General features: G+C 42.6%; 1 protein-coding gene across 2 annotated transcripts; it reads right to left on the bottom strand.

Moving 5' to 3' along the window:
- Window positions 1-6,420: 6,420 nt before the first annotated feature.
- mafa (v-maf avian musculoaponeurotic fibrosarcoma oncogene homolog a (paralog a)) lies at window positions 6,421-85,338 on the bottom strand. 2 transcript variants are annotated; one of them, XR_004790541.2, is made up of 3 exons: window positions 85,255-85,338; window positions 73,207-73,272; window positions 6,421-15,128 (listed from the first exon to the last, which is right to left on the bottom strand). XR_004790541.2 is itself a non-coding variant. In XM_035628511.2 (3 exons), exons 1-2 carry the CDS (start codon window positions 82,252-82,254, stop codon window positions 73,245-73,247), a joined length of 996 nt encoding a protein of 331 aa, XP_035484404.1. In that variant the 5' UTR covers window positions 82,255-82,734; the 3' UTR covers window positions 6,421-15,128; window positions 73,207-73,244. The 2 variants fall into 2 exon arrangements, 1 of the variants encoding a protein (XP_035484404.1); XM_035628511.2 differs by lacking the exon at window positions 85,255-85,338 and adding an exon at window positions 81,287-82,734.
- Window positions 85,339-142,594: the final 57,256 nt, after the last annotated feature.

The raw sequence follows: 142,594 nt of genomic DNA on the forward strand, positions 1-142,594 counted from the left end.
CTGGTACCCCGAGGCACGCAGGCTCCACTGATATCATTTGTTTTCAGTTTGTGGGCTGTGTTCCGCTGTCCGCCGAGTCCGTGAGAACTAAGAAATGTGGAGACGTGGCGTTCCTGGTGAAAATGCAATTGGAGCGTGGGACGTGTGTCACTTGAGGTTTTTTTTGTGTGCGTGTGTAAAATCAATGCTTGTGTGTGCATGCTTGTGAAAGACCTATTTGACCTATGAGGTATCTGTCACTGCGCTATGATCAGGTCTGACTAATCTGGCCACAAGTCAGGCTCACTCTGCTCGCTTTCACCCCGGAAGGGTTTCAGTGGGGAGCATTATTACCAAACTGAGTGAAAATAGTAAAGCTGTGTGTGAGAGCTGCTAGATCGTGAGAACTGACATGCTAATGCTGTTGCACAGAACTTCCTCTTTGCGCTGAAGACGGAAACAAATGTGTTAGATTACCGGTGCTATGGAAATTTCTGAGAACTTAATTTATTTTACAGCAGATGAAATAAAAATTCACCGCTTGTTCTCGTGCATTTACATTTAGTTTGACATGATCAGGAAACGGTAAAGGTCTTAACTTTGCAGTCACAGTTGGGGGGAAAAAAGGCATCACTATAAATGTCAAGGTTTACTTTTTTTTCACCGAGAGTTAAGTTTGAATAGTTGCAAAATCATTAGTCTGATGGATTTCAGCAAATCCTTCTGTCACACTGTTGTAGGATCATGTTAGACTTTGTGAATCTCTACAGTGATCACCCCTGGTTAAACCAAGAATCCCTAATGCTCTGAGGTCCACTTAGCCCGGCTTCGCTCAAATTAATAATGCAGAACATTTTCCTAATGAAGGAACATATTTTTTCTTTTCCATTTTTCTTTCAACATGTTGGATAACTGTGTTAATCAAGGATTTACTTTCAGATTTCCTCTCTAATGGCATATCCAGTGGAGGGAAAAGGTCATGGTGGTAATAGACTGATCTGTAGTCCTCAGGGAGAAGCTCTCTCCCTTCTCTCCCTCTCTTTTTCCCTTCTCTCTAACTCTCTCTCTGTCTCTCTCTTTTTCTGCCCAGTCCCAGACAGACAGTCTCCATCCCAGACATGCTCATCTGCCTCCCACTGCGCTCAGCCCAGCTCGCCAGGATTTCAATCACAGGGCCAAATGAAATTATTAAGAGGTGCTAAACTTATTAATCATTAAATTAGCTAAATGATTCTCCAAGTACAGCCCAGATGAATGACATGTCATTCACTAATGCAATTTGCCTCTCCAGTAGGTGAAGGTCAGAAGAGGGCCCACAGCGTGGCAGTTGATGGCTTCTCCCCCTTTTTTTTTTCTCAGTCTAATTCTCATAATAATTCCTTTCTTTGTGTCCACTGTAAAGCTTTCTCTGAGCTATGACGGAAGACTTCAGACAAAGTGAACAGCACAATATACTTTAGAAATACAAGAATACAACAAATAATGGGGCTGCACAAGCACTGACGGAAACAAAAGGGTGAGAAAGAAATACATTTTATGAATAGCCTACCTGACACTTCCTGTCATCATTTCCCTCTGATAAGAGACTCTTACCAAACCAGCTCTCAAGTTTCAGTTTCCCTCTTATCTTGATTTGATTGGTGGGAAAGTCGGCGAGTGTATAGAAACACTGCTTCTACACAACGCCTTCCCTATGGCCTCTGTGTTTAGCATGCTGTGACATTATCTTGATATCACATATATAAACATCCCATGAGAACCAGAATACAGATGATACTGCATGCTCTCCCGATTAACCTTTCAGGAGCTCAGGTGTCACCGTGCACCGATGTAGGTTATGGGGTTTTAATATAAAATGCACCTAATAGCTTGCCAATATTAGGTGCATTCAGAACTTATTTGGCAGCATTTGCCACAGACACATTAATATCACAATCCCTTTTCTGTTACTGATTGCTCAATCAGTGACATCATTTACAGAAGGCTAACAAAGCGTATACCTCTGGTCCACCAATCACAGCTGCAGTGGAGGTCAGGTTGTGGATGAACAGGCTGGGTGGGTGGTGATGTGAGGAGGGACACACAAGGTCAAATTAACAAAAAAAAACGTCAAAGGCTTTGTTCCCAAAAGGTCTTTTCTATTAAGAATTGTAATTTCAGCATCAATGGCACAAATAGTACAAGTGCTATATTTAAAAAGCTGGCAAGCTGGACTATTTGTATTTGTGCATTGTGATTTTGTGGTCAGAATGGCTGCTCCATAGACGTCCTTGCTTATGCTCACAGGTCACATGAATGTTTCTGCTTACTTGCAGGTAACACACCATCCATTACTATGCAATGTTTGCTGGAATACCTCCTGTGTGTGTGTGTGTGTGTGTGTGTGTGTGTGTGTGTGTGTGTGTGTGTGTGTGTGTGTGTGTGTGTGTGTGTGTGTGTGTGTGTGTGTGTGTGTGTGTGTGTGTGTGTGTGTGTGTGTGTGTGTGTGTGTGTGTGTGTGTGTGTGTGAGAGAGAGAGAGAGAGAGAGAGAGAGAGAGAGAGAGAGAGAGAGAGAGAGAGAGAGAGAGAGAGAGAGAGAGAGAGAGAGAGAGAGAGAGAGAGAGAGAGAGAGAGAGAGAGAGAGAGAGAGAGAGAGAGAGAGAGAGAGAGAGAGAGAGAGAGAGAGAGAGAGAGAGAGAGAGAGAGAGAGTGTGAGACACACATACACCCCAGTAGTGCAGATTACAGTCCTGAGGGATTTAAATATCATTTTAATTAATCTGCTCACCTGCATTTAATGAGACATGACCAAGGGGATGTATGCGTGTGTGAATGTGTACGTCCGTGTGTGAATGTGATTGTTGCGTGTGTGTGACTATATGTTCAAGTGTGCATGCCTGTGACTAATGAAGTTCATTGCTGGACTTCAAATGGCACCCTTCATTTGGTCTTTTCCCAAATTTGCATATTACCTGTGTCTTTGCCGGAGAGACAGAGACAGGGGGAGTGTGCGATCAATAACAAGCAGACTCTCTGTTTACAATAGAATGAAATCTCCTCCACAAGGTAAACTACACTACTTTCATATAACAAAGGAGTGTCTAGACATCACTCACAACTGGTAGTCATACTAGTATGATTACATAATTAGTCTGTGATCAATAAGACATTGATTCCAATGCAAACAGGGGATTAGTGCACCCTGTGCTCTCTGGACAGTTCAGCAGACATGATGTGGACATGTTCGACAGGCTGACTGACTGGCCTGCACAACCTTGACCAAGTTTCGATCAATATGTGATCGAACAGCACACAGAGGTTATGGGAAAATCTAGAGTTAGGAGCTAACCAAAGCAGCCGGAAAACACATTCAGAGTTCGCCACAGTCATGTGATATTTCATGATTCCTGATCGCACAAACTCTGCTAAATTCGTCAAGTGAGAAGTTTGCGAGTTCAACATACACCCAGGATATGTTTTCTCTATTTGGCTTGACTTAACCTAACAGTGGCCGTCCAGATGAGAAGCTTGATATGAACTGTCTCAGTCAACCCTGGGTTTTCCTGCCTGGAAACGAGTATATCAAGCAACATTGTCAGGACCATTAATAAAGTTTGTTTTTTAAAAAATATGATACGAAAAGAAAACCTGAAAGGTGAAGGTCAGTTTGGCTTAAGCGGCATGTAAAATAACGTAGTACAGGTTATCCAGGATGGTCAATGTTAGGTTAAGTCCGATAACGAAAACAAATCCTGGGTCTGTTGAACTCGCTTCACAAATCCTTCTTCGTGGTACAGGCCTCTGCTGCCACTAATAGACAGAGCGCTACCTGATTTTTACTCAGTTCTTTATCATCTGCAATCTCCTCAGAAGGTCGATGATAAGTTCATATAAAATTAGTGGTGATCTTAGAAACGAGGGTAATGGAAAGAGGTAGCTTTTGCCTGTGTGCAATTTTGCCTCATGCTACCCTCCGGGCCCGAAACCTTATTTTGTCTGTGCGTGTGTTTGTGTTGAGTGTGATTGTTGTCAGTGTGAAAAAAACCACAACAAACACGCGAGCACGTTGCCAGACATTACACAATAGGTGAACACAAACCCTCCCTCCCTCGATCACAATTCCTCTCTGTTCTGCTTTTGTTTTGTCCCTCCTCATTTGTGATGGTATTTATGTGAGTAAGGATACAAAAACCTCGCTCTTGTCTGAAAGAAGAGTCATTTACAATCATTTACATTAACAAAAAAACCCCTGTATTTTACCATTACAATAACCTCAAACAATAGCGTATATCCGCCTCGTTCATTTTGTGCAACAAATGAACAGAGGTACACGCGCCTCCATTGTTCTGGGTGGAGAAAAAAAATGCGCCGCAGACGTAATCGTCTCCCTCTGCACTTCGTGTATTAGATAATGAGAAGATGCTGATAAGTTCCTCAATGCAATCTGCTCCCCATTGGCTAATCCGCATCATTCGGTATTGTGAGGATCACAATGAAGGTTTATTATTGCTCATTCAGAGCTCAACAATGATTTAGAAATGTACAATACGGGAACACAAACACACCGTCTCAGATCACTCGTCCATTTAAGAGGATGCCAGTTCTGCTTAGCAGCAGCAGCTGTGTCTTGCTTGGAAGCTGCAGATGATTGTTTGTCTCAAAGCTCTCCAGTGGATCTTTGAAAAGTGGCATGTTAAACCTACATAATTTGAAAAAATACAAATTGGACCTGATATACTGCACAGCAAGCATAATAATACATTTGAACACATACAGATTTACAGTGAACCACAGAACATGAATTGAGAATTGAACTCGGACATGACGTGACCACAGTAAATGTTCCGATTCCCCCAGGATCTTATAAGGAGAGAACATCTCCTGTTCAGACACCTGGGGTATTGAATTTCACTGACACTCAGACCCTTAATGAGAAGCAGAACGACACCTTCATGTTACAGCGTGTGCCCTACCTCTCTCCATTTCTATGACTTGCTTTAATAAATTACTGTCCAATAAGAACTTTTATGATCTTGGCATATGTTGCCTTTTATAGGTGAAAATAATTGCGTTCCCAGATCACCCTGCCCATTCTGAACATGAGAATGAGAGTAGCGGAGCCTACAAAATGAGATAGTTTCACAGTGTCTGCACAAGTCCTTCTCATTTGGGTCGTTACGCCTCCCCCTCCTTTTTTTTTCTCAGTTTCCTGGCATACCTTCACAAGCACCATCCCCCCCTTCACCACTCTCAACTCCACTCATGCCTAGAGAGGCCTACGCTTGCATGCCAACGGGCACTCTTAAACCCACGCCACCATCCCCCAATCAACTTCATACTCACGCAGCACGCACGCACACACACACACACACACACACACACACGCACACGCACACGCACACACACACACACACATACTGAGAGTCTTGTTTTTGAGTTCCCACTGAAGTGTGACAGAAGTCACTTGACAGGTGACACACACACACACACACACACACACACACACACACACACACACACTTGATGTTATCGGGTCAGGGCCAGAGATTCAGCCTCTTGAGTGATGAGAGACTGTCACTCGCATTGTTTATCTATGCCAGAGGAGGGGAGAGAAGGGAATGACAGAGAAAGAGCGAGTGCTTCTTTCCTTCTTCGCTGTATATCACTGGAGGGGAGAGCAAAGAATAAGACAGAAGTTGGCTCCCCACAGAAGCCAGCCTTGCATGTGGACATTCTGGAAACAACCAGTGATTCAAGATTCTCACAATCTACATGATGATAAATTTCTGCTTATAAGCCAGAGCAAACGAGCACTCATGGGGACCAAAAGCAGAAGTGCTCTTCAATCATTTAGAGAAATGTGCTGGAGTCGGCTCACGAATTGATGTGGCTTTGTTATCGGCATTGTCAATTGATTCCGCAGAGGGCGTTAATGAAATAACTAATTGAATGTGTCCTTTTGTAAACAATTTGTTGAAAACGTACAGAACACAAACAGCCATGTCTTGCCTCTGCCTATGAGAGTGCGAGTGGCTTTTAATTAATTTGAGCACGAGTCAGATAACCTTCACAGGACTATTAGCCGTGCCTTCTCTTGCATTCGCAGAGCGTACGTCACAAAAATCCCTGTTTGTATCTGGCAGAATAATCTACCATGAGTCGTCGTATTTGTTGGTTGGTAGTAAGTGTGAGATGTAAGAGGAAACCTCTTTTCTCCGTCTTACACAGTTGGCAGTTGGGGCTCAAAAGGTCACTTTGTCTAAGACTGTTGTTTCTTTCTGTTTCATCATGGTTATAATGAGTGAATAATGCAGTTTACAAGGACACAAATGCCCCTAAAGACATTTCATTACTAAACTCTTTCACCCTCTTCAGTTTTTCTTTGTCTCTCTGTCTCCATTAATGTTATCCTTCAAGTCTGTACCATATCACAATGGGAAATATGCATACAACACACCATGTTTTCTTGTTACAATAATTATTTATTAAATTTAAAATATCTTTAGCACAGGTTAAAAATTAGACACTTCCATCTACCATGAGCGCCTTGGGATTTAAGATGGTTCTAACATGGTTGAAAATAAACACTCTTAGAAACCAAAAAAGATTCTCTCCTTACTTCTTCCATCTCTGTCGTCATAAATTGTCACATTGGCGTTGCTAGGGCAGAGGCAAATTTGGCATATCGATTATTGTTTTCACTGGACATGTATTACAAATGAGGAAAAAAAATTGTTTTCAAAAATCTCTCCCTTGCGTCGTCATTTGGGGAATTTGGAATGAGTCAAAATTGCATGTTCCAGCTCCATAGTTTATTCAATGGTTTTGCATTCACTTATCAGAAACAAATGTGTGCTATTTTAAAATAACAGCACACTTTAAAGCTGGTGATACGTCTTTTTTGGTGAGATAACTTAAATGGCAGCCTAGTTTCTACTGCTTTTAAGCTCAACCGTTTTGCCATGGTATTTTATTGTCTGTGTTAGACACTAAGGATATGTCGTTAATTAAGTGTGTTCATGTGAACGTGCAGTGGCAATGGAAAAAATAAATAAATGGTCAGACGACCATCCTTCCCCTCGTCTTCTTAACCCCCAACCCGAGAATTCCACAAACCAGTGATTTATGGTCCTTTTTGCCTCAGTCCTATCTTCCGAAAAATAAAAAAAGATGACAAGTAACATGAGCATAGCACTGTAGTAAATGGCAGGCCAATGCATTAGTCGTCAGTAAGAAAACATTAACAGCAAAGACATATATTTTCCAGTTTTGTAGTTGTTTACAAACCATATCTGTGTTCACAATTCATCATGTTTTTTTTTTTCCATGTTTGCTTATTTTGTCATCACATGCCATATGAGAAGTCTGGATTACAAAAGTACCTGAACAAATTGCTTGTATATTAGCATGCATAGCTGTTTGGTATTTACATCCTATTTACAGACTTGAACTAGGAACAGAAGGAGCTACCATACAGTTTCTTTCATGTGTTTCATTTACATTTCTAGGATGGAGAACAAAAAGCAGCCTCATACTGATATGCAGAGTACACAGGACATGCACATGAAATAAGGTGTTTGCTTGACTGAAGGAAGTGGGTTTTTAATTCCCTATTGCTGAAGACGGAATAGCATGATTCTGTAACAGGCTACATCACTAACCAGTGCTACTTCATTGCATAACACAGATCTATTTTTTTTTTCTTTCCTTTGTCTATACTGTGCACCACTCTCTGAGCACAGGGGACTTGAAAAGGTTAATTTACGGTGTTAACCGTGCCGTGAAGGGAAAAGCAAATAGGAAAGAGCATGCACAGCACCAGAGAAGGACATTAAGCTGTGGCTACATCTTTGTCTTCCTCGCTCCCTCTATCTGTCCAGCGACAACATAGGGCCCCCTGATGTGTACAAAGACACAGGGCCGTCAGCGTCTATCACTGTGGAGGTACTGAGAGGATCTTTCACCAGTGATCAGACCGTAAGGAGACGCACACTTCTGAGACCTCCGTGGTTTTGTTTAACCTCGTGTTGTCCGTGGCCACAGGAAAATGCCCATATGCATGTGACACGTGCAGGGAAATAAAGACGCGACTGCTGACAATTGAGTTACTACAACCAGTGTAACACAAGGAAGATTCTGTTGCTTACAGTGTACAGCAGTGCTCATAGATTGAACATCTTCAAAATATAATGATATATCATATCGTTGCTCATGGTAGTGCCAGTTTTTCTAAAAAAGAATGGAAGACATGAATATAGTTAGACGGTATTTGTAACCCAGGGGCTGGCGACCTGCTCTGGGGTGTTGCAGTCATTAAAGATATTGCTCATTTAGTGAGAATAACATCAGTATCACATCCTCAGTTCTCCCCACGACTACAGGTCCTTTGTCCACCTCCAGCTCATTTACACTCCACCTCTAATATAGGCAATCAGCGGCTCTACTCCCTCACTGGGGCTCCATAAACACTGGGTTTCATAGCATTGCCTTTGATAAAGGAGGGAGGTGACTGCCAGAGCATGTTAATGTGCTTTCCTATAAAGCTTATCTCTGACTGGGGTCACGGAGGCCAAGTGGCAAGGGGCTGATCGCCATAGCAATAAGACCCTAGAAGCCGTTACTGCAGCTTACGACCCCTCTGACGATAACAGAGCCAACCGTGGCCTTCCTTTGGATAATCAAACCCCTCATCCAGGCCCATGTGGGAAATAATGTGGACATTTACTACAGTACAATTGAAATGAGGGGCGAACACAAATTAACCTCTGGTAACAGAAGGGGCTCATTGTGATAGGAACCATAAATTTTTAATTGTCCAGCAGTAGCGGTATTTTAAAAGCATGTAAATACAAAATCATGAGCTGACCCGCGTGATTGGGACATGGCCACAGTTTAAATAAAGTTTAAACAAAGACATCCATCCGTTAAAAAAACATAAATGTCCGTCCATTGTTCAAAGGCAACACTTTAAAAAAACAAACATATTTTTTAAGAAATGTCTGTGTTTGTACACTGAGCTGCATAATGATAATGATGTTTCTTCTATTTTTGTCAGGTATACAGTATGTGATGATACTGTATAATTTAGTGGACTAAAGACGGGAGCTTTGAAGAACACTTTGATAACATATGGTTATCCCCTGCTGCTTCCCTCTCTCTGCTCGGTCGGGGGCCCAGAAGGGATGTATGCGTAACTTTCTGGACTCTACAAACTTTTCACTTCTCCAGAACTGTAGGATTACACCCTGTTCACAGCAGGGAGGGCAGCATGCATCCTGCCATCTCCCCTTGAGCCACATTAATCTCTGTTTTACACCCTAAAGACAAACCCTCATGTCTCCTCTAAACAGAAGCAGGCTCAGATGGCGCAGCGAGTGTGAACCACGTCAGTGCTGTCACCTTCCTGACGGTGCCTCACCAGTAGTTGCCTGATTACAATAATCGTGGTACAGGTACCAGGTATCATTTTGTTTCAAGGCAGGCAAATTGGAATCAAGTAAAGCTGTTTTTCATGCCGTTAATTTCCTCTCTCTTCCCTGGCTCAGGTGCGGGAGACTAAATCAAGCTGTCAGAAACCAGACTGCACAGCTAAATGGTGCAGGCTCAAATGCCACCTGTCCACAGCTCCTGGCGATTTATTATTTCTCCATTTATTTATTTCTATAATAGCAACTTGGGTATTTGTAAAAGTCCCGGCTGCTTATAACACACTCGGCTTGTGTGGGTTTGGATACCCTCTTGTTTGTGTTTCGGGCCGTCTCACCACAGCTAATGGTTGCTAAAATGATGCATTATCCTCCACTACTTAATCAGATGCTAAAGATTTGGTTTACAGCATTTATCAATGGTATTACACCGGGGTCAGCCCGGGCCATTTATTCCAATTGAGGCTTTTGGGTTAATCCGATCCTCTCCATCCCCCCAAATCTTCTTGGGAGCCCATCTCATCTCAGAGAGGGGCTTGATGGCTAGCTGCTCACCCAGTGGGTTAGCTTGTGTGCAGGCCAGAATGAGGTGGTGGTAAGGGCTTTACAGGCTCTTATTAGTCATCCCTGTCATTAGCTATGTGACATAAGGGTGGCTGTCCTGTCTTTGTTGCTGTCTGGCTATTAGAACAACCCCCGTCCAATCCATCACTGGAACAAAATCCATGCAACTTCATGTGCTGTATTTTAAGCATTTTTAAAAAATGCTTTGAGTGCCCTTGTTAGCAAAAGACTTAGCATTCCTTTGAGTGTATTTCAGTGACGTACACACACTATGTTGAGCTAATACACGTGAGTCATTTTTCCAGAGTCTTGGGTCGGCCTGGAGGTCGGGATTAGAGCAGAGCAGTTGACACTGGCTGCCTCACTGTAATCCTTTCACCTTTGGCCCCACTCCCACTACCCCAACCATGTCTGGCTTGAGGTCACTGTTAATCGAGACACCCCACTAGACACGGGCAGACAGAGGAACAGGGTGTGTGTGTGTGTGTGTGTGAGTGTGAGAGTGTGAGAGAGAGAGAGAGAGAGAGAGGGAAGATAAGTGTGTGTGTAAGTCAGAGGAGTTACTTCTGTTTTCCCACACACTAGTATTACTAATTTCACTACTATAAGTTTTTCTTAAAAAAACCGAGACTCTATATTGTAAGAAGCTGCTCACTCAGACTATGGGTTCGCAGCTGCCTGTACTGGGAGAAACCTCTTCACCAAGCGGAGACAGAATGATGTTTCCCTGGAGATTAGTGTGAAAACAAGTAGTGCTCACTCTGCGTCTACCTCTGGGAACAAAAAACTCCCCAAGAAATAAACTGAACTGTGACTGACCAAACAAAACCCTGAGGGGTCTTTGATTATTTGAATCTTTAACTTTCCAGCAGCAGCTGCTGTATTTTATCACGTATGTATTTTTCGTACAGAGGCCTTAAACTACACCTGAATCAAAATGGGCAGAGGATCTTGACTATCACTGTCACCGTCAGACGGGCCAGCCTCTGTACATATTGTCCATCTCACAGGTTGTTGTTTTTCCCCCGTGTTCTGCTCGTGTGTTTACTCTGTCACTTGGGCCCAAAGTGTATCTGCCTCAGTGCACCACAGACATATGCAGTCCACACACAAGCCAGCCAGTGATGACACTAATGGAGTGTTTAGTCAGGAAGACATGGACTTATTAACCAGTTGAGCGAATGGGCTAGATGGTAATCAAATAAAGCAGAGATAAGTTAATAAGCTGTATGTGCAGTGGAGGACGCTGCACAGGATTTATCCTGACTGACACAGTATGCTGCTCCTCATCCAGACGCACAAGCTTGGTACTTTCAGCATGGTTAAGTATAGTGGGTAGTCATCTAAATCAACATGTAGCTGTTCTATTTATAACTTAGAAATATAAACATACATATGGATGACTCTAATTTGATGCTAAGAAATGCTGTCAGTCTCATCCTTGCTCCTACTCTTTGCTTAATCCAGAAACAAGATTGAGGAGCTGCTTTATCCTGCTACCACACTGACCACAGAACTTTGCTGCAGGCAATTATATCTATCTGCAACCAGAGGGAAATGGGAGAAGCATGTAGGGAATAAAGATAGAAAAAAAGCGGACTGAGGTATTCAAGGTGAGAAAACAAATAGAATAAAAATCTAAGAACCTAATGTAAGAAAGAGGTGGGTGAATGAGGGTAGGACAAAGGCTGATTAAATGGGGCCAATACGAGGGAGGCAGAGGAGAGAAACACAGCGGACGGGGGCCCAACAGGGGGTAAATCTGAATTGGTAGAGCTCTATATCCTTCATATCCCTGCCCCCTCCTCTCTCCCACATATCCATCATGTTAATATACCTACAGCTTGGCCCTCTGGGTAATATATCTTTGACCTGTGATTACGCTAACAGCTTATTGTTTGCACACTGAACAATCCCATTATGTCGACAATCTGTTTACATACAGCCTTGCTGTTTAGATTAGCATGGTGTGTGTGCACGAGTGTGTGCGTGTGTGTGTTCGACAAAAAGAGCAAGGATGTGCCTCTGCGTTTGTATCAACTTTCACACATTTTGTATATGAACATGTACATCTGTGCATGTTTACATACACTGTATGTCCTGATGTTGCTCAGGGTCATTGCCAGATAAAGGTGCACTCGCTGCCTGACTATCAGGGCAGAACGACAGCGCACCAGTTACATTCAATAGAAAAACAAACCAGCCTGTCAGAGACTGCCTGCAGCTGCACCGAAACGGGGCTTTGTTTCACTTCTAAGAAAGTGAAAAGCCTTGAGGCTCAGGGAAGATCAACACTTGCTCAGTGTCTTGTTTCCTACCGCATACGACATGTCATGTTTGGGTGACATCTTCATCCTTCCTGTAGTTTAAATCTCCCTTAACTAAATCACCCCTAAGTCATAAGTCCTAATTTCAAGTTTGTTTACGTGTTGACTGTAAATATGTGATTCAATGTGCTCTGACAGTGTATGATTTAAGAAGATTTTTTTCATGTAAATCGGCTGCACGAGGGGGAACGTGAAGTGTGTAACCACTGGTCTTCTGATGAACTGACTGTTCTCCTTGGTAAAGTGTGGGTGTGTGTGCTGGTTTGATTTCAATGCATTTTCAGTATTTTGAGTCAAAAAGGAGCCATACTTTCCTCCCTTATCTTCATTTTTCAATTGGTGACGTTGCTAGTGTCGCTGTGTCCAGAAAGAGCTCAGTAGTAGTGGGCAGGCGTTACAGAAACACTGCTCTTGAAGAGTAACAGGTATTTAACCACAAGGCTGATCATTCGGTTGAGTTGAGAGCCATCGTCATGAACTCAACGCTCACCTCAGACAGCACGTGAGGTCATGACAGTCTAGAGAGCATGCATGATGGTGCAGGTCAAGCGGTTATTGAACTCTCCGAGAAAGTAAGATCATGTGGACCGAGCAGGAGAATACTCCAACATAAGTTCAGGACAACCTTAATGTTTCTCTACGATCCTTTCCTTCGAGCTTCGCTTTGTTTCTCTGCTCTGCTCTGCTCTCGGACTTCTCTGGCAGCGCGTAGACTCATTGAGATGTGCAAATCCCTTTGACATAGGATGAATGGACAGTTGCTGGCAGGATGCCCCATGCCACTTAGTGTGCTGCCACTTAATTGGAGCGCCCCAGTTTGCCTTCCATCTTCTCTTCTCCTACCCACGCTCACTGTGGCTAGGTTCTGTCTGCCATCAAAGGCAGGTTATGTGTCCCTTCAAAGAGTTTAAAAACCCATCAGCGTCACTGCTTGGCTCATGGGGGCCTTTCACAAGAGGACCGAGAGGGGTTGAACGCTTTCAGTCACGTTAGCTTACACTTTTCCAAAAACAACGTAAAGAGATGTAAAGCATTGGTTTAGAGAGTCAATCCACTGACGAGGCCTACCCACACAAGCTCCTCAATGAATAATGGTCGCGTTCCATCTACAAGTCAACATGCAAAGTACAGCTTCTGGGACTATACATAGTGGACATACTGTACACATATACAGCAACATTTCGGAGTGGCGCTCTGTAGGATTGTGCCTCTGTATGCATGCGCTCGCATGTGTGAGTGTGTCAGAGTCAAAGTAAGCAAACGTTTGTTTTGTCTTCCCCGTCGCCACGTGTGTCCATCAGTACGATTCAATGCAGAGTGACTCACTCTTCTACTGTATGTGACCCCTCCGCTGTACGCTGAAAAGTCATGGATTCCTTGATGCATAACATACACTAAGAGGTAGAGGATGCACAATGATGAAGATGAGGTGTTCAACGAGCTAGCATTTTTCCTTGTCCATGCAAAGGTTTTTTTTTCTTCCTGTCTTTACTAGTGACGGAGTTTGAGGTTGTCTGTTCATTGGCTTGGCATATGATCTGTCAGTCCATTTGGTTATCTTGATAGTCCATGGAAGACGGAGGTCAGAGGCCTCATGTCTACGTTGCAATCAGATGACGTGTTCTTTGTCCCCATGTGCAGGCTCAGGATCAGAGCACCATTTCAAACCATGCAAAGAAAAAAAAGTGTCCTCTCAGGCTGACAGCTACTGTGTCCAACCCAAATGTGTGTAAGGGAGGGGACAGTTATTGCAATGGGAAAGAATAAGTAGTTAGCCACAGGGAGAAAATAATAAATATAATGTAAAATTAAATTGTAAATGGAAAAAAAATAAAAATAAAATAAGTTTATAAATGCCAAGGTTGACACGTGGCTTGAGTGAACAGCCTGCATTCCCTCTTCAGTTTGACAGTTTGTTTCTCAGTGCAACTGACTGATGATACCAAAAATAATTGCTGCCTTATAATCCTTGCAAGATAGATCAAATAATCACATTACCTATAACTACTGCCTTTATGCGTCTATTCAAATACATAGGAAAATGTCCAGATACCTGGGACTATGTCTTTAACTATCAGGAAACAAGTTCAAGTATTTTAAACTTTTAAAAAGGTTGTCTGAAACATCCACATAGTGAGGTTTGAGATCTACTAGGGGAGTGGTAATTATACACTGTGGTCTGTTCCATGCTGTTGTCTTCATTCACAATTTATTTACATGTTCTAGTGTGGATACTGGAGAGGAAGACTAGGCCGTTTGGTAAAGAGAATAAGAAGAATAGGAGGTACAATTTTTTACAGTCCAACTAACTCCAAAGAGTAGAGAAATGATAAGGGAAATGATAATTACACGGTCTCTAAGGAGGTAAGAAGAATACTGACTTTATATAGAAAAAGAGAAGAACCATGAGTACTCTATCCACAGTCATGAAGGTTTAAGAGGTTGGTGAGAGCGACTTGGTATGCTTCCTATATTAGGAATAAGAATAGGGTTTTTATTATGATCTATTTACAGAAGCATGCATCAGTGATCTTCCCACCAAAGAGAAAATAGTTCCTCCAATGTCTGGCATTGTCAGCCATGTCGTTAGTTTGAGTCTGTCTCTCTTTTTCTTTTTCTTTTTTTTTTCTTTTGTGTGTGTTTTGTAGAAAAAAGCTGGATGTAAAATATCAAGGGGGGAAACAGGAGTAGTAAGAGGCTTTCAAGAATTTCACTGTGGGGATTTTGAGGGATTTCAGCGGGTCCTGTCTTTTGTTGTTTCAGTGAAGTCATTTCTGAATGTTGTGCTTTGTAGGTGCCTTCTTGCGATTGGTCAGCCGCTTTGATGTCATCACTGCTCAGCCTTTAGGTTATCTGTGGACAGACAGAGAATGATGGGGGTGGAGGAGAGAAGACGGGGGGTTGGAAGAGAAAAGAGAGGGAAAAAATCATTAAAATTGGACTTCAATTCTCTCACGCACGCACACACGCACTATTAGACAGTGAGTGAAGTTCACATTGTGAGCCATGCAGAGGCACCTTGTCTAAACTCTGTCTGCCCGTACAGGGTTTATGGTGACACACAGTGACTCACAGGATTTGGGGGGTGGAGGAGAGCTCTGCTGTCACTGTTGCCAGTGTAAAAACAAAGGCAGAGTGACCACCCTGTGTGTGTACGCGGCGAGCCCACTTGGCCGAGATTCAGAGTGACAGTGGCGTCAGCATGGGGGGTGACTCTTTAATCATCTTCAATTAAGGCCAAGGGGAGACGAGCAAATTCGCTAACAGTGTGGGTGAGTCTCCTCCATGTCTACATCCCTTTACATTAATCAATCTGTTCACGCTTTTTAAAACACAAGAATACTGTGTTTCATTCTGCTTTTGTGCCGTGAAGTGCTGAAAGTTTGGTGAGGGGCCTCAGCGGCTTGTGCACTGACTGTGAATGAGTCATGGAGCCAGAAGAAGCACTTTGTTGTTGGGACATTAGACACACACAGTGGAATCCAGATATAGTAGAATACTACCACTGTACAAGCTAGATGACCCAACTGTAAAGGCTCCGACCCCGCACCCATTACAAACATCCATAAACAAAACAAGCGTGGACATTGCATTTCATCTAGTTACAGCTCCACCCACACCTGTTACATCTGAACTTATCTTAGTTTATCTAACACCGCTTTTGTTTTTCTTGAATTCAAAACACAGTAAATTCAAATTTACATCCATGCTACTATGACTTTCAGTGGCAGAAATTGGACAGTTTTTACTATTACTAGCCATATATTTAAGCTCAAGTTGCTCGCTAACTAGTTTTCATGAATCTCCAGGTGTTGCAACTGACTGAAGTTCAGTGGGAAACTAGATCATGTCCAGTCATATCCAACAGTGTTTTGGTTACTATGAGAACAAAAAAACTTACAATCAACCTCACGCATGCTTCTACATTTTCATCTTGAATACAAACATGTAGGTATATAAATGTCTTGGTATATGTATGTATGTTTACATTTTTTGACAAATGATGAATTAATTATTTTTTATTACTGTAAAAGTGTCACATGGGGAACACATGCCCTGAGATGAGATTTACAATGTCTGTTTTGCAGGAGATAGATAGAGCTTGATGTAGCGCGTTGATACAAGATCCACTCAAGACTATAACTGCATTACCACTGTTACTAAAGAATTATAAACATTTACTTGAGAGTTAGTAACAGTGGTAATCACACACACGCACACACACACACACGCACACGCACGCACACACACACACACACACACACACGATCCAGCAGCATCAGTGGCCCCTCTCCATGTGACAGTATCTGTGTTTGCCTTCTACTACTTACGGCACAAATCAGCGCAAGCGACACGTCTCTGTTTTGTCCATCTTTTGCGCAGCAGTGAGCCATGTTCTATGAGTTAATATTCAACAACTGAGATCACAGACATTGCCCCAGGGCGCGCTCCACCCACTGTCAGAGAACGGCAACAGTCAAGACTTAAGCCCCCCCAAGGCTCAATGTGGTCCCAGGGTGTGTGATAACAGAGTGTGTGATGGGAAGGAAGGGGCCGTTTGGACCGCCAAAGCCAGGTGTTAGCACTTCAGATCACTGCCTCATCAATAATTGACAGAGGCAAACCAATCAGAACAATTTGCTCCCCACAGCGAAGTGCTAGAGCAGCCTAACACCGGTGAATCATTAATGAGGCAATTAGATGAAATGGTTAGACGGTTAGCCCTCACTGGCAGCGCTCCTGCGATGCAACTGCGACACGGCCCGTCGACAGGAGCTGCACATGATGGAGTGATGTACGGGCCAACACAGGCTTAAAGGGAGAGAGGGGAGTCGCACAGCGACTGTTGGAGACGGAGCTGAGCCTCCTTAAGGTTGGAGTGTAACTTGTGTCAGTGATGCCAGCCTTCCGTCTGTTGACCACAGCTCAAGAGGGCCAATAATGGGAACAAACCCAATTGGCCATTACCATGGGAGATTGACCTTTATTGGTTGTTGTAACCATTGCACAGACCAACAGAAGACGTCTCCCGGGTGATTCAAGTGTGGGAGAGCCTTTATGGACATGGATAAAATCGACCTCAGTGACATCACTCAAACACGGGCAAGGCAGCAACAACAATAAGAGCAGAGATGGAGTTTGCCTTTGAAGAGCACAGATCCTGGATTGTTGTTTGAGAGGAAAATCAAAGCCCCGGGGGAGCTGCTCACAAAGCCTCATCGATTGGCCATATTGGAACCATTTCATAGTTTGTCGATGCTCTTCTGCCGGCTCTCTTGGCTCTGGGTCCAGTACGGGGCTCAATTAAACCAGCAACCTTAATCTCAGGAACAATTCATGCAAACATTACAAACTGCATGAATTATTCCCAAACACACGCTCCTTCGCCCTCTTATCTGAAGTAAATATTTTACACTCTGTCCATTTTGTTTAGACCAGATGGGATTAGAAAACAGTTGTTTACTGTTCCTCATTTACAGCTTTTCCATGCAAATAAAAGAAAAAAGAAATAGAAACGCACTATTTCCCTTTAATTTCTCCCTTCCCAATCATCCTAATGCATTCTCAGTCTCAGTATATCTCCGTGATTGAAGGATTTGAAATGAGAGTGAAAAAGCCAGAGAAAGGGAGGGGTCAAGGCTTAAAGGGAGGAGGGGGAGGAATGCATACTAAACTCATACGCTTCATAACCGTAATTGTGTTCAGAGAAGGTCCAAGAGTCTGCAGCCTTTCACTCTGAAAGTCTATTTCAATTTGTTTCTATTAGGTTTCAGTGAAATATACTGTACATTATTCTTTCACTGATGGTATATAAGAAATCAGTACATGAGAGCACTATATACTTAATAGAAATTAGAGATGATAGTGCTGGAGTGCAGTGCTGTTATATGCATTTAATAGTGTTTACTCATGTGTTTATTTTTTATTTTATTCATTCAGTTGCCTCAGTTCACACTAAAACTAATCACTAGTATGTGATCTTTTTTTTCTTCTTTTTTTCACTTTGTATGAATATACAACATAATAAACACAGTTTGAATAAGTTAAAATTGAGGTTGAAATTAAGACAAACAGTGATGATGAAAACTTAGAACAAAGTGAAGAAATCTCAGGCCTCCATGGTATGATAGACAGTAATAATAACATGTATTTAGACATAATTTCAGTTTAAACTGATCTGGTTAATCTACAGTCATGCTAATCTTCTGTCATGTGTTTTCAATTTATTTCCTATTTATTTGATTATGGAATCTTTAAAATATGTGTAAAATCCTTCATGGATAAAAGTAAAACCAGGAATCAGTTTTCAGTGACTTGGAGTTAAAGAGAGAAAAAAAATCTGCATCTGAAAAGTTTAATAGCTTTTCAAGAACAAAATAAAATGTTAGTATTGAATCATTGCTATTTGGCTGGCTTGCTTCGTCTGTCAATTAACTTAATATTGTCTTTTTTAATTTTAATTCGTTTTTTTTTGCATTACCATTTCATTTGTGTGTTTGACTTTATAATTATTTTCCTTGGAGGGAAAAATAAAGAAAATATTACAAATAATTGATTAGTGGCAGGGTCAAGCTGCAATGCTGATATTGACATTTGCGCAGATATTGTAGACAACTAGTCTCTGTTTAATGATTGTTATTCATTTTTATAGCCCTCTCAGGATGCCATCCTCAATAAATATTTGCAAACAGGAAATTTGCAGAGTGACTTGAGAGAGTCATAACCCTGGCACCTATGTGTTTTGAGATTAACATGTAATTAAAATAGTAAATCAATATTTATTAAACACTAGTACAAAACAAATGAGAATTGTATTCGGGTCATATAATGAGATACTGGATGGAGGAGGGTCCGTGAAAGTCGGAGTCTGAGATCAGATCTCTTCGTAAAGATGCAGACAACTTAGATATCGACAAGATTACCTTCATAAAAATCAATTTGACAACCTGTAAATTACCACACTCACACACACGTGAGATCACGAGTGCAGGTACAGAAACCTCACCTCACACCGAGACCCCCCTTCCTTTCCAAACCACACTGTTTAAATGTGGAGTCTACACTCTTTCATTTACTCACCACATCGTTCCCACAGTTCTCATCTTCAGACTTTCATGAAAACAGCCCCATCTCACATACACTATTGAGCACAAATCACAAAGAGAGAGAGAAACAGGCCCCAAAGCTTCAACTTCCCTGCAGACACTGTTGCATGGGACGGAGACGATGTTAAAGGCTTAATGGACTGCTCCTCTTATTGTTTAAAACTTGCTTGACACATAACTGGCTAAAGAAAACATTGGTTGGCCTCAATTATGCATTTAAAATAAAGTTATGAGCTCGTGGCTGAATTATTGATGCTGGCACCGGGAACAAGAGCATGTTGGCAATGTGTCACTGCTTTTTTTTTTTTTTTTTTGCTGATGCTTCATCTTGTATTGATAATTTTTCATCTAAAAAGCCCATGAAGTCTTGATCTGTGAAAGATGGAAAAACACACCATGAATACTGGAAATCTAATGCAATGTTACTGGAAGAGGAAAATGGATAACATCAAGTAGCACGATGGAAAAATAAGGGGCGGGGGGGGGGTAAGAAAAAGAAATGTGTAGCTTTGAGACGGGACTGTAATCAAACTTGTTTGAGCAACGTAAGCTAAAATGCTTATTTCCATTTACAGAGACAAAACATTTTCAAACCACCCCACTTCCACGCCTAATGCGATGTTACATTAAGCCCAGTGTGTCTCCATAGTATGACCGTACACCGTACGTGTGTGTAAATGAAAAAGGGCTTAAGAGCACAAAGGCTCTCAGCCCTGGGACTGCCCCGTATTGGCTGACACACTTCCTGAGATGCAAATGCTTGTGGTTCATCTGCCGATTGCCGAACTCTCTTCTTTTTATCTCACTGACACGGTGTCACTTAGCTACACAGACAAAGACACACACAGTGCACACAGCACCAGTATGTGAAGTGCAAAACAAATATCTACAGATGATTTGATGTGTTAAAAGTTCCAGATGACCTTCCACGCATCTGTTCACTGAATAAAAGTCTCTCGGTGGTGAAATTAAATGTCTGACTTTTTCTTCTTTTTCTCCCCCCTTTTATGTAGCCAGTCATTTGCTGATGAACTTTTCATATTTTCAAACTATTCTTCTTTCCACATTCTTTTCTCTTTCTGGATCTCCACCATCACTGTAGTTTAGAGTGCACACACATGCAACGCATGCACATTGTGTCGGTTGTGTTACAATGTCCTCGGTGACCGAGAGGTGAACAGTGTCCGTGTCTTGGGAGTCGGATGGTAAAGTTTTGTCGTCCATGAGGTCAAATGAACCGTGACTCGCAGTTCAGGGAGGAGTGTACTGCAGCCTGCCTGACTGCAATTCATAAGGTCACCGTGCCTCTCTTCACCTCAAAGTGAAACACATGACCCAGAAGTATCACAGATTGGTAAAGATAAGTTGTGCTTATCGTGATTAACTTTACAGGTGTTATCATTAGCACTGAGACCAGGAGTAAATATTCTGAGTGTGTGAGTTTACTCTTGAAACAGACCACACGCAATTGAACACAGGAATGATTTATGAAGAGGGAATCGTGCGATCGTCTTCAAATGTGCCGTTGAAGAGACCATAGTAGATACGCCGATTACCCAATAAGATCCTTCTCCGCAGTCGTTTAGTGTTTCACAATCTGCTGCCATTTAGCAGCGTCTGCACAGCCAAACACGTTTTGTCCTTTTTGTTTTTTTCTTTTCTTTTCTTTTTATTATGATAAATAGAGTGTGTGAGCCAATCATACTCTTACCACATGCCTCTCCCTCATTTCACTTAAAAAAAAATGTAAAGAGTGTACGCAGATGAATCTACTGTCAAGTTCTGTCTGAGAGACAAAAATGTGTTTCTTTGCAGATTAGAGAAGATTTCACTTTCTTTGTTCTGTTGCATGTCAGTCCTGACAATTGTGTCACTGTATAATAGTGAAAATTAAAAATGCATTTTTTTTTCCAAAGACAATTTCTGCAGTTAAGTAAAAGTATACATAAATGCCATCATATGATGTTAAATTCAAAAAGTAAACAGAAGTTAGCAGTAAGAGTAAAGAGGCAGGTGCTCTGTGTACATTTTCAGCCGGCGTCAGAAAAAAAGTTCAATGAATCACCTGCCAGCGTTTAAACACAGAGCGGCTGAGAAAATTTGGCAACGACAGGGTGATCAAATGAAACGAAACCGAGCTCTAAGTGCCTGCGATATTTCCCACGGAGTATTATAAACTGGTCTCAGCCGGCGGCCGAGTGTAGGCCATACAATCGAGCAGAATATCTCCTATGATTCACTGAGCTGCGCTCACGGTTACTGTGGTGGTGCTACAGGGAAGAGGATGTTGTCGTGAGTCAAACACCCACAGTTCACGTCTACGTGTCAGTTGTACATGCCCCTACCTCCCCAGCCCACTCATGTGCGACTCGGGATGTGCAGCATAGCTTAGAAAACCAGCATGTGGATATATGTTCTCAGGTGTGTGTCAGTTTTGTTCCGCAGTGACTCAGCTCTTGTCATGGCTCCGGTCTTTCATCTCCGGAACGGTGACTGCTGAGATGCCCTTTACTTCTTATTTCCGATGTACATGTCTGAATTTATCTTTAACCGGCAGTCTGAGGCCACTGCGTTAACCTCTCGACACCTCCGCAGCAGAGTGTTTCTCACCTCATGAGTGTGAGTTGTGAGATGTTTGCCGGTAGAGAGCCGCCCACTCTCTTCCCGTCCAGGATCCCATAACGGCGCCCTGTGGAGGGGCGGCTGAGGAGATCAATCAGACAGCCAGAATAAATAAATTCATCACTCTCTGATGCTTCTTTTCTGAGGCTCTCTTTGTCTGAAATGTGTTTTTAAAAAAGTACAATATACGTCGTTTGATTATGCGCTTCCTCTTTTGCTGTGGGTCGAGCGCGCTCTCCGCGTTTCAAAGTCTCATCTGAAGAAAATGTTCCTTCTGTCCTCCCTCTGCTGCAGATAAAGAACAGGCGTTTGAGTAATTATGGTGCATTATCGCCGAGGAACGTTTCATTGCTACATTTTAAGCTGTGCAGTGAGCAGTGACAAACGAACGACCATTTTAATTTCTGTCAGGAGGAAAAACACATGGCTGGAGCCAATGAAGTCAGCGCTCGCGTTCTGCCACTGACTGAGACCATCTGGACGGAATAAAGTTTTTCCCTTTGAATCAACAGCTGTTGGAAATTACACAGAAACACTACTTCTCAATATATCAGCCTTTTTTTGTCTCTTTCATTTGAAAACAGACTGTGTTCGATTTTTTTTTTTACAGATTTAGTTTAGTGCGAGATTTGATCAGTGCTCGCAGAAAAAAACCAGCATTCTCTAGATGCACCTGTTTCCCCTCATTCTGTGTCTAAACGCATGTCTTTAGTTCGGTATCTTTCTCCCGCTCTCCCTGCCTCCTCTGTGGTGGTGATCGAAGGGCCGACCACGTCAGTCAATCTGTCAGTGGCTGACAGTTTTACAACACATGCACTACACTGATGGCTACCATCACTCACGTAACGATTGCCCTCCACAGTGAAACCGAAAGACCAGAGAGCGCGAGAGGGTTGGGGAGGGTTTGAAGAATCGGAAGCAAAGGCAGTTGAGTAAAACTAATGCTTGTGTGCGTAAGACAGATATACAGTGACAGGAAAAAGAGTCCATTTTATCTCCGTTTCATCTCAGAAACTGTATATTCTTTTTCTCTTTTTTTCTTCAAGATTTTCATTAGGTTTTGAACTCAGTTAGATTTTCCCCTTAGTGCTGCAGAGATGGAATCACTGTGGTTTTCTCTTTCCACTGGCCAGAGAAGAGTTTGTTCCACTCTGCAGGCAGATATTATGTTTTTTACATATCATTTTGTCCTGGATTATCTTTGTAAGGCCAAGTCATTAAACTATTTTTGTCAATATATTTGTTTTTTCAACCCTGACTGTTTTTAAAGTAATGTCACGTATGTTAAAAAAAAATTCAGTTGTATTTAGAACAGTGTAAAAATGAACAGAAATGTAAGCAGGCTCAAACATGAACTGTGTGTGTGTGTGTGTGTGTGTGTGTGTGTGTGTGTGTGTGTGTGTGTGTGTGTGTGTGTGTGTGTGTGTGTGTGTGTGTGTGTGTGTGTGTGTGTGTGTGTGTGTGTGTGTGTGTGTGTGTGTGTGTGTGTGTGTGTGTGTGTGTGTGTGTGTGTGTGTGTGTGTGTGTCCACTTAAGCACATTTTAATTGTTAATTGTTAGGGAATTTATTTCCCTACCTGCTATTTGAAATCAGACAGGGACAGGAAAAATGTCCCTGGTCAAACCTGACAGCACTTTTATTTTTAAGTAAATTTTTTCATAGACTTATAAAAAATCATTCTTGGATGAGCATATGATCACTTGCTAACGCATTTAGCAAAACTGGAAAATGACACGTCTCATTTGTTATTCAGATCTTGCTTACTTTATTATATGACTATAGTTTCATAATAGAAACAGTAGACTCATACAACCACTGGGTGTTTTTGAGATCGTGGATGGGACGGGACAGGTTTATGTATCTATCCCCCGGGGCAGAAAAAAAGGTGCTGCATTGCTTGTTCCATTGAGGAAAATTTGTGATAAGAGACCACCAAAACACGCATATACAGTTCTTTGACTGAAACATTTTTTAATTATTTAGAACATTTCAATCTGTCAAATACTTTAATTAAATCAGTTAAAATTTTTGAATTACAGCTACTAATGGACTAAATGGTTCGAGATCTGCGTTCTAAATGAGTTTGACATTTGACAGTAGTGTGGATTAATTAAAAGAAGCCATGCTAGAAATTGAAATACGGCACAGGCAGCATAGTCTCTCCGGAGACCCGGGGGAGGAGAGTCCTAAGTGCTCCCCAGAAAGCAGGAGACAAACGCTGCCCAGAGGAGAGAGGGAAAACGAGCCAATCTGTTTGTCTGTTTACGGAGAACGGCAGCAGAAGTCTTCTGCCACCCTGCATTGTCATATGGGAGCCAGCCTCCCACAAACACATGCTTAATGACTCCATTCATTCACTCCGTCACTATCTCTTCATCTTTGCCTCTGTTTTTTTGTCCTCTAATGGCCCATATGCATCTCAGTGTTTTCCTCCCCAACGGTATATTCAAGTTGTGGGCATATGGGTTGACATCGTACCTAGTTTCTGGGGCGTGTGGAAGAAATTGTCCCACTACAAACTCAGGGCAGGGCTCTCTGGGAGTCCCCAGTGATGTGGTCACAAAGGGGTCGCTTGTGTTTTGAGCGGCAGTGTGATGTGTGTCAGTGGCATCTGGGCCAATGTTGCCGGGGCATCGATCAGACTGTAGCTCTGGAAAGTCTCTCAAAAGCTTTATTCTTAAATCTATGCTGACAGGCGATGACATGATGGAGATGGGCCTGCGGAATTGATTGTGTCCTCTCTCTCTCTCTCCTTTCACTCTCCCGCTTACACTCCCACTTCCCTCAGCCTCTCTCTTCTCCCTCCTCTCTTTGTCCCATCACTCTTTGCCTTCTACCCCCCCTTCCTTTTTATTCTCCCCCTCCCTCCTTCTCTCCTCATCGCTTGGATGTGTCGAGCACAAGATGTCAGATTATTTCCCAGCAGACACTGCGCTGTGACAGAGGACTGGAGGACTGTATATCACTGGATGACACTTCCTCTGCCTCCCCCATCTCTCTGCAGACAACATCAAATATCGCCCGGCCTTTTTGATCACTTAAAAGGCTTGTATTAGGAGAAGAGCCGGTGCTTAAACAAAAGCAAACAAAGTGTTTCATCTGTCATGTTTGTCAGTGGGCCATATGTGCGGCGTAACAGCTTTTCTATCAGAGAGGATGTAACCCTCACAATATCACGCTTTGTGGCAACTCAGGCATACTGACATGTCAAAACATGGCAACATGGACATTCTTCAATAACTTATATATATTTTTTTTATTTAATCTCTTTTATAAATTGATTATACTTGAATATGGATCTTTCAAAAAACTAATTATAAACTTAACTCGTAATAATAAAACATAAAAGATCAGCACATTACACATCTTCAGCCTTTAGGGTACTTTTTTTATGTTCACTACCACTGGGCTTCAATCCATACCTTGTTATTCTAATTGAATGCACCGAGGGCTTTGGCATGGGTGGGGTCGGCACCGTATCCAGGCCAACCGCTCAGCATATTGTTTCTATGGCACCTGTCCCCCAGATTAATAACTCCAAGGTCTGCGTTGGCAAAGCATGCGTGGATACCCGAAATTACAATACTAATTCAGCACTAGGGATTTATACCACAGCCCCTCGCAGGATTTATGACAGAGTGAGCAAGAGATCCGGGGGGGGGGGAGAGAGAGAGAGAGACAGAGGGAGGAAGACAGACTAATAATGCTCGCAAAAGTGATTAGCTCAATGGGAGAAATTGTGCGTTTGTAGTCCTGCGATTATTATTGTGTTTCTCATCACATAATGAGTTTGAACAATGCAGTTAATGGTATTATTGGCGGGCCACCAGAAACGGGGTGTATATAAGCTTGATAGCACTTTTTCATCAATAAATCACTCCAGTGCACATGGCAATATTTAAATCTATGTTATTAAAAGTGTTGGAACAACACTATCAGATTTATGTTGTGTTATTTTATTATGGATTGATTATCATCATCACAGGCATATCTGATTTGCGTGGCGGCAGCTGGAGCGTGGTTGGTTTAATCCATTTTGATTGCTCTGCAGAGGAATGCCACTGCTTTGCTTGAATGGACATCTACTCGCCGTTTGCCTCTGATGATTGGCCGAGAGAGAAATGGAATATAAGTGTTTGTCTTTCCTTTGTTCCCACATATTTGTATTGTTGACTGCCACAAACAGATGTGATGACAGGTTTTGAGAATCATTGAAATATCTCTTAAAATAAGTAAGAAAAATTACTTGAAATATCATTCATCATAGTTGAGACATGGGATACTTTATAATCATTTTTAGTTTGATGACAGCATTATGAATCATAAAAAATCCAAAAGTCAACTGTATTCAGCAGAAGGGGACAAAAGAAAAGTGCTTATACAAGAGGCAAAGGATTATTTCAGTCACCCAAAATTGAATGTGTTAAACAATCGGGGAAAAAACAAAAAAAGAACAGAAGGTGCCGGAGTAACCACTATACAGTACAGACGCATGCTCTGATCTGTGACATGGTCTGATGTGAATCTATTTATTATCACCGTGTTGATTCTGGTTTGAGATGAATGTATAAAATAAAGTAGTGTAGACAGAGAGGGAAGGGATCAGTCTCAGCACAGAGGAGTGTTCAAGTGCGTCCGCTCACCGACACGGCGGCAGAATTACCGGCTCTCAGAGCTGTGACAGCCCTGAAATTACAATTGAGTTTCACTCTTTCCTGCTTTCACACCTTCCTCCTTCCCCTTCCCTTGTTCTCGCTCCCTCTCTCTCTCTGACGGCTCAATAACAGGTGCCATGGTAAGAGAGCTGTTACAGCCGTCCCTGAGTGGTTGTGTCAGCAGCAATGTTAGGGTTGAGCGTTCCAACCTGCTCACCATGCAGGAAAAGGGAAAGGGAGAAGGAGGGGGAAAATAATCTCCCTGGTCCCCAAATGATGCCCGCTGGGAGCCATCGTGCGCTAAATTTTGCCGGGTGGTTCTCCCCTTTTTTCTGTCTTGTGGCCCCCGGACTCCGATTTACAGACAGAGCCATATTGAGTCTTTCTGCATGGTGGGGCCCAAGCAGCTGTGTTCAGCAGGAAAAAAAAAATGACAACAAAATAAAGAAATAAATAAAGAAATTAACAAACACATAAGAAAGCATTTTCTTTGTAAATGCTTGAATAAGGACTTTTTTCTGTGCCATCTGCAGAAATTGAACCGTACAGTCGGACCTTGCCAACTTTGGCTCGACTGCTAAAAAAAAAAAGCCCTAACTGTCGTAGGAAATCCACTCAAGTTTTGGAAATCCTCCCATCCGCATCAAAACAAATTCATAAAAGTTTTGTGTCGCTTCTGACTCGAAGAGCCAATTTGCTGCGTGCGACTCGGCTGATACTGATACCGCCTGCCTTTAACACAAACAAGGCGATCTGCCGTCATGATTGCTCATCTTCAACTCCTCTTTAAGCGCACTCCTTAAGACTTGAAGGGTTCTTGGCAAAATCTATGCAAATGAAGCGGCTTTATGAAAAGACGCATCACAGTGCATGAAGCCAGAAGCGGGCAATAATCACAGACGGATTGTGTGCAAACAAGGGATGCTAAGCACCTCAAACCTCGGCAAGCGACAGAAACACAGAGAGAGAAACACACCACCAGGTGAGAGAGATAAGTCAGGCAGTCAGGTGCTCAATGGTTTTTTTTTTCCCCCGCTGATGAGCAACAAAACATTTCACATTATGTTTACCTTTAAAACTTTCCGGTTCTGTGCGTTGATAGTCTTGGATAAATGTGCATCTTTTTTAAAGTGCACTTTATAGATACTAAGCCACAAACACAGTGACTGGGAACAATAGATGAAGTCAAATGTCCAAGATCAGGCTTTTGCTATTACCTGCCACAAGCATATGGACTCGGCATATCAGCATAATTCATAAACCTTCTTTCCTCCTTTTTTGAAGGGAGGAGGGGCAGAGACATGTTAGCATATAGGTACTCTAAATTTAGCTTCCATACCATCATGGGGCGTTTCATTTTACGTGTACAAAAAAAATGATAAATTTCAAAGGTGACCTGATGGGTTTCATTACAGCTGATTGATCGGCTGATGTGAGGGTGACATGGAATGAACAGAGCAGACACAGTACACCTTCCCACCTAGGACATATGGGCCGTCCCACCACGGCTCCTACATCGGCCATGCACAATGATTTTTCTGCAGGTCTCTTGATGCGTGCGTTTCTGAAATGCTTCATCTGAAAAAGGTAGGCATTTTCTATAAAGAAAAAAAAATGTAGTTTTACTTTTATCTTCAAGAATACAACTCTCATAATCAAAACATAAACTGAATTCTTTATCACAAGGTTATTTAAAAAACACACTCGAGTAAAAACATTTCTACAAAACCTCGACATGCCAGCTTTAGAAAATACATATTTTCCTTTTCTCATATTAAGCGTTATAATTTATAAAATGTGACACCTAAACATTAAAACTTCTAGTTTCAGTTGCTGAATTTGAGGAGTCGATTTAGCATTTTAATTAACCATGCCAGTTGATGATGAATGAACTCAAAGGAAGAAAAGAAAACATTTGTACTTTTACAATTAGGAAAAGACAAGTGAAAGTTCCGGAGCAGTTGTTTTTATGGATGCCTCTGCATTCCTTGTGAGTGTTGGGGAACAAAGCTGCGATCTGTGCATCTCTCCCACGAACTAGTAAATAACCCCTGCAATTCATCATCAAAACAAGAAGGAAATGTCAAGGGCACAGGAGTCCCTCTTTGTCGAGGTCACACACAAAACACAAACAGCAACACGCATGCAAAAAACATACACACACATTAACGTGCTGCATTGTGACCACACTGCGCTACAGAGATGTTGAGGCATTGACAAATCACTAAGACCTGAAAGTGGGGCCGAGGTGGGACTAATTGAAATGAACTTTAGAAAGGGGGGGGGACGACACCTAATTAAAACTGAACTTTCTATCCTGTGTTTGTGTTGACATCATGGGGCCTAAATTTAAGCTCATCTTTGTTTCGCCAAACCTGGCGATGCAGGCAAAAGGATCCTGTACGCGAACACGGAGAAGGAATAAGGTCATTGCTTCTCCTCGGTGAAAACGTATTTTTCCTTGTCTCGAGTCACTTGCGACACTTCTCCACAGTGTGTGAGTGGGCCCATTCATTATCTACCACTTTTCCTCAGAGAGACCGTGGCGCATATGGTGTCTTGTGTGTGTTGTGTGTATTTGCGTGTTTATCTGCGCTGGTGTGAGAGGGCTGCATTTATTGGCATACATGCAGCGTGTCCTCGTGAATGTGTGTGTGCGTGGGCGAGTGTGCGTCGAGGACCAGTGGCTGTGCGACTGTGTGCATTTGTTTGTTGCCATTTATTGCCTGTTCTATTTTCTGTATTACTTAGTCGAGGACATGGCCCAGTGCAAGAGCTGTGAAGTTTCCCAGTAACAGTCTAATTCCTCAGTGGCTGTTTAGAGTGTCTCCAGCAGTGCTAAGTGTTCTCCTCTCTGTGCCTGATCAGAAAACAGGACCACTTTAGTCAGTTTGTTTAAGGTCCCCTGAGAAGGCTCTCATATCCTCCCTCTACTCACCCCTTCCTTTCCCCCGCTCAGTCTCTCTCTCTCTCAGGCTCACACACACAAACACACACACACTCGCTGTGCTACCTTCACGATCCCAAACTTAGATCCTACAAATTAAACAGACACAACTAGACATGTGAAAGTGCCTCAAGTTTTTCCACATTATAGCCTTATCTTTGTTGTTTCCGGCACTTTATGTTAGATAAAGTTAAAGATGTGTGAAGAATAATTGTTTAGTTTGTAATTCATTGTACACCGATTAAAGCTGGATTTTCCTCAATAGAAAGCATTGATACGAATAATGCTGCACCAACAGAAATGTTCAAACGTGTCAAAAGGTATTTGGTAACTACATTTAATGCAAAGCTATGAGGGTGTTTGTGAAAATGAGAAATCTTAATATGAGGTTTTGAACAGATTGCTGTTAAAATCTATGCTGGGGATAAATGTTTATGTGGTGTATGTTAAACAATACAACAACATATAAAAAAACACATAAACCTTATTGTTTTACTCTGTAGGTTATGTTCAACAGGTGTTTCTCGGCCATGAATTAAACGTCTGAACTGTGAACACCTTTTTCCCCTCCGTTCTTGCATTTACTACAAAACTGGAGCTAGATCACTGTAAAACGTCATAAAGAAATAAAAATGTTATGCTGGAGAATATAAGATTGTTTGTTGACTTCATCCCCAAAATCTGCGTTACCTGCCTCTTAAGGATAATTAAGGATTATTAACGATGAATTGTTCATGGAAGGACATACTGACATTCATTGAGGTTGAAAGGTTCTCTTCAAGAAGTAGCTTTAATGATTTTCATGTTTTTGCTTCACTTCTCAACCGTATTTAGCTAGATACCACCCCTGTGTGTGTGTGTGTGTGTGTGTGTGTGTGTGTGTGTGTGTGTGTGTGTGTGTGTGTGTGTGTGTGTGTGTGTGTGTGTGTGTGTGTGTGTGTGTGTGTGTGTGTGTGTGTGTGTGTGTGTGTGTGTGACTTAACCTTATTTCAGCAGTCTCTACATAGTGCGGTGATATACAGTATAGTGTGCCCATTAAAGCTCCCAAACACAACTTCCTTACACACATTAACATGTTTGCGTACATAGATGCATTGCTGCACAAAAGCTTGACTTATCAACAAAAGCACATTATATTATGTTATCATTCACATTTTTTCATTTTTTTTATTTTTTAATGTGTCCTCTCTTCTGCCTACATGTATTTGGACGTGACAATGAACTGATTTAGTACCACACAGTATAGAATCATATTTAATTTAATTTTCTATGACTTTCTTTGCTTTTTTTGTATATTTATTAAAATAACATTGAAGGATTGACAACTGAGACACTGCGTCTTGTTTAAAAGCCTGTTTGGTTTTTTGAGTGTAAAATCTGCTCTCTTACACTACAACTGAGAACGGGATATATTTGCAAGGGAAATTCTTTGCATAGAGAATTTATCCCTCGACACAAAGACATATCCTCTCTCTGTTTTCTGTGGCCTGGCCTGTTCTGCTCTCCTTGTGTAAAGGTGAAGTTTCCTCACAAGAGCTGACAAGTGTGAAATTACGATAGGAAGTGCTTCATACCCTGCCATTTACCTTCATTCATTACCAAGGCTGTACGTACACACACACACACACACACACACACACACACACACACACACGGCCTACTGTCCACAGCTGACTGGCTGATTTGGCAGTCATTTCCTTAAACAGGAGAATACCAGACGCTCTATGCATGACAGTTTTACCTTCAGATTCTCTCAAACTCTGCTAGCGTTCTCATCACTTTGCCTTTGGAGTGGTATTGAATGTACGAGGGCACAAAGATACAAAGGTATTGAAAAAGAGGTTGGAGGTAGAGATAGCCCTGCATGGATTATAGCTCATCTATACATCTATAACACCGGTCTCCAGCCCGGGAACGAGATCCATATGATGTTCAAAGGAACGCCGGACCACAGAGATTTTCTACCCGGAGGTTAGGAAGGTCACAGGGCATGAAATCGTCCTCAGACGGAACTCTTCTCTCACACTCTTTCTTTCAATTCAATTGAAATTCAAATTACTTGATTGGAAAAAGCTTCACAATCCGGTCCACAAAGACACTAAATGTGGTGTATGATAATTGATCACAGCTAAACTGAAAAATAAATCACACACTGTTTAGAGTCATTACTGTTAATCGAAATGTTATAAATCATACAATACTCACATTTACGGGCATTTACATTTACATCTACAGGCCGTGAACGTGACATTGTTTTGCTTTTCAAGTATCAAAAGCGAGTTTTCTCAGAATCATAGAATAAGGGGAAAACGTGTGATGTTGTGTCTTTCTCCTCCCTAGTTAGTGGTGTGTGTTGTCTGAAGGTTACACCCAGCTGACTCTGTGGCCAGAGGAACGGAGGAGACGCTGGGCGGTCATAAGTCTTTGTCTCCGAAGACCGCACGCTGTGTCCATATCGCTGTTGCAGCGTAATTGATACAGGCTCACGCTGTTGAGCTTAACGGAGCCCCATCATGGCCTTACACTCAGATCTCTCACAGCTGTAGGGCTCAGACTACTGAGCTCTCACAAAATCACACGAGCGTGTGCAGGCGCACACACACACACACACACACAGCACCCAGCTGGCTGCTGGCGAGATCACAGCTAAAGACATCCAGAGCGGAGCTGGTTACACTAACACTAATGGAGATGAGCTGCCTGGTTAGCTCAATGGAAAATTGAGCAGAGTTGATGCTTATTTCATCACAGCAGTAGTCTGTTCCCCGGGGAATACACAGCCAACTTACACTGATTTTAAATCTTTTTGAAACAAAGGGGGGGAGAAGAAAAAAAATATTGTGGTGTTTGTGAGGGAGCTGGTAGGCGCACTGCAGAGAAAGCTTTATGATCTGAAGTGTAATATATTGTACGGTAATGGATGATTTTCTTCCAAGTAGCATGCACAGAGGATACATTTGTGAAGGCACGCTGTGCTCAATCAGTGTTCCCCCACTGACAAGGACCTCTTCTCACTCGGCTCTTTAGTAGCAAGTGCATTAAATCATGTCACCATCCAGTGAAATCTGGGCCACACCTGAGTGCATGTGTCCTGCCTGGCAGCACTGTTGCATGGTAAAAAACTATGGAGGATCACTGGCAAGCAGGGGGAGGTCCTCTGCTTTTATCCCTCTGCCTGACATTCTGTGACATTTAAGAAGTCGTTAAAGGTATGAGCATGTGGAGTGGGAGAGCGGAGCTCCTCAGGCAGAGAGAGACCCTCGGCGCCGTCACCGAATAAAACCTTGTTGGATGAACTGATTATGCCGTCAGAGGGGGAAAAAAAATATCACAGCTTTACATTACCCTCTCCTGCTAAAAGATGCATTTACTGTGTTGACAAATCATTCACGGTGGCGTGCGCTACAAAGACAGCCAGACGCAGCTACCCATGTAGATGCACTGCAATTATCAGGTCGAGTGCAGTCTGGTCCGGTTGTGTTTCATTTCGGTCAGTGTTGGTCGTGACACAAACACACGGGGTCCGCAGAAGATAAGAGTCTCCTCTTTTATGAGCCTCTTCCTCTCCACCAACAAACAGCTATTAAAGTGTGGCCAGATCTGGCTTGTGCCGGCGCTGCTGACAGCTAATGTCCTGCTATTTGTCCGTCTCTGGCATCTGTCTCCATAAAGACCTTGCTGTAAAAACCCGCGCTGACCTACATCGTTAGGGGCCGACCCTGTGTTTAAAGCAGTAAATGTTTGTTTAGGGGCAGTCCCCTGTTCTGAAGTAGCGATTAGCCTCTGGTAGCGAGAGAAGCCCTCAGGTTCAAAGCCCTTCCTCCACGGAGAGGCTGTCAGCTCCAATACAAACAGAAAACACAGACGGAGAAATGCAGAGGCAGAGACAGGACAGTGATCACAAAGCCTCGGCTCTCTGCTCCGGCCGCTGTACTGCTTCTGTGGAGGAAATAAAAGACAGTATCCCTCCTCAACCCGATGGCCTGACGACTGCATGTGTACAGGCACCGGGCTGGAGAAGTGTAAAGATCATCATTGAACCTGGGTTCAGCCAGGCAGGACACCAAAACACACAAACCCCTTTGCAGCCCTCAAATGCCCCCCCCCCCCCCTTTTTCTCCCCAGTACAACAACACAATGTCATAACTAAACAACTAGAATTATGTTGACTGGCAAGATAATCAGGCACATTATAGACACATGGGCCTTGCAACGTAGCTCCGAATTGTGGTCAGTTTGTCAATCTTCACATACATACAACTTTTGATGCTATTTAATGGTTTAAGTTTTCGCCATGCTACACTCCTACTCCACCTCAAAGTGATCTACATTACTACACCTCTGGCGAGTAAGTAGGAAAAATAAGAGTGCTGTTTTTGATGCGTATTCATGTTGAACAACATGTGTACTACCACACACTATCCTAGCTACAACCTTTTTTCACATTATTAGACGCAAGGCTGCTCTAAAGTTTTGAGTCTGGTCTGTAAGACCTGCTGCCCATTAACACTCTTATATCGATTATCTAAGCCTTCCCCTTTTACAGCATGTATCCAGGGACTTCACACACTCCTCTCCCATGATGCACAACGCCCCATGACTGAACCATGTAAATCTGTCCATGTGTTACGAGTGACAGTCAGCCAGGTCACAGTTATACCTTTGCTCATCAATCTGAGACGCACGCTCTCTACACGGGGAGGTCCTGACCTGCTCACAACACACACAGCGGTAATGGAGTCCCATAGAAAAGAGATGGTGACAGTGACAAAAAGTTGCCCCAGTTGGACGCCTCCATCCTCAGGTGCAGACCCAAAGCTGTAGCTCTAGTCCCAATTCCGTTGTGGTACCCGTGGCAGGTTGGTCTTAATGGCTGGAGGTTTGGGAGTTTTAAATGGGGGAATACATCTATAAAATCCCGCGTGGCCTCTCAACTTCTGTCGTTTCCATTTACATCACTCCCTATCGCTGCCAGTGTGACAGCCACAGCCCCACATGCTGCACTGTGAGCAGGCGCAGTTCAATCTTGCTCTTCCTTAAAAGACAGATGCATAAGACAGAAACCCGAGGAGGTTCTTCGTCTGCGCATTAACATCCCCCACTACCTATGACTGAACAAGTGCAAATCTAATATTGTCTTTGTACATCGTAAGCAGCTGCTCACTGCTGCCACAGCATGTAGACATAGTGGCAACACCGACGAGCCCTTATCTACTTGCAGAAGTCTGTGTACATTCTCATTATGCATTTAGCCGGCATCAACAAACCAATGCAGCGATGTCTTTTACAATAAACACATTTAGTCACTACAGTAAAGAACATTAAAACATGGAATACGGCCATATTGAGAGCTCCCCTGGCTTTATAGCCACTCTTGATGAATAATTCAAGTAGCATTTTAAATTATTTACATAAAGGTTAAAGTGTAATGTTATGCAAAAAAAAACGAAGCCCAAAAAAAAAAAAGATCATGCTTATTCGTGTTCCACTATCTTGAAAATTATGGGGTGATTTTTCTAACCCTCCATTATAGCATATGCTGTACATTGCTGTTGTTATGAAATGGTTTTCATTACCGTAACTATTATCAGCAACCAGGAACACTGCGGCTTCTAGCAGAAAGAGATGCACAGTGTCCAGGAACATAAATTATGTCTTTTCTTGGAGCTCGCCAACTCAGTCTGACCTGAACCTGTCTGGGCTAAAGCCAAAACTAAACGCACAGACATCTGGTCTTTGTAATCCTCTTACAACTGCCCCCCGCACATACAGTGGTCCTCGACGGCAGGTCCGTGGTGTCTGTGACATTGTGACATGGCAATTAACTTTAACTTATGTCCATTGATTAGCCCAAGGCAGCTTATCCTAGCAAGGGTCAAGGAATAGACTTGAGACATGAGAAGACAGGTCAAGGGGCAATCACACACATCTGACCATTAGTGTGTGCGGATGTCTGTGTTGTATATACATTATGTGTGTTTTAGAATCACAGTCCAGAAAAATAAAGTTTCAGGCAGTGAAGAGTTCATGTGCTGTCATCGAATGATGATACAACTATAAGATGCTTGCTTGATTGCCAAAATCTACATAATTTGTGTTACTTTGTTTCTATCCAAGACAGTATTTTTTCTTCTTTCTGTGTATCGAAAAAAATATTAAAATTTCTGTGCAATTTTTGCTGCTGGCATCTTTATAAAAAGCACACAAAGAATACAGGCTTCAGCACTTTGACTCATATATGCACATCAGTGATTTATCTCTGACTGAGCCAGTCGACTCCCCACAATGATTGATATTAAAATGATATCTTGCTGGTGGCTTTTGAATGTATATTGGACTTGAACTTGATTTGATGCTGATTGAAGTTTTCTTTATTCTTTTGTAGCTATTTAATTCTTTTAACGCTTGTGTTTGGCAAAGATTCCCCAGGCTGTGGGACACTATGTCCAAAGATTGCACAGCCCAGCATTGTTCTGTAGCAGGCACTGACTGAATCAAGGTGCGTATCGATTATTCATAACAACAGTGTTCTACGTAGTAAAGATAATAACCCTCACCCCAGTAATGCATATATATCCCAGTATCTGTAAAGCACAGGCACAGTGCTTTCCAAGGAAGAGAAGAAGTTTAAGAGCAACAGGAAAGCCAGAGTGGGAGCTTTGAGATTGCAGAGAGGAAACTGCAGTGTCCCTGCCACAGTATATGACCCTGCTGTCATCACTCACAGGAACATCCACCAACATCCAAGTTTGCATCTCGTCGCTCCTAATTTATTTCATGTTCCACATGTTAAGTGTGCAAACCTCCAGGGTGCAATTTTAGCAGTGGCAAACTCTTTGTTTCTCCCCTGGCAGAGCGCTTAGTAGAAGCGATAAAAAGCTTTTTGGAGAGAAACAGACTGGAACAATGGCGGAGACTAGACTCTAAACGGCTTCCTGTTGCGCTGCCGCGCAAGATTGAGCTCTGCTTCAGAGAAGGAGAGAGAGAGAGAGAAAGCCGCTTCATACCATGGGCACAGGGAGCTAAGCAAGGGATTCACATCGTGAACGAAAGTGAGAGAGACACTTAAAACAAACACTTTATCGACTCTGCTGGGGAGAGCTTGTGTGTGAAGTGAGAGCAGTGCAAAGATGCATGCGTGTCTACAGAGGCGTGTCTTTAGTCTTCTTTACAAGCCTCTCCTGGTCCACTTAGCACCCTGCCCGAGGGAACTCAACTGGCTGTTGTTGCAATGTCTCAGGGGTGAAAATAATAAGCCAGACAGTTTGGAACAGATCTCTGCTTCAATGTATTTGTATTCTGAGATCATAAAAGGACAATGTATATATGAAACGTGATATGTGTAAGTAATTTCATGTACAGGTTAAAGCTTGTTGAGACTGCTCTCAAATGTAAAGATGAGAGACAGAAGCAGTAGTAAACATTGGTTAAGAAGATATGCAAACATTGGTTCAAGACGCTAAATGCACCACGCTAGCAAACGGTCTCAACATTACGCTTCAGCATGACAAGCTACTCTACAGCCCCACGTCGCACCCAAACTTCCAACATGCTTCTCCCTGAATAGCTGAGTATTGCATGAAAAGACACTTCATTAGTAATACACAAACATCACATCTGTTTTTTTTAATAACTCAACTTCAAATTTACAATCAAAAAAGGCCAAAGTGCAGAGAGAAGAATTCAGACCTTCCCCGAAACAAGTTCACAAACTACAGAGAAGTAAAGCCAGTGGGATTGCACCAAGTTCAGTTCGGAAAATAAAATGCTCTCAATGTTTCCAGCAGTAATCTCAAGCACACAATTTTAAATGAACATGATGACGAAATATTAAACAACACTTATATAACCTACGAAATGCGGGCAGCGGAATGACAACTTGCATTTGTCCGAATAAAAATCTGTGCTTCGAGCCACACGCAGTTCTTTCAAAATGTGCAACCCCCTTGTTCATAACCTAAACCAACAACATCACGTGATGGGCGGCCACTGTTTGGGGATGAAAGGCAGTGAACGACAAGCAGTCCGCTGGTGAAGTTCTTTAGTTGCTTGTATTGCACTTTGTTGGATTTATCTGCTTGTGTGAGAAACACCGAGTTGAGTCAAGACTTTGCAGTAAGATAATTCACTCCACCAACCTACAAACAAAGAAATGACACCAATGAGAAAGTTGATGATGAGGAATGTGCACCGTGTCTTTGCAGCATTACAGTAAAGTTATTTTATTTTTTGGCAATTATAATATTCAAGCAGAAATTATGTTTTCGCAAAAATGTATTTGGTAAAGTGAATTAGTGGAACGTAAATGCATTTTGTATGAGAGACAGTGTTGAGATTTCACGTGTGGTATGAAGATACAGTAAGCTGTGACCGATTTAGCAGTGTAGACTCATGTAGCTGCACAGTGTCCTGTCTAATTATGGATGGCAACAGCTAATGACTGAAGGAGTGATGCACTCGATCTCTCATCTCAAACACGCAGTGTGTCCGCATGTGGGCACCCATTGCCTTGAACCAGAATCCTCCACTGAGCCTCACCTAGCTTAAATACAGAGTGTTCCTTATTAGCACAGGGCCCAAGATAGGACCGTGGAGGCTGGATAGGTGAGAACCCCCTCAGGGGAAATAGGAAGGACAGATGACACTTTGACATGGACTTATTTGGATTTAGCAGCACTTTGTCACTGTCTTGACTCGCAGAAATAAAAATGGGGCTGCCGTGAAGATTCTGAGTCGCACAGCTGGTTAAGGAGAGAAGAGCATGCGTACACCATCTCAAAAAGAAGAAAAGAAAATATCAATGTAACTTTAATCAGATCCAGACCTATAAATGTAGCTGTGAGCTGTGGTAATGGTAATCAGAAACAGAGCGGCACCGTCAGGAGCCACTCCACTTTCTGTTTTTCATTAAAATGCTGGCCACTACTTCTCACATCTCTGTGTGCATTTAAATAGTTAATGGACTGCCCATCCGCTCGGCTTCTGTACGTTGTGGGGGCTGGAGAAGGCGGACTGGAGCTCTTCAAAAGTTTCTCCTTCAGATCAGAAAGAGTGACTTTACGATCTTCAATCTGCAATATTCATGATGTATTTAGGAACTCCATACAGTCTCTTGGCTTTGAAGTTAAAGCAAAACCAGATTCCATCCGTTTCTCAAAAAACCCTCAAAGTCCTTTGAATTGATCAGTGATTGGGCATCAACATTTTTTTGTTGTTGTTTTTTTTCTTCATGTGCTAACACACGTTTTCTTCTCTATATCTGAGAGACCACAAACTGTGAGAAATCTGCTTATCGCTGCGCTCAACGACACTTTGACCAAGAAGTTTGAATGTGCTGATCGAGCCCTCTCCTCGTGTTTCTCCTCATCTAACCCAGCTAAATATATGCCCGGTCATCTGTTCACCGGCCGTGTTTGGGTGAATTTCTGCTCTTGGAGTCAGATGAAGTGCTTGCCTGTAGAGATACGATTAAGTGTGTGATGCAGGGAGATCACTAAAGGAGAGAGGGGTAACTCTATACAAGTCCAGGATACCAGGTAGGAAGTCTGAAGTCTTGCACTGAACCCACACAGAGACTTTTGTACAGATGGCAGCGTCTCTTTGAAGGAAACCATAAAATATTAAGGGGAAGTGGATACCTCACTTGACTTAATGCGGACATGAGTAGGGCCGCACACAGGCTCATAAGATACAGTAAATCTTCTTTTTCTCTCTTTATCCCTCTCCTCCTCATTCCCTCCCTGATTCTCTCTCTGTCTGGGCAGTCAGTGAAGGGGTATGGAGCTCTGAGCTACACTTCAAGCACGTCTGTCCGCTGTTAGGCGTCGGCCCACAGGTTGGGGGTCAGGTTCCTCATCCACTCCACCCCTAGTTATTCCTCCTAATATTATTCTTCATTTTGGAGTGATTAAATCAGTCCCTGTGCTGTGTTTAATGAAGCACAGTATATGAATTAAACGAGTTCTGAAAGTAATAGTTGTTATTTTTAAGCGAAAATGCCCAATGTTCACAGATCCCAGCTTCTCTTCTGCTTGTCTTTGGTGATAAAACTGATAAACTAATACTTTTAGATTTCCGAGTGTTAGTCAGACAAAACAAGCGACTAAATAAGATAGATAAATGATTAATCAAGAAGAGGATTGGATGATTAATACAATAATCACCCAAATAATCATTACTCCTAGCCCTACTGTATAAACCACCCACTCAGTTTGATTTGCTATTGAAAAATCTCCACATCAAGGAGAGTAAACGATTGTGCGGGTAGTGCGCCAGTTTCAAGTTAGACCGGTTTACTTTCTCAGCACAGCGAAAGACAAAGATAGAATGAGGGAGAAAGACGGAGAGAGGGACACTGGCAGAGCACTACACAGAATACTGTACATCCATCAAATTGGAGCCACTGTGCTCTGGCTGCGTTTAACCCTACAGCAATCTCCCTCCTCTGTCTCCATCCATCCATCTCCCCTCCTCTCTCAAAGTTACCGATACACAGTATGCCAAGCCAGATGGTCAGCCGTGCGGTCGAGGCATGTACCACTTGGTTTCAACACCCCTCTAACAAATCCTCCTCCTAACTCCAGATGGCATGCCATGCCTGGTTCTAGTGCCACAGGGGGACTGCGACGGTATCAGTGTGACTCAAGTGGCCCTGGGTTAGGTGTGCGTGTGTGTGTACACGCTTGTTTCAGTATTCGCCCTGTGTTTTTGTCCCTTAAGTGTTCTTGTTTGGTTGTGTGTTTTAGAGAGTCGCCGACAATCAGATGTCTGCCTCTCACGGGCTGCTGATTTCTCCCCTTTGGCGAAAATTTAGCTGCTGTGGTTCAATATGGAGTTCCTTCACTAATAATCCTCCCCATGGTACCCTCACTGTTTAAGTGATTTCAAATGGGGAATGAAGAGCCTGTGAAAACTCAAGCAAGAACATTCCTTTTGTAAATAGCATTTGGTTATTATATATATATATATATATATATATATATATATATATATATACATACATATATTTTTAGTAGCTGCATGTGGCTTTCAACCTAAAATGATCTCCTTCTGTCAGCACAGGAAACTTTGCATCTCAAACATGTTGTCACATAAAACAAAACCCCAACATTAGTCCATTAGACCAGTCTGTCTTCAACTATGGCAGTTGTACATTGTTTCTACTGTACAAGCATAGACATACAGAGATAATGAAAACTCCCCCCTGGGGGGCCTGAGACCTGAAGGGGCCCCAGGCTCACTATGCATCAGTAGAGAATCTTGATCAGGGCAGAAGTCGTGTTTCAGTGTCTGTTTATGCTTTGCCATCAACAGCTCATTGGCTCACAAAAGTAAGAAGCTAAAACTATTCACAGTTCCTCAATCATTTGAAGCCCTAATTTGTCAAGTTTCCATAGTTCAGCGCAGGCTGCTGATTTATTTTCGGGTCCTGGATAAAATATTATATGACTTGAGTTTCTCTTCTGTGTGCAGAACACATGCGGGGAAACATAATACAACATGTAGGAGGGGTCACATGTAACAGATGTGTAGCATCACATGAAAAGGAAACACATGGTGTGTGTGTTTGTTGTTAAAATAACAATGACTGCTCTCCTCTGCTGTGCTTGTCCTCCTGCGTCACCCTGAATGCCAAGGGGCTTTGGAAAAAAAGTTAAAGGGGAAAACCAGAGGAGGGACTCTGCGTCTGATCTGGGGAATATTTCTGCTGATCACCCTTCTAAATTAAAAAAGCAGTTATGAATAATCCTCGCTGGAGACTCTACTTAAATTAATGCCTCAATTAGATTGGGAACATTAAAGGTAGTAATGATTCCACTCCTCTGTATTGTAATTTAAGGCCTGCTTGCTCTTCCTTGGGAAAGCCGCTCTATGCAGTGAATGTATTAGAGTAGATTAATGAGGGAGGGTATGGAGGTGGCTAGCAGTGAGAGCCAGGCCTCTCTGCATCCACTCGTCTCACACACCCTTAATGGCGTGAACGGAGGAGGTTTATCAATCATGCTGTCCGTGTCAATTAGAGATTGCGGGATACCTTTGACCAAGGTTTTGTTCTCAACTCTTAACTGTAAACTGCCCAAAATGTGAATTGAACCACAAACAAAAAAGGGGAGGGGGGGGATACGAAAATGTTTTTGCTGCCTTCTGGGGGTAAATCCACAATTCAGTCAGGACCATCACCTCTCTGTGCAGCTATGAGTCCCTCCATGGCTCCACCTGAGCGCTGGGGTGCGGCCGTAACGATCGCTGCATGTAAGTGATCCATCCCTAATTGATCCGGACTGTCAGCATAGACTAGACATTCACCTCTGCCTGTTATCTCTATCTGTAAGGAAGCCTGCCTCAGTCACGTCAGCCTAACCCAGCTGGTCAGCTCCAGTCACAACCCGCCGTTGTGGAGACGAGTCACCCGTGACTCCCGGCCAGGTTCGTGTGAGTTTGCGTCTGGGTGTAAAGACGGATTCAACTTTGGAGAAATGGACAGCAGAGGGATGTCAGCTGGCTTATATTGCATTAATAGGTTAAATCTATGGTGACCTTATTTTTGGTGAAGGAGCGTGGTAATTGGAAGTCCTGCACAACATTGGGGATTACCATGTTTATCCTCCTATAATCCCCATAAACATTAAGACACAACGAGCTACATGCTGATTAGCTTTCAGGGAGGAGCAATCAATCAGAGAGCGATAAATAGCCCCCTGACTTTCTATCCACATGAAAGAAGGGTAAGTAAACAGCTGATATCTTGCTGCTCTGGACTTTCTGTGGCTTTAGCATCTCTGCAGGCACCGTGTGAACTGAATGAAGAGCCCCTCACTAGTTTAGGTTTAAAATGAAGCCAAATCACACTTATAACAATACATCTGTACAATACTGCATTTTTTCCGTAATATTTCAGATGAAGTTTGTAACTTTAAATTAAAGTGGTTTTTTTATGCTTGTAATTCAAATAAATAGTCAATTATTACCATAACTCCTAGTTGTCAATCAAAAGTGTAAACATTTATCACTTGCCCCAGGCCTGCTGGCAGGAGGGCTCCTTTGGCAGACAGGAGGCCATTTTGCCATGTTGCATATTTGCCTATTCAGAGGGGGAATGGGCAGAACCCCTCAAGCAGAACATATTCAGGAGGTACGTTTTGAGGACTTCATGTTTGCAAATGACTTGCAGGTACACACATAAAAACCCTCTACCTGCTCTCGATAAAGAGACTCGTTGAAACCCAGACAAGCGCGGCTGCACAGCGACTAACCAGATGCAGGATGGAGGAGAGAGGTTGTGTTGTGAGATGGAGGAGGGGAGGAAGGGGAGGGGGGGTCATGCGCGCTTTCCTTGTCCGTGTGACGCCATGATAAGGAGACACTAGAGCTTGTTTACATGCGGCATTGGGAAAACAAATTGAAAATTCCTACTGGGACGCAGATGCATATCAAAACAGGATTATTTTAGAAATAATCGCCCATGCCACAAACTGTCACTAGCTAATCTCCACTTTGTTAGAATTCAAATTACTTTCCCATGTTTACATTGCCATTACTGCAAGGGCAGAGACCAGGGACTCTATGGGGGGCTATTTGCGCAAGAGTAGCAATAAAAAGAAAACCCCAGATAAAATAAACTTTCCATAAAAATATTCCAGACCAGAGAAAATGCTTAGGTCCTGTCAGTGCAATAGGAATATTGAATAGGAGAATCGTTTGGAATAATGGATACTGAAAGTTCCAGATTTAAAGCAGAGGCAGCAGACAGATTGGAATTGTGATGGTCTGTCTACGTTTGAGACGATGGGAACAGCCAATCAGAAGTGGTCAAAAAACTGCTAGAATTGCCTCCACTGACCTCCTCCTGGCCAGGCCATGTCAGGCAAAGCAGGGTTGAGCCAATCAAATCTGAACTTGGCTAAGAAGAATAGAAGTGCATTAAGTTTGGACTCTGTCAGAGGCAGAGGCGTCTCTTGTCTCTGGTTCATGTTGCCGGTGTTTATCACTTCTAGCTGTGCTGGCACTGAGGGCAGACACACTATCCCTTATCCAGGGCTGTCAGTCAGCCGGCCGATGTGTCCACACATCACAGTGCAGAGCGTCGGCCTGCTTCAGCACTGGAGGGAGCCATGGAAAAACACACAAGGCTTATTGCCCCATATCCAGCCAATCAATTGGGCTTGTCCTTAAGTGAGAACGGAAGTGCAAACCTGTGCGGAACAGTTCTCGTGTATCAGGAGCCTTGCAGAGTCATTATGATGTTAATTCTGCAGATTATTTGTTTGTTTTTTAGTGCAGGTATTATACAAATACTAATTCATACCTTCCTAAATGTAATTGAACTGAAAAAAAACACAAACAGGCTGAGAATGAAACTTAGCTTTTTTCAAATCTCAGATATCTGATTTAAAGTGGCGTAGCTTTAAATCTATGCAGAGACACATAGTCCCTCCTTAAGGAGCATTAGAGACGCAGTGAGTCTAAATGTTTCCCTAAAACTCCTTTCCCGTGGTCAGAGTCCCTCCACTAGTCTATTTGTTGCTTTGCCGGGCTTTCATAGAGGTTGGCCTTATGGTTCCCAGAAGGATAGGGGATGTGTCTTGTGGTGAAAACCACACTCTGTGACAGACACAGAGGAGACATGAGGAAGGCGGTTCTCATCCATGTTCACTGCAGCAGTGGTCACATCAAAGACTATTAACTAGTTTTTCCCTGTTGTTGTCCAGAGGCTCCGACATTGTTATTCTGAAATCCGCAAACAAATTCATTTTCAAATCACGCATTCACAGTGAACTTGAGAAAAGGAAAACGGCGATTGATTTTTGGAGGCCTGAAAATATCAACGGGCACAACAACAAACAAATTGATTGAGTTAACCCCGAGTGTTCGGTTCACAATGTGGGCCTGTTCCTGCGGAGCAAAGCATGCAGTCTGAGAGGAGACACTGTGGTGGTGACTCGAATCCACGGCTTTGCTGTGACTTTGCTCTTATGTTCCCAGCCCTTGCCTGAGGCAGCAAATGGCTTTGCTCACCAAGGGAGGGAGGGGAGGAGCAGGGGGGTAGGAGACGAGAGGGGAGCAGACAGAGGTAGGTTAGATTGGGTTTGACAGGGTAATGCTTTGAAAAGGGGGCCTGTTAGATGATTTATTCTCAAACACCTCTCCATAATGGGCTGCTGCGTGTTTCTATTAGACGGTGCAATGCTCACTTTCCGAGACACTCAGTGGTCCTCGGTGTTTTGCTGTCCCTCCTTCATATCTCCGGTCTCTTCATCTTTTCATTGCTCTAACTTCTCTCCCCGCTGCACTCCCACAGAGATGCACACGTACAAGTTATCGCCCCTCCTCCTCCGCCTCCTCCTTTTCTTTCGTCAACATTATTCATTTATTCATCAAACATTGCCAGCACATATTTTGTCAGTGAGTTCGACTTTGGCTCTGTAACGGCAGAGCAGACAGACAGCATCATAACTCAGGAGACAGGAGCTCACGTCTCCTGTCCTCCGACTCAGCGTGAGACTTAGTGCCTACTAGCTGTGTGTGACTGCTCTCGTAACTAAGCCAAAGGGAGCCTGTCTTTTTAAATTTTTTTACTTGTCGTCTCACCCTTCAGCTGCAGGCCTGCAGCGCTCAGTGTGGGAGTGTAGTGGTTTGGAGTACACCAGACATGGAGAGGCATGGAGGAGACTGTCAAATAGAAAACATCTCTGAAAGCATGAATGAAAGATGATGGTTATACCGCAGATACACTCAAGAGGCAATCGAAACCTTAAGATGTTTGTTTAATCTAAATGGGAAGGGAGCTACACTACAGTACATACAAACCTATACTGTGCAACATAAATTATCTATAGCCTTCAGAGAAACCATTGTCAATTTGTCTTCTTATATCACTTCTCTTTATCGCTCTGTTTCTTTAACTTTAAAATCTTCTTTCCTTTCTCTTAGCTCCTCTCTCTTGACAATTGCATTCTTACTAACAGAGCTACAATTACACACGTGTGCTACATTCAGGCCTCCGACGTTCAAAGTATTTCATTTATCTGTGTGACATGTTTCTTCTCAGTGCATTTTCACTTTTCGCTCTTTTTACCTGCTTTCGTAATCACGAGTTCAGAGCACAACTTCCTGTGACTGGGGCAAAACCCGGCTGATAGCAGAGGTTTCAGTTAAGTCGGGTTATAAGTTGACAAAAGAACATAAGAGCAGCCAGTAAGAGAGGGCTGGTACTGGTTGGACTAACCAAACAGGAAGCAGCGTTTCGCTCTGCGAGGCTGACAGAGATATGGGTTCAGAGAGAACAACGATGGGGTTATGGTAAGATATGGATGCCTGCTCTATAAGCCATGGCAGGAAGGATCAGAAATAGATATCGCTCTTTCCGCAATGCTGGGAAGGTGCATCTCATATCGGACAATCACATTACAGAAGGAAACAAACACAACTGTAAGACAAGAAATTAGCCATTCAAGGGTACATCCTGGACTCGCAGCAAGTAATCGTAACAGTTCTTTAAATAAAAAGTGGATATGAATACACATCTGTTAAAAGGTGATCCCAGCTTCCCTTTTTCCTCTGCACCTGTGACAGATCCGGCAGTAGCAGACTGTACTTTATATTGACCATCTGCTGTAATCTGATGATTGAAGAAACAGAGTAAAGTGAATCGTAGTCACACTTTATTTCAGTAATAAAATGTTTTATTTTGCAGCCGCTTGGCCACAGTCTTTATCTCTATCTATCTACTGTTTTCTCCTCCCTTATTTTCATGTGTGCATGGATGGTTCTCTTATGTGCGTCGTGGATGCGGATTGTGCCGAAACCGCCTGCGATGTTCAGTCCACAAATACCACACTCCATTCTAATTCTCATGTATCTACATTTGTTTATGGGCTTGAAAACAGTACCTCCGGGGCAATTCAATACACCCATTTCACAAATAATACATTTTTAGAAATGTCAAACAACATAACCATAAATAAAACACCTTCCCACAACACACACACATGCACACAACTACAAAGGCACAGCACACCTACATAACTGGAGGCATTAGTGTTTTGTCTCAAACAGCAGAAAGCCTGGGTCACTATGTACCGTCGCAATAAATCCAGTTAATTCACTGTCAAGACAGTTTGCTGAAAACCAACATTCATTATGTAAGCTCGCTCAGCGGAACATGTCAGTGGGCATTTTAGATGTTTGGAGTTTGTTAGTGTTTTTGTCTGCACAGCAGCAGTAGTGGCTGCAGTTTCCCATTCCGGAGACTTTTGAGGTGCTGAGAGATGATGCATTATCTGTGGCAGCAGGAACTTCACTACCTTCATCTCTCTCTCTCTCTCTCTCTCTCTCTCTCTCTCTTTTCTTGCCCCCCACCCCCCAATGGAGCTCCGATACTAGGCGTCACCATGGCGACTGAGGCGAAAACAAGGTCCCCCTACGTCGCCCCGTTACAGTTGGAGATACTACTCCGTGAAAATAAGCACATTCTGAGAAAGCAGAGCATCACAGCTGCAACTGATGAGGACAGTTGGCGTGGGAGGTATTCACTGCCCGAGTCAACGCGTGAGACGGAATAAAACAGCCATACCTTCAGAAGATATCAGTGGCTATTTCAACTTGTTGTACATAAAAAAATCCCGTTTGCAGAAAATTTAAGAGCAATGCAAAGAATTTGCTGTGGTAAAGTAGTCGTCGGGGAATGAAAGCACATGAGGCTACTGAATTAATTGTGCTTCCATATCGATCGGGTTGACAAGGAAAGCCAGTTCAGGTTCAGGAAAAACTCTGGGTTTTTTAAGAAAACCTGCTTTCTGGAATACGACCCCGGTCATCGCCTGCTTAAAGAAAACAGGGAGAAGGGAGGACAAAATGTGTCTTGGTTGGCTGACACATTACTAGAAAACAAGACTGTGTTCCTGAGAGAGGCTTGGTGTGGTGATGATGATGATAAAGATGAAACAGCTGATGAGTCACACTTTACTGTCAGAGGTCGTGAAGGCAAAGCTTTCTCGTGTGATTGCACAATCTCGGCTTGCATTGAATCACATCTCCTCCACTGTGTCGCTCATGAGAACGTGCATCTCGCTGCCTTCGAGCTCCAGATATTGAAGTCTCTGCCCTCGCATCAGTGGGATCTCAGTCGTAACAGATGCCCATGCAGGGCTGTGTGTGTGTGTGTGTGTGTGTGTGTGTGTGTGTGTGTGTGTGTGTGTGTGTGTGTGTGTGTGTGTGTGTGTGTGTGTGTGTGTGTGTGTGTGTGTGTGTGTGTGTGTGTGTGTGTGTGTGTGTGTGTGTGTGTGTGTGTTTCGATTGTGTCGAAACCTGTCTGTGCTCCTTGCCGCCTCTCTGTCTCCTCCAGGAGGTTGGGACGATGAGGAATACTCTACTCTATAAAATACTCTTTAACTTCCTGCCAATTGGGCCACCTCTAATCACAATGAAAGTCCTCTGCCTAATGGTATTTGTTAGCAACGAAAAGGACAGGGTTTACTACCCATTCATACAAAGAGTCTTAATAAGCTGTGCACATGCAAATGTCTTGATAATTATGTATGTAATGTAATGTAATTACAATGTAACTCTCAAAATATTTGTCATTACTAATTGACTATAGTATGTTTAAGCATGGGCTCTTTTATTCTGATTGTTAGAGAATGTTTCGGGGAGTTGTTTTTTTTATCCTATAGTAGACCTTGCCTCACCCTTTGAGCAGTGTCCTGGAGGCCTGTGGATAGTGTGTGTGCCTGTCGGGCCCAGTAGTATCTGTCTAAACACTGATACAGCTCTTCCAGAGCTTCCTCCTGTCATCCAAAGACCTGGCTGCTAAAACAAACACTGACCCATCCATCTGTGAGTGACATGCCACAGGTACGCCAAAAAGCAGGAAATCATCTCTTCCACTGTTTTCCCTTTGTGCCCTCATGACCACTCGTTTGCTTTAGATGCTTGTAGATTGGTGCAGTTTTCATTAAGCTGTGTGTGTGAGTTAAAGAGTAGCATGGTGGAAAGTTCATGCCCACAAGTCATTGCATTTATCATTCCAAGCCCCAACGAGTTATAGAAGAAACCCCACTTCCACTTGTTCTATGTGAATGGGAAGACCCTGCTCAGATAAGATTGACCTCTGACCAAACAGGCATCCTGCCCCTGTCCCCCCTGTGCTTTCTTAACCCGAACCCAGGGAGCAGCTGAGGGCCTGCGTGGAAGCATGTGTCTTTATGATCCCCCTGGGCTCATAAAGCTGCCAGGCCCAGGATGCAGCACTCTCACTCCACCAACCATGTCACTCCCAGCGCCCTCCGCATCAATTGAGTCTGCTTATGTCATGTGTAGAGCTGGATGTTTGATGGTTGTCACTTGCATGCCGCTGGGTGTTAAGATAACAAAAGCAGGTAGTTGCTCACCCCCTCACTCTGCTGCAACCCTCTAGGAAGCCTTTTACTATCAGTCATTTCTGCGACAGAGAGAAGGGTAGGAGTGGAAAGGATGAGAGGGCAGAGTAAACAGGATCATCAAAAAAAAAAAAATAAAATAAAAAGCAGGCAGACAACAAAAGTGTAATGTGTTTCTCAAATGTCTTTCAGTTTCTTATGTATGTCCTCCACCGCACAGCTTCTGCTTGCAATGACTCGCATTTCCTTTAAGCCTGTCTTTGGGACCTGAAGCTTGTCTTTTTGTATTTTAACTTACTGAAGGGGGGAAACGGGAGAAATGTTGATCTTCTCCAGGAACTGTCTCAGTTAGGAGTGCGTTGGCCACGCAAGGCACTCCTCACATGAAGTGCTGAATACTTGAAGGCCACAAGAGTAGAGTCAAGAGCCCAGAACAGACTCCCATGGACCAGGTTAAGTTACAGCAACTGGGGACGGAGCAGTATGCTTCTATCTCTCTCTCTCTCTCTCTCTCTCTCTCTCTCTCTCTCTCTCTCTCTCTCTCTCTCTCTCTCTCTCTCTCTCTCTCTCTCTCTCTCTCTCTCTCTCTCTCTCTCTCTCTCTCTCTCTCTCTCTCTCTCTCTCTCTCTCTCTCTCTCTCTCTCTCTCTCTCTCTCTCTCTCTCTCTCTCTCTCTCTCTCTCTCTCTCTCTCTCTCTCTCTCTCTCACACACACACACACACACACACACACACACACACACACACACACACACACACACACACACACACACACACACACAAACAAACACGTGAAGTGATGAATCACACGCAGGCCCTTATGACCGCAAACCAAATACTTGGGTTTAGTTGTAATGAGTGTACCAGGTTCCAGCCTTAGCTGGAACGCTGTTGACTGACCGCCTGAGTGGACGACCCTATTGATAGAGACCTGGGTTGGATTGCTCATATAATTAGTCACCAGACGAAGAAGATCGTATACAGGTTCAGCGTGTGTCCTAACCCTCTGAAGGTTAGTAAATGGATAATATTCATGTCGACATGTGTCAATATCACTTGTGGAAAAATAATTTGATCGCTTTCAGAATAATTTGACTGTGACTTCGTGAGATAGATAGATAGATACTTTATTTATCCCAAGTTGGGGAATTCTGGTGTATTTCAGGTAAAAAGTATTTACATATTATCCATAGTATCTATCATTATTATTTTTGCACTGAAGACACAGTAAACAACACTGCAGGAGTCAAACTGAGGAAAGAGAGGCAGACGAAAAGAGATGGAGAGAAGGAAAGGCTGAAGGCCTAGAAAGAGTGCAGTTCACATTAAGTGTGTTCTGTGCTTGGCAGACGCTGTGATCATTATAAATTGCACCAAACGGGCCGTTAGAAAATTGTTGAGTTGTGCATGATCCCAAAAAACAATTCTGAAATGTAAAAGGGCAGAAGAACTGTCATGCACAAGCACGGGCATGTACTGTAGCCAAACGCGTCTTTCCGCCTCCCATCCCCACCGCCACTTTCAACAATGGAACACACACATTCAGCTGATTTCTGATTGGCTGAGCAATCACAAATAGAGAGAGAAAGTGAACTCAACAAAATATGATTTCTTAAGCAAATTACTTTTTTTTTTTAAAGGAAAAAGTACTTGGCAGCCACACACCCAAGTGAACATGTATTTTTAAGAAAGCATGCAATGCATGCACACACCACTGCTTAAAGCTGACCCAATGCAATACTTTTCCCTCAATAATGCAAACAAACATCTTTATTGCTTTGTTTGGTGGATGGCATGATTTATGAGAAAAACTTCCAATCAGCAGTATTTCATTTGCCGTATATACCAGGGGACAGTGAAAGGGCGGACTGTGGGGGAGAGGAGAAGGAGACACCGCAGCCTGGTACCTGAGACAGACGTCCTGTACACGCTGTCCCTTGTGGTGATAAGTAGAATATTCAGTTGTAAAAGTAAAAAAAATTCCTTGAACATTATAATATTTTCCTATTTTTTTTTCTAAATGATTAATGTAAGTTTGCATCATTTTGTGTTTTTTGCTCTTCCCCCACCTCTGTTTAAACCTATTCATTTATCCCAGGTAAGTCGAGGGAAGGAGATCCAATGATTATAGGACTTATTGTATTATAACCCAGCCAAAGATTAAAGAAAGAGCTGGAGTGGAAGGATGAGGGTAGGCTAAAGTGCTGAGCTGGCGTTTTATACACACAAAGACTTTTTAATGCATATGCATCTCCCCCCCAATTCTTCTTCACAAATGGGTGCACCTTGAGCGAATATATTCCAAGATATCTTTTCAACTAAGTTTTGAGGTAAAACAAAAAAGGAGGGAGAAGGAAAAAAAAGGTGGATTCCGGCTGACGACAGAGCAGCGCGTGCGTGACTACTGGATGCACTCGCTTCACCAGAGTGCTCCCGGTGACGGTCGGTAACAGTAGCCGTGAACCGGCGGATATCACACAGACTGGCTAATGAGCATTAGCATTATGGCTAAGGAACGCACAGGTGAAAACACAGTGAAAGGAACCTCCTGAGGATATGTCTAACTTCTTAAATCCCCCCTTTTTTCCTCTCCTTTATTTTCCCCCTACGGACCATTAGCCAGTAGATCCTTCCCACCTCCCCACTTCGCCTCCCCCACTTTTTTTCTTTCTTTCAGCGTGGTGCAATTAGCGCTCTCATTGAATATTGAAGGTATGAAGAAGAATGGGGCTTTTTAGCTGTTTCTCTTCCGCTAAGACCATAGCTCCGCTGAGGGATGGCTGAAGGCTTCGACTAAATCAGGATGCTGAGCTACAGCAACAGCACTTAGAGCCAAACAATCACTGATCATTTATTTAGTCAGCCTTATTTATTCATCCCCGTTTGCTGTTGCTCAGAGCTGTGATTATTTTACTTATTCTCATGTGATTCTCTCCTCTTGAAGCAGACAACTGGTCGGAGCCCCTCCAAATTAATGTGAGTCATTGAGCTTCGTTTTGCCAGTTCAGATGATTTGATCACATTTGATTGTTTCTTGGTTGAAAAATAAGAAATGTATCTCATCAGCTGAGGGAAACATTTAATCGCAATCATAACCTTTTCATCTCCCTTCATGTCTGCAGCGTATCATGTTGATATTCATTTCTAAAGTGAGCTGCTGTTGTGATGCACACTGCTTGCAGAGCACAGAACTTTGTCTTAAGTGCCGCTGTGCCCTATGGCCAAATAATCAGATGTGATCCTGATGAACACAAACCTGTTTCAGCCATGTATAAACATGGACACGCACACACAAACACACTGCATGAACACACACACACACACACACACACACACACACACACACACACACACAATGTGCTTGCCCCTGGACATCATTCATTCACACACATAAATACGAGACATCGATTCTCACACATGCTAGATTACAACGTTTCATTCTCGCACAGTCTAATAGCCGTATAACCTGCTCACATTGCACTCTATAAATACATTTATAGTCTGACCAGGACTCGGTATCAGGCCTGGTATGCTGCTGAGCCCCACCACTTGTTGGTTGTGGGGCAGATCTCTTGGGCCAAGGCTCCGCGGGGGAAGGATTGGTGAGGTGGGGTCGAGGCAACTGAATCCCTCTGGGGTCTGTAAGTGTTTGGACTTGTTGCTGTTCTGCTGGCTCTGTGAATTCTTGTGGTTTCAACTGAGCAAATTAATTTATCCTCACTGTGTCCACACTTATACAGAATCTATTTAAAACCGATTATTATATTATTATGCTATTGTGTGAAAATTAAGCCCACATCCCTCTATGCTTTGAGAAAATAAAGTAACAGCTAATTTTTTGATATAGCAAACACACACACACGCATAAACCACCGACGAGCACACACACTCTCTCACACACACACACACACAAACACTCACACACTGATAAAGGAAGGAAAGTATTGCCGTCTTGTGTCTCCTACCACTTCCTTTCATATAGCTGTGCTCTGTGGTAACAGTCATAATGCACAACATAAATCCACCACACTCATAGACAGTGATGCAAAGACAGGAATCGAACACACACACACACATACACACACACACACACACACACGAGTCATTTCCAGGAAGTCACGTCTCACTGCTGTGCAACTGGCCACAGGCAGAAACAGACACTTATCACTCTCATTTCTTGAGATCTGATGTGGCTCCTGAGCAGCAGTTGCTGCAGACATCTCCATTCAACCACGTTCAAAAAAAAACACAGCGGTAGCAAAACATATCAATCGCACAATAAAGGAGGGGGAAAAATTGAAAGGAGACAGTCAGAGAGGAGACGTGCTATAGGCGAGGGCCAAACCACAGAAGGAGACAGACTCCAGCCTTCTCTTACAGCTCCATCAATGTTTAATGCACTGGGGCAAAGAAGAGGCCAAGCTCGGGCTGTCACCCTCGTAGAGGAGGTCAGCCCTGGAGTCGACAGGCTGGAGGAAGTGCCCAGTGATTTTACAGGAGAGTGACAGGAGACAGGGCTCTGTCTCGCAAGGCGTCACTCTATGTGAGAGGGCACCGTACTTTTTTTAAAGCTCTGCGTGGGCAGATCAGCCCCGTTTCCTGATCTCATTTCAACTATCAAATGTGTTTTGTTGGAAACATAATACACATGCCGTGTGCTCAGAATGCCGAGGATAACACCTCATGAGTGTGAGTTAGCGAGAGGCTGACAAAGTTTGAGCCCGTTTGCGAGAGGACATCCTGTGATGATAAACACATGGCGGCTGCCGGTGGCCAGCTACACACCTCCTCTGTGATCAGTGCAGGGAAAAGTCCATGATCTGTTCAGGTTCACTCCAACTCAGTGGGATACACTTCGCAGTCATCTCCTCTCACAGAAAAGAAGCCACACACACACTTGGGAAGCAACATTTTAGAGCACAGGCACCCACAGGCTGCCCACACCCTATTACCTGGGCTGGAGTCTACCTTCTCTGTCATTGGGGCAATCAGCCAAAGGAGGGTTGGTTTGCTTTTTCAGGGGGGAGGTGCAACATAAACGCAGCTTAATAGTGACCTTGACCTGCTGTGCCCACGGAGAGGGCTGTGGGTCGAGACGGACGCAAACGGCAGAAGGAGACTGTGACGGACAAGACTGCAGGTGTAGCAGCAAGAAATAGACATTGAAACAAGGAAGATTGTGAAAGATTTCACAAGCAGGAAATTTTTTACTACAAATGCGAAATTGTTTATCCGTCAAACTGGCAGCGGCAGCACGCCCGAATTCTCTGACAACACACAAACATCCAGCAATGTACATATTAGCTCAGGCATGTGTCCTGAAGGGATGTCAAACCCGCGGCATCTGTGGTTGGCAGGGAAGGAGGGAGAGATGGAGAAAGGGAAAAAGGAGAGGGAACGAGGGAAGAGGGAGAGAAAGTGCTGACTCTGTCTCTGTCTCTGTGTGCCGTTAACACAGGAACCAATTAGCTGGGAGCCGGCTTCCGTTGCCTGCGCTGTTATAGGACGTCCTCTCTGAGTCCCCAGGGCTGACTGAAGCTTCAGGGCTATGGTGACACATATACTGTATACAGTAGACAAGCTATAGGAGAAACACAGATACCCGGCCGACATGCTCTGGACAGGGATGTGGTGTGGTCCTCCAGATGGAAAGAGGCAAACGGCGGAGCAGACGGGTGCAGCTGTTCAAACAGTAAAGTCGATACAAAATAGCAGAGCTGGAATTCTAACACAGATTTAAAAAAATCCCGGGGAGAAAGCTGGAGTTCAATTCAACAAAATAAACGTGAACCAATTTTGCCTCAACCCCATATCAGATGTTTAAAACACCACACAAACCAGCAGCTCGCTTCCTTGCACACAATCATATTTCACAATTTCCACATTGTGTTAAACAACTAACAGTTTCTATATGTATTTATATGTATGCAAATAAATGGTCGCAAACATATACTGTAGTAACAGGCACTGCATGTGCACACAAAGACCCAAATACTCACTCACTTTTACAAGCTCACACGACTAAATACAACCAAAAATGTTACTCTTGCACATGTACAGGCGCGCACACAAACACACACCACCCTAACCTAGACACACCACCTCACTGTCCTGCTCAAAGAGGGCACCGGGTGACGCAGTCTTTTTATGACAATTATTGATCCTCGGGAGCGCAGTAAAAACTATCCCCAGACAGACAGCAAAAATAACTGTAACCATATAACAGCTTCCTGCCAGGACAACGGATCCCACAGAGCGGCCACGTGACTGGACTATTCCTGGAGCATATTCTGTAGACCCCTAGCGGGCGCAGGGCACTGACCAGGCATGTGCGCTCCTACAGGGCGAGGAGAGGAGAAGGTTGTGAACACATATATGTTAAGACTCAGTTCACTCAGCTGAAAAATGAGCATTTCAGGTATTTTCTGTGCACTGATAGGCTTTCAATTTGATTGTTTATGTGCGGCTCCTCTCCCTCACCATATGGCGCTGCGCACTTTTAATTATGATAATATCAGAGTCTTTGTCTTGCGTAGTCCATTTGTGTAATAAGCCTTTTTTTTCCTCAATGCAGCATTCGCAACATACACCCCTTCATATACGCACACACTCTTTGCATTTCCTTTAGTTGAGACATAACTTATCAAATCAATCCCCTTTTTAAAAAAAACAACCTAAACAACTTTGGAGTATTACTCCGAGGAAACACAAAAGGAGAGGAAGCTGAATACAAGCCTTATTTCAAGTGCAAAAAAAATATTTCTGTTGTATTCATTGCTCTGTGGTTGAATTTGCACCGCAGGGACAATGGATAAGGAACGTCAGTGTTTCTCCCTCGGAACAATTTGGCCGTCGGTATGGAGGACGTTCTGGTATAAAGCTGTCTTTGAGTCTGCCGCCCTGTCATGAATAGAGTCAGCTAGAACACAGTTCCTGGATGGACGCTGATGGGACCTGAGATGAATTAGCCAATGACAGAGGGAGACCGATAGGGAGAGTGTGTAATAATCCCAGAGCTTTGTCAGATTACTACCCCGTCCATAGGTTTAGAAAAAGAGCAGAACTGTACACGTTTAAAAAAAAAAATTCTGGACAGTCAGTTGTATGGAAATGTTTGTGCAGCACTGTACAAATGACGTATTTAGTTAAATTTGTTGGTGATTAAACGTGAGTAAAGTAATTGTACAGCATGTACAGCAGTTTGGGCACTCTTTCTTAGTCGGTACTTACTATTCCCCCTCAGGCAGATATCACAGTTTGTAAACACAGTAGCTCTGTCGCAGTTAATTGTCTTTCTGTTCTCGATTCAGGAATTTTCGCTCACTCCTCCTGCAGATCCCTGCGACTGCTGAGATGTCGTTAGGACGTCTAGCACACGCATCCTCTGTCTTTAAGGTCTGCCCACAGATTTTCTATGCCGTTCAGTTTCAGGGGACTATGAGAGCCGTTCCAAAAACGTCAGCTTGTGTTTCTTGAAGTAGCTCATGGTGGATTCTGAGTTCTACTTTGGATCATTGTCCTGTTCTAGAAAAGCCAGCCTCTTTTGAGCTTTACTTTCTTCACTGACTGCAGAGGATTTGTGCCCAGACTCTGCTGATATTTAGTGGGAGATCATTCCCTCTATCTGTGAATTCACAGATAGAGGGATGGGCTGCGTCACGGCAGGATATTTCCTTTTCCATATTAACAGACGGCAAGGTTTGCTTTCCATCAAATGCTACTCCTTTTCCCCCCAAAACACATTTAGTGATTGTGGCCAAAGTGGTCTTATTTTAACTTAATTTTATCTACAACTCTTTTTTCTAAAACTAATCTGGCTAAGCCAGATGTTGCTTTGCATGTGTCAAAATTTGACTTACGTCATGAGGTTGCTGGTGAAATTTCCTTCTGGAGACTACTGCATGTAAATACAGTGAGCACCATCACTCCAGGTCCTTCCTGCAGGTCCTCGTGTTTTTTAAATTTTTTTCCCTTTAAGCCTTTCTGGCCTGCAGACATGCAGTTCTAGTCTTAGTCTGGCAGAGCTTGTATTTACCTCCACAGTTCCTCCTAATGGTCATGTCTGACATTTCAGAGGATGGAAAAATCCAACTGGAAACACCATGAATTGTGTATGTGTGTTTCAACTTCAAGAAAACAAAGTAACAGATAACAGAAACTTATTTACAATGACCAGTCGTTCTAAACAGGAACAAAATATGCAATTTGCCCAGGGGTGCACAAACTTTTCCATACTACCTAGTTTTTCCAAAAATGAGATAACAAATGGGCGCAATTCTTCTTGTTTCTGTATTTATTGTGCAGCTACGCCAGACTCACTGCACAGCACACAAAAGCCTCGGTTTGTCATCATCAACGTGAGACAGTTGTAACACCTTGTGGAGACGAGAAAAGGAAAAAGCAGGGAGAGGACTCAAACTGCATTTTGAAAAAAAAAAGTGAAGAAAAACAAAAAGCAGGAGAAAAAAGAAGTAGAAGGGGTCTGGATATGATCTGCAATCAGACACAGAGCAGTAAGCTGGCTGTCAGACAAACAGCATTCAGTCGTGTCAAACACTCACACTCCACAGTCTACATTAGGTTCTGGCTCGCAGCCAGCCCAGTGACAGAAACCTCTCATCAACGCCGATCCTCATCTGTCCTCAGAGTCCCATTGTCTGCTGTGTGGACCACTTCAAGTCTGATCTCATTTAAGACCAACACATAATATATCCAAAGACGCACTGAAATCACATTCTGTACTGCTATTAAATACTGTAGAGTAAAAGACTAAAAAAAGCAAGTAGAAGTGACATAATTGATCTCGTTTTTTTTTCTTCCTTATTAACTCGTCGTCTGTCCGTGTTATCGCCTCGTTAGCGGTTTGCCACGCTGCCTCCACTGAGTGAGACGTACACGGAGTGGTGCTCTGCAGCCCCGCTGCCCCTCTTGGGGAGCTTTCGACGAGGGAAAGTCTGTTTGATCTCAACACTTATCTGCTTCATTTCTGTTCTCTTATGTGGTGCTCACCAGCCATCACTTTGATTCGCGGTCAGGCTCGAGTCAAGTGCATTAACCACCTAACACACAGATGTGGGCATTTAGCTGCATAAACACACACACACGCACACACACCATCAAAAAGAAATGGTCCCTTTGCAAACCTCAGGCAGAGTCGAATGAATGTGCTTGCTCGCAGGGCGTTTGATATCATTTCACAAGCGGTTTGTTGCCTTCACCGAGGAGGTGTGATGTTTGTAATCAGCAGGATTATGCAAAAAGTACTGAATGGATTTGCACCGAACTTGGTGGAGGGATGGAAGAAACAATTAGCTATTAGTGTGTTTTCGGTTAAAGAAGTGGACCCGGGTCACTTTTAGACATTTTCATCAGCTTCTCAGGGAATAATGTGTGGATCATGTTGTAAGAAACAAGACATATTTAAGATTGCTTGGCCTTGCTGGAGGTGTGCACTCTACTGCCTGCCATTCTCTATTCATGTACTTCCAAAGAAAATACCGGCATAGTGTTGGTGCTGTGTTGCGTATTTCAGCAGGTCCGAGGCCCGATAGATTTTTTTTTTTCTTCTGCCAGGGTGAATCATTTGCTCAGTATTCACTTGCAGACAAATCTGTAAATTGCTCCCTCTCTTGCATCCAGATGTCCAACCCCATAATTATTCCAAATTACAGCAAAGTTCTCCGCTAAAACAGACTGATTCACGGCTCTTTTAACGACTCTTGAAGATTTAAAAATGAATCAATTTGGCCCAAAGAGAACAGATGCTGTAATCTCAGATCAAAAAGCAACGACTGAGAGCTGTTCCTTTAACAATGCAGTGGACACATCGTACTGTACATTGTTTCTTTCATGTTTGTCCTAAAAAAAAAATGTATCCGTTGCCCAGTATATTTACAGTAAGTACTGGCCATGTCACTATCTGTGTAACTCTGGAATAAGCTGCAGGATTTCTGTCTGTCTGATGCTGCATTCATGGAATGTTGGCAAAGTGTAGGGACAGGAAATCCTCCCGTTATTTTCACTTGTGTTCATACATATTGCCAAGATGGTTCCCCCCCCCACTGTAACTTTGTAAACACAGTTTAAGTAAAATAAGATACTGTAGCTGCGATTGCTGTCGTACGTGTTGGTGACAGTCAGCTCTTTTTACACTAGCACGGGATATGGTTTAAAACATGATATTTCATCTTTTGCGTCAATATACATTCAACCTTTATAAACAGGCAAAGTCATCCTAAGTAATCAAAAGTTTACAGGAAAAAAAAATGCTTTAAAGAAAAGCTGCAGTGCTTCTGGCCTTAAACCTACCAGAGAGTGAAGAAACACTCAGATAAATAGAATTAGACACTGGATAACCATGGAAAAATACAAAAGAGGGTCAGTGAAATTGAAAACACACTATTTCCCTGCTCTATATCCTATTCCTGTATGCTAGTCCTGTGCATCTATATGTGAAATAGATTCCTTCGCGGAGTCCTTCACGCTGCTTGGTAGCAACGTCCCTAAATATGAGGAAGGTAAGTATGCATGTAGATTAGGTCAAGCACGGGAGACGCTCCCCTAGAAGGAGTTGGCCTGTTTTAGTGGAGGAAAGTATTTTCTGCTGCAGAAAGAGAAACACTGCAGGGTAGGCTTTTTTCTGCAGTGTCTGCAATAACAGCGTTAATTTCTGGAGGTGTCTCCTTTCAATGGGGTTTGTTGTGAAAAGCGCGGAGGCACGCAAGAGGATGTGGGAGGTTTTGGGGATGCTGGGGGCCTCTAGTAGCAGGTTATCTGTTTAAATAAAGCCTCGGAAAGCTGTGTGATCTCCGAGGAAAAACACACATGCAGGGGAAAAAAAAGGTTTTAGAGGTATCTCTGCAGAGACGCTCATGCCTCTGCATAAAAGAAGCAACATATTTTAGACATTACCATGCAATAGGTCATATTAAAGTCAATATTATGCATGTTTTCTGGAAGTTTTATGACTTATTTTTTCCACCCTTTACAGATGCTGTATTTTTTTTTCTGTGTAAAACATGTTTCTGTGAGAGCAGACAGAGGTTGCATAAGGACACACCAGATTTCTTCTTGTGTTCTGCATTTGTTTTTTGTTGTTTTTGTTATTTTATATCATACAGCTAAATTAGAGTAAGGTTAGCCCTAAGGTTGGCATTACAAATGAAACAGTCATGTAAGAAAAAATCCTAATTTCATAGGTTCCAAAAAAAGAGCTTTGTACAGCCATGAAATGAATGTTTGTGTTTGATTATTATCCATCACTTATCTGGATGTCTGCAAGAAGCCCAACAAAGGGAAGGGAGATAGCGATGGAGAGAAAGAGAGGAAGAGGCAGATAGACAATCGGAGAGCGAGTGTGAAAGTGTTGTGGATAAAGAGTGCAGATTTTTCGGATATAGCCATTAGCAGTTCCGCCATGTTGGTGGCTGAACACAGCTGTCGGACCCAGATGGTGAGTTGCTAATAACATTCAGAGTTTTGCAGCGCACCGTTTATTTTCTAATAATAAAACTGTTAGCGCTTGCTAATAGCATAGCCACCGCCTGCCAAGCACACGTTCCGGCTGACACTCACGCCACTCCGCTGCCATTTACATGCGATGCTGCCGAGCCGAATGGGCCTTATAGTCGGCCCTAACATGGTAAGACAGATGCACACGTGCACTGAGACCAGCGAGCGGCTGTGTCTAACCAAGCAGGGCAGAATGACCGGAGGTGATGTGCAAGTGAATGTGAGTGTTAAAAACATAAAAGAGTAAATATACATGCGGAGGTGAATGTAAACACACACACACACACACACACACACACACACAGACATCCATATGAACATACATGAGAAAACATCTCTCTTAGAGTAAGTGTTACACGATACAGTCAATTCAAAGTGATTAACTCCAGATTTAACAAAATGTCAATACGACTCCCGTTATTTATGGCTTAATTTTTTTTTTTAGGTGAGCAGAGGCAGTTTATCCATCAGACAATTAGACCTGAGATCACATGGTTTAATGTTTAAATCCTCTCATGTCCTGTGAAAAGCTAATGAGTTATCAAATCTTCTGAGGTGATCGTCCAAATAATCCCAAACTCTGACTACAGATGTGTAATTTTCCTCAAGTGAAGATTGTTTTGAAAGCAGTTAAACACATGCATTTTAAGAGGTTTTTTTTTTTTTTTAAATTTACGTCTATTGATTAAATAGTTCAAGGAATAATAAGTCATGGGGAATCTCAGTCGGTGTATACATTCAGAATTCCTATGAGAAAATGTAATCATTGATTGAGTGATAAATGAAACATATATATATATATATATATACAGTATATATATATATATATATATATATATATATATATATATATATATATATATATATATATATATATACAGTATATATAAGCATTAAACTTATGAATGGGTTGTTTCTGGGCAGAAGAGACAGACTCCCATGGACGATAACAAAATGTGCTGTTCTGCTAAAGTGCCTACTCATCACAGTGCGTCCCACAATAGAGAGCTACTGTGGCGTGAAACAGTTTGTCACTGACCCTACAAGACTGCGGTTTCCTTTTACAGACTTTCCCATTTTAGGTTAGATTACTAGGGTGCACCTATACCTAACTCAAAATAATTTTACCTGTCTATTTTTTTTTTTCAAATGTATTTTCTGGTATTTTATAATTGTATTCAGTACCTGGCGGTAGGAAGTTACAGGAAATACTGTGTGGGGAGAGAAATATGGGGTTGATATGTAACACAGGTGACACATCTCTACATCATGGTTACATGCATCTAGTGTGAGACCAATCGCTTTTTCTCATATCTAAGTTATTCAAGAAGGGAAACAGTATGCGTGCCTCTATGTTAAAAAAGGAGCAATCTACTCTTGTAAGGATCATAAAAGGTTGTTTCTAATCGCGACTTCTACTGTATATAAAATATTTCAACAGGAGCCAATTTCCCATTAAGTGTCATTACAGTGTTTCTGCACACACACGCACGCATTTAAAGTGCCACAATTAATTGGACTTCATTTCCGGGAGATAATTTCCGACTGTTAGGCAGGCTGTAAAAGCACATCACCATACACATAATTACATAGGAGGCAGCAGCAGCCTGCAGAATTTATCTTCCAGCCCAAATATGAGAGGCTGGTGAGTGGGTCTCTGCTACTGCCTTTGAAGAGGTGTGTGTGTGTGTGTGTGTGTGTGTGTGTGTGTGTGTGTGTGTGTGTGTGTGTGTGTGTGTGTGTGTGTGTGTGTGTGTGTGTGTGTGTGTGTGTGTGTGTGTGTGTGTGTGTGTGTGTGTGTGTGTGTGTGCTACAGTCTGTAAATGATCTAGCACTGTCACATTATGGAGATGCGGCTTCATTTAGTTTTTAACACACTGAGTTGGGACTTCTGCATCTCTAACACCCTTAAAAAATATTTAGTGAAATATTAAATTACGTCACCCAGGTGGACAAATGGAATAAACATTTTTTTTTAAAGCAATACAGTACAGGAAAAATGAACCAGAACAGGAAAGAGATTCAACATGAATGAACTCCAAATTAACTTTGTGTACTGCGCCATTTCTCCAGCTGTCTTATGTAGCTGAAAGCAGAAACCTGCGTCTTGGGTAATTGAGCTCCCGTCTGCCGGAGTTATCGCTTTGCTTATTATGCGGGGATATGTAACACAGCAAAGCCGCTACACCCTGTTTAGGTCGCTCAGAAGTGAAAGCGTCGCTTTGCTACGGTTTGAAATGTGCAATGCTGAAGACAAGGAGGGACATGTGCAGGACACGGGGCCGCCAAGTGACACAGCAGGGGTCTTTTGTTAAAGGTCCTGCCAGGCAGAGTTTGCGGAAAACTGGAAGGCAAGAGAGAGATGTTGACTTAAAAAAAGGAAATTAAATGATCCATGGACGTCTATGAGGTGGATGAAGCACTGGTAGGTTGTTAACATGGAAAAATCTGTGTGTGTGTGTGTGTGTGTGTGTGTGTGTGTGTGTGTGTGTGTGTGTGTGTGTGTGTGTGTGTGTGTGTGTGTGTGTGTGTGTGTGTGTGTGTGTGTGTGTGTGTGTGTGTGTGTGTGTGTGTGTGAGAGAGTGAGAGAGTGAGAGTGTGTGTGAGAGAGTGAGAGTGTGTGTGTGTGTGAGACAGAAGGTTCCGGGGCTGCTGTGTTCTGTGCAGTACCGGCTGGCAGGGTGGCTGTCAGAATGGCCCTGTTTCCTGTGTCAGCTCTAAAATAGGTCCAAACACAGCAGAGATGCACGACACACTCTGGCTATTTACAGCACGCACACAGTGTGTGCACAGGATGCTGCCAAGTGTATGGAAGCGGACGCACTCTGTGTTGTACTATATCTATTCACAGACTGGGGGGGGAAAATGTGCTCCCTCTAAATAAGAAACTATATGGCAAGGCATAGAAATGTTGCAAGAAAATTTGTCTTGAAATGGACGACAGTTACAGTAATATTTTTCTGTGGAAGGTTTTATGTATCACGATAAGATGTGTGTGCATGTGTGTATGCACGCCCTTGAACCTTCCATATGTAGGTCTATTGTGTATGGTAAGTGCACAGCACCCTGCTTATGCCACCGCACCTACCTCCTGTTCACTGTAACCGCTCTGTGTGTCCGTGACAACCAACAAATCCCCCAAATTACGAAATGACGCAGACATGGTGCTGTGCTCTGGGCGCGGGCACACACACACACACACACACACACACACACACACGTGTAAACGGATACCCCGTTGGAGCAGGTTATTCCATACATTTGTGGTCACAGTTTGTCATCACTCGATCACACCCCATGTTGGTTTCATAGCGAGGCACACCAAGTTTAAATTAATTCAAACTGTTGGAAAGAGCTACTTCTATATTTTCTGTCTTTTTCTCCCCCCTATTTTTTCTTTTTTTTCTCTCGTTCCATCTCTTTTACAGACAGTGACATGCTGATGTTGGCAGTTTGGAGCCACGTGTGAATAACAGTAGCCGATCACACGTTCACATGAGCCAACGCTCAGAAACCAGGCTACCTGACACATTGCCCACACACACACACACACACACACGCACACGCACACATACACTTATCCATAACTGCCACTGACCATTTCCTACCGCGATTGTTCCTGTGAAGCAGCAGAAAGTCTGTAGTCAGCTGTCACATCACATCAGTTACCGAGAACAGTGTCAACAGTTTGACCATGATCCCACTAGAGACGAAGTGACCGAGCAATTATCTCAAGTGAGGTTCTTGAATCTCAAGGGGGGTCCTCAGTTTATCTGCGTGTTAAACCATCAATTGGCAGTTTGACTCCTTAGCTTCACGCTACCCAGAGGCCTTCGTTGTTAAGGCAGGCACCCCTTTACAAACTAGAATGATTCACGTCAGGTTTGACAAGGAGTTAAATTGTCAAGACACACGTTTAACAGTGTGTCGCTTTGCCGCTTCATCCGCCCCCACTGTTCCCAAGCAACGAAACCGTGACTTCAATAACTCCTGTCTGAATCAAACATGTTTAATATTTGCCGGTAGCTCCCCCGATGTGTCACACACTTTAGCAGTGCTTGTCATTGCGTGCTGCTCACGACCCGCCTGCTCGAAGTTTTTATCTGCTCTTTTTAGTTTATCAGGTAACCCCTGCAAGTAGAGACAACATACCGTTTCAGTCCCTGCTTAGTTCATACTGTGCTGCTCGCCCACACTTTCTCGGTTTTCTTTATTTCCTATATATATATATACATATATATATATATATGTATATTTTCATCAAAATTTCCATACGAGTTGCAGGTAGGAAGCTAAACTCTTTAACGATTATTTCTCAGTAGAGGTGAGACACATGAAAACTCCCAAAATACATAATTTATTTACCTATTTTTTGTACAAATAATGGTGTCATGTATGTCAAAAACTACACTAGCAAACGCACAAGGAACGTGACGAGCTCCAAGTTAAGCCTGTGCTCCCTTTTTTGTTTGGCTCACTACCCTTTCAAAATCTTGGTACTGCCTGTCGGCCGACCTGTGTTCATGTTCAAGTGTGTGTGCGTGGATAGAACAGAGTGGAGCGGAGGAGGCGTCTGTGGTAGCAGATATCAGTGGACTGGACACTGTCAGATTTCAGTCACGGGGTCTCTCATGCACTCTGGTTGAGGAAGAGAAGGAGGGGGAGACTTGTTAATTAAACTGAAATTATTTTAAATTGCTACTGAGAGCAGCAGAGCTTTGGATCTCCCTCTTTCTTTTTTGCCCTCATCAGATTCCTTGTCTCTCACTCTTGCTTCCTCCTCCCTCCCTGTCAATTTTATTGTTCCCCATCCGGGGCTGTTGAGGAGGGAGTGTTAGTGCTGACTTCTGTCAGTGTTTGGTGTGTGTACCTGTGCTTGGAGCGTGTTGAAGGGCACACCGAACCAGTGTTTAACACCCGGCCACAATGTGACCAAGCTTTGAACCGGAAAAGTGAACCATGCAATCTTATCTTAGACGGTGTGTGTGTGTGTGTGTGTGTGTGTGTGTGTGTGTGTGTGTGTGTGTGTGTTGTTCTTGTGTGCATTTGTGCTCCATGAACCACAGAGCTTAGGTCAGATGCCTCCAGTGTTGGGGCTTAGAGCTGCTTTGAATGGGCCAGGCTATGCTCATCTTCTGTCTAATCTTCCTGCTCTGGTGAGTGTAGGGAGGAGGAGGAGGAAGGAAAAAAAATCCATAGTCTTTTCATTCTCCTGTGACCACTGTGCCTGTGAGACAGCAGCCGTGGGAATGGAGATGGATACATGCAGCCCTGCCTCTGACCTCCCTCTACTCCGACACAAGGGTTGAGATAAACAGGGCCACAAGGATCGGCAACATCTCTCTTTCTCAGGCACACACAGATGCACGGGCACACACACACACACACACACACACAGATGCACGGGCACACACATGCGCACAAACACACACACGCACACACACACACACACACACACACACACACACAGATGCACAGGCACACACACACACGGACACGCATAACGGCGCAGACATCTCATTAAAGCAATAGTAGGTGAATGTTGTAACAGCAATGTGCCAGTGGGAGAGAGGTCTATTAGGGATACTATCAAGAGACGGGGGAAGGAAATGAGTGCCAGTGTGCTGGTCCTGTGTGCAACTAATTCTCCAATGACATATGTGTTTGATGTATGTCTCATTTTGACCCTGGGGATCCGGGTGACAGGGTCTGTATTAATACTTATTGGCTGAATCATTATGATAATGTAGTGACTAGAGATTTAGAGGAATAATTCCCACAATAAGTGTCTGTTACCCAAAGTGTGAGGAAAAAAAGTGACTTGTCCACATTTCTGTGTGTGTCTAAAAGTGAGAAGGACAAAAGCAGACGGCCTAAGAGAGTGTGTGTATACAGCGGGCTCTTCATCCTAAATGAATCTTCCCTCCTGTTTCCCGAGGATTTTGGAGTGATACTCCCCTCTTGCTCCCTCGCTCCCTCAGCTGTCAAAACCCGTCACCACAACTATTCCACTTCAGGCCGCAGGGAGGGAGGGAGAGCTTTGTCCCTCTCCATCACCCTCCCCTCACATCCCTCTCACTAATAGCAGTTGTGGTACATCAGGTTGTATATTGAGAATGCATTTGTTTGCATCTTACTCTTTCTTTTTTCTTTCTTTTTTTTTTTTTTTAAAACCATGACCTATTGGTTTAAGGACACACAGGAAACTAATGATGTTTTAGTTTTTTTGCTAAAGAGAGTCTCATGCAGCAGAAAGTCAAAAAGCCATTCCTTTGGTCATGGCTTGTATCCATAGTGATGCATGTGTCTTATTATGGTTTGTCAGGGGTCATTAGTGTAATCCAAGCGGACAGAAGTTTATGCTGAGAAAAGTGCACCATAGTATTCTCTTTCTGTTTGTGTGAATGTGTGTTTTTCTTTTTTTTTTATGTCTATATGCAGCCACTTCCGATAATGTCATCCTACACTGCTCTCCACTGTTCGCAACCAGAGACTATCAGCTGTGAACTCATCGCTCTCTTTTAATGGCCAGGTCACAAAGAAGAAGAAAAGAAGAAGAGCCTCGCAGAGCAGTGAAGATGTTGTGTACGTTCAATAGAGAGGCTGCACAAGTGTGTGTGAGTGTGTGTGAGGGAGAATAAAAATAGTTCCCTGAAATATGGGTCTCTTTTCTCTGTTTTTGTCTCTGCCACAACTTTGTCTCCCAGGGGTCTGGAAAAAGTTGATCAACGGAGGTTACACTTTGTTCTGGCCTGGGTGTGCCTCTGTGACACAGAACGTAACCTCGCGGCACAGGGCTATTAACCAAACATGCCTCTTTGGTAGTGAGGTGACCTGCGGGCGCGTGTCGCTCCTCAGCCTCCACACTTTAAGGCCCGGTCGCCACAGAGAGCTCTCCTCTGTCCGCTCTCTGAGGCCACGCGCTGTCCAAGGGTGACACTACCCAAACTCTGTAATTAGAGCACGCAAAAAGCATTCTTCAGCCTGGTTAACCAGAACTATGAGAGAGAGGGACAAATATTTACTCCCCCCCAACCCTTCCCTCTGTTCCTCCTCCTTTAACGCACCCCCACCCCAATAATTTAACAGTAAGACCAACTCAGCGTTGTAAACACAATAGTTATGTCTGCGCTCGCAGAGCCATGAAGCAGACATACAGGCTCCACTACCCCAGCAGCTCCTACTAATGCAGGCCGCTCTCCTCGCCTCATCTTTTGAATGTATGTTACCCTAAAGCAAAAGTTTGGATGACTTTTTGTGTTTAGCTTTCAAGATATATTTTTCTATTCATAGATTGAATGAGGAATGGCAGAAACTCAGTGGGGTATTTACAGCTGTGTACATCTTGTGTCAGTGTTGGATTCTGCTCTGTAACTGGACACAATGTGTTTCGCAATTTCTGGAGAAGTAAAAATAAAAAAAAAACCCTCACCTTTCTAAAACATAATAACTATGTTTGTATCTTTGTTCCCTATCAATATTTCTCACATGCTGTATATTTAGTCTACAGTGGCGGCAATAGACCCTCTGGGAATCCATTAACTGCCAAAGTTGTCAAACTACAACCGTTAGCCCAAATAATACTTGAGATACTGAAAAAAACAAAAAAACATGTGCAATGCCGAAGTTGGCTCCTTCGTGCCTCCCTCTCCTCACTGCATGAGCGGAAATTCTAGTACTTTTCGAACTTGCAGGTCAAAGGCCAGTGCTGTTCTTTTCTCACAACACAAAGTGTGAGGGACAAAAGACTCTTTCCACCATACATGGAAACCACCTGTATTAAATTCCACTCACCATCGCTGGTTCACAGTCACAAGTTTGAGCACTGATTCAGTTGGACAGTCGTATAAAGCTGAAATCAATGATATAGTGAGTTGTGGGGAACACACCAGCAAATTAAGGAAGTGCTGGCCCTAGTAAAATCTGTATGTTTATTAATATGGTACCAGATATTGTTTTTATAGTCGGAGGAAAGGAAAACAAAAGCATTATAGCGTGTGTGTGTGTGTGTGTGCGTGTGCGAGCCTCAGAAATGTATTAATAGGATGCTCCACCAGACTGTTTGTCGTAACGCTTTGTAAACAGCCTGATGATATCTCAGGCTTTCCGTTTCTGTGTCTGTGCATGCATTACGGCGATCGTCGATTGATTAAATATCCTAACTCATTTTAATTAAACACATAAAATAGAGAAGAACAACTTATGGTGCGAGCGTTCTTGTCTGACAGCAGAACACCGAGAGAATCACATCGTCTCAAAGGCTATTTGTGTTTGATGTTAACGGGCGAACACAATGCATTATGCCTGGAATGTAAGTAATGTGCACTTAGACACAGAGCGGCCCGACACACTGTGAGGAAAGCATCGTTTAACGTGCAGCCATAACTCTGTAAGGTTGACGCTCTCCTCGCCTCTTTTTCACCCGGTATCTTTTCTGATCTCTGGTCCCATTGTCGCCCTCTGTATACATTTCTCAAACGGAGCACGAGTGTGAAAGATGAAAGACGAGAGAGGACGCTGCAGGTCTCTTCAGAGCTATTTACTTTGCACCGTTCTGTCTCCCTCTGGTCCTGTTTGTCTGAGTGAAGCAAGATACTGAAAATACTCCGAAAAAAACATTTGATATGATGCAGTGGCACCGGGCGACTTTTACTCTCGTTTTATAAAACACAGAAATATGTTGTGATTCACCGGTGCAGCTGAACTCTATCAGTGTAAATGCAGCAGCCGGCCTCCACAGAGGACCCGCACCCCGGGTGAATGACTGTGAGAGTCGCTGTATGGCAGGATGAATTGTGTTCATTTCCTTATTTATTGACTCACTTGCTTTTCTCTGAGTGTTTGAAATTAATAACAGCCAGCAGAAATCAGACAGAGGGATGAAAATCAGCACTTTCCCCGCAGTGAAGCCATTCATCAAGCTAACGAGGGGGAGAATAGGAGTGGAGGAGGTGCGGAGGGGAAAAGTGACGTCTGGAGAGGGAGCGGAGAGAGCGGGAGGGGAGCAGGTGCAGTGTGAGGAGGAGGGAGGCGGCGAGGGAGCGATGGAGGGAGGGAGGGAGGGAAAGTGACGTTGGCAACAGAGGTGAGGGGAAGGAAGATAAGTTTGTTTGTGAGAGGGAGGAGAGTCATTTTGAGGATAGCAGGGCAGACAGAGGAGGGGCTATATGAAAAGAGGGGAAGAGATAGAGAGAAAGACAAGTTTGACATTGGAGTATAAATAGAGAGGGACGGAGGAGAGAAGCAGATGGTTTCCTTTGGACTGAATCACTGGTATTTGTGCAGAAAACAAGGCAGGAGTATTATTTTTAATATGTTTTCATGTCCTAGTCTTTGCTAATTGCTAGAAACAACTGTGTCCGCAATGACTGGGTTACGGAGGCCTTTGCCAGTGGCATCCGGTGTCCACAATCAGAAAACTACCATCTCCGACAGCCTCACGACGGTGCGGATTGAGGCGAGACCAATCTGAGCACTCGCAGACTGTCGACAGTAGTATTTTACTTCCCTTCCCCTCGCTGATGGGCGATGATGGGCCTGGCCTCTCATGAAAGCCTTTGCCCTTCCAATGACTCGGCCCCGTGCTGCTCCGCCTCCCCGACAGTCCACCAGAGACCCAACGGTATCTCACACCCGGGGCAGGGCTGACTAAGCACTTAGCGCTGAGCCTCTCTCCTCCGAGCGAGAGAGGAGGGGTGCCATGCTGAGAACTCTGCCACAGGAAAATAATTAGCAAAGTGGAGCTCTGCCCAAATACACTGGGCTAAATCTAGCACCACTTCACATACAAATGCAGCCATAACTCCTATCTTTCTGTCTGTCTTTCTTTCTCTTTCTTTCTTCCGTTCCCTCTTTTTTTCTTTCTTTCTCTTTCTCACAATCCAATGTAAAATTTGATTGAGTTTTTTTTTTGTTATCATATGTAGTACCAATACGTCAGGTTTAATGTAGGATCACTCCGCCGAATGTGGCTACCGGTCAGTATGTACAGTCTTCTGTGATGGATAACACACACAGAGAAACACATTCTTTCCTCCGTCTGAGATCGGTCCAAACTGAGAAACTTTCACAGGGCGCCATGTGGTGACGCAAACTGTGCCCATCTCACTGTACATGGATATCTGTAATTTTGAGTTTAAAGTTAGACCAAAGTGTCTTTGGCCACCAAGGCTAAATATAGTCAGCTCCTCCTGAGCAGTCTCCAGTTTCTCACTCCTTTCCGAGAGGCAGGTGGAGCGGGGCGGGGGAGGAGGGGGAGGGGGAGGGATAACACCCAGTCTTGAATAAATCATCCCCTGACTTTTGACCCATATGGAGCAGGAGGTTGTTTCTGTACTTCTGCACTGGCCCCCCTCCTCTCCCTGGCCTCTGTGCCCCTCCTCTATCTCATTCATTTTCTCCTCCACATGACAGGTCAATTTGGATCGATTTCATCTGCCCTCAACGACTCAACATCCTAGCGCCCAGAAATAGAGCTCTGTGTGATAGAGGAGCCTCCGACTAACCGTTACTGTTAGCAAAGCTCTGAGAAGGAGAGAGAGAGAGAGAGAGGATGGGGGTTCAAAACTACTTTGAAAATATTCAATGTTCTGCACAGTGCAACCACACGGACATAAGGGAGGAAAAGACACTTCGTTGTGTTTATTTACAGTGTGTGGTGACACTGTTTTAGCAGGTTTCACCCACTCACCCTGCTGTACACCAGTCACGTGGTTGGTGGCCTTGTGTACCTGTTACATTATGCCAATGTGATCACACACACATGCACATGCACTCAAAGAAAACACACACACACACACACACACACACTCATATCCGCTTCCCCAATCTCGCAGTCTTCTCCCTTTCTCACGGCCTCTTTCACACACTTACTGTGCACATAAACACACCTGGCCTTTTATCTTTGTCAGCAGATTCTGGGTGCTCCAGCTCCCGGCTGGGCTCTGAACTTCAGTGTCTCTCTGCAGTGGCAAACCCCTGAGGCGTGCCTGCCTTCATAGCACACTCTCACACCGGTCTCAGGTGAGACGCACTGGAAGTCCCACACGACATTGACCTCTCTTTAGGTCCCTCGCAAAATCCAATTCCTCACAGAGGATGTGGCTGGGAAAAATATATTTCTCTCCGCAACGGCAGGGTAGAGGCACAGGGGCGCAGTGTCCTGGTGGTGACTAGGCCGTCCAGGCCGGAGTCAGGACACTCTTTCCCCAGGCAAGGATACAGAGACCTGGCTCTCCGTCTCCATCACTCAGTCTGTCCTCCTGGAGCTACGTGGCCAGACTGCTCATCAACCCCCCCCCCCCCCCTCGCATCCGCCAACCCACCTCATATGCATGGATTTGCATAAAACAAAGACACGGCTCTGCCTGCAACGTCTGCCACGGTTGAAACCGCTAAGAACAGGATCGACCAGACCACATCGCACGCAACCCCTCCGAGCTCGGCTGGCAGGTTGTCAGATATCGCTGTGTGGAAGCAGCATAGCAAAGGGAACAGAGATTTACGAGGCTGACAGAGATAGACACCCTCATGGTTTTCCACTTTCATTCGCTTAACATCCGTTCCCTTGGCATTGTTTATATTCTCCACCCTTAGCAGTGAGCACAGGGCACCTAATTCACAGTGATGACGTGGGAGGGGAATCAGAGCACTTAAAACACTTCATCTAAAGATGATTTGTCCTTGTCTTCCCTGATGGCTTTTGTCCTTCTTCCCCTCCTGAAGTTAAGTGGAGCTGGAGAAAGGCCAGCCACTGATCCCACACCCCCACTTAGACACAATCAAGTAAATAACATTGGAAACAAATACATGCACACACAAACGCACACACACGTGCACACACACTGATATTCTACTCCACCAAGGAGTCATGAATACAAGCTCATTCTTATGTATCATGACCGATCGCATCGTGGGGGTTAGCTATGGAACAATCAGTGGAAACATTACATGAACTATATTGGGCTTTGCATTATGCACTCGCTCAGGTTCCTCTCTCTGTCCCCGTGAAGCGATTTCAGGACTAGAGGCTTATTCTTCGCTCCGTCTCTCTCCCGTTGTCCGAGACGCTCTTGTTTTTCTCTCTACCTTTTTCACACAAAATCTGAACTTGTAATTTACATTTGAATGGGTCGGCTATAATCTGCTGGTTGTGCTGTCGATCCAGGGCGACAGAAAACGACTGTGTTGTGTGTGCGTGTGTGCGTGCGTGCGTGCGTGTGTGTGTGTGTGTGCGTATGTGCGTGTGTGCGTGTGTGTGTGTGTGTGCGTGCGTGTGTTGCGTGTGTGTTGCGTGTGTGTGTTGCGTGTGTGTGTGTGTGTTTTCTTCATGGATTTAAATAAGGTAGGGAAAAGCATACCGTACTTGGCAAAGTTCTGGCTTTGAAAGACGTGATGGATAGAGACACTGTCAACATTAAGAAGGTGTATGCTCTTTACCATAACAAAGGGATAGACACTACAGATACATTATCTCTCTCTTATGGAAGATGTGCCATATGCTATAAAATATTAAATTCTAAGGATTAACTGATTTATAATTAATATGATGACCATTGTGTATGACTGTAATATAATAATACTGCATATATCATAATTAAGCTTGATATTATATGTAGAGCTTACAAATCTAACTTCAGTCGCTGTTCTGAAGTTGAAATTACAGAGGTAAAACAAAGGGAAAAGGTTAAAGAATTCAACTCAGAAGTGTCTTACCTCGGGAAGCCAAGGGCACGGGGGAATAGGGCTTGAAATCACAGGTGGAGGAATTTTCTCGATGACCTAAAGGAACAAATGAGATTGGACAAAACATATAAGAGTGGATAAATAAGTATCAAGGTAAATATGCATGTTCCCCTTTCCATTCTTTCTTCTACTGTGTCACTCTCACCCTGTCACACACACACACACAGACACACACACACATACACACACACGAACAAACAATCCCAAAGAAACAATTAGATCCAATCCGAGTGAGGTTCCCTCTCACCTTGTCTGTTTGGTGAAATGCAGTACATGTATCATAGTAAGCATTTGATGCGGAAGGAAATGTAAAAATTTGCATGCAAATAGATTCCACAGGCAGAACCCATGCATCAAAACACTGTACCATAAGAGACAAAAATAAAATATCTAAACATGTCGTTACGAAGAAAAAGGCAAAATGATTTCATGCCAGGACCTTTATTCCTGCATATTTCACTAAATCACATAATGAATTGTTCTTATCGAGCAAACAGATGAACAATAATGGCCTTCCCTACTAACTCCTGAGCCTGACACTTTCATAAGCACTCACACACTCACAAGTTGCTCAGGGCAGGTCCAAATAAAGTTATTCATATTCCCTGTAAACGTTGCCACACGAGTGAGAGAAAAAATATGCCAAGCAGGGTCCCTTTTTAAAACTCTGTGGAAAAAAAAAACAGTTTCGGAAAAATACTTTGGCCTTAAACTGCAGTGAAGGAAATTTTAAATCACTGGATTTTAAAATAAATGCCAAATAACTCAGCTCTACAGAGTATATGGGGCTGCAGGAAAACAGAGGGTGATGCAGCACGATGATATAAGTGCTGCAGCAGAAAAAGAACAGTCATTGCATTTGAATCGCCAAGTACAAGCTGTCATTCGGGTGACATATCTTAGTTTTGATTATACGAGGGTGTTTACTGTATTGAAAGTCTGTGTTGAAAAAAAAGAGAGCGTTGCCTCTTCTTCTAACAGATACAGAGCAGACATGTTGGTGTGTATCACCCATTAGAAAAGTCTCTTGTCTTGTGGGCCTCCAATAGACAATTTAAACATACAAATACTATTCATGAAAAAAACTCAGTGCTGAATATTGTCTAAATTTCCCGAAAAAAACCCTAAATCCTCATTGGTTCTGCTGCAAATCTAAGCTTCATGAAAAGTATGCGCCAAAAAGTTACAACTTAGGAAAAAATGTAGTACTCCAGTACTTACTCCACTGGTAAACCGAGACTTGTGTCATATGCAGGTCTGAGTCTGAGATCATTTGTATCTTTCTTTATAAAAATGATTATTGGTAGAAATGTAAAGAAAAATGTATGCCATTTTGAAAGACTATAATCAGATTCATTTTTTTATTTTTTTATTTTTAGACACCTTTCTTGCAATGGGACTGCTGCGAGAGGGTGTTGCATTTATTTAAGTCACAGGCTCTTGGTTTGGGTCCATTTACAGACATATAAAATTACCCTAGCAAGTCCCGACCACCTCATTACCAACGTAACCTGCAGCCGGTCTTTCAAGGACAACTCTCTAATGACACCACGCATATTCACTTAATGTCTGTTTGAAGCACACTGTGACTCTCTGCCACAGAGAAAGAGAAGAATGTACTGAAAGAGCAGAAACACACTGATAAAATAAGCATCTAAATTGATCCCTGATGTCTGCTTCAGTCTGAACCGTCGAGTGTGTCTGTGCTCTGCCCCTCGTCTACACTGTTAAGCGAGAGGAGTATTTCTTGACCCTGCGTCTGCCGTGAATCTCCACAGACCATTTAACAGATTACTGTTCACTCTCTCCTCATCCAGTACATTGTCTCTCAGCATTGGTGTTGTTTAAAATAAGACTCACAAGTCAAAGGTTCTGTAATTGGTCCATGACCAAATTCAAACTGTGTTAGATGTTTATACTGAATGTTAATGACTTCATGATTTGAATGTGTTAAGTAATAGTTTTGACGAAAAAGGAAACGAAGGAAAGAATAATGTTGACGTCAAAGGAGTGCATTTCATCATAAATGCCCTGATTGTCACAAAGTTAAAGAAATTACACTTTGTTTGCCAGACTTTTTAAAAAGTAAAACTACAAACAAATGAAAAAAGGGTGAGAGCAGATAACATTTTTATTTTATTATTGTGGCTGATGATACTTTTTTTTTCTTTCTTAACAGTTATGGACTTTTCTTACTTTATATCTTGTTTTTTTAAGCCTTAATTAAAGAGTAAACTCATGACTGACACAGTTTAACACACCCAGTCTGATTCATGACTTGTTTTGTTGTGTCTTTGCAACAACCACAATGTAACCCTCGCGTAATGTGGGTATGAAAATAACTAACTGCTCTCCGTGATCATCGCGGGTTCCACGAACACTTCCAGACAACCTCCATTACACTTCTCTGAATTGTTAAACTGGTACAAACACTGCCTTATTTATATCATCCGTTTTTCAAACTTAGCAGAGACTCTGTGGCTTTTTCTCTTGAGCTACATGGGATGAAAAAAGATGAATGTTTGGCAGCAGCAAACTAAACCTGCCGGCATCGGCCAAGTGCCCCGCCTGCCCCGCCTGCCCCGCCTGCCCCGTCTGCCCCGCCTGCCCCGTCTGCCCCGTTCTACACAATTTAAGGTAACAGTTGTGCCGCATACATAAACCCCTTCTGTGTATTTTAACCTACCATATATATAACCTACTTGGAGCAAAGTCATGTTAAAATATTATAGAGTTTTTACATACTCAAAAAAACAACCCTATACTTAAAAGTTGTTTTTGACTCAAACTTATTAGATTTTGTTTCCTTAGAAACTTTCATAACGAAAACAACTATGCTGCGAGCGTAACCCTAAGACAGTGTTGAAATACAGGAAATGGGTAAAACAAAAAAATTGGCAGCGAGTAGTCTTAAATTTACTGTGTGCTGTACCATGTCGGATGTGCATGTACATCTCATTCAGTGGACTCTGGGCAGAGGAAATGAGCATGAGCTCCCCAGGGCAGGGATTACTCTAATGACTTTGAGAGCAGCCTTGTGCTCTGTAACTTTTGACCTCTGCTCATCCTCTTCTCCAAAAGACGACAAGAGAGGCACACATGCGCATACACAGAGACACACGCGCGCACACATTTTATCTACATAGCCGGTGTGAGTTAAGAGATGCGGAATCACACGCAAACGGCAACACAACCGATCCTCTCCAGCTCTTCCTCTGGCACCATCAGAAATCTGTAAGAATTCCAACCCCCGACCAGCTCTTATTTTCGCGTCCTGTCAGCTGGCGTACTCCTACTTGAGTGAACATTGTGCTGCATCTCATGCCGTCAGCCCGCATAGCGCCAACGTTCCATATGAGTGCATCACTGGAAGATCGATAGATTTATCACCCGCATAACCACTGCGCAGTGGTGCCACAGATACAGAGGGGAACATCTTTTGCAAATTAGATCTATCTTCACGCAAATGTCATTTAGCTGGCAGACCTTAAGTATTCCCGTCGGACGAATGCCAGAATACAGAGAAACACGAGGAATTTCATGCTGTGAAACAAAGGGGTGGGGTAAATCTACACAGGGACATTTATTGTCTGTGCTGGTGTGTGTAGACTGGCGAGTGTGTTTTCATTTCTCGTGTCTGTGTGGTTAGCGTGTTTTCGGCTCGAGTGCACGGGCATCAGAAGTTGAGCTGATGTCTGCCAATGAGTAAACAATCCAAATAAAAAAGCTGAAGAGTCCAGTCAGTTTTGGGGAATTCCACTCAAAACACATAAAAAAAACCTGATCAAACAAATGCACTGCCTTTAGAGAAGCAAAGCCTAACATCTTCGTAAAGAAGAAATTATTTTCTCCTTAAAATGGCAAGTAGAGAAACATATCCTTTAAAGAGGAGCAACAGAAACAGTTATCCTCCATGAAGTCGTTTATTGCATTGTTGCAGTTACTGTGAAATATCAAAACGTAGCAAGCGCTATTGCTCAGATCAAATAGATGTAATTAGATAAATTGAGGAAGAAGGAGAACGGCTTGGCTGTAAATTGCGTGGTGTGTGCATGCTAAGACCCGACACTGGCACAGCTGCATGGAGCGGCACTCACAATTCATCATCTCTACATCGCAGGAGCCAGTGGCCCACACCACTATTAATCATCAGCAAAATCATTTAATTCAGCCCGAGCCCGCCTATTGTCTCAGCTTCTCCCCTCACTCTGGGCAAATCATCCACCACAGCAGCAGCGTGCACCTCAGAGGAGATCACACAGAAACAGAGTGGGATTCAAGTGTTGGGTTAAAACTGTCTTCTCTTCTCTCTCTTTTTGTCTTCTTTTTTTCTTGACAGGCTACAGCACACCATCACTGGCAGCGTGCGGCGTTTCTGTGCATTTTAGTGTGACATTTTATAACTGCAAAGACTTCTGTGTTAACACGGTGACAGTGTGGTGTTTCTTTTGGAAAGGTGCCTCTACGTCGGTCTTTTGCTCACAGACCTAAACTGGGGCTAAGTTGCAAACAGCTGACAGATCCAGACAGAACATGTCCTCAGAAACCTTAGTGTTTTTGTTTTTTTCTCTTTCAAACTACATTTCGGCACACTGGCCCTTCCTGTTTCAACAATCAAATTCTTCTGGAACAGTGAAACCAAACAGTGAGAGTTACAAAATAACTCTTCACTCTTGTGTTTTGAAATGATAGTGGCCTTTTTTTTCGTCTTTTTCTTAGAGTACACCAGTGCAGTGAAAAAGTTGCGCTGAAACACATTGAAATTAGATGTCTATAGCGGAGATGCAGCAGCGCTGAGCCTCTCTCGCTCACCGCAGCAGCTGACTTGTATTGGCACCTTCTCCTGCGCCCCCTCACATGCCTGACATGACTGTGCCCCCCCCCCCCCCCCTTCTCTCTCCAAGAGCATGTCTGCTCCAGGCCAAACATCCAGGCCCACTGACAAACAGGATAAAGCGGGGTGAAATTGGGAAAGCCAAATGATGACATGCTAATGACAGTGAGCACACAGTTTCTGAAAAACAGACAGTGGGCACAACACACACACACACACACATATATACAGGTCAGGAAGCAAGCGATATGAAAAAAAAGGCAAATGGAGGGTGCAAATAACAAACATGCACAGTCAGAAGAAATTCATATAGATATATCATCCTCTCAGACTGTTATTTGATGAAAAACACACACACACACACACACAACCAAGGACACGCACAAGCAAGGGAGAGACAGAGAGACTCTCTCTCACTCACACACACACACACACACACACACACACACACAACCAAGGACACGCACAAGCAAGGGAGAGACAGAGAGACTCTCTCTCACTCACACACACACACACACACACACACACACACACACATTAATCTCAGGTCACATTCAACTATAAATTAACAGGCGGTAGGTGTAAACAACTAAACCAAATGTGTCTTCTATAATCACAAATTAGAAAGTAATTTGTGGATCTAACTCTTTTAAATAGAATATACAAAGATAATATTTCATTGCACACAATGATTTCAGTGTTAAGATGATTTTAGAATGGAAATGTTGTTAAAATGATGGTGTCTACGTTTCGGGATCATTGTACGATAAATAATGAATTTTCATTCGCAGATATTTTCTGGATTTTTAAAGTGAATAAAAAATGCAGCGTGTACCAGACAGTAGCGTGTCTGAGAAAAATTATATATGGGCCTCTGCTTGTCTAAATCTGTGTGGTGTCTTCAACTTAGCTGCAACACCGTACATGAACCTCCTCATTTTTGCACTCATGCGACAAAATGGATAGACTCTCATCCGTGATTAATATCCAAATGTGTTTTTTTGTTTTTTGTTTTGGGTAAATCTGTGTATGACTTTATGGTTTAAAAAAAATCCATCCAGGGTGACGGTTATTAAATTCGTGTTGGAAGAAGAACACATCAAAAAGAGCAAATATAAACATTAAAATGTTGTGCAGTAAATCCTCCATTCAGTTTTGATTCTAGTTTTCAATATGTTTCCATCACAAAAGCAAAACAAATGTTCAAGACAAGTCAAAAGAAAAGTGAGAAACTTATTGAGGACAATTACATACATTTATTGCATATCATTTAATTGTATGAAATGAAAAAAAACGAGCACATATGAACATCACATATGGTTAGTGAGTGAAATAATTTTGCACAGCAAAATATAGATATTTATATATACTATATATAAGATGAAAGATTAATCAACATATTTTCAAGATTTGTTGGCGGGTGGTATACCCCCTCATTTTTATACATGCAGGGTGTCAATCCCTGACGATCTAACAATGTCCAGACATTATTGATTATAATAATTGTTATTGCTTTGCGAATATTGAGTTCGCTTAAGACAAAACAACCTCCTCTCCTGCACCGATAATAAAGCATCAGAATGTCACGATGAAGTCGTAACAGATGTCGAACATATCCTCTTGACGTGTGGATTAATGTTTCCTTAACTTCTACATGATTACAGGCGACATTTTACGTTTTCCCCACTGAGTTTATTTCAGTCCCCCAAAAATGTGTCAGTTCGTTGAAGAAACACAAATTTAAAGAAGAAGAAGAAAAAAAAAAGGCATGGCGATTAACTCTGATTTCGGCCGTGAGTGATCTTCTATAATACTTTTTTTTCTCTTGAACTACAATGAGGAAACGTGTGGCGGAGATCGGCGGAGCCGCGGCACTTCTGTTTCAAGCACATGCTGCAGAAGCGCTGTTTTACGCACTGTACAATGACCCAGTGCTCATTTTGGAGCCGAGCCAGTTCCTCTATACCAACCAACAGTGAAACACCCGTCTGTGCTGCAAGCCCCTGCACCGACTGCCCTACAGTGATCTACACAAATCTGGTTTGCAACTTCAGATGATAGAACTTTGTACTTAAATTACGCTTTTTTTTTTTTTTTAATAAAATGACTCAAATGTTGACAAATACACAATGGAATATCTTTAAATAACAATGTAGGGCTTTAGGCAACAGTCTAAACTTCCAGGAAAATGGGGATCGGTGATTTCCTTAACCCCCCCCCCCCTCGCACCAGGATCCCGGCTGATCCACTCGCTGCAGCCCTTAACGACAGCCCATGGTGGTGCACTCCAACAAGATGAAATGCACTTGTATAGGTTACGAGGGGGTGGTTGGGGGGAGTGCTGTCACTTTTTTGTTGCTGTCCCAAAAAAGTGAGGAGGCCATAAATGACGTTATGAATGCCATGCTGGAGTCATCTGACCAAAAAAAATGACATCTTCAAGCACAGAAAAAAAAAGTGGGGGGGGGCCATACATGTCCAGCATGCAGGGCAGTTCAATTACATCTCTTTAAAAAAACAAGGAACAGTTTGTAATGAGTACAGTCTCGTGTTGCTCAACACAATAACAAGCAAAACGCATGAGATGAGGTGGCGTCGCGATCCTCCAAAGTTTGGCAGACAAAAATAATAATAAAATAATGAATGTAAAAAAAAAAGGAGAAAAAAAAGGCCAAAAACATATTGTCGATGACAGGATTCTGTACAGTGGATTCAAAGCAAAATGATGAAAAAAGGGGCGAGTTGATGAACTCGGATGGGTCTGCCGAGTGCCTGCGTGCACACTTTGAATACTGCGGCACGGAGTTGGGTCAACTTTCAAAAATCATATTTTACTCAAACACCGCAAATCTAATGAACAACAATGAGGGAGAAAGCAATCTTGACAAACAGGCGTATGAATGAATAAATGAAAGCAAAAAACAAACAAAAAGGAGATGAAAGTTTTGTGAGTACGCAGTAGCCTTCCAAATGTACAGAAACAAACAGTCGCGCAACAAAAGTCTTGTTTTCAAAAAAAATGTATAAAATGGAGATAAAATGAAAAAAAAGAAAGTTGACAAATTGGTTCTTGGTCTATAAGTGGGCTTTGGGCCAAATGAAGAAAAACCAATGTTTCATGATGAAAACTTTTTGTTTGTCTGTTTGTTTTAAGCGGGGGTGAGTATCAAGTGATAATCTGTTTTTCTTTTCTCTCACGACAACGTCGAGACTCACATGAAAAACTCCGGGGACGAGGGGTTGTTGTCACTGCTCGAGCCGTTTTCTCTGAAGCCGTTGCTGATGAGCTTCTCATACTTTTCTTTGTACGCGTCCCTCTCCCGGACCAGCCTGGAGATCTCCTGCTTCAGGTGCTCGACCTGCTGTATGAGCTGCGTCTTCTCCCCCTCCAGGACGTGCCGCTGCTGGACGCGCTTGAACCGGCAGGACTGCGCGTAGCCCCGGTTCTTTAGGGTCCTCCTCTTCTGTTTCAAGCGGATCACCTCTTCCTTGCTGACCCCCCGCAGCTGCCGGTTGAGCTCCCGCACCGACATGGTCACCAGCTGGTCGTCCGAGAAGCGGTCGTCCAGGCGCATGTGTGGGTGACCCGTGCCAGACGCACCGTTGCTCTGGCCGCCGGGCGCCTGGTGGTGGCTGCCGCCGTGGTGGTGGTGGTGGTGGTGGTGGTGCTGCCCTCCGTTCTGAGCGGCCGCCGCCGCGATGACTGCCGACACCACCGCCGCGGCGGAGCCCATCTCCTCGCCGGCCATGGCGCCTCCGGCTCCGGCTGCGCCGGCGAACTGCTGGCTCCTGGCATAGCCGTCGAAGGACTGGAGCTGGTGACTGCTGTTGATCAGCGCCTCGACCGCGTCTTCGGGGCTGAAGCCCAGCGCCTCTGGATTCAACTGCTGTTGGTAACCGGACATCCAGTAGAAATCCTCTATGTGAGTCTTCTGCTCGCTCCCCGAGCCCGGACTGGGCGCCGAGAAGCTTGGGGAAGGGGGCACCGAGCTGCAGGGCGTGCTCATCGGGGTGGAAGACAGGGATCCCCCGGCGATAAGGCGACTGCACTGGCTGATGTTGCGATCGGGCTCCACCGGCTCCTTTTTCACTTCAAACTTCATCAGATCGAAGTCATTAACATATTCCATGGCCAGGGGACTGGTGGGCAGGTCGGAGTTGCTCATTGCCAGCTCTGATGCCATCCTCTTGCTGCTGACAGTCCTCCAAGCGGGGTGAAGAGCAGCTGTCAAACTGGGCTGGCTGGGAAGAACGTGAGCCAGTTTGATTTTTTAAGCGTTTGTCTGCAGAGTGGAAACGGAGCTTTTCTGCGTCCCCGTGTGCAGCCGCGAGCGCGGAGGAGTTTTTCTTCGCGGAGTCTATTGCGCTGACGCGCCAGTGCCGCGCGCGCGAGTAGCGGAGTCCTCTTTCAGCATGTGAAATTCGGCGGTTTTGTATTTCAAACATTTAACACTTTACGGTTTCTTCGTGAATACATTGCGCAAGCGGAGAGGGAGTAAGAAAACAAAAAAAAAAAGCCCACCACACACACACACACACACACGCGCGCAGAGACGCAGAGACGCAGAGACGCGCGCGCCGAGAGTCGGGGAGGGAGTGAGCGCAGCCTCGCACGTCGGAAGCCGCTGAGCGGTGGGGCGATATTTTGGAGGGATCACACAGCAGATGAGTTTAAGAGCATTGTAGCCGCCCTGACGTCAGGCTGGAAATGGGAAATTGACTCGGACGAAGAGCCAATGGGGTCGCACACTCCGAGAGCTAATTAACATATTAGTAACCGAGAGAAACCAAACTTCTTCTTTTTTTTTCGTCGACTGTCACAGGCCATCAGCTGACTGTCAGATGAGACAGCCTCTTGACTCTTTGACGACGACGGTCGTTTACTTTTAATCTCCGCTTTTTTTTTTTACGAGGAGCAACAATGTCTACCAGGTTGTTTTTTTTTTTAATTTTATGTCGGTTGAATGAAGGGGAGCGTGCATTGCTGTCAAAACACCAACATGAGTTTCTCATGTGAAACACCAGGAAAAAGAAAAATAAGCAAACGTAAAAGTTAAAGAAAAAATATAGATGGTGGATTGATAGATAGGTATATTTATTCGGTTTTCTTTACATTTTTCTAAAATTATTGTTCACATTTTAATGAGAATATACAATAGTTTTATTCTGTAAAACTATCTGTAATCTACCTAATCTTGTTTTTTCATTGTTTTTTTTAAAAAGCAATATGAACATATTGGATTTAGTCCTGTACTATGACAAAAATCAAAACAAACAAAAATACAAAATCTGATCTTTCTATTATTCTATAGCATAAATAACTACATGAAACATCGGTGCCATATGCTGACGATGTTCAGAGGTAACTAAAAAAGACGAATTAAACAAATGACAGGTGGATTCAAGACATTTGTGATGCCCTCGCGCACCATTGTAAAACTCAACACTGCCACCTTTTGGTCGTGCCAGTGCATGGGATTCCCCCTCTCAGCAACTAACAGGCCGCACACATTTCATACAAACAATACAAGTTCTTACAAAGGGATGGGAAACATGCAGGAAACACACACACACACACACACACACACACACACACACACACACACACACACACACACACACACATTCACATGGATTGTATCCTTATTGTCTGTATTTTGTTTAGTATAAATTCACCCGATACTCGTTGTGACTTTCACAGGGGTTACGTAAGAGAATCTGATCTTTACTGTGTGGAAGAAATCATGTCAGTGGAAGTGAATGGCAGTGAACCCAGTGTTCCATCCAAACTGATATTATGCTGTACAGCCATAAAAATCACTTTATCTAAGGCAGCGGCCCAGGCGTCGCAGTGGAGTCATATAAACCACTCTCGTACTTTGCACTTTATCTCGGTTCAGAGGTCTGCTACTTTTAATTGATCTGTGTACAACAATAACATAAGGTAGTCTGGGTATTGTGTCCTGTCTAGTTAAGTGGTCATAATGGCTTTATCCCAATAGGTCAAGCAGGGTTTTTTTTCTCAGCACTGTAAAGTACATGTGTTCAACGGAATATATCATATCAGCTGTGGGGCATTACGATGCTTTATTATGTTTTTGATTCACACATTTGCAGGACAGACTTCTTCTTGGTTCACTGCCGGTGCGCCTTTGAAGCTGATCACATATAGTTTCAGAAAACTTGGCTTGTGAGTACAACTACGATGAAGTTCCCAGTACAGAACCATGAAATGCTGATTTATTCAGCTTTATTCCCACGCATTGAGCTGAATTCATCCACGAGGATGACATTAGTATGGGATTTATACCCTTAACTTTGAGTTCCCCATTGTACTTGTAATTGTTCCCCGGCATTAATGGCAAAATGCAACTAACTGACAACACATGGCAGTTTACTCATTCAATTATAATGCAATTTGGGAAAAGAATGATGTAAGCTTTGCTTAGGCCTGGTCCTGCTGGCCGGTCAGAGTGATGTTTTTTTTCGTGGCTTCTTTTGACATGTTGCTGACAAATAACCATTTCTTTCCTGTGACAAAAGCCTATAATCATAGTCTATCCCCCTCTCTCTCTCTCTCTCTCTCTGAGTGTATGATATCATCGTTTCGACAATGTGTATTTTTAGATTCCTGGATGCACACTATTTAATGATAGGCCAAATCAGTCACGTCCCTGCTGCCAGAGGGGATGAAACATGATCCAGACTATCAGCCAGATATTTTCATAACCAGAAGACACTTCCCTGTATGGTCGTCCAAGGCTGTAGCTCAGATTGTGGCTTTTTTAGTTTTCTCTGTTTGAAATTTTGTGGAAACACTCTTTTCTCTCTGTTTGTCTCTTGTCTGGTGTCACAATTGCCATAGTGAATGTGCAAACACACTGACCAACACTATATGTCAGTGTCTTAGCAGTGATAATTGATCACAATGAAGACACAAATGAATTTTTGTGTGTGTGTTGTCCTTATGTCGAGGAAAGTTTTGGCCTTGCTCTAAAAAAAACACAAAATGGAAGTGAACCCAACACCAAAGTATTATTGGCAGTTTCCTAATGTTTGCAAAGGGATAGATGGATGCATCTGCTTGCACGTCGACGCAACACTGCGTGTGGTTCAGACAAATGCAGATAGAAGCCTATTGTTTCTATTTCCATTCTGTTGCCTTATCATCTGTTTGGGCTTACCTGAAGGCACAGCAGTGGCCCGTTCCCCGGGGTGCGGCCACAGCAGAGCGAGACTAATACACGAACGAAGGGAGAGCTCATTAGTCATGACAGAAGAAAGTGGCGGACCTAATTTGGCTGCTTTTGTGCCTTTGAAGTTATTGATGATGCAGAGCAGAGGGAGATCTAGAGAGAGAGCGCGAGAGCTCGGGCTGCTGTGAAGAGAACCTATCAAAACAGGAAGGAGGAAGCTCATGTGACAGGGAGGAGGAGCAACGTAGGTGATGTGAAACAATTCCATCTTATTTCTTGTCATTTGTAAAATCTGAAAGGTTTTTGATACTACAGCCGCCACATGAAACAGAGGCTGTTAGAGCGCTGTTGCGTTAAGGCATTCTCGTCACTATTGATGATTTGGTTTGGTGCCCTCACCACCGCACATTTCAGAATGACTAAATCAAAGTTGACACAAACTTTTGTCAACAGGGTACATGAGCATTAAAACCACAGTGTCAAGTGTAACAATGAAATGACAAATTATCATCTGGCACAGACTGAATTGAAGTGAGGAGCTTCTTATTGTGATGAAAACCTATCTCAAATTGACTATTAACCCCTTGGCGATTAAAGAAAGCATTATGTACTTTTCCTTGCAGTGTGATTTTGCTTTGACACGATAAAATGAGTTGGGGTTTTGTTTTGTAACTGTGTATAATCAGTCTAAGATGTTGGTCCTAGTTTGAAACCACTCTTTTCCACAGCCTCTTGTAAATGTATTGACATGCATAGTTTACCGAAGGTAGAGGCAGAGAGAAGATCTTTCTTTTTTGAGTGATTATGTCCTTTGACATGACATACTCTGTAGTGCTCCCCTGATAAGTCCGTGAGAGCACGGGGTTGTCAGACGTCTCGCTGATTGATTTTCTGGACCATATATGAACATTTTCCAGAGTTGCAGACTTTGCTGATGGAAAAAATCCACAGTGCATACCATCGTGGTATGGCAACGATTGCACATACGACATCCCTTATACTGACTGCTTATCTACAGTGACACTTAACTTATTTCAAGTTTGTAAAGATATGCAAGACATCTGTCAGTAATCTTCTCCGAGTATTAGTGCCGGTATCGGTCTGAACTCGTCATTCTGGGGAGCAATAGAGGGCGACTCAGTGGAAAGAGCAGAGGTCAGTGAGTCGCTTATTGTGTATCTGTAGTCTGTTAGACTGTGTGTGTGTGGGGGGGGGGGGGGGGGGCGTCCTCAGATCCAGACAGGACTTGATAAGGCCATCCAATCAGCCTCCTATCATTTCAACACTTTTGTCGCCCCTAACCTGAGCCTATTATTGTATCGATGTTAAGATTGGTGAATACCTGAAAGCTGATAGCACATGCAAACACACAGGCAATGTAGTGGAAAGATTTAAGTGTCAAAGTTTTTAATATGACAAAAACCACTTTGTTTGAACACTATTTTCAAAAATGTATATTAGGAAGACAACAAAACTACCACGTGCTTTACATCTGCTAATGTCGAGGAGCTGATATCGCTCTGGGGCAATGCAATTTCATCAACAGTTAAGTGAGAACAACAAAGCTGGAATATCAATTTTCACCCCACCAGCAGAATGTGGGCACAGCCATGTCATAATTACCTTAATCCATTAGTCAGAAGGAGGGTGAGGCTGGGAAGGGTGCGACAGAGGACAGAGCAGACAAAACAAGGTCAGGAGGAGAGCAGATCTCCAGTCTGAGGTGGATCTTGGATGGCCTCTCTGACACCAGTGGAAAGTATTTGGTAGCCTACAGCTAGTGAGCTTTGTGTTACAGGAGAACTCTGGCATATGACCCAGATCTAGTATGAGTTCTGTGGGTTGGTGGCGAGGGACCAGCAGTAAACCAGTGAATGTGTTGCAGTGGTGTGAATGTCCCAGTGTCACAAGAGTCAGGGTGCTTTTGAGGTTGAATCTCTCATACTTATCCCCCGTCACCTTCCAACTGAATATTTGTCAAGTTAAATAAGATGGCTGCTAATTAATACAGTTCGGCCCATAAATGTGGGCTATACTCCATGCACCACGTGTAGAGTAATCGAAGAAGACTGGTCAATATTGCAAAAGAGTTGGCAGAGTGGCTTGCATATTAACCATAATTACATTCACGTGGACATAATGTATTGGTTTACTGTCATGTGCACGGTTAATATGTGTAGCAATTTATTGATATATTAATTGTTAGATAGCTTTCCAGTGTTTGGACACGTGTGTGTGTGTGTGTGTGTGGGGGGGGGGGGGGGGGGGTTGTTGTTTGAGTAACGATATGACTTAGTATTTTAAAACAAATACACAACAATGACACAGTTCTCTACTTGACGAAGCCAATGGCAATTCTGAGAAACCTGAGCGATTCCAAGAGCCATATTTTCTAATTCAAAAGGACACATTCAAAGTATGTTTACTTGCATCATTGTTTGCATTTTCTGTTTCAGAAGCAAGTAGCCGGAATTTAGTTTTACAGTAAGGGCCCATGTAGCTGATGCAATAATGCAATTCAACACATATATTACTAAATATGTCCTCAAACATTAGCATGAATTTACCAACACTTCTCTCCCCCATGGGCTTAATAAACATTCTTTTTATTATTTTTATACAATTTTCTGCAGGGATACTGGTTGTATATACATTCATAATATGACATCAAGCTCCAGCCAATACGACTTGTAGAACTGCTTGCAGGAGTTGTCACCTCCTGCCCAAGTCTCTGAGCTCCCACCCACAGCTGCTCATGTGCCCCTGAGCTACTGTAGCCGGGAAGTATAATTTTCATAATTACAGAGGTTGCAAGCGAATTAGAGTAGAAATACCAGAAAACAAGACCACTCAGTGACTATAACCCAACAGAAATGTATTTTGCCCTAATGTATGTTACCCCATGTAAATGAACAGACACTCACATTGATGTAATGATTCGTGCTGTCGCTCTTTAACTCGTCAATATCAACTTTATCTGTGGTGTTTCCCCATTCATCCATCAACTGTTACACAGTTATTACACTGAACTTAATGAGACCATCATCCCATTGTGTTCAACACATTGTTTGTCAAATAAGCCAATATACAGACTATTGACCGAGTGAAGATATGCAGGACTGTCTGCCACACCAAACCTCAGTTTGATAAGAGCCAAAGAGTCTGTCAATGAGGTTAAAGTCTTATGCCCCCTCCCTCTCTCTCTCTCATACATCGGAGAATGTAGACTAAGATAATGGAATAATTTTCACATAAGAAATATCAAGATTTTGTATCAGTTCGTCAGACCGGTGACCGATTAGTGACGGAAGATTGATGGATGTTTGTGTACGGATGATCGAGATGCTGTTTGCCTCTCTTCGTCTGATCATGGATATCTCCAATCACAGTGAACGTGCACATAAATAATTAGAGACACACAAGCAGACACAATGACCCAAACTCATTCAGAAATTCATGCATGCTTACACAAACTCGCATAGAGGGACACACACATGCGCATGCTCATAGCTTAATGAGAGATTTTCTGACCTTTCTTCATGTACCCCTGGAGGATATTGATGAATCCCCTTTTAAAAATAACTCTCGCCTTGTAGGGTCATTAAATGATTTACAGTTATTTCACCAACACATAATTATTACATTTATTATGCTTGACTGTACCGGGTTGGGCCACTGTGGTGGAAGGTGGACCTTTTACTACACAATAAAGGCGACTTCAAATTTAGTTTTTTGTGAATCCACTTACTCATGTTCCACTGAACTTAGCATTGCAAGAACACTGTTTACAAAAATAAAAGGCGCAGGGGAGAACACAAAGTTCACGTATGGGCTCTGACTTTTTATATATTTAACTTTCCCATAATATCCAGCAAATTTGAAAAATTGGTTCCAGACTTCAAACCATTTATAACTATAGGATTTGTAATGACATTGCTTTGTGTCATACACTTACCCTCTCAGATCATTCCTACCATTCATGTCAAATCAGATGTCATTTAAAAACAATCACAGGTGAAAACACATACGAATACGAATCACCACATTTGAATTGCAATGTTATGAAATTATCTTAACCACAGATGTCTCTGCATCACTTTTCCCACTGTACTACCAATACCAGTAACACTATTATTTGGGCCTTTGTGTGTTTGAATCCAGCAGTCTGGATCTGTTCCTAATAACGCCATCTTCTCAATTGTTTCTCTGCTAAGCTGGTTAAAATGTCATCTGACTGTGATTGTGAGCACGGCCCTTCAAACACTCCCAGTGGGTGAGGCGCTTAATGTTTATGTGAGCCCTGCGTACAGCACACAGCATTAAAATACTCGGCTGAAGCCCAAATGAAGATGATTTAAATGAACTCATTTGAGAAACATTTAATTACCATTGGAGCGTAATTGAATGTTTCTCTGAAGTGCTGAGTGATTCCTAATGAAATGAGAAAGACTGGGGAGATACTGATGAGGCTGAGCGCAGAGCCGATAGTCTGGCCTATTCTCAGCCTACAGGACAGATAAAAAGATCAGAGAGGCATCTGCTGGAATAATAAATCCATCACTGCTTAATTATCATCAAAATGAAAAAATGTGATTGGCTATTTGATTCCCCAAACGTTTTAGTTCATTTGCAAGGTTTATTCAATGATTCACCACAGATATTGTTGAGTGTGAAACATTAGTAAATCACAGTACAGTACAAAATGTAAGTAGCTGTTGAGTTTAAACAGAGGTGTTAGTGTAGAGATGGGTCAGGCTGAGTCACACAGAGATGAGTGAGGAGCGAGACAGTATTTACAGGGCAGGTGTGCTGCTTGGCCAGTAAAAGCCCCTTCCTCTGGACAGCTGAGGCTGTCGGCCCTGCCATTGCAGCATGCACATTTCGTGGCCTTTGAAAATTCCTACTTCGCAACATCTTCACACCTGCACTTGCTATTACAGGGAACCTCACTCTCCCGCTGCTCTCCAAGTGTTTATTTGTGGATGCGTTTGAGAGGAAGGGAGAGACAGTGAGAGCCTCCACGTGTATGCAAGTAAATACGTGTCAGTCTTTTACGAGTGTTGGGGGCTGTGTTTCCACAGCCAAAGAACTGTCTCTAAAAAATTTTTTTTTGGAAAAATCGGGGTCCGGGGCCGGGATTATCGTGACCAACAAGACCAACCAAAACGTTTTTGTGGCAACCTTTTTAAAAATACCGAAAAACAGTGAGCTGTTGCTTTAATAGTCGTCCATTCATGACGAGCAGCACAGATGCTTTGAACCTGTCATTTTTGAATGCCGATGTACGGTTGCAAAGCCTGAAAAATTACTTGAAAGGACACTCTCGTCCAACATTTTTGATGCTGTGCTTGAAGTCGGTGCAAGTGTTGCTGAGAAATCAGAGAAATACACAGTGACGTAGTCACATGGCTCGTTGGCGGCTCTAGCAAAACTGGCTCTTGAATAATTTGCAAAAGTTGAACCAACTCTGAACCAGCACTAGCACTACATTCACTTTGGTCAACAAGGGGTACCAGTGTTGGCAAATTTAAAGGCTTCAAGTGAGGAGATTACCAACAACCTATCTTTCAGCTTCTTGTAAGTGTGACGCTAACTGTCAAAACAAAGATACAGAGAGAGTATTTAATGTTCTGTTGCCTCCTCACTTCCTCTCTGTCTCTGTTGAACTTCTCCGAGTGAGCGTAGCTATAGCCTGCGTTCATCAATGTCCATTTTGTATTTGTAACAAGGCTTCGACATAAAGCAAACGGAAGCTGGTTGGTTAAATGCTGGTGACGCTATTATGAGGTTAAATCTAGAGTATACAAGCCTGCAGTCTGTATGGTGAGAGCATTTCCTGCAGAACAATGAGTCTCCAAGCTTGTCTGACAGAGGCAGAGACACAGTGGGAGATAGGGGAGAGAGTGAATGAGGGAGAGAGAAACAGAAAGAGAGAGAGAGAGAGAAACAGAAAGAGAGAGAGAGAGATCGCCACAACGCAACCTGTGCTCTTGTATCTATTCTGCCTTGCAACTAACCTAAAGCTCAAATCTATTGAGCTGCAAACATAATATACATTGTGACGATTATTTGTATCCTGGCAGCAGAGTTGTACAAACTGTGCATGTAAACCTTAGTTCAGAGTGAAGTCATAGAGTGATAAAAAAGAAAACTCACCTACTCAGACACAGATCTGTGAACAGATGTGAGAGTATATAAGCTTGGCAACGCTCGCTCTCTGCTACACTTAACACACATGAACGCAAACTGACAAAATCATCTAGTGTACCAACGAATTTGTGCATATTTGTATGCTTGACAACCACATTTCATTACCCTAATGAAATCCAACAAAAACAAATGTTATATTTTGAGGGGTTTGAAGAATATACTGACGCTCCTTTTCCGATGTCCATACGGGCACTTTGGACAAAAGGCAAGAAGTTCTGAAAATGCAGAGAGCAGTGTTACTTTTAGGCATGTTGCAGATGCAGGTAGTATGAGAGCAGAACCCAAATTGACTTATACTGTATACAAAGGTGTACTGATCACAAAGCCTATGAGAGGCCTAAGTATGCCATCCTACCTACGAGTATAACTCACAGTGGTGAGTCAGAGCTTTACAATGCTTGCTGGAACCTCAAGGAAAGATGGTAAGCTGGGTCAAGCACATGAAGACCCTGAGCAGAGGTAGGCATAGATTAAAATACATCCCCATAGTAGCAAACGTTGTTCTGGACAATCTGCAGATCTTTTGCTGCCAGCGGCCCCCTGGTCAAATGTGCGGAGAATGTCCAAGTTAACCCATGTGAGAATACAGCAGCGAAATTCTAGAGGATTTTCACAGCGAGTGAGTGAGCGTGTTGATGACTGTAAACAAAGTATAAACAGAAATTATCCTGCAGTTGTGAACCTGGCTGACTTGGACAATCCCCTGCTGCGTTCGTCATACGCGAAGGGCAAAAGTCCAGAGTGTTTCTGCAGACATTTTTCAGAGTTCATGTCTGAAAACAGCTTATGTGTGTCTAAAGCCAGTAGCTCTGTTGTAGTAGAAACAAAGAAATCGAACAGGCTCTGTCACATGTGGCACGTCTGGATATGATGTGAGGGTGTATAAGTTAAGGCTTCACCAGAAGTATGGCAGATATTCAACTTCTTCTCAGCACACGCATGCTTTCACATGACCTTACACACACACGCACATATGTATAAATGGGTGAACACTTAGACACAAGTATACTATGCGTTGTAGTTAAAGAATTAGCTTAATTCTCAAGATAGACATCACATGGTTGTTGTACATTCAGAGCAGACATTCAAATTACTCTCTGTGCTGGACGCACTTCCCATGGAGACAGAGAGACTAAATTGGCTAATAAAAGCTCATAATCTAAATTGTGGTCCGTGACTCCAGAGTTCTGGTGTTGAAGCGCCCGTGGACAATGGCACCCAGTAGTCGGAGCACATCCTCGAACCAGGCTGACATTCCAAAGAGCAATTACGGCACCGGGCCCACCAATCCAGACCAAAACACCTACTTACAAAAACAATGGGCATCACTGTTCGCACACAAGGGCAACCCTCTTTAGACCCACTTCATTCCTCGGTCCCCTCTCCCCCTCTGCTCTCGGCCCAATCTTGTTATTAATCTCAACTCATTCATTAGGGAAAATTCTTAGTCATTGCATGTTCTCACATTAATGTAATGGCCATGACAGCAGGTCAGGTCCTGTCAGTGTGTTTTCAGTCAGGGAAGACTTGATTGGAAGGGATGCAAATCAATTAAATAGAGAAAGTTACTCTGTGATGATTTGCCCACAGCTCCATCACATTTGCATGATTGGTTTTGTTTGTGTTTGGTTTTCAAAGTCCCAACAGAGATAACAGAAGGCACATCTGTCTCGTCATAGGAGCATTTGTCAGGGGTCCTATTTAATGTACTGAAGCAATTTCTCAAATATCAAAGTATGTGATCTGGGGTGGGGGACTTTTATATAAAAACAAAACGACACCCCCGCCCCCCCCCCCCCACATTTATATGTGCGTGGACACTGGCTTTCCCAAGAATTTTTAGACATATTACGCAAATTTTCTCAGAGTCTTTAATATACATAAAAGCAAAAATGTTAGTGGTGTCCAAATGCTTGTATTTCATACACACGGCCATTATTCACACCACATAATTATGTGTTAATGGCCTGCGCCGCAATTTTGTGGATAAAAACTGGTGTAAGATGAAATATCCCAGATGTAATGGAAATAGCACTAGTTCTACTGAAGTCTGTAGAAATGTTTTTTACACCCTTTCTGTGAAAACAGTGCATGTGGACCAGACACAGTGCCACTAACAGACATTTCTTAAAGCCACTAATTTCACAGGGTCTATATTTATTCCAAATGAATAAACAGAACATGTTGAACCCTCAGAGAATGTAACAGCTCCTGCAATTGAGTTTAGGATGAGGATGTTGAAATGTTGAGACTGATTAGCTCACCATTAACTGGGCAATGTCTAAGCTGTTCTGATCAATACAGATCACTGAGTGAAAAGATTTGGCAAGTGCTCGGCCACAAACAAAAAGAAAGAAAAGTGCAATAGGGCAAACGAGAGTCCCTCTCTTCGAGTTGAATTGCATCACAAGTTGATGGAAGAAGTCGTGTCTGCCGTGAACGTGTTTGTCTGTGGCTGCTTTTTAAACCATCTGCAGCAAAACTAGCACGCTGCTGGGCCGTGCAAGGACCAAGTCTTGTGCAACGCTCCCTCAAAAGAACATTTGTTCACCATCTGTGACTGCTGCTCCCACTCACTCCATGCGGAGCGGAGAAAAGATGAAGCACTGCACACTTTTTTTCCCCCTTTTTTCTTTTTTTTTTTTACAAAAAACAAACAAAGAACATGTTGCCACTAGATTTTCTAACCTTCTCCCGTCGACGAAAAAAATAATATATCATGTAAACTCCAAATAAACTCTTTCAATGACAGTCAATCACTGCCCTTCTTTGGGATCATGAAAACATGATCACTGCATAAATGAAACTCCCCTTTATTTTATCACCAAGACCCCTGGCCAGTAGAGTATGTTTTGATGACAGCTATGTGTTTCCTGTTGTGCACCATTCAGGCTGCAGCTGGCTGTTAAAGGCATTAGTCGAAGGCTGGAAACATTGCAAGGGTTCCAGGCAGACGTCCACAGACAAACCTCAGCTACAGTCCAGACCACTACATTTTGTGTATGATTGATTACATCAGGGATTTTTTTCATCAGTACAATATTGATTTACCTGCAGGAGTTTGCAACATTATGGAATAAAGGACGAAGGTAGTTTTTAATTAATATATTGTAAAACATTTTTTATATAATATTAAATTTAATTTGAATTTAAAAAAATGTTGCCATTGTCACTAATTTCTACTTGCACATTGCGGTGTAATGTCACAATCAGGACAAGTTCTGAGAGGAAGGATTTTCTATTTTACTTTTGTGAATAGTTAGAACTCAAGAGCTTGATGGTGACTCAGACTTGAATGACATTGCAGTAACATCAACACAGAGAGCTAATACAGACATGCCCTCTTCTCTGTGAGCGTTCTGTCTTTCAGCACACTCACATTCACACTTGTCCAATCTACACTGTGTCATTGTCCAGCAGCAGAGGAATCTCTCCGCTCATTTCTGTCTTTCCTCTTTTGTTTGGTTGAGCGGGGGCCAGAGGTCCGGCTTTGTCTATGTGGGTGGAGTTTTGAGAAACCGGACTGGTTTAAACTGCCTGGTGACAGTTTGCTGCGCACCCAATCGCAGGCCGCGCTTGGACCACGCACATAACTTCTGGGACTGTTGGACATATACAGTGTGCTAGACAGTCTAATCCTGACTCTGCGTAAGATGTCGGCTAAGATTATGATCATATGTGGGTTTCACACTAGTGGAATGCCAAGTGGGGAATATATACATCTTAAAGTCTTATCCTTTTGTTTCTTTGTTTTCAGCAAGTCCAATAATTGCCAAGCATGCTGATAACTGCAGAAGCAAAGCAACCAAAGTTCAGCGATAATGCAATTTATTGATTCTTTGACAATGTAAGTTCAGTTACGTTGTTTATTTTCAGGAGAAAAAAAAGTCACATTCTCCTTCATTTGTAGTTGTAAACTTTCCTGTGTGGATGTCTGCCAACCTGACAGATCCCATGAAAAACCCTCTGTGCCCCTGAAGAGGTGTGTGACACATCTGAGTTTCCCTCAGTCAAAAGAGCCTTGCCCTTCTCATTACACAAAATTCATTTTTTTAAAATGTCCCATAATTCCCGGATGATGACCTCAGTTAACCGTGTAGCTAAATCACACTGTGTTCAACATAATTTACCAAAAGAGGAGTTGCTGGCACCGAAGGACGGACGATGTGCCTGTTTAATAGTCAGGGCTAAAGGTCTTCACAGGTTAAGATAATTTCAGACTGATCTTAAGTTGACACATGGAGAATCAACTTGAACCAGTTTTGCAAGAATGCAAATGGCACCTGAGGGCAGTAATTAGACTTAAGTCAAAACACGTTTGACCTAAGCTGACCCCCCAAAAAAGAACAACATCGGCAGCAGCTTGATGCTCAACAAACTACTGAACAGACGTGGTCAAAAATGGTTTACTTTCACTTTCACTCAGTCCACACGATCCGTCTCACCTCAAGAGTAATATGTGATGACAATAGTGTGGGACTTGATCAGAAATGAGTATGTTTGGATCCATCCAGGTATTGACTCACAACAAACCTGATAGTACAGGACTCTATTCGACCTGATCAGACTGACTCTTTGCAAGAAACTGTCATTATACTCATTAAAGCATCCGCATTAAAATGTTATGAGCCTCACAAGTACATGGACAATCACTGGTGTGACTGACATGCACTGTATACACTGTGTCATGTGGAGACGTGGAGTTTGTGCTCAAGGGCAGGGTTACAGTCAAAGACAACAGAGTCTGAAATTTGGGCCAGAAGAGCAGTGAGGAGCTAGGAAAGGAAACCAAAGCTGGTTTAATGAGAGGTCAAAGGTCATTCTGGGTCAAGTAGCCTGCCTGGGGACTACATGTTAAACACACTCCCCGGGGAAAAGGAGGGACAACACAGCGTCTGACAAGATCAACAGTGTTGGCCTAATTAGAACAAACACCGACACCGGGGACCGACCATTTCTCAGAAGAACAAAAGGAACAAAGAGAGTCTCCGCGTGCGTTGTTATTGTTTTGAAAGAAACTTATTTTCTTGAATTATTCTTTCCAGTTAGTGCAGTAGCCTTCACCACCAACGACGATTTACCGTCTGGAGTGTAATTTGGAGAGGCTCCTTGAGGAAACAGCCTCCTCAGGGGGAAAGACAATTAGTCCTTCAACAAACAGCATGGATCAGTCGCTTTAATTAAACACCCTCCCCCATCATTGCCTCATGCCTCTACCCTCTCGCTCCCTCTCCTCTCTTTCATCTCTACTTTTCCTCCCCTCTTCTTATGCGAAGGAGTCTGGATTTTAATCCGAGGCCAGATGACACCCTAATAATTTGTTGTGCGGCTTGGTGAGCTCCTAACCAGTGGATTAGATGGATATTGGTCGGTGGGTTAGTTTGTGGAGTTTGCGCTAACAGGATTTACGATCTACTGAGTATATCAAAAGCAGAGTCCTGCGCTAAGCACTGAGCACTTCACCAAATTAAAAAGTGACCCACAGGTGGGCTCTCTGCACTGTTTGTGCCGACGGGCCTGGACGCTAATTGCTTTCTAACTCTGTTACGAGTGCCATCAAATTACGCTCGTCAATTAGAGTGAAGAGGGGCGCATGGAAGGTCTGAGACCTTATCCCACTGATCACTGCTGTGTGCTTTACTCCTGTCATTATTGCACACTGGGCATTGAGTCAGATACAGACAAAGCAAAACTGATCTCTCACTGGAGATACAGTGTGAGAAGTCTTTCAACTTTTTGAGATAAAACCTGAATTGAGGTTATGGTCTACATTCTAAAAGATCAGAATGAGGTTAAGTGAAACAGACAGTAAAAGAAAAGAAAAAAAGCCTAGAAAGTAGGTGAAGTACAGTGGCATTGAAAAAAAAAACTGAAACGCCACAGGAAACTACTTGATTCATCCTTTGCGACTTTGTGTGTGGGTGTGTTTTCTTCAGTGTGATGTGATAAAGCAGTGAGAGGAAGGCAGGATGTGATGCCACTTGTTCATATATAACATCCTGCGTGATGTTGGGGAACCCCACTGTTGTCTTTTGCCTGTACGCTACGGTATGTCCTGTGGTCGTGTAACTGCAACATAACCATTTGTGAGAAGGAGTCCTACAAAAAAAAGTTCAGTTGCCAGTAATGGTACAATATATTCTTCTCAAGTGCCCATGAGCAACACTGAACCTTGCTGTTCCAGCTTGAGGGCTACAGGGATTTGCAAATAGGGGGGAAAAAAAGATGCTTTTCCAAATGCACTTATCTCCCCTCATGTCTCCACAACAGCTAATGTTTCCTTTGTGTTTGTGACCAACTGATTTGGTTTAAATCATGCTTGTTCTGGTTTTGATATTTGTACTAAATCTTTTCTGGTTAGGCTGATCTGAGATAAAGACTTCCAGGGAAGTTTGCTTGTTGCTCAGTGAACCCTTAACCTCCGTTTAGTGAGTGACATGAGCTGGGTCAACGGATGGGGGTGTGACATCTGTCGAGATGCTTTACTGGCAGTGCAAGGCGTACCTTTCCTGGACGAGTAACAAAATAATGGGGAAGAGAACAAAGAGAGAAGTGACTCCCTCAGACGAGCAGATCAGACAACACACCTGTAGCAGGAGATGAGCGAGTCAAGTGTCACGCTCCGGATAGTAATCCTGCCTGTTTTCTAGCCCCCATGGGCACAAATCTACGCCAACGGCCTTCTAAGGGGAAAGGTAATGAGTGGGAGGTACAAATATTTAGAAACATCATGGGTTGGGTTAGAGATTTCACAGGCAGAAAACAATAATCAAGATCAAAGTCCCTCATGATGATATTTTCTCAAATTGAACTGTGTTGTAGGCCAGTGAACTACCCCCACTCAGTTTTCAGTTTCACTCCAGCAAGGCGTATGTACAACAGCTGTCTCTCTCTTGTTACTTTCAACTGTAGTGATTTTAATTTTCTCTATTGCTCCGGGGCACTGCACCTCAAGTGTGGCGTACCGCATGTCTGGCCTAACGGGCCTTAGATAAATAAAAGGAGCCTGTTATACACCATGCAAGACATTGTTCACATGTGGAAAATGGAAAAGTGAGAGAGGAGGGGAAGAAATCAATCTGTCGCCTAAATTACTAGATGGTGAGATGGTAGATGCAAGAGACCTGGTCGTCAAAGTTGTGCTATAGCAAATATGTGTGAAGACGGTACTCCTTACAAGCTTTGTAATGTTACTAATTACTTTTTCTATTACATGATTAGTAAAGTAGAGTAACTACCACCTCTAAGGTGATATTTCTCTGTCTGTCAGCAGGATTACTCAAAAACTACTGAACTGATTTCCGTTTCATTTTGTGGAGGGGTGGGGTATGACCCAAGGAAGAAAATATTAGATTTTGGAGTGGATCCAGGAATTGATTTAGTTTTTCACTTCATTTAACTTGGCGAGATAGGATGCTATTCTTCTAGTGAGCCGTGTAGCTTCTGGATATGCAATCATTAAATCCATTTTTAATTCATTAACCTTAATTCTAAGAAAAACATTGAAATACAAACAGTTATTTAAACAGGCCTCTTAAGTGCCTCATCTTATAAAGACATTTTCTAAAGACATGTATTATCTTATTCCTTGACATTTAAAGTAGCTTCTCCGGTCCCTAGTTTCACAAAGAAACTTTGAATGTTTGTGTGTCACATTAGATATTAATTGATGGGTCACACGATTACTGTTATCTTAGCATCATGACATATGAGAAAAGGACAGTTTTTGCACAGTTTTGCAAAAGTGTGTGTGTGTGTGTGTGTGTGTTACATTACTCCTACACAGATGTTCCTTAGTCTGCGCATCTACATGTGGAGGCCTGTCCTAGTCTGGGATCGCTGCCAAGACAGGAAGTGTCTGTCTTAACCCTTTGTGTTCTGGAGGCACTAAGGGGAGCGATACATCCAGTAAGTCTTCAACTGGGAATGGTCAGATGAATGATATATCCAGTGAGGATGGAAATGGTTAATTTTACAGTAAATGCTGCATTGACTAAGATGATATTTCGTTGCTTTCTGCAGCCGGTGCGAAGGACCTGCCCCGACTCTAGAAGGCAATGAGGGCTTTGCCCATGCTGCATATAAAATGTACAGTGGATATGATGGTTTAGAGATGTGAGAAGCCTTAGTGATACTAAGCAAAAGTATAACGACAAAAGCAGCATAATGCAAGTGGAATGGAAGTACAAACAGATGAAGTCACACACAAGAGTTTTCACTAAGCAAACTGGATAACATTCACACTCATGGAGTGTTCCAATGTTGACCACACACATAAAGCCTGTAACAGCCTTATGTGTTAACATGTTAGCATTTAGCAGAGTCAGGGTGTGGTTTGACCATTCTGGGCTTCTGTTGAAACATGGCAGGATCCATAGAAGAGGACCTTTCCATTTTTCTGCGGCAACATGGTGGATAGAGTCAGTTCTCCTGCAACTCCTGTTCTGTTTAAGCTCTTTCTGCTCTCACATTGAACACAGTGGTGGTGTCTCTGGACTCAAGACTCCTCTATGCTAAGTCTGAAACCAGTCAGGCCTACGAGGTCTCCCTCTGCAGCGTTACAGCCTCCAGTTGCAACCATACAAAGTACAAATGTGTTCTGGCCACTGACCTCCCAGCTTAGTGTGAATAATAAGTGAAAATAAAATTCAACATGAGTTTTGATATCAACATGAGCTGCAGTGGAGCTACAGCTGAAACTATTTGTCTTAGTTAACCCTTTTGTACATTTCCTGTCATTGCTAGTATTGATGGCTGATTTATATAAAAGAGGGGGGCAGACACCCGCAAATCTTCTGAGTTGTTTGCTCATTGAGAGATGCATTTCAGTTGTTAAACGGTTTAATATTAAGAGAGCAAATTGTGAATGGATGAATAGGCGAAGGGACGAACAGTTTCTGTGAGTTGAATAAGGACCTCTGTTTTACACATCATGGCAGCAATTCCCCATCTGTTTATTTAAAAGAAGAGGTAGCTGGTACTAATCAACACTCCATAATTTTTAACAAATTGGTCTGGAGTAAAACAAAACCGGTCCACACATATATTTGGAAAAAAAATCAATGCTCTCTGGCTCTTTATGCAGCTGTAATTCTTTTGGCAGGTGGACAAGTGATTTCATTTGCACCTTCATTGTAAGAAAAACATGGTCAGGGAAATGAAAACATTATACGGAGGCAGTGAATTTGAATTGGACGCTAGACAAGAGGAAGTTCTGATTTACAAGGATATGCATTAAATTTGCAACCAGCCCTGCTGCACACCACTGGGGCACATGCATCTCACACCTACACCTGCTCCACAGCAGAAACAGCAAAACAGAAACAGAGGGAGGACAGAAATATCGCGCAGAAAAAGGTACGTGAGAGAGGATATTTGATTTTCGAGCAATCCATTTGAAAATTCATGACTTGCCAGAAAATGTTCGTCCATTTGAAGTGGAGCTCAAATTCTATTTTTTTCTATTTGCCTTGTAGAGTACCAAACATGGAACAGTATCAGTCATGAACACATAAACACTTCCAACCATTTACATGAACAACAAAATCAATGTTTGTTAGATTCAGAATTCACAGATACAACAGTCAAACTCTCGGTGTGCTCATTTCCAAATCGCAGCTCCATACAGCACCATGATCCGCCTGCCCAGAGAGAAGTGTGTCTAATTGAAAAAGACATGGTGTTTGTCCTCACGATTTGGGCCATGGCCAAATGCTGAGCATCAGGGGGCAGGGCCCCTTCAGGCCATGGAGGCTCTAAGATTACCTCCCTCTGCTAGCTTACATCTTCACTAGCTTCGCCGCCCTCCCCCTACCCCCTTTCTAGCTCTCCTTCTCTCTACATGAGGCCAATTTGTTGTGGCAGGCGTGCGTCTCAAGGTCCAGATCGTGTTACACAAATGTAGGTTTTGCTGGAGGATTTTGGAGCCGGTCCAGACCAGATAGACCAGGCTGTGTGTGTCTCCAAGGAGTGCCAGGCGGAGAAGACATGATATGGGCTGTTATGTTTGATGAGATTTAATAGGTGGCCTTGCGGTGTACAAACAGCATAATCTGTAGGCTATAATGTTACAAATCACTTAGTAAGTGCCATCTGAAGTGCATTATTCTACTATTTTCCACTTCTGGGATCAAATAACAACAGAAAGAAGCTATGATAATTGTGCACAAAATTACTATACAAAACATGAGGATTATCGATCTAAATGAATAGTTATCCATGTTGTCATTTCAGCTGCTGTGTATTTCAGCTCTTTTCGTGACAATCCCATGGTGCTCCTTTTCAACACAGCCAGAGTTATCCCACCAAGACCACATGAACTAGGATTAGCTAAGAGAATACTCATCCTTTCCTGGATGAAATCCTGCTGGAGTCTCTGATACGGGAAGCAGCGGCCGTGGGTTTTGTGCTCGAGAGGAAGGGAAGCTGCTGCGGTTTACACAGCACTGCTTTTACCCAACATAGTGTTGTTTTAGGGGTTGGTTGGTTGGTTGATGAGGGCGAGCTGTGGGTGAAAGTGTTGATCAGGGAAGTCCGGCAGTGATAACCATCTCTCGGCAGCGATAGCTGAGATTGCAAGTCTGATGATGGTGCTGAGGCCGTTACAGACGAGGTGACATATCTTTTCGTACAGTAGCTCAAAGATGTGCTCTGATCTGCATTTTCATTACGAAACAATTTAAAGCATCTAGAAAGATTTAAAGAATCAAACTACATTAGACATGAATGCCTACTGCATTTGGTAAAGCGCTATATTTTGGGCATATGTGTTTGACAAACTTTAACAAATATAACTATTTTCTTTCAAACCCTAACCCTTAATTGAATAGTGAGAGCTCAATGAACTAAAACATCTTTTTATGGCTGGATCAGTGCCATAATCCATACAGTAGATAAACCATATACAGTACATTATGTTTTCCATGTTATTACAAGTGAAGCTAATCTGAAGAGATATGATAATTTTCAGCTCCAGAGTTTGATCAAGGAAAAGTACTTCCTCAGTTTATCTATGTCTTATACCATAGGCCTCTGTGTCATTGGGAAGTTCAGCAGCTACTCCAGTCTCCGTTCCTCTCCTACGGAAAAATGGGCGGCAAGGCTGAGAACAGAGGGCAGAGCGAGGCCTTTCGAAAGTAAACGGACACAGAATTGAAGAAACAAGGAATAAGGAGGCATCTGAAATATGTGGGCATTATAGGAATGTCAGACTGAATGTACAACGGCCAACTGTGGTGGCTAGAAAGTACGGAATTGTCCGTCCTTGTTTGGAAAAGATTACGCGATAACAAGCCATTTTCCCACAGACCTTAGGTAAAGCATTGTGGGCCCATTTCACTGAAAGACCAATACAGGCAGAGCGTGGGACGACATGTTGATAAACTGGGCGTCCATTGTGAATGAACTTGTTGCTTGAATAGTGATCAGTTCACAGTCATAAAAACACTTTTCCTTTCACTTTTTGGGGCTTCTTCGGGCCATATCGAATTCTTCCACTCAAAGGCAGCTTTTGGCCTGACACAGCCGTCAGTGCAGTGTCATGTAAGCTGAAGGCTGTGCATTGGACGCAGACAAAAGAAGAATGAAAGTCTTTCTGAAAAAGTGACATATTACTGTCATTAACGGCACTATCATGCAGGACTACACTTATACTGCTGTTACACTGGCTGACGAGCAAGGGATTTAAGGAGAGCTGTATTTCTCTGCCAGACTCTTAAACATCTCATTTTCCATTAACATGAGACCTAGAGCAGCGTGTGTCACAGAAGGACATAAATCTCCTGTTTCCCTTCCCCCCTCCCTGGCCCCCGCTCAGTGTGGAGGAAGAGAACACAATCCAGCCGGAGCTGCTCTCTGCTTAACCCTGCAGTGAGCTGCCGAACAAGAAAGTAACACCCAGTAAAACTTCCAAGCTCTCGTCCGTTCACACGCCACTGTCAAAAAAAAATGTACTGTGCAACTTGTCCCCTTGGTTTCAAAATATGTCGCATTGATCCACAGTTCCTATCAGGCAATCGAAATCATGTCCTGTCCCCAAATTTCCATCTGTACCCCAAGAGGAGGCCCAGATTTACCCCAGTGCTCCATCCCAAGCCTGAGCAAAGCAGTCATTAGCTGCTCATCCCCTTGCGAGGGGGCTTCACAAAAACAGTGATGGATGGCTCCTCTCAGTGGCCTCTCCTGTGGCAGAGGGGAGCAAGCTGCTCCACCAAAGACCCTGCTGCCTGCTGTCTAATCTGCGCTGGAGATGACACGCAATCAGCAAGGAAAGAGCCCATTTGAAGCACTACCCTGTGCTCTTGGTACGCAATCGGAGACTGGCAAATGGCCGTTCAGGGCCTTTTTAATGGGTGTATGGTTCTACGCTCTCATGGGGACCCCGAGCACAGTAAAGAGTAGTAGAACGAGATTCCTGGCGGTTTATTTAAGTTCTGGTCAAAAGGCCGACTTCCACGTTTCCAATTTTAAACAGGTCTAAAGAGATCCTCCGGGGATGAGATGAAGATTGTAGTGTGATAAAGAGGGAGACTGAGATCAGAGAGTAATACCCTGTACCCCAGTAACCCATCTCTTCCACACACATACATAGATGTTTTAGTTCACTTCTCATTATTATTTGTTTTAAATCAAAGCTGTCCTTATCTTTTGCTCAAATGAGTCACATATTTCTGCGCAGCCCTGTAATCTTTGGGCCGTGTTTGGTGGAAGTACCTTTCCCGAGCTAGATCTTCTCCAAATAATCAACTTCACAATTTTGATATGGCAACAACATTGTATTGTTTTTTCTTTGTTTCCTTGTTTCATTTCATGACACCAGGTTGTACCAGAGATTGTAAATCCATTTCTCTTCTGTTTGGCTAACTCTCAAGTTGTGGATATCCAGTATTTCACACCAAGTGAAAGCACCACACACAGAAAGATGCAAAGCAGACCTCTGTGGTGTATTGTGTTTGTGTGGCAGTGATGGGTTAAGGAAGAATTGTAACAACTCCGTATAAAACTTCGTAAAACCCACCAATGTTTCTGTATGAACTTGAAATAATAGAATCACCGTCCCATTGTGGTTAAAGTGTTTAAGTTTTCAAGCTATATTAAGACAGTTTGTCCCTGATACAAACAAACAACAAGAAGCCTCGATTGTATATCAACAATAATCTTAAAACCCCTAAAACAACAAGTAAGATCATTTTGAGTTTCTTTCAAAACAACTTACAAACCTATTACTTTCTAATAAAAACTATGATCAGGCTCAGGTTTGATTAAGCTGAGCGTGCCTGTTCAGCTACATTGGCTAATATTGTTCATGCTTTAACAATGGCGTTTCTCCAACATTAATTCAATCATAACTGTAGTTGTGCAATAGTTTAAAAAAAACAACTGATTTAGTCTAGTTTAGTTTATTTTCCCAGACTTTTTGTCCATCTCAAGCTTTATGTGTCCCCTTCTTTACTGACACACTGACCTACGGATGCAGACACACACACACACACACACACACACACAAACACAAACACAAATTATTTGGTCATTAAGCGTATTCTCATTAGTGGTGAATGGGTCTTGATTAGGGGCAAGTTCACACAATCCATCTGATGACTATCCAGAGGGACTGGGGGAGGATTGAGGGAGGCAGCAGAGCACCAGCCAGTCAATTAGATAGCCTTTAGAGTTGGATGGTTCTGCTGAGGGGTCACATTTGGACACTTCTGCCTTCCATTGCAGATTTCTCTCCTCCCACCAGCACACATATCCTTCACTCTCAGAGCATGGGCACCTACATTTTAACAATCCTCTGTGGCACATTCTGTACTGTGGCAGAAAACACCCAGTGCACTGGTCAGAGAAGTCAAAAGTCATTAGCTTACGTGGAAACTTGTATGCTCCTCTCACGTGTGTTTGCGCTGGTCTAATTGGATCATTCTGTAATACTACATCTACACTGAGCCTCGTATTTTATGGACTACATACATGTTTCTTGGGAATACAGAAAGTGGGACTCCTTATTAAAAGGCTTCGAAAAAATTGCTCACTCACAAGTTCACACTGTAAAGTGTCTTTTCTAACTTATGCACTGATTATTTTACACAGTGGCCTGAATGATATGACGACCCTTAAAAGAATAACATGTTGACCTTCATTACAAATTCAACTTCACTTGTTTTAAAGAGTGAATTAAGCTTATCAACTCCTCGCCTGCATCGACTATTTTTGCTGTGACATCAGAGAAAGAAAAAGCACAAAAATAAGTAGGAAAACACCTCTTTTTTTTATAACTATATATATAAAAGAACTCTAAAACCTACTGTAAATAAATGCCAGGCTCCAAACATATATGAGGTGTTAGTTAAATGGAAACAAGACAGCGGCGTGTACACATAGTCGAAAGCGAGGCAAAAGGTTTGAAAAAATGTGCAGCTGACTTATCCTGAGGTGACACCAGACTCAAACGGCATTCTCATATGTCTGGACTGGACGTGAGGCTTGGGGCCCTGCCAGTACCCATCACCAGACACTGCTGCTGGGTACGAAGCTGGAGGCTCCACTCTGAACTCAGAGCCGACTAATTTCAATGTGTGCCAACGTAGCCTGTCCAGTGGAAGGAGCGGCATGGAATGGATGAGGGAAAAATAGAGGTGTTTGTTTATGGAGGTGCTGTAGGTTTAAGAAAACAGTATAACATCAGTCGATGAACTACACTGTGGTACTAGTAGTTGCATTCAGTCTGTTGTTGTTATGGCTGGCAAGTATGCCACTCGCTGCCCAGGTTGTTCCAAAAGTTAATCAGTATTCTACCATAAATAAATAAAGGAGCGGCAATTGCTGGGGTTGGCAAGTGCTTGGACTGAGCAGAGCATGAGACATGACGAGCCTTGGGCAATCAAAATGAAATGAAGAAAGGCAAAGTGGGTGAAGTGAGCTGAAAAGTAGACACAGTGAGACATGCAGCAGACACAGTGGAGAAAAAGAGGCAGCGAGCGACAGGGCGCTGGCGAGGCCCTGTCCCGCTGAGAAATCTCCAAACCACTGCGTCGCCAGGGGAAAATGTTTTCACCATCCTCTAAGTGCCCATTAACTGTCTATTCCCATTCCAGCCGCGCTCTGCACACTGCTCCAGCACAGTGGGAGCTGCGGCCGGAGCTGCCCACGGTATTCCAGGGAGGCCAGGCCTAGCTGTGAGCCGAGGGAGGCTAAGATGTGTGGAAAGCTGCGCAGGCTTCCCGGTGCTCGGAGACATGTAGGTCAGTCCTTCTGCACGTAATGTGCAGAGAGAAACTGGGAGAATCAGCACTTACATGGATCTAATAAACAGATGGTGTATCCCAGCCAATGTTCCCCTCTGCTCTTTCAGTTTTAAATTAGGATCTTAATGCATTCATCAGCTTTTCATTGTAATATTCTATTCTTACTTCCTCGTCTAAAACATAGAGGGGTAAGAAATCTAGAGCATTGTTATAGGTCACAGGGCGAGTTGCCAAAACTATTTACAAGTATTATTAGCTCATTTACTTACTCATTTAGGGTGCAGAAGCCTGCACCCCAATTAGGGTCTGATAACTAATCAATAGCTGCATATTCTGTGAGCAGGAAGTAAACGATTAGGCTCCTGGGAAAAGCAGTTCAAATTACACTCTTGTTATTGTGGAGAGGAAAGAGAGAAAGACAGTGATAGAAAGCACAGGGGTATGAATGACACGTAGGTGCTCAGAAAGGATTAAAGAGAAGTGCAGATTGCCTGTATTGCTGCTTTTATTCAGCTTGTAAACACAGTAACGAGTCTTCTCCATCAATAATAAAGGAGCGGAAGACAAGTAGTGGAAGAAGTTGAGGAAATGAGTAAGGTCTTGTCACTAGTTTGGGGGTGATCTGCACCTCCCAGGATGAAATATGTGGTGCACAGAGTGAATAACTGGTGGAAGGAGGCTGTTCGAGCAGACCTCAGACAAGGACACCACAAGTGGAAACAGGAAGAACCACTGCAAGCCCATGGTTTTATTTATGTATTTACTGTGCCACACTGAAACCATAAATATGAAGGAAAATATGCAAACTGATGCCAGTACAGGATTATTTTTAAATGCTTTGCTTCACCATTAGTATTCAGCATTCAAATTATTGAGCTCTCTATATTTTCAGCACTTTCGCTTGAGCATCTTATTTGGAACAAAAAAATTCTTCGGCCTTGATTAATTTTAGCACATACAAACAATCAAACATAGGCAAATTGTGGTATTCAAATGAGTATCAATCTTTGAGGAAGCAAAAGGGGAAATTATTTACGTATTCACGTCCTTAAACCTTCCCTTTAAAGTATTATACATTAGTGGTAATCCCTTGATTTTATCTTTCTCTTTTTGTCTTTTTCTCCCGCTGTCGAATGTCATCCCCGAGCCAATCAATAGTTTAAGGAATCATTCAAAGCCATTCTTATCAAAGCACGGTGCACCGTGAACTGCTGGAGGCCTATGTGTGGATAGATTAGTCCTGTCTTCTTCGGCTCTCAATCACACTGGTGAGATGGAGCCAGTCCAGTGTCAGACTGAGTGGATCAAAGGGGAACGTTTCAAAGTGTCTGTTTTAAGAACAATGATGGAAAAAAAATGTGAGGATTAGCAGATGAAAAGGCATTGGGCTTCTACAATAATCACAGCAACATGTATTTTCTCAACAGTTTTATCTGGTGAACTGCTGGATACTTGATATGATAGAGAACTTGTTGTATAGAGTATATTAGTGAAAAGTAACTATCATATACTACAATAACTGTTGTACTAACTTTATTGTAATAAAAAAGCAAGAAGAAGTTGAAGTTTTACTTTTGATGGAATTTTCTTTTAAAGGGGTGGGGGGTGGGGGCGGGGGCGATTGATTAGAGTCTTTATCCTTTGATGCAATGTAATCCACGTCTTAGTGTGAGGATGTTGGGAGCAAAGCATCTGCATATCGAGAAGTTTGGGGCTCTGGGTGCTGCTTTTTTTTGCTATTAGCAATGCGTTGCATTAATCTCTTTTGCTGTCAGAGTTAATGAAATAGGGAGATAGATACGTGTGGGATTGTGGAAATCCTTTTGTGTCTGTGTACGTGTGCGCCCACACTCGTTCCCTCTGCTTGTGTGTGTGCTTTGAGTGTGTGCTCCCTTGAACCTCTGGCTCACTCTCATGGTGGGTTTGTGTGACGCCTATGGAGGCACTCGGTGAAAAAGGGCATTGTGCTGAGGGAGTGTTCTCCTGGTGGGTAAAGCTTGTAAGCCGCTCTCCTCCACACGGGGCCTGCAGTCGAGGCTCCGAGCTGCGGTCTGGAAAGCACCAGAGACTGCTCCCTCTGAGACAACACCAGTAATAGCCATGCTTGTTGCCCGGCGAGAAGATGGACACTGAAAATATGTGATACAAATATGATACAAAAGAGAAAGATGTGCAAAGAGGAACAATGCAGGCGGAAAGAGTGTCTAAATTTGTAAGAGAAGTGGTGGGGTATTGCAACAGCTTGAGTGTCTGTTTGGCCTAAGAAAGTGTCTTTACTCTCACTGTAATGTAACAAAAAAGTGCCTTTTATTCTTCTTCCTTATAATTTCCCTTGAAAGGCTGATGCTTTTAAGATAAAGGTCAGGTCGTGTAAGGTCAGGATCTCAGTAAAAAACGTTTGTCCTCTCTCACTCTCCCCTACATACATCCGAATGTAAGCTACTACATTGTAGATGGCTTTTAAATGTAGTTGGAAAACTATATCTGGACACAATCTTATCTACTCGTACATCATCTTGTCACATCAGCAATCTAAATGTTATCCTGGCTCTAATCGCGAGTTCCCCATAAATAGCTACAGGACTGTCAGCGATGAGTTGGGGGAGGATATGCACTGATATGTCTCTCTGCTAAGGTCACACAGTACACGTGTATGAGTGTGTATTTGTTTGTACCTGTGTGAAAGTTTTTTTTCACACTGTAACACTGCATTACAGTCCTCGCCATGTCTGTGGCTCGTATGATGATAAATTCAGTGCAGGTGTCACCCTGGTTACGGGAGGCGAGGATTGATGGTCTGCAGAGGCCGGCTATCCATCACCATCGCATCGGGATTTCAGGAATCTGTTCCTGATCACACCCCACAGCAGGGGCCATGTGGTAACGACCCCTCTCAGTGCGACACCACAGGAAATCGATACCAGGCACTGAAGGTCAATGTACTGTTGGAAAACTACTTAAGCCGTGACGGATGGAAGGCCCGCCTGTAGATGAGACAAGCTATTGACAGCTCCTCCTCCTCCCATACTCAAAAAATACACGCACACGCAGGCATTAACAATGTGTGTCCTTTAAGGCTCGAGGTTTCTTTGTCTGTCCCCTTCTGCCCGTCTCTTTGATCGGAACTAATCTTTTGTAATTTGATACATCAAATAATGGCGGCCAACCAATTGGATGCCACAATGAGAAATTCAGTGACACAAGGATGCAAATACATAAGTGAGTCAGTTGCCTTATAATTAGTGCAGTTACCAAAGGATTGTGTAAGACCGTCAAATACGTAATGCTTTCGGACGAGATTGTGTTTAGGTAATTCACTTTTACTGAAATATTGTGTCAGTTGGAAAAAATAATTACAAGTGTACTTTGTGTTAGTACAGTACTCAACTGTTGTGCATTTCAGAATATTTTAGGGAACAATGTAACTCCAGATGGACACATGTTGGTGGTTGTGGTTATTATTATTGTTTTGGTTTTGTCCCCAACAAATCAGAAGCAAGTGATGTATCCATCTCACCTTCATTTGACATGGAAGCGCTGGTATTGATTACTAGAGCAGCTTTCAGACATGCACTGAAATCTGTACTTTTCCTGCCATCCCCCCCGAGTAAAATGTCCATTAAAATTCACAAGTTAGGCCATGTTAGAGTACAGCAGGAACATTTCCGGAAGATTCAGGGCGAGCCAGTAGCCACTCTACCCAGGCAGCACCCCTCCCCTGAATGTTCCGGAGAGTTTTCTGCTGTTGTGAACATGTCTAATTTATGAAATCTTCTGCTGCGTTTTTCATATGTGAATGACACACTGTCTGGAAGATTGGGTCTGAACATTTAGGTAAGAACCGTAAGTAGGTATACAGCCGTATTCAACTTATTCACACACATCTTTCAGAAGCTACTTTTCATGAATGCAGCTTCCATGCCCAAAGATAAATACAGGGGAAGGCTTCCTGTTTTACTTTACCTGAACGCAGAGGAGAAAAACAAACTGTAAAGTGTAGAGCCTAATGCAACACTTTTTTTTTTAGAGACAGTCGTCCACTAACCAGAAGGTTGGCAGATCGACCCCAGCTTGCCCCAGTCCCCATGCCGAAGTGTCCTTTAGCAATACACTGGCAGTGTTTGAATGTGACAGAAAAGGGGCAGTAAATAGCAGCGCTGTATGAATGTGTTTGTGAATGGGTGAATGTGATTTTTGCTGTAAGACTGGAAAAGCGCTTACGAATACAGTCCATTTACCTCTAAAATATATTTTAACAACTAAAGATTTAAAATGACCTCTAAGCCCAAGATTTCACATTTGAATGAGACATGTCAATACCCAAGTCAAGAGACTTGTTTTTGTCACATCTCCCCACATTAAATAGTAGGTCAAATATTAAAAAAGGACATGAAGAATTTCAATGTAGAATCAAGTAATTGTCCATTCCATGAGTAACCATCCACTCAAAGAAAATAATTCCACTCTGTAAAAACTTTAAATAAATGACTACTCTATGTATTGAATGTCTAACCATATGTGCATCTGCACCAACATGAGTAAATGTCTCTTGGTTTGCGTCTGTGTGTTACAGTTATCTGTTGGAGATACCATGAATTAAGAGGCTAAAGTCTGGGGGAATTGCTGGGTTTGTCTCAATGTTGGCAGCTAAAATGTAGCCACAAACCCAAAATGGTGTAGCTGTCCTGTCTTTTTCCAAACTCCTCTTTAGGTTGCCCTTTTGCGTCACATTTGCATTAGATTTCCAGCCGCTGGCGTAACACAACTCCACCATCAGGCTCTTCTCTACCAGCAAGGCCAATGAAAAACCCATGATCTCTCCGGTGCAGCTGCGTATATCATATCCATCTGAATTTCCAACATTTTATTAAAACCAGAAATCAGCATATCGCTGCATAATACATAGTAGTTGTTTGTCATAAACAAAGCAATATCAAATTGCCTCGTTTGATTCTTGGGGGGTTGTCCTAGTCCCTCCCTAAACTGAAGCATATCAAATGAAACAAGCAGGGTGGCCGTGATTATTGAGACCAGCCTTTATGTGGAGCACCCACTCTGCTCGGGTTTCACTCTTAGTCTGTCTGTAATCCTTGATTTGTTGTTGATTTATATTATGATATTTCATAAATCCACGTCTGAACTCACAATTCCCCAAAAAAGCAATAAAACAAATAATCATGGACGGCCTCTGTCGCAGTGTTTTCTGATCTTGATGAGGCAGCGTTAGACTTGTTTGTTTTTAAGCCATTTTTTTTGCTATATATATATATATATATATATAAACAGTCTGCTGTTCTTTCACTCAATGGCAGAGTGGCATTCCTCAAAGCCACAAGGTACTTTCAACGAGGTTGCATGTAAGTTGTGCAGCTCGACATCCTGTATGGCAGTAACAACTGGCTTTCGATAAAAGACCTCAAGAAAAAGTCCAGGTTGATAGAAGAGCTGAGAACTGGTCTGTGTTCCTCACACAGGAAATCCACAGCTAGACATTTCGAGTAAGAGATGAAGGGCTTTTCGGTTCCACATTTTTTTCTGATGCAGTATGGAAATTGTAATGAATGTCTATTAGATATGGTAAAAAAAAAGAAACACTACAACATACTTTTTGGTGTGTTATCACATCTGCGATTGCTTGTGATGTATTTTATGATGTTGAAATCTGCTATGAGATAAATGGGAATATTATAACAGCAGATGACTGTTTCATGTTCTGATGACTTGATGTTTTTCTCATTGTAAATATGACAAAATACTAGTTAGGTCACTAGATTTACCAGCAATTAGTTGATTTTCATTGTGGGGGGCATGTGTGTTCGTCCCACTGATTTGGGTTGCCTGTTAGGTTATTAGGTTATTTAAACGTTTCTGGGTGATAAAAGATGGTGAAGAATACGAATTCTGAAAAAAAGATTTAGTCAATGATTGGATGCGCAAATCTGAAATCTCTACAAAAATGTATGGACTATTAACATTTGTTTTGTACATTACCTAATCCTTCCACAACAAATGAAAGTACATTTTCCAAACACTTCATATTTGGGTGGCACAATAAGTCTGCAGGCTACACATGCGAACATCACTCGATGGTGCAAAGGTGATCGCTCATAATCATTTAGATGAAGCAGTAAACCACATTTCCTTGGGCAACAGGATATAGTTAGCATACTGTATACATTGTATAACTATAGTGGCAATGGTTCATTATGGATTTATGTTGCACCTTCTGCTATTCACACACATACACACAACACACACACACACACACACACACACACACACACAAATCCAGACAGTTGTGTTGTGAACATCCCAAGAACCCACACAACAGACGCAATGAATTTGGCCTTCATATACATAATGGATTATATGGGTCACCATAGAGATGGTTTATTTTTCTTACTCTAGCTCATCTGTGTGCCTTATTCTTTTTATACCTGCAAATAATTAGTATATCTAGACAGCACAACGCGTTTGTGTTGGCTGCTCTCTTCCCCCTAACCTATTTAAAATCTGAAGTCACTCACACCCGGGGAAAGCCGTCTCTGCGTTTAACAATCAGGATGCACAACCTTACAGAACCACGTTCCCCTGAGAAATGTTGCCAATACATTTAGGATGTTTGTCTGTCTGCCTGTTGGAAGCAGGATTTGCGTTGTTTGTGCAAAACTGTACAGAATCAAGCCGACAGCAGCATCGCCAGGCTTGAGGGAGAGGGAAGAGCTCAAGCAATAGGCCTGCAAAGGAAGGAGCAGCAGCTCTGAGCTCCGAGGCCTGTATGGCGAAGCAGGAGCACCAGTTTGTGTCTGTAAGTGTACTTTGGCAAGAACCCCAAACTTCCTCTGGTGTGTGTGTGTGTGTGTGTGTGTGTGTGAGAGAGAGAGAGAGAGACTGCTTGTGTTAGTGAAGCTTTACATGTGTAGCACAAACGCTGTATGTGAATGTGACCTGTAGTGTAATGCTCTGTCAGCGGTCAATAAGCGTAGAGAAACGCCATCTAACTGCAGTTGATTTACCATTTAAATCATTTGTAAATCAATACAGAAATTTAATTCAGATCTACTCGTGCCTATCAAACAACCATCATTCCTGCATTGCTGCACCTCTTGATTCTTGCCTTCATATTTGTTAATATCATAATTTGCTTTTTGTTTGTGTCTGCTGCTCTGCTGTCAGGAGACTTTTTTGTGATTGGTCATTTGTATGAATGTGCTCAGGCAAACCTCAGGGTTGACTTACTGAGTTGATAACCACCATCATGTGACCGCTTACTGTGACTGCGGTTTTTAGGCTCAGTGAAGCCAGATAACGAAAAAAATATACCCTGGGTGTGTTGAACTGGCTTTGTAGTACAGGCCCCTGGTCAGAGGGAAATGTAAACAAACGCCCATTGGTGAAGTTAAGCAAACAGGCCAGGATCCATAGTAACAGCCCGGGGTGCCCGCAGCACATGGACAAGGGTGATCTGACCACAAGAAGAGAAACCAGGAGGGGAAATAATGTGGCTTTCCCACTGTGGAAATGAGTTCCTACTGCTTCAGAGCTTTTGAAAATGAGGTCAGAGCAGAGCTGCAGACAGGATACATGTGTTCTTTGACACACATAACTACTCATTTGTAGGAAAAACCCAATTCCAAACGTTTATTTCACCATGTCAAGCCAATGTGCTGTATTTTCAACTGATGAAGGCATTTGCTTATTTTAATGAACACAATCTGTAGGCGGCAGAGTAAACAGAAGAAATCCCTTAAATATTGAATTTGAGCTGTCTAGAAAACATACTTGTAGACTCATAATACTTTACAGTCTGTAAATAAGTTGTTCGGAAAAAGGTTTCTGTCATTTTTATGTGATTTGGTAAATCTGTCCCACAACTCTTGATGTAGATTCTTTAAAAGAGATCAGAGGCTCAGGTTGCCATGTTTTATCACCCCTGGAGGGCACTGACAAACCCCACATTAGCCCTAGTCTGGGCCTGCTAGTCAGCCGCCTGTTTGAACATGAAAAATTAGCCAGGCCCTCAGACACTGGTCATTATGTGGTCGCCACTCGGCTTTTCCATCATAGCTGGGCCAAATGGGACGTGGTGCCGGGCCAAAGAGCCAACCTCCAAGGCTGGCTATTCATGGTAGAACCTCCCTCGGGACTGGTAACAGCACACGGGGAGCCATGCAATTAATGGAGGGAAGCGTATAAATAAGGGACATTTGAGAAGATCGTAAGAGGGAGGAGGACAGAGAAAGATGCTAAGGGAAAAAGAACGAGAGGGGAAGTGGAACAGAAGGTAGAGGGATGGAGGAAGCTGCTGTCTGAAAGCCAGCTCAGTGTCTGGTGTGGAGGCCAGCTCACTGTCTCATTCTGGGATCCACTGGCATGAGACAAGGAGAAGCCATAAAAGTGCTAACCAAAATTACCTTTTAGCAGTCAAAGTAAATTTAATGATTAAGTAAAACATGTCATTACACTGTGACTTAATTTTTTCCATACATTCTAGCCCTGAAAGAAAGAAAAAAAGTTCTCATGCCTACATATTTGTTCATATGGTGTTAAGATGAAATTACGAATTTAATGCTTTCATGTAAATCGTGTAATGGCAAAAACATGAGGCCACACAGTTTGTAGTAAACACATGTGCTTCTCCAATTTCAACATTTTCTCACTGGACCTATTCAAGCCAAGGTGGTAAATCATCTTCAGATTAATTCGTGAGGCTCTGCTAAGTAACTTCAGCAGCAATGATGGTGTTATCACATACATGCTACGTAGTGTGTGTGTGTGTGTGTGTGTGTGTGTGTGTTTTGGACCCTAGACAACAATATGTGCACGGGGACTCACAAACACACTCACTTATTTCAACCCACTTTAAAATCTTTTTTTCCCCCTTCCCTGTGATAGAAACAGTACTTACACTGAAGTTTTCTAGGGGGAGCTGACCTGCTTTTAAAAGAAGAAATAAGAAATGTTTTTTTCTACCGCCCTTTACATCAACATTTAATGCCAATGTTAACTGCAGACGCTTGTGTGAGGCCATTGTTTCCAAGCGACAATAACAGGCAGCCCTGTCATAGTTGTTTTGTGTAAAGCTCATCTTTCACCTCAACCTCACGCGGCTTCTGATGATAATGCTCAGACGACCCAGAGCCTCTAGGGCTTCAGGGGGGAGGAACGAGACACTGACAGACAAGAGAGACAGAGGATAGGAAGAACATTAAGTGAGTTTGAGGAAACATAATGGGGAAAACAATAAGGATAGTTGGATGGGGAAGAATGGCGACCAAGGGGCGTTGTTTGTGGCTTGCTCTTGTTACTGTAACCACAATGCTAAAATTCCTCATCACTGTGGCTTCCCCGTCATGACGGTGGTCAGAGGACATGGAAACGATGCCAGAGGAGACCTCTTACTCCACAGTGTCCGTGGCGATCTCGGCCCACGCACTGTGAAGAACAATACAACACAAAGCATCCACAAAGATGTACATAGAGGCAACCACACACACAGGCATCAATAGACATATACATTTACATATCCAGTGTATAGAAGATAAATGATCGGACATGGACACAGAACGTCCACGGACCGTCAGAGCTGGACAGACACAGAACAGGTTTTTTCATGTGGCTTCACAAAACGAAAATCCAACTTTGTCCAGCATAACACAGAATAACATGACAGCAGTTCTGCATGAAAATACATTTAATTTGGATAAATTATAGGCATTTTGGTCTCAAAATGAGGTGCTGTGAGGCACATTGTTGGCACATTGCTGTCCTAAGGCAGTGGAAAGCCATTCCACTTTCGGTTTATTGCATTTTATGCCCAAAACACACCCATAATTAATTAAGAGATGAAGTACAAACCTTTTGAACCATGCGCCTCTGGCAGGGACCTTTTTTTTTTGCGTTTGGACACACCCTTAATGCACTTGTGCTATTTGCTTTAGACCATGTGCATAAATCGTTAAAATTCATGCTCGCACTGATGCCTACCAGCAATTTATAGTCGCCAATTAACCCAACCTGCATGTCTTTTGAATTTGGGAGGACGCCACAGGACCCGGAGGAAACCCACGCAGGCACGGGGAGAGCTTGCAAACTCCCCACAACAAGGCTCATCCGGCCGACAAGTTTCAATTTCAGAATCATCTTGCTGTGAGGTGACCGTGCGATCCACCACACCGCCACCCACACAGAATATAACACTGTGATGTTTACTGTAAAGATGCCACCCACTGCTTTCAACACTCTGCTCACTCAAAATACTCATGTGATACCCTGTGTGTAACCTGGTGATGAGATCACAAAACATTAGGCTCCTTTTGAAGTCCTCTGGGTTTGCAGTCGTGCAGCAAATGGTGCTCACCCGTAGTGTAACTCTTGTGGCGTCAGGCAGTAAGAGCTGGCAGAAGACCACAGTACAGAAGCTCCTCTCTTACAGCTGTCCGACCCCACAGCTCCACACACCGGGGCAAACTTTATATCATAGAGCAAGCCTTTTAAAGCCATCTTTTATAACCCCACGGGACCTCACTTTCATGAAGGATCCCCTTTGTTTTTGCATCTAATCGCTGCCTCCTAAAGTTTTAATGGCAGCCAGTAAAATATCGATAACTAATATCAGCTGGAGGCCGGGTTGGGTTTTTGGCAGGTAGCTGGGGGCCCCCTCCTGGGCTGTATCCGCCCTGCCTGGCATGCCTCCACCAGCTCGAGGGCAGACAGATGTGCACAGGACCCTGATATTCTCCCTTATAGAGAAGAAAGAGTGAGGGATGACATTGTGTAACGTGTAAATCAAGTGTCTCATCATGTTCCTCTTTTTTTTCTTTGAGACAAAATAATGTCACAGGTTCTTGACTGGCAGATGAGGTAAACAGAAGTCAACAAATCAGCAGTTTGCTTGTTGCCCTGTAGGGTCACTTACATGACAAAGACACCAACCTGATTCTGACAGTCCCGAGGCAGTACCTACCTCTGCACCGCGTACACTACACCGGCATGACAGGCAAACACAGCATTTTCCCTGGCTATTAGCCCAAAGGCCCACCAGCACAGGTCACTCCTCAGTTAGAATTACCCTCACTAAGTGTCAAAACTGCAATGAGCTGCAGAACACGGCCACGATCTAACTAATAAAAAAGCATTAGCGCGGCTCTAGATGTGTGAAAGCTATATAGTCAATATTTGCGTGTCCGTTTCTGCGCAGTTAAACAAACTGACACACAAGTTCACCATCACAAGGAGTTCACCAACAAGAGGCGGTGGGAAAGAGGATGGCTGTGACATCAAAATGAGTTAAACCATCTCAAAATGAAGAGGCCGTGTGTGTGTATGTGTGTGTGGTGAAAAGAAAAGATAAAAAGACTATGTTTACTCTCTTTGTAGATTCCAGGGAGATCTCTCATTTATCTCTCTCCTTAAACACGGTGGTTCACCCTGCTGCTAAAAGCCCACCTCAGCAGTTTCTCTCCCTCTCCTCACCCTTTAATATTGATGATTCTCACAGGATAAAATAAGTTAAGTGGAGATATGGTAATCCCTCCTCTGCTTGCTGAACTCGTTTGTTTACTCTGGGGTGACTCCAGTGATGTAGCTATGCCTTTCTAGTCGCATATAATTTCACGTTTAGCAAACGCTCCCCTCTTTAATGTGCCCACTATCAAGGTCATGAATAGCTAAAATTTTTTCAGCCTCCAGAATTAATTATTCACAGATAAAAAAGCAAACGAGGGCTCTCGCTGAGACAGAGCGCTGCTCACTTTGTTGTCCAGTGCATATTCAGCCACTTTTAAACGCTCCATGTTCCGGTCACACAAATTTAGCTAGTGTTTGGGATTTTATTATATTTATTTGACTAAAGAATATGTGTCTTGCGTAGAGGGAACGCGGTGGAACTCTGTGAAAGTAAACCTAGTTAATGGAAGTAATCACTTCCAGGAGGTTTTGGTTATGTCTGTGTGGATCAAGAAAAAAGCTTACATGGCACAGACATTTGAAATACGTTAATATACTCCAGTCGGTTGCTCAAAGAACTGGACATTTTGTGTTCAGTCACTGTCAGACTTAAGAACAAACTAATTCAACATGTTCGTGTGAGAGAAGTCTTCAGCCGAGCATGAAATAAGCGTAGACCCGACGTATTTCTTCGTAATAAGAGCAACTATTGCGGATGAAATTGCTGGATTCCTACTCAAGGTTATAGCAGTGATAGGCCAGGACACCCCTGTGGATCCGCTCTGCCCAAACACTGGAAATGGACTGTGAATTCCCCGAGATTAGGGCCTAGCTTCATTGTATAGTCTGTTTGATAAAGGATTAAACTCAGCAAATCCGTAACTTCATATGGGATTCTGTGTTTGATTTATCCTCTGCATTTTAGAGCTTTTCTCCTCCTACTTCTCACTTTTCTCCTATTTAGCGGTTTGGGCAGCTGAGAAGTAATAAATATGTTTTGTTTTTTTGCATTAGTATATACTACAAGACATTGGTACACATACCATAACTGACAGAGGAGAGCGATAAATGACTTATTTCCATCTGTTTGTACCACCACAATGCACCGAATGCATCCACTAATGCATTAGGCAAGTGGAATATATTCATCTGTTGACCACAGAATAGTTAAGACATTGAGGCACAATGTAAAAAGATTTTTTTTTAAATTGGGGCCATTAGATATTTACAACAGCATCTCCCAACCACTGGTCACAAGATTATGGTGCTGAGGTTGTGAAGAGAATAAGCAGTTAAGTAATACAATTAATACATTTTAGATCAGTTGCACTGCAGGAGCGTCCATTTTATTGTGACATTCAGGAAAACCAAAAGTAAGGACATGTTCATCCTGTCAGTATGTTTTATGAGCTCATATAATTGAAATATTCACCAAACAAATCTGATAAACTTCACATAAATTATTTTTATTTATGACTTTTATGACCCACCTTGAAGTCAAGAAAAGAGATAGATGTGTGCCTCCCATTGGTTATCATTTCCTCTCTGCTTTTGGGTCCAAGAACCTGAGGTTAATTATATTGACATATTTTGTATGAACACAAGTACGCACATAAAGTAAAAGCAGTTAGGTTTCCTCATAGATAACCTCATCCTCACAGCAAGGCCTCTGCGAAGACGGACACCCCAGTAAGAACAATTCTTTTTAGCCACAGCCAACGTTTGCAATTAAGCTTCATCTTCACTGCTTGTCACATTCTCATGCGCTGCCTTCTCTCTGAATGAATCACCTGTACAGTTTAATTACCAAGCCTCTCTCCCCGAGCCCACCCACCACCATCAGCCTATCTCTTGCAGGCCTCATTATCAAACTAGGGCAATTTCCCCCCAGCAACCCCATCTCTAATGCATGGTTGCTTTAAGCAAGACTGATGATGGCCAATAAAAGTGTTAGTCTGAAGCAGTATAAATGATCAGGTATAAATGGGTGTTTGGAATCCAAACTGAAAGCAAGGATGACTCTGTGATAGCTTGAAGCCAATGACATTACGCGTCTTTGGCTATCGGTATAAGTTCAGGATGCGGAATCGTGTCATTAGGATTTATCTAAATCAGACTGTCACCTTGAGTGCTCGAGGTTCCAAAGATTCTACACAGATTGTATCCGCTTGGATAGCTGAGTTCTTTCAAAACCTTTACTTTCTAACTAGAGCAGTGAAATAACATGCCCATTTTCCTTTCTCCCGCTCAATTACTTCCACTGTCTGCATCTTTATTTGACAGAACACACACAAAAGTGAGATTTGGTAGTTTAAATTTGGCTGATCACTTTTTTTTAAAAGGATGAGTACGACTCTAATGAAGAAGTGTTGGGGCTTCATGGTGTGTAAGAAAGCCGTTTTCATTAGTCAGCAGTGAACAGAAGTAGAAAAGTTGTTGTTGCTCTCTACAAATTGCAGAATAGTGAGAGCACACGCTGAATCTGTAAGTGTCAATATGTGTATTGTACAGACCAGACCGCTGTGTATTGTGGCAGGACATTCTTTAACTCCCCTCAGTGTTACTGACAAAGCCATAGATTTCTCAAAGGAACCTGCTGCTTATGTGAGGGATGACAGATACATGTTGTTGAGAGCGCACGTGGAAGGGATTGCTAATACGCTTCTCCAGATCAATAAATGACTGCTTGGTGCAAATTAAACTGTAAATCTCATCAAAGATAGAGAATAATTCTGGTGTCAAGCACAGGCACTAACAAATTCCGTCTGGAGATGGACTGAAAATCATACCACCGCATTCCATTAGAAGTGCGCGAGAGCTAAGAGAAGTATCGTGGCTTAATTCTGACTTTTTGTAACGAGTACCCCTCCCAGGTGTAGGGCGGATACACAAGCCGTCACTTTGTGTCTCAGGGAAAACTCCAGCGAGATAACACGCCATGGCATCTAATATCTGAAGCGTGGGAAGCACGATGCCCAAACAGTCAGGTTGACTGAGCGTTACCCTCTGTGATATGAGTAGCACTTTGAAAACAGCAAGAGTCCGGTATCAGCTTACATGCAAAGTTTTGTATTAAAACTATCAGAACATGCTTGAACAAGGAGAGAGCGTCACAGGCCCTCTGGAGAGCGTGCAGAGCAGGCTGAGGACAGCACTGACATTGTGGTTTCACTTGTTATGTAATGGCTTAATTGTGGCCAGTGACTGTTTTGTATTTCCACTAAACTTTTAGGAGACTATATGCCGTGTTAGTACAGACGTCGAGTGGTCGCTCATTGTGGCACATTAACATGTATGATGAGATGTCCTTGGTGTATTTCATTCCATTCACTCTTCCTAGAAATACACATCATTTTCCTTTCAAGGATTTAGTGAAAAACGAAGCCTTTATTTGGGGAAATTTGGAATGGCAAGCATTAAATTAAAATAAGATCATGTTCTCAAACCAGCTCCAACCTCTGGTACTCGTAGCCGTACCACTTGGGAGTATCCCTCGGAGCTGTGGTCATGAGACCTCAGGAGAACATCGCTGCCCTGTGGCTTTTTCGCTGACCAGCGGCACCGCGAACGTGAACGCGGCCAGCCAGCGACTGGTCAGAACTGTGCCTTTTGGCAGAGCTCGACCACGCTCAGGCCGGAGAATAGAGAGGTTCCAACAGTTATATGAAGCTCGCCATAGCAGTACATATGTCATGAGTTGTCCCACTTTCTTTTTGTGGTGTGTGTGATGAAATTTCTTTTGCCTTTCCGCTCTGCGGTGTAAGTCCTGGGTCCAGAGGCCAAATCTCTGGTGGGTAGTCATAAGTCACGTCTGGGTTTAGCACATTGCTGAGGCTGGCTGAGGTTCGCTGAGGAACCACAGCCTAATTCACCCAGCACTGTGAGGAGACGGTCCGTCTACAGCCCAGAGCCATGACCAACCAGTGGCTTGACTGTGGGGCTGCACGCCAGAGATATTATCCCCTCTCCCTTATTTCTGAATTACCCCACCCTTCTTTTGGTTCCCTCGTATCTAGGTGTTTTTTTTTTGTTTCAAGTTTGTTTCGTTTGTTTACCCATGTTTTTCCCCCCTCAAGTTAATGTGTTTAATGTTCTATTTTTAAATGCTCTCTAGTATCACTTATTAACCTCTGGATCGTGTTGCTATTCAAACAGACTCGCTAAGTTGTTCTTTGTCTAGCACTATAATAAACACATGTGGCAGGGGTTTCACTGCCACATGACAAGTGAGATAAATGCGTGTGTGAACATTTCACTCAAGTGCTTTACAATACTTGAAAAGAGAATCCATCTTCAAGGAGAGAGAAGTGGGTGGGAGAGTTTGGGGTTTAAACAGCACAGTAATCTCCCCATATCGTCGCCTCAATACAGCACACTCGCTCCCCCGCCACTTACTGCAGATGAGTGGATGTGATAACAGGGAGTAAACATACTCTGGCTGCATGTTCTTGCACACGCATACAGTAAGTACACGCACGCACACACACACACACACACACACACACACACACACCTTTCAAATCATTCCCTGTTGCCACCACAGCTACTTTACAAATAATGGCCCCCATGTGTGTTCAGGGCTCCTAGGCTGTGTGAGGCAGGGGACTGGGCTCTGAGCCCAGTCTGAAACCCTGTCAAGATCACTGTAAATTTCTCCTCGTTTTCAGCAGCTGTAATTTAAGGGCCAGATGTGCAGGAGACTGAGGACAGAGTCAGATAAACAGCTTTTCCATGCATACTACGCTACAGTACACATTCGTTCACCACAGAAAAACTGTTTTCTGTCTAAACCTGATGTTGATACACAGCATACACATAGGGTAGTTTGTTATACAATATTTACTTTGCATTATATAACTTCATGTCTGAATTAATGTCTTAAAAAAACCCAAAGGATCTTCTTGATTTAAATGGTGTTATTATTTGTATCTGTTTAAATTTTTACAAAGCAGCAAATAATGAAAACATAATTAAAGTGTATACAGGATCCAATTATACACTGCCTCAAACATCTCCTGACCGTATTTTAGCAGAATGGCTTCTACTTATACTAACACACCCACCTTGTGTCATGAATACAAGTGCGGCTGTATATGTGACAGTCTCTGCTTCTGCCACTAATGGTCCAAGTTTCATCGGCTTGAAAAATCCTCAGTGACGCCCATGGAGACATGGGCAGTGTAAACAGTGGGTTTTACCAGGGAAAATGATGTTAAATCCCGAAAATCCACCCTAATTGGAAATATAATGGAAGATGAAGGGACACTGTTGGACTAGGTGGGCGGCCTGATGAATGTGCGCAGACTGGATGTGTAGAGGAGTCTCTTGTGTTTTGGAAATAGCAGGCGGCACACGGCTCAGGGTGTGTGTGAAAAGTCACACTTTATAAGTCAGAGTGATCGGGTCAGGATACAGAGCTGTAGGTCACAGCGGATTGTGGGCAAGTAAACACTGAGCAATATGTTGTATATTTATTCAGCTGACAGGTGCTGATATGGAAACTTAATCATGGCTGGTATTAAGTTTGTACTGGCAACAGAAATACATGTGTCCTCACACTCAAAGGACTTGCTGTACTTTCATTTTAATTTAAAAGCGGATCATGACAATCACTTGTTTAATTATTGCCTCAGAATGTCATCCATATCCAACAGAGATTATCATGTACATATATATAGTGGCATGTAGCCCTAATCATCTCTTTGTCTGTGTGTATTGAAGCGTGACATAAAGTGCAATATACCAGGTCCGGGCTCAACATGCACATTCCGGTACAGCCCCCACCTCCACCCTTTGATTTCATTTCATCCTGTGGCGCTGCCAGTTTCAGCTCACAGCTTCCACATACACACAAGATTAATGCTGCTTAATTAACAGTACAAAGTGACTAATTGGGGGCGCATGTCAGAGGTATATGTGTAATTTGCACATCAGTAATGATAAGTTTGGGGAGATCCCATGTGTCAAAACATATTTAATTGTAGCAGGGATTTATAGCATTGGTTGTTAATGCCTGGGTAATTACTGATGTAAAGAGACAACAAAATACATGCGCACACGCACACGCACGCACACACACGCACACACACACACACACATACACACACACACAATGCACTCACATACATATAAAGAAAGCCTTTAGAAACCTAGTCTATGTCTTTATCCTTTGTAATCTGGTCTTATTAAATTTCATGAAATGAGCAAAAAGTCAGACCAAATCAACCATTGGTGTGCATTGTTTTCAACTGAACTAAGCAGTATCATGAAACATTAAGCTGTATATGCAGGTGACTATGGTGACTTTTAGACATTACCGCACAAGAAATAACTACAACAAAGAATTTGGGTTTATGTCAAATCTTTAAAGTTGCAAACCTCTGTTTTGTTTAAAATGTGTATTTTTCGTGTTACTGCAAATGCTTACTCCCAGTCCCAGAGTCTATGTTTTAATATGATGATGCATAGCCTTTTCACAACATGTTTGTTGAACTATGTTCATCTTCTTTGACGAGAGGTTCACTAGTTTTTTGTATTTGTATTTTTTGCAATTTATGCAAACAAAATGTCCATGTTAGGAAGAAGAACCGAGGTGTTTTTGTCCTACCGTTGTGGAAATGAGTCCTTGTGATAATGTGGTAAGCAGGGATGTATTACGGTTCTAAATAAACCCTTAATTTTATATACATACATGCATTTAGTTCTGTCTTTATGTCTGGTGGTGTGTGTGTGTGTGTGTGCGTGCGTGCGCTTTGCATTATATGTTATGTACTTACACGTGTGTGTGTGTGCGTGCGTGCGTGTGTGTGTGCGTGCGTGCGTGCGTGCGTGCGTGCGTGTGTGCGTGCGCATCCTGTAAATATGGTTGCTACATCGGCCATGGCCAGACAGTCTGTGACCGCACAGAGAGTAGCAGCGGGAGGTCGACACCTCCCTGGTTTACAGCCTTCTGAGGAAATAGCCTCATTTTCTTCTGGTGTTGGCTTCACTCTTTATTTTTTTCTGCTTATAGTACAAGCACTAATATTAGATCAGCCGGGACTGCTGCTCGATAGAAAATGCTTTATGCTTGTTAAAATAATTGCTCTCAGTTTTCCAACTCATAAAATTGCCTTTGTAATTCGGTGGGGAATGTATCTTCTGAGACAATCACTCTCACGCCAGAGCGATGGCAACAGTTTTAATTAGTGGCATCGAATTTCCACAGGAATGAATCCTGGGTGCTGCACAGAGCTGTAATTGTTGAGGTAATAGTCTTATTAATTCTGCCACACTTAAGGGGGCAAACAGCAACTCTAAACCCACCCCACATTCACCCCCCAACACACACACACACACCTCTTCGGGGGCAATTTTGGTATTCTGACTTAATGGAATTCCAAATCACTGAATACACGGATAATCATTTTTGTACCCTCTTGCTGTAGTTCAGTATGGAAACATGCAGTCGGGTGCCGGTAGAGACCTGCTGTGCTGTTTATAAAGGCCACAGCTCCGTTAGTCCGTCTGAAGAATTCCACCTGGAATTCCTTTGTGCCATGAGGCTCCTAGCTGTACACTGGTTGCTACAGAGGGCTTTCACAGGCATGGACCCTACTGGTGTAATCCCATAATCCTACTGCACAGGGGTCTCCGAACTGGGGTGGGGTAGTGCACTTTAATTAAGAACTGAAAAGGGGGCAATAATGGTGATGAACAGTGTAGAGAAATTGAAGTAATGGGTGAAACTTGAGAAAGGGGGCTATGTGTTAGGGAAAACATGCCAGTACATGGACACTTTTGCATGAACTCTCATCTACAGTGACTGTGTGAAGCTTACTGTGCAGTTGATGTAACACGCATCTAAATTCTTAATGACAATAGCAATCAGGAAAAAGTGCTGGTACAGAATATTTAGTTTATTGCTGGGGATAAAAAATAAAAATGTCCCAAAATGAAAAGATGCAGGTCAACACTCACAGGATCTGTGCTTAATGAAAAGCCTACTCTTCAATACAAATTACCTTATTTACTTGTGCCCTCTCTTGCTGTGTCTGATTTAATTTCCCTCAGTTAGCCTGCATTATTGCCTCCTCTCCTGTGCTATTGATTTTGGTGAATATGGTTATTACAACATCAAAACCTTTGAGTCTCCATCCATGCATTGTACCCCAGGAAGAAAAGGGTAGTAACCAATCTCATCTCCAATTTACATTCACTTTAGCTGGAAAACATTCATATCAGTGTGGACAATCAATATCACTTACGGAATAATTGGACTGTTATTAATTTACCAATATACCTGTGTGGATGTATATCAGCACACAATGGGTATTTGGTGTTGGAAAACAGGAAAAGAGATTATCATCTCTTTAAAGCGTATTTTCATTTATATTATCAGAGCAATCCACATGAAAACATATTCAAACTATTCTCTCAACAATTTTATATTAAAAAGTGTTTAAGTTTTCCCTCATACCTTTATCCAACTGAGAATACCATTGGGCAATTTTGAACTTGGGTAAACTGTCGAAGGCCTCCATGGCCAGGCAACAGGAAGCACCTGGGGTTCTCTTGTAGCTGGCAGCCATGCTAGACCAACTCTAATTCAATCACAGAGAGACAGCAGGGCGGCTTCAGCTCTGCCTGATGGATATTGCTCCTGTCAACACCAGACCACAGATCCATAGTTCCCCTGTTTTAGTTTCAGTGTCTCACTTGTATTTCCCAATGTATGGTATTTTTGTCTGTGAGCCTTCATACAGACAATTGTCCTATAACGTCTCTATTTGCAAAACCCATGCCCACAGTGTCACATTTGCTGGTCGTCTGGTCAACCCTCATCACTGACCACAGACCTGATTTGCAAAAGAAACAAATCGTTTATTTTTATTCAAAGATTTGATTAAATGCAATGAAAAATACCACAATTTAGCACTGATGGAATATACAGTATCTTGCTAGTGACCTCTAATTTTACTTAACCAGGCCATCAACATCTGTTTTTTCCTCCACATCAACACAGTGGTCCCTGAAATGAAATGAAGGGGCTGTGCTGTTCGATGCAGACCTGTTGAAGGGACAGTAGGAACACAGTCTCAGCAGAACTGCTCATAAGCACTCGGGTAACAACCTGAGTGCAAACATTAATGTTGGGAATGTATTAATTATGATATATTTGCATATAATATATTTTCTTGGGAAAAAAAATTTAAATACAAAATTTAATTTGAAAAAACATTGTCTGTTAGCGATCTCACAGCAACACCTAATGAGAGTCTTCTAGTGAAAGAATCATACAAGGCCAAAGGCCACATGTTCATTCATACTGAAAAGCCTCCCTTATCGGAGTACAATGTTGTAATCACATGACACATGCCCAAGTTGACCCGGACAGAGTTTTTTTTTTACTGACTGATAAAATCTAATTACATTTCAAAGGTTCCCAAGGCTTGGACCAGCAGAAGGAAACACCCCTGTTACCTTGTCATTAAATGATAATGTATTTCTGTCTTCCTGTAGAGGGCATGTAGATACTTAAGCTACAGTACTGTATAAAAGGATCGGGGGGGGAACTTTCTTGGGTGTAAACCTTTGGTGTTAACGTTTCTTTAATCTGGCATTAATAGTGATAATCATTGTGCTTTGAATTATACCATGTCATTTCCAAAGAATTTACCATCTAGAATTCAATTAAATTCAAAATATTTTGAAGGGGGCTTTTCAAGGCAAGCAGGTAAACAAACAAAGTGCACAGACAATTTGTCCACACACATAAAAGATTTAAAAAGATTTAAATACATAAATAATAAAAGACTACGAAAAATAAATCACAAGTATGTAATGTGGGGCCAGGTGTTGGTAATACGAAGCAAATGCAACATACCCAGGATATCTTTTCATTCTCTGGCTTCCCTGAACCTAATATTGACCGTTCTGGATAATATGTACTGTTAAAATGGTTATCAGCTGGCTCAGTTAAGCCTGGGTTATCCTCCTATGGGCAAATGTATATGAAATAGGCAAGGTATTTCAGTACAAGTTCTTCAAATCTTTATTTCGGTGCTTTGTCTTTAATTTTGAAAGCAGTATTTTATGAAGCTTCGCGTTAGTTCATGCAGGACACGGTAGTCATATGCCCCAGCCGTAATCAGCTGACAGCCCGTTGATTGAACAATTGGCACAAGTCACACACCAATCACAGCCATCCTCACTCAAGCTGGGTCATTTAAATATGACTCCCTCTGCACTGATCTCAGCACACCAATGCTGTCACACACCGTTACCGCTGGCAAAGCTTGCCCCCCCCCAGCCCCCACCTTGTGCTCTCAGATCATTGTACTTGCTCTGGTGAAATTACTCACAATTCTTCATCCAGTAGAAAACCAGGTACGATGTTGACCAATGCAGTCGTCAATGCCTCATTGAGGATGCGTTCACGTCACTTCTTTTAGTTTAGTCCTGTACACATGGTTACTGTTTAACCAGGCTGAACAGATCAAGGATCATGTCTTATTTTAATGTTGCTATTACTTTCATCATTTGTTAAAGTCATATTCTTCAACTCAAAAAATAAACTCTATATATCGTTCTTAATATAATACAACAAGATACACTGATACCTGATTGTAAATTTGGCTCAGGTCTCACTATAACACTGCCTGACGAGCCTGTGGGGTAAAAAACCTTTGACTCAGCCAGGAACCCTTGTAATTAGGTGTACTGCTGGATAGGCCTATTGTAATACAAAACTACACGACTACTAATTCTAAAGTCTTGGAAACCCACAGCTAAAAGGATAATAGCTGGGCCTTAGAAAGAAACATAGCTTAGCCATGGAATAAAAGATATTTAGTCCAATTGCTCTGCTGAATACAGAAACTAAATCAAATGGGTTCAAATTAAGAGATTGGTTAATTACACCGACTGTGAGTGCGAATCAGTTAATAAGAGTAAGTTTAAGACTAGATGATTCCCCGGAGAGCAGGCAGGATTACCTCTGTAATCTCTTCTGTCACATATAGTGATGCCCCAAATCTCCCCTTGCTCTGAGGAGCATTCAGCCCATCAACTGAAATGAAAGAGGAGGCCTTAACGGATACCTCTCTCCCACTCACGGAGCACTCCCATCCGCTCACTGTTTAACATGGGCTGTGCAGCCCCTGCTGATTGTGTGTGCACCAAAGCTGGGAGATCAGAGTCCAGGGTGAGCCTCGTTCTCTTATTCCTTGAAAGAAAAGAAAAAACTTGCACTCTATTATGTGTGTGTGTGTGTGTGTGTGTGTGTGTGTGTGTGTGTGTGTGTGTGTGTGTGTGTGTGTGTGTGTGTGTGTGTGTGTGTGTGTGTGTGTGTGTGTGTGTGTGTGTGTGTGTGTGTGCGCGTGCGTGCGTATGTGTGTGTGTGTGTGTGTGTGTGCGTGTGTTTGAACTAAGAGTTCCAATGTCCTATATCAGTCTCCAGTAGACTATTACTAAAACTATTACCACTACCACATTGTATGGAATATATAAAATGCTTCAGATAAAGTCACATAAAAATGAACTAAAATTAGATCATAAAGTCATGTTTACTGTGGACTGAAGAAATATAATTGTTACTATAGCAATATGCTAATATCCCAATCCCCACTTGGAGTTAAGGGACTGAGGGTAGGAGTCCTGTTTCTCTCATGCATTATCATAAATCATAGTAGGCCTATTTATTCATTCAATACCACACTGTCCCCCAGGACCATAATCTGTTTACAGGAGCAATGCAGCTTTGCGTAGTACTTTCAAATCCATACCAAATGCATTTTTAATTGGTAAATAAATGCAAAATACATGCTAACAGGCAATTGTAGCAGTGCTCCTGAATGCTTAAATATGGTCCTAAGCATGATATTCACATTATGGATTTTGCATCACCATGTGTTTCCAAGGAGATTTATAATCAGCTGGTCATCCAGTCTCTGTTGTTAAGTAATGGAAGAACCCATCTTGGAACAAGCTAGGACTTCATCACATTTCAACATGAATATTGAAGATTTCACCACGTCTCTGAAGGAGAACGCTGATTGGGTCTGTCTAAGAATATATGTACAGAACTTTTTTTTTTTCAATTTTTGTTTATCATAAACAAGTCCTTGTCATCAACACTTAACAGCTGATGAACAGCAAAACATCATTGTAACCATAATATGTAGCCCGCTAAAATGGTATCACAAGGAACAATCACCTTGCTCCATCTCTTGCTGGTAAGGTATGAGGTGATTACAGGAACTTGTAACTATTAATAATGATAGGAAAATGTATTCATAATTTGAATGAAAGGAAAATTACTAAATTAGAGCTGAGATATGCATGAAACCCATACATGTAGTTTTGAATGTTATCTGAGCACATGATAAACCCTTACCACATCTGATTTCCCACATGCATGTGATCATAATTGATTCATTATACCCTGTATTACTCTTCACGAGAGCATTCATGGGCAGATCCCTCATCTGTTTTCCCTGCAGTGACTAAGTTAATTATTTTTTTAGTAGTACCAAGAGCATGCTTTAAAATGTGACTGCTAATCCGGAGCCACCCTGAGATCAAAGGTCAAGGCACAGAACCATGTGCGGCAGCACATGATTCTGTCACAGGTTAGGTCGTAACATGAATAAACACCTGTTAGATTGTGCAACAGCTACTGGAGGATGATGGTGAGATGGTGTTTAGGGAAAGTAAACCAAAGTCCTCTCCGTTGTTTCTGTTGTAATTTTCTGACTTAAGCACTGTTAAACTTATGATACTACTCACTCACAAACAACCAGTTTGACATGTTATCATGAGTTTTGTATTTTAGATGACATTTGTTAAAAATAATAAACACAAATAAAGGTATGTGCAGTATTTATTCAAGCTACAGCAATCTTTATATGGGCCAGTCTACAGTGCCCATTTAATTTATGAATATAATTACTTAGAAATTCAGCAAAGGTTTATTATTATGGAACCATAACACTTCCCTCTCAATAACCATGGCAGTACTCCACAAGGTTACAGTTACTGGGAATTAGGTCCAAAGTTGAATCAGTGAGTTTTATTACTTTTGCTTTTATTTCTTTTAATTTATTTCCATATAGCATTGTGGGAACAGGCAAAATTGACTGTGACTTAAGGTTTAAGAGCAATTTAAAAAAAATAAATATATAAAGACACACTAGATTCATAATGAATACTAAATTGGTTTGAGGAACATTCGATACTTGCATATGTCTCACCGTAGATCGAGATGAAAAGACATTATAAATATTATACTTGACATTAAATGTAAATATTTTTCTTGTTGAGGGTTAAGGGTGGGGTATGGGTAGAGTGTGGGGGTGCAGTATATCTGTCAGATTTTTTAGTAAATATAAAAGCCACATGTGCAGTTGAATGTCAAAATTGCTATTTAAAAAAAACAAACATATTTAGACAGTGCATATTTCATACACAATTACATTGTACATAGAAGAAATTATATATTTTATCATAGTTATAATGAGACTGAGTCTCCTTTAACTCAAACCTATAAATGCTTTAGGAAGAAAGAAGGTGGTGGAATGTCATTTGTACAAACACCGGCAGTAAATCAATACAGCCAAAGATTTTAGATATTGTCCTTATCATGCTTTTATCACATCCTTATCAAAATATGAGCTCTTCCAGCCTCATGGATGATCAATGAACATTCCTACTGCTACTGAAACAAACACAAGGGCATCTATCTGTGCTCTATCCGTTCTTATCTAAACAAGTAATCACATGGTCATCATCCATTATTCCATCAGTGATCAAATCAAGTACTTTATTTTGCTTCACCTCAACCCCTGGAAAATATTTTTTTTCCCAATAAAATAATAGTAATAATCTCATAATGATTATCTAATTCAATAACTAAACCCAACTCTTACATCCTGATAAAATATGAAAAACCACAGTAGAGCATGCATGAGTGTTTGCATGACTGCACTCTCTGACACTGTTCTACCATTGGCTATCAGTGCCTTATCTAAAGCTGTATAAAGCTGGTGTCAAACATGAGTTGTTGGTAAATGATCAGCCCCCAGGTTTTGAAAGTATGGTAAACCTAGTTAACACCCAAGGAAAAAAACAGTGCTTTCTACACGTGCCGGCTGTTGGCCAAATAGCCGACAGCTCTTAGATGTCCAGCCATTTTCCATTTTTTTGGCTCAAATAGTGACCAGAGCCTTTATTTACCACAACTGTAGATGGTTACAGGGCCTTATGTGGGGCAGGCTCATTGTGGCCTTTAGTTGACAACAACTACTGACATATATTATAGTGCACCCCTAATTCCATTTCCAGTTTCCAGCAGCGCTGGAAATTCAACGCAAATGCGCGTATTCTGGGCCGTTTTGTGCAACAACCGAATTCAACACGACGTAGCAAACATGGCGACGTACACGGAGGGTGGGTCCACCTCATGTAAATATATTTAACTCATTCAAAGTTGACGAAAAAACATTGGTTCTTTGTTGCAGGTAATTATAAATATTTGAACACATAGTTATGGACAATATATTAAATTTATGTGAATACGGTCTTCTAAATATTACACACTGTAGCTTTAACCAACAAAGATGAAGAGTGTGTGTGTGTGTGTGTGTGTGTGTGTGGGGCATTAAGGGTGGTGGACAGCTTGCACAGACCCAACAGCATATCACCTCGTCTGTCAATCAAGCCACAGGGGAGGTGAAGGGTAAGGAGGAGACAGGCACGCTGGCTAATCATTTTGTAATCAGGCGTCAAAACAAAACAAAAAAATGTTTATCTGATCAGCGCAGGCGGCTGCCAGAGTTGACATGGATGTTTTTTCCTCCTGTGTCATCATGTCAGAGCTAATGGACAGTGGTAAGGAGGGGAGTTAATTACTTTTGACGATGTTCCCTGCTAATTTCCCATTTATATGGAGTCCTTTTCTCCTCTGCCATCAGCTAAGCAGACAAAGTGCTCAGCTGCTCTTTGCATCAGGACCCCTGTAATATCTACACCATATCAAAACATCATGTACACTATTGTCTCCTTCTTCTTCCTCAATTTTTTTTTTCTGTTCAAAGCGAAGTTAAAGAGACAACCTTTGAACCAACAGAACAAAAATAGAAGACTTCAGCAACACACATTTACATTTACACACATATTATGGACTTCTTTTATTGGTCTTTTGGGACTATTTCACCCTTGGCTGCTGGTTCTGTCATGTTGTAGGTCTTTTACTTGAATTTGTATTATTTATTCATTTGAATTTTTTGTGGCATATTTGCCCTTACTCCGCCATTGGCTGTTTGGATTCTGTCTCAAATACAGGAGCCAACAGGCCATTTATGGATATTATATTGGTCAGCACTCATCAATATCAAAGCCTAGCAGGATGACATAAAGGGGCAGTAAACGATTTTGTCTTGTCTCTCTTTATTTTTGTTGATGATTTAACTGCACTGATCGGGCCTCGAACCCTCAGCCTAGGGTATGGTAGACCGACGGTCGTAGCGTCATTCACTGCCACGTCTCCTTAGGTGTCAGGGAGTGTTTACAAACTGCACACGCAGTGTTGTTAGGTGGGGTCTGCACCAGTTTTTCAGTTTTAAAGTTACAGTCAGGGACATTTTCGCACCGAAAAAAAATCTGTTTTTTCGGCGCGCACACAGAACTGACAACTAGCGGACAGTGAGGAAATATTTACAGATTTTTTAAATTGCCTACTGTCCCTTTAAATACTGTTTTGTCATTTTATCTGTCACACACACATCCAACACTAACAAACACACATGGTTTCAAGCAATGCTCCTTAAAGAGCAAAAGTTGGTAGTTGAACACTATATATAGGGCAATGGATTCCTTCCAAAGGGGACCACTGGGTTTACAAGGGGGTTACACTGTTACACTGGTCTTCAGTTGTGACACCAGCTGTCTCACACCTAAGAAAAGCTCTGGCAGACAGGCGTTGGAGCAGTGGCTGCTCTGAAGAGAGGAGGGCTTCCTTTCACTGAGTGTGACTGACACTTTGTCATCTGGGACACAGTCCAAACCTCCGTCACTTTTTTGCCTCAACTGGACTCATATGATGCTACATCATGAAAGACCCACTCCACTGACTCCCATTTCATGTAATCCACAACTTTTTGTTACCCCAGCCCCTTACTTCCCCAGTTATTACTGTAACCTCCTGCATCCTCACTTATGAAATATAAAAAAGTGGGATGGCATAGGGCAAGGGTACATGCTTTTCCGTATAAGTGCTACATATATGCAGTAGCGTTTCAGGGAAATTCTGATAATATCTCTACAAATTTCCCTCAACTTGGTCGAAATCTGTGCCCATGACAGCTGCTTCTGAGACCCAGAGACCCCCTCCTTAAAGCCTTTTACATTATTATATGTTATCCTAATGGTAGCAGTCAGCATACTTAATACTAGCACTGGGCCTGATAAACGATGGGCCTCCTGGCTGATATATGTGTGAGGGCCAAAAGTGAAGAGGGACATTATATTCTTGGCTATCAATCTGACCAGGCTCTGTGGTCACTAGTGAAGACAGTGGTAATTCATTTTAAAAGGGTCTCAGCAGGCTATGAGGGGGCCTAAGGGGTGGTGATGGGTCCTCACCCTATGATTGAGATCCTGAAAGTGGAGCTGTTTTATGGGCTTCTTAATTTAGAGAGGCAAGCACTGCTATAGATACCTTGTCAGTGAAGGAAAGGGGCAAAGGGGTCATTTGGGCCTGACCTCTAAGACAGGCATTAATTAACACAAGTTTAACAATTGTGGTTCTCTATGAATGTGTATGTGAACACACATCTGGCGGAAAATACATACATATTGTATATACATACAAACTGCTGGATTTTCTAGACAAAAGGGAATAATTTGTTATTGGCTGTGGAACTGGGAGCTGTGTAGGTGTATTCAGAGACTTGAATGGTCTATATTGGTCATCTATCTTTGGTTGAATAGAAAGTGGTGACATCCATATACCTTGTAGGTCATAGATATAAATGATGATACACAGACAAGCATGTCCCCAGCGTCTCCTCAGTCAATATGACGATATTCTGCCACAGATGCTCTGGAAAAGTAGCTGTTGGTCGAGTTTACATTAGTAGCTTGTTGCTCTAAACAGTGGGTCTATGCAGGGTTGATTCTTTCAGGTATGGCTCTTAGAAATCAAGAGATTGATAAGCATTTAAGCATGAAACCAATCAATCAGAAAGACAAATGCTCTGTGTCACTGTGTGCAATTCTATGGCAGACAGGCACTCTGCCTGCATGCAAAAAATGTCCCCAAATTGTCAGAGACACAAGGACAGTCCTGGCAGACCTCATTTGCGTCACTGTGTGAACAACAAATGTTATTGATCACAACATTGATTATTGTATTTTGGAAAAAAGAGATATCCCTAAAGAGCAGTAGAGGCAGTTGAACAATTAATTCCTTAAATGGATCTTCTTTGACCTTTTGTTAAGATATCTACAATTAATTTAAGTAAGAACGAGTAAGCAAATGTCACCTGACTCTGACTCCAGAGAAAAGATATATATATATGTGAAGGAAATAAAAGTATAGGTTAAACTGCAATACCTCTTGTCATCAAAGATGTTGCATCTTCAATTTTACCATACAAGTCATAAACCAACAATTAAACTGATTACCAATAAACAGTTTACATTATGTATTTTTTTTATTATTATTTAATAAACTCCAACAACCTCTATGTAGTGTGGTCAGTAAGAATGAGCCTGGACTATGCTCACATAAAAATCAAGACCAAAGTTAGATAGTTAAGTAATAAAATGTAAGTAAAGTCCACACCCTGAGGTCTGGTAGATTGTGATATAAAATCATTCTTAATTACTAAATTGCTACTTCTTATCCTGCTAGTTAAGGGATGTTTTCAAGAAGCTGTAGAGGATGTGGGTGAAATTCATTGCTCTACTTTGAAGGAAAAGTTGAAACCATATGGATGGATGGATAGATAGAACCAGGATGGATGGATGGATGAGAGGATGGATTGAACCAGGAGGTATGGATGGATGGATTGAACCAGTAGGGATGGATAGATGGAAGGATTAAACATGGATGGATGGCTGGATTAATGAGTGGATGGATGAATGGAATGATTGAACCAAGATGCATCATTGATTAATGGATGGATGGATGTATTGAACCAAGATGGATGGATGGATGAATGACTGGGTTTAACAAAACTCAAGATGGAGGCATCTTCCAATGTTTCCTTGAACAAGAGAAATGAGTACATCACATACATCATTCACTGAAGTCAAAATGAACATCTAGTGGACTGAAGTTGAGTTGAAGACATTACACTTCTCATCCGAGACTCTTCTTTAGTTTTGCCTCTAGTCAGCGGAACAAACAATGCAGTTACACGACTTGTGTGAACCAGCCAGCACTCAGACTAACTCTCCTAATTGAGGATGTACTTCACCCTGCAACAGTTGCATATTATTAACACACAAAACAGGGGCCAATTGATCATTAGTGCATCAATATGTAGTTTGCATAAAATTATTTCCTTTAAATAGTCTGTGTTTCTGGTGACACAGGGTTGCCTCATCAATAATGTAAATGAGCCATTAGGGCATTAAGAGGCTGTCTGTGGTAATGACAGACCTCCAGCCGTCAGTGAGTTAATATCCAACACAACGCTCTCTGCCACAGAGGCCAATGGCTATGCCAATTATACACACAAATTACACCTACCTAATGCCTGGACATTGTTACATTTTAAGTAAAAATATACAGTATATTGTTGTATAGTTACATAGAATGACTGTAGACAGAATATTTCTTAAAATGTGACAACAATTAATTGAAGCTCTTTATCTCTTTGATTTTGATGTACCCTTTTTCAATATATTATATAGTTCACTTACAGCGGACTGTTACCTGTGACACAGTTTCAAACAAAAAGCGATTAGAGATGATTACAAATGCAATATACTCCTGAGGAGAATCCCTAATGAGGCAGTCAAAGCTCATCTCAGACCGTGCCCTTTGCCTCAATCCATAAGTGTTCCTGGCTGCCACCTGCAACCTTGAGACTCCCCCTTTTTCACCTGTCTCCCTCCACTCTTCTCCATGTCTGCCAATAATACGGATCCAGATGAAGTGGCAGTAGGAGGAAATGTTTACCATCAAATTAGTTGTGTCATCTCTGGAATCTGTGATGCAAGCCACAGAGAGGGGTATCAATGCAATCCATCACACCATTGATTCTTGCAGGTTAGAGGATTTGCGCATTCCCAGCATAAAGGTTATTTAGAAAGGAAAAGCCTGTCATGCTGCGGAAAGTTTCTGTTTCAGACCGTGGTACAGTATACTGTGACTTTTTTCTGTGGATAATAAAATCTGACACATCATACAGACACACACATCAGTTTGTATCACTCCACGTCGGAGTGGCTGTGTAAATCTAGCCTATATTTGGGATGTTAGTATGATGATACACAGTAATAGCTTAAATAATAGGATCATATGTCTCTGTGTGATGGGGCCATATCTTTACCTGCCATGCCACTCAGTGCCAATGCTCTGCCATCATCTCTGAATTCGAGCACACGAGGGGGCTCGTTAGCCTGCTATTACAGATGTGACAAGCACACCATAATAGCCCAATTATCCCAAAATGCCAAATTTCACTCCAAAGGAAAAGGAGTGTGTAGTGATTAATGGTGAACACTTAAGGGGAAGAGTTAGACAACGTTGTTGGATAGGAGAAAATATGTATCAGGCTGCCGCCACTACAGATGCTTCCTCCCCCTGACAACTGCAATTCATTTGAGATGCTATTAACATGCATAATTATGCTAATCAAGCAGTAATTAAGTGCCAATTCATCAGAGACCATTTTTTGTCTGTAATTTCATCAAGCATGGCTGTTGTGGGTTTTTTTTTCATGCATATTTCTAATATTGCAAAAATGAGTTGCTCTCTTTTCTTCTAACAGCCCATGTGCTGTATGCTTGTGAGGTTTGTAAACAGGTCGTGTCCGTGGTCCCCTTCAAGAGCTTAGAGGCTGCTCAGGTCAAAATTTCAGTTTGACCAGTATTTTGGTTCACAAGCAAATACTTTCAAAAACAAATAATATTCTCGTCAACCTGAGCTGTATGTTTTGATCACAAATGACCAGGATGCTGGCCATGGTTAACATTATACTTCATTAAAAATCAGCATGCTTGCTCATGGTGAGCCTGTTCTCATTCTGATGTGAACATTAACCTCAAAGCAACACTGTGTCAACACTACGTGCAGCCTCACAGAGCAACCCACATGACCGTAGAATCTTAGTCTTCCAATTTATTTATTTATTTCATTTGGAAAAGAAAAATCTTTTTTACACATATTTTGTTCTCTAAGAGAAATCCACACCATGACCTCCGTGGACTCCAGAGGCCTGTATACAAGCAGAATTTGCACTTGAGATATTTCCTCCAACAAACTAAAACTAAACTATTTATGATGCTAATTTAATTTGTATTACAATGTGATGTGGCCTACGGACAAAAGTGTCACTACTGCAAACAGCTTCTATTGAAAACAATTGGAGCCAATTAGTTCTGGTAAGTGAGTAAAACCTGCGGTGGAAGAGACACTGCAACTTGAAAATGCAGGACGTGTAGTACAGTACGTATACATACATGCAGACGCCATGCAACATTTCAAGAGTGTCTTTCCCAAATTAATTTTGTTGTCTCACTTAACTAAAAATTCCTTACCCAGAATAATTTTACATGTCTCTGCTCCTTCCAGTGCATGATGCCAAGATGTCTTCTGAGGCACATATGACATGTTATTTGCGATGGCATTGCTCTGTCCACTTTCACCCAGAGAGTCGGACAGGTGTTGTCATTAGACACGAAAGCTTGTGGTGATGCATGTCAGTCTTGATCACCCCTGATGATGGCCTGAGGTGAGGAAACGGCTTCCATTCCTCTGACCTGGGAACTCTTTTGAGTTTCAGCACTTTTGTGATAGTTTTGGCAGCTACAACAACCATTCACATATCGAGGCGCACAGTTGTAAATGTCACGGTTGAGCAGGAAGCAGGACCCACATGCAGAGGTGGTGAAAAATCGGATATTTAATGATAAAACGAAAAATCAAAATCCAACCGAGGGTGTCCACAACATGTAGCAAACAGGTAAAACTAAAACACTGGTGCCAGGGGGAAAATCACAGGAACAGACTGGAACAAAATCCCAAGGACAGACTGGAACAAAATCCCAAGGACAGACCGGGAGACAATCACAGGTACAAACTCGGGGAAACCAGCAGAAACAGACCGGGAGTATAAGAGGAACCACCACTGACCAGGGCAAGCACCGGGACTAAATACACTCAAGGAGGGCGGGGCAAATTGAACACAGGTGAGACACATTAGGCACAGGTGCAGACAATCACAAGGGCAGGAGACACAGGAAAAACAAGACACCAGAAACAAGACACGGTAAAGGAAGTGCAGCAGCACAAGGAAAAGGATTTCAAAATAAAACAGGAAGGAACAACAAGGGATCAAGAAACTAATACAACTGACACACAAGGAAAAGCAACAACAGAGGGAACAACAAAACTAACAAACCATAGAGTCCTCCTCAACTCAACAGTCCGTGATCCCTGTGGATCATTACAGTAACTTAGATTTAATCAGTCGATTACACTTCTGTTTTCTAGATCCTTTTCCCTGACTATGATAGAATTTATTTTACTCTCTCTGTCTGTCTGTCTCAGGCAACTTACAAACAATTTTACTTTCTATTCATATCCCAGCAATGTCACTTGACCCTTAAGATTGACTTTAGTGTTGGTCACATTGTCCTCATAGTGTTTGGTTCTGTAGTAAATAGACATGCTTGCTTTCATCTAGCCATATAAATAGTTGAACAAAGGGGGATTGTAACACAGAAGGCCACAGTTTGTTTCCCGTTTTCCAAGGAAATTAACACTAGTCTTCAAATCTGCCCTTTAAAGTGTACCGCGATTGAGAAAGACCTTTGTTATAGAGAATTGATGAAGTATTGAATTTGATGAAGACAATTTTAGTCGCACAATAAGGATGTATTTTAGTTTTCTGCAGGGGAACAGGTCACTGTTTAGTAGGAAAAGGCTTGTGATTGTGATCCTTCTCTCTGTATTGGATTCTACCTTGGACACCCATTCTCAGGACTGGCTGACACTATATGATGCTGCAGTAAATACTAATCTTGAAAAGACAACATTCAGATAGTAGGCCTCATTAGTGTGGAGTAATTTACAGAGCAGACTGAAACTTGACACAATGATCCCAGTAGGACGATTGACCATTTTTGACTTGGGGTGTGATTGTTTTACATAATATGCTTGTATATTATATGTACTTTAAAAAATATATTTTTATAGCTACACATAGGATATTATATTACATTATTTGTCATCTTGTTGTATTTAAATATCTGCTATTACTATTTTATTTTGCTATTTTTTCTTTGTGCAGGTCTCACTCGTAAATAACATCCCAATCTGAGTGTGATTGAATTATTTAAGTATGTAAATTGGTTTTGTATTGTCAATAAGACATTTTTCTAGATGCTCACATGTATTTTTTTTGCAGCAGTCTTGCTCATAACTAATTCACTAGTAGTCTGGCACTTATAAACCCACACAGGTTCCCTATTCTATTGTTGCTTTCTTGTCACACTTAGTAATTCCGTTATGGCACACAACTGCTGCAGTTAACAGACTCTATTCTTATATGATGTGGTACCTCTCGAATTGTCTACAGAGATGCACATGTTCTATTCCCATTCAGTGGAAAAGAACAAGTAGAAATATCACCTTCCTTACTAAGCAACTAGTTAATGGTGAATAAATGTATCGTACAAAAGTTTTTATATCGAATTTCATAAGACAGTGTCTCATCTCATCACATTAACAAATGCTCAAATGCAATGTTGACTGAATGGTCACATCATGCTCAATCTTCAGTGGGATGGAGGACTCTTTAAATGTCTGTATAATTATTTAATCTCATAGTTACTCCTCTATCTCAATTAACTGACGACATTCGTCCCGCAAAAAGACAGTCTAACACATGATGATTGGGGGGGAGGGGCACTTGGCTACCAGTAAAAAGTCAATTGGTGCCAAGAGGGATGATCATAAACAAGCTCTTCTACTTCAGTTCCCCAGATCGCATCCCATCACGCTTGCTTAGGAGAGCCACTGTCACGGCTTCTTTGTGGAGAATTCAGATCATCAGCACATAACTCAGGGACATTTTTAGCCTCTAAATTTTTAAGAGTAAATATAATTAAACAAAATCTATGCCGAACAAGACTGTTACATGGAATGCACTCAGCATGGAAAGCACACGGCCTGGTTGACGGCGGCAGTGTGTACAGGATGAGATGGGCTCTGAGGTTTGACGGGGCAGAGGAAGGCTCATGAAGACGGCTGGCTGCTCCTTTTGACGGCATGTCAGGGTTGGCTTGCAAGCTGCTCTGCCGCATCTGGTTGATGCAGTCATCATTGTGGCAGGCCTGTCAGAACAAACTGGTGTGCTGGAGACAGATACAGTTTTAGTGGCTGGATGGGGAGTACGCGACACATGCACCACCCTAACCTTGAATATGTTCCCCAAACTGGCAAGCTGGTGGCAAGTTAATGACAGGAACGACCAGTGACATCATATAAAAACATGATTACGCTCCACTAAAGACATCTGATTGAGTCCATAGATCAAATGGACAGGGCGATGACTTAGAGCTCTGACACGCGGGCTACTGGCGTTACTTACTTGCCTCCATAATTTAAATGGAAAGTTTCACAACAAACACACACATGCACACATTAAAGATGAAGATGAGACCGACGGAAGGAGGGGGAAGACAAGATGGCTTTGCCAAGAGGGGGTTTACGTTGCATCACCAACGCACTGTGTGTATTTTTGATGTATTAAAATGAATTGACAGTAACAGTGGGAGAATAATATTTAATCTATAGGAAAGGACTAGAAAATTATTTACGTAATGTAAACCAGGATAATTTACCTCCACTTTTTCTCTTTTACTGCCATTAACAAGTTACTTTGAAACCAATAAATGTCACAATTGCTTTCACTTAATTAAAACAATGGATGTCATATTGAAAGATAAGATGTCAGTCATACCACAGTCTCCTGCACGTAGCAATTTACTGCTCAAGTGTTATGAGAGAGGGTGACACAAATAATAGCTATTAAACTGTCAGCTAGTGGAGGCTGGATCACATTACTGAAATTAGCTAAGATGCACTATTATAAACACTTCCAGCCCCTCTTAACACATGCATACACAAAAATAACCCCCTATAATCAAAATGGTACAAACACAGGACGGAGAAAACTGTCTAAACACAGTAGGAAGACACTTGGCTACAT

The sequence above is a fragment of the Scophthalmus maximus genome, chromosome 4 (assembly GCF_022379125.1).
Source record: "Scophthalmus maximus strain ysfricsl-2021 chromosome 4, ASM2237912v1, whole genome shotgun sequence".
Taxonomy (NCBI): Eukaryota; Metazoa; Chordata; class Actinopteri; order Pleuronectiformes; family Scophthalmidae; genus Scophthalmus; species Scophthalmus maximus.

Excerpts from the sequence above, each read along its gene's own strand:
- mafa (XM_035628511.2), bottom strand. The coding sequence starts at position 82,254 with ATGGCATCAGAGCTGGCAATGAGCAACTCCGACCTGCCCACCAGTCCC. Across the intron at positions 73,273-81,286 it reads TCGTCCCCGGAGTTTTTCAT|GTCATCGAGAAAATTCCTCC; the intron begins GTGAGTCTCGAC and ends TTGTTCCTTTAG.